At 46.2% G+C, this 143406-nt stretch overlaps 1 protein-coding gene across 2 annotated transcripts; it reads left to right on the top strand.

Annotated features, from left to right (window-relative positions):
• Nucleotides 1-41241: 41241 nt before the first annotated feature.
• On the top strand, nt 41242-129350 carry BRINP1 (BMP/retinoic acid inducible neural specific 1). Of its 2 annotated transcripts, none has more exons than XM_033077494.2 (8): nt 41242-41654; nt 69963-70230; nt 102318-102508; nt 108160-108329; nt 109516-109621; nt 116284-116520; nt 122110-122332; nt 127606-129350. In XM_033077494.2, the coding sequence occupies exons 2-8, from the start codon at nt 70013-70015 to the stop codon at nt 128744-128746; spliced, it is 2286 nt and encodes a 761-aa protein (XP_032933385.1). In that variant the 5' UTR covers nt 41242-41654; nt 69963-70012; the 3' UTR covers nt 128747-129350. The 2 variants fall into 2 exon arrangements, with proteins under 2 accessions (XP_032933385.1, XP_032933387.1); XM_033077496.1 differs by lacking the exon at nt 41242-41654 and adding an exon at nt 54375-54397.
• The last annotated feature ends 14056 nt before the right edge of the window (nt 129351-143406 follow it).

Below are 143406 nucleotides of genomic sequence, written 5' to 3'. Positions count from 1 at the left end.
TTCTGTTTTGGCATTTTGCTGCAGAAACAGACAAAATGTATAATTTTCCCCTGGTCCACTCCAACCACTCTCAAGAGCAAAGTCTCCAGCCAATTTAAATTTGTGATACCCTGTGGAAGGCAATAGAGATTTAATGGAGCTACTTTGTGTTAAAGCATCTGGCCCCAAATTCTCCAGGGAAGCAGAGTATCATGTACCAGATCAAAGGGCCAGCTTGATGTGTGCTGCAAACAGGGAATGGGCAAATTTGTTAAGATGGAAAATGATTTTGCCACCTGCTTTCTCACCTTGAGCATGGCCTGAAAGAAGGTCATGGCAGGGTTCCTAAATGGAGTTATATTACAATAATTAGAAGAATATTATTACTCTAGTAGTAGTTTTTGTTTAAGAGTTTCATGCTGGTTCTTTACTTGTTTTGTTCTTTTGCTGCTGAAAGAAGGAAGCAGCAGACTGTTATGAGGTGAGACAGTCTGATGTCATGTTTTAAATGCATTTGACAGCTAGAAATATGGAAAACCCATAAAGAAAGCCTGTCTGGACATAGGGAAATTCCCAGGGTGATTTTTCCCTGATCTGGATGCAGTGCTGAAAACTCAGCTCAGATTTAGGCTGTTCCTCCAACAAGAACATCTTGAGTTTTGGCCTTGTCTCAGATACCAAGTTGTCTCTGCTGTATCATCGATGTGGGATCACTGCACAGATCCAGGAGTGGAAGATGTTTTTATCATTGTGTTAATCCCACACAATAAGATCAGACACCATCTGGGACATAAGGAGTGATGCTGCTTTGTGGCGTGGAATTTTTCAATTCAGGAGCAGGTACTAAAAGATAACTGAGTGTTTTCTTTGGGTACATATTTCAAAGATAAAAAGAACAGTGTTCAACCCTACACATGGGCAACAAAACCTAGGCATGAGTTAAAATGTCAAAGTGAGTTTTAAAAGATCAAAAGTAAAATAGAGAATTCATCTTGGAGTATTTAAAGTGACTCATGGACACTGTGAGCAGCAGGCCTGGAGTAAAAGAGATCCCATTTTGATGTCACCAAGTGCTCTGTAACTTTGTGGTCCAACACCCCTTTGGACACCTGAAACATAGCTCATCTCCTCCATCAGATCAGCAGAACAGTTTATTTTGGCCCTGGGGGAAATTTTGTTCTCATCAAGTTTCTTCTTCCCTGGTTTTTCCTGTTGTGGGAGCAGTTGCCAGGTCTCCACTCTCATTCTGGGACTGGAAGCCCTGAGCAGCAACCACTTTATTTCCTTTGCTGTCCAGCTGCTCTCCTTGTCCTGGTGGGCAGCACAGGCAGGACTGCTCTGTCTCCACATGGCCTCTGTCAGGGGGGTCAGCACACAGAGAATCCATCTAGGAGCAGCCAGGACAGATTCCCCAGTTGGGGAGAACACACCTGTACAAGGGATGTGTGCTAGAGCTGCACTGGGGTACATGGCTGATGTATAAATGTACAGTCACCTGCCTGCTCCTCAAAAATCTCCATTTCATGGCTACCTGTGGAAAAAAAGTGTATAAAGTTGTTCCACAGGACAGAATATATATATATTATTGCTCTGACAAACCCTGTATTGAAGACAACAGGATAAGTACCAGAAATGGCAGAACCAAGTCCTGTGCAGCTTTACAGGTCACCAGCTGAGGCTGTGGCAGAGCACAAGGTATTCTTTCCAAAAACACAGGGAAGCTGCCTTTTCATGAGCTTTGGGGGGTAAAGTTCTCAGGCTGCTGCTACTGGTCAGAAGATTGATCCTAGTTGGCTTCCACCCAGTGAAAACCTTTTATTGTATCTGTGCTATTACCAGAAACAAAATCAGTAAAAAGCATTTTAGGATGTATTTCTTTTTTTTCTGATGTGACTGTCTTGGGGTTTAATTCTTAACTGCTGTGTGAACCTTGGCATGGTCAAGCCAAGGTTCAGCTTTACAGAAGAAAAGATTTCATGTGGTAAAGAAAATAATGTCTATGGTGGTTCACAGGAGGGCTTGGAAAATTGAAAAACATTCAGACCACTTATTTCCCTGTTTATTTAACTTCCACATGTATCCTTAAAAATTCTCCCAACCATGTCTGTGAGTCTTATTCCATCTCCCTAATGTGAAAATTCAGTCTGAAGGGCAGAAAGGGCACGATGTGATCCAGGCTCAACTACAGCATGAAGTTTGTGAGCTGGGACCAAGCTGGCACAAAGGCTTTGGAAGGCGAGGACTCAACTGCCCCTGTGGGGTAGCCAAGGCTTTTTTCAAACTTCTAGTACCTAATAATTTGCCAAAATGGATGGACAATATGAGCAGAACTGTTTCTCTTCCTAATGTACATCATTTTTTTCTTCCCTTATCCTTCAGAAATGCTGTCAGAATTAGCTTTGTTGCTGACATTTCAGGAAACTGCATCTGATTCCAGAAGGATTCAGAATGATTGGAAAACATTGAAATGAAGAATGAAACGTTATTTTAATGAAAAAGAAAACTCTTGAGTAGAAGTTAGAGTCTTATTTTATTTTATTTTTTCATTAATCTGAACCAATATTCTTCCAGCCTTGAATCTCAATCAACGTCTTTATCCTAACCAGGAAACCTGTCCCAGTAGATCCCCACTTTAACAAGTCTGCCTGAAGTGGAGGAAAAGTGAGTGCATCTGTTTGGGTCTCTTTTTTCCCAGCCCTTTTTTATTTTGTTCTTTTTGTTTGCACAGGCTAATGACAAATTAAAGGGATAAACCAAAGGCCTTGCTGGAACAGCTGTAAACTCCGAGCAGGAAGTCATTGAAAGCCTCCAAAAGCTGGCTGTGCAATGCTGGAGGAGTTAATGGTGAGGAACAGAATCCTCAGTTGGAGCAGACTGGCAGAGCTGGGTTGAGTTGCACTGATTTACAGCAGCTGGGAACGTGGCCTGAAGTGCCTCACTATTCTGCTCTGTTTGCATTTTGAAGTGATCTCTGCTGGTTTCTCAGTGGTTTTGTCTCCTGTTGATGATTCGTGGGATGCCAGGGGCCAAGTGGGTCTCCAGCAGGCGCAGATGGTGGAGCACAGAAAAGCACTTGCTCTGTTTCCTGGGAAAAGCTTTTTCTAAGAATTTGGGACTAGCACCAAGGCTATTCCTATCCCTGCAAAGGTTTCTGTGGGCTGACAGCTGGTGCTGCCAGAAGATCGAGGATCTGAGGTTCCTCTGTGCGCTTCTAAACTTGAGACAGTTTAATTTTGGAGTGGCTGAAAGATAAACTTGTGTTCTAGAGGACATTTAGATTGCCCTTCTGACACTACTGAGAGTCAAGTGCTGGAGAGAACAGCCCAGGAATGTGAGGGAATCAGGAGAGTTTAAAGGCCAGGCTGGAGAACACCCTTTGGGGGCTGCACCATCAGGGCTGAGCCTCCCTTGGACAAGTGGGATTGACTTGAAACATGGGTTGTGTTTCTTTGTGGCATTACAATTCCTAAAACTAAAATTAACTCAGCTCCAAAGAGTTCTAAATTTACCAAGAGAAAGAGGGAATGAGCAATGAGCTCTACATTTATTCTTGGGAAGAGGCAGTGCTTTATCCATCAGCCAAACCAAGAGTCTTTCTTCTGCTGACCACATCACCAGATGTTCCAGCAGCATCTGGATCTCCTCCAGTCTTCTGAGGGAAAAATTGTCAGTAGTGGCAGAACATATTTTCTTAACACTTTTTATAAAGGGATTTTAGAGTAGGACACATGAGCATTCAGCTCTGGTTTTTCCTAAAAATGAAAGACTTTAAAATTGGAGGAAACAACCTTGTTGCAATTAAGCACAGGCAAAATTGCCCACAGTTATTTGCAGCTTCTGAACTGGAGGCCACTCTCTGAAAGCCAGGCTATCAGAGGGAGCAGCTACTTCCAATTACATCCTACTGGAGGGGACTCCTAAGCTGCCAAGATTCATGGAGGAAAGCCATAAAAAAAAAATCATGACAAACTTCTCCCCCTGGAAAGAAAAATACAACAAAAATAAAAGAAAGAAAAAAAAATTGCTTTATTAAAGTCTAAACATGCATTGGAAATGTGCCAAGTGCACAAATATTTCCATAAGGAAGATATATGTGATCCTGATCCAAAGACAAATTTCAAAAAGCAGGAGAGGAAGAGAGACAAACAAACAAACAAAGTGACAGAGGCTGATTTAGGAAGTGTGTGTTTGGGGAATAGAACTGGGGTGAGGAGAACGAGGTTGAATCTCCAGAGCCCAGGGAAGGAATCCAAAAATGCGGGTCCCTCACCCAAAATAACTCTGGGCAATGCTCAAAGGTATCAGCTTTGCTCCAGATTGGATCAGAAATGTAAATGTACTCTGCATTTCATACTTCCTCCCCAGCCAGGAAAAAGGATCTGTCTGCTCTGTCTGTTAATTGGATTTGATGATCTCAGAGGTCTTTTCCAACCTAAATAATTCTATCATTCTACTCTTAGCACTTCTCATGCCCTGTTTCCAGGTAGGGCAGCACCTCAGGCTGTGTTATCCATTGTGTCCAGGGTGTCAGAGCCCAGCTGGCAGAGAGCTGCAAGGGATTATCACAACCTCAGGCACTTCCCTTAACATGTAGATAACCAGAGGAACCCAAACATCCTCCCCTCTGCAGGGGGAAGGTGGACAAGTGCCTTGCTGAAGCCTTTGGGATTTAAAATCTGTCAAATCAGGAGAGTGACTAGCCAGTATGTGACACCTGGATGCAGAAAAGAGGGCATGCACCTGTCAAAAAACCCAGAAATTTTTAATTTGAATTTTTTAAAAAATTGTTAATTCAAGGAGGGCAGGAAGACAAAATTCCCAGGGTGTTATGTTGTGGAGTATGGCTGGAATTTGCTGTTTCTAGTCCGATTTGATTCAAGTTTTGGTATCAAAAATAGGATGTGTGCATGGTTATATTGCAAGAAAGGTGATTGCAAGAAGGGTAGGAAGCAAGAAGTCAATGGGGAGATAAAAGTGAAGTTGCAACAGATTGCTTTGTACAACTTGTTCTGAGTTTTTCCCCCGAATTATTGGTTCATGCTGCCCTTAACATTTAGATTTTCATCTGTTTGCTTCTTTTTGTGAGAGGAAAACTATGTTAGGCATCTCATAAATGCTTACATGGAGATGTTTCCCATCTGCTTGCAGATGCACCATGCCTGCTTTCTGCAGGGACCTGGCACTTCTCAGCGTTTAAATGAAACTGAACCTGCTCCATTTGCTGGATGGGCACAATCCAAGGAGCAAAAATGAACATTTCTCAGTGCTGATGATTCTGTTACAGTGCACCGAGCTCTGAAAGAATCTCCTAACATCCTCTGCTTGAGGAAGGACCCTTTCAATTAAGGCCAAGAATTAAGACAGACAAAGCAATTCAAGACACACGCTCTCATTTCTACTTGGTGCATAAACAGAATTATGAGTTCCATTTTCTTGGCCACCTTCCAGCTAACTCTCCTCCTTCACTGTGTGATATCCCCATCTCCTTCTGGTCCTGCAGAACTTCTCTGTGCACTGCTCAGCGTGGGCTGCCTCCATCCCAGGCTGGTTTCACTGTGCTCTTTGCTGGGCAGGGTTACTCACTGCTGCTGGCACGCTCTGAGACGCTCAGATGTGGAGGGCTCTGCTCTACCCTCTCCTCCACAGACAACCCAGCCAAAAGCCAGCAGCGCCATCCAAACCCTCCAAAGCTCCCCAGTTTGCTGCTCGCACGGATCTCATCTGTCTCCTTCTCTTTGGATCCGCCTGCCGCGGAGAGGTTTGTGCGTTCTGCAGACAGCGTGGGGGCGGAGGGCGGGGGTGGCAGGGAAGATGAAGAACTCGGTGATATACTGAGTATATGGAACAGTGTATAATGTACTGAGTGATGCAACAGCCAGAGAACTAAGTGGATGCTGCTGCCTTGTGATTTACTGCTTGCAAATGGCTTATCTTCTTCTGAAATACTGTTAATTTAATAGACAAACATCCCAGGATAAAGGCTCACCAGAGACGCAGCTGATGGGATAAACATCGAGAGATTAAAGACCTGTGGGCAAAGTGTGTAATTCTGTTATTAAAATCCCAAAGTGCTCCCTTAAAATTAGACCCTAGTAAAGGAAGAGGAGTGGAAAAACCTATGCTTAAAAGGGGGAGTGATTGTGTTGGGCACTTCAGAATCATTTGCTAAGCAAAGTTAAAAAGGATAATAGCATCAAGCTTGGTCTTCTGCTTGTTTTCCTCCTGCAGTCCCCAGCTATCAAAGTGGTATCAAAGAAACCTACTTATTAGCCATGTGTTGAGAACATTTTCCGGAGACAGCCAGAAAGCCATCAGTGACAGCATTTCTATGACCTCCTAATTGCACCCCACACAATGTGTGGCTGTTAGGCCCAGGAGGCAGCTGCATTTGCAAAGTGAGTCCCAAGTCATTATTTCCCAGCTCAGGGAGCCTGGCTGTGAACGGTGCCCCTTAGGGCTCGTTTTTGCAGTGATTACAGCCGGGATCAGGCAGCAGCACACTCACTGCTGCCCAGGCTCTGGCACAGAAAAGGATTTGTCACCACCAAACTGGACAGCCCCTGGAAGCTGAGTCCTAGGGATCCCAATCCTCTGGAAAATCCCAATATGAACAAGTCCAGCCCTTAATTTATTGTAAAACATCAACTGGTTTCACCAGATTCCCTAAACAATAATCCAAAGTGGTTGGCTTGGGCTTCCCCAGCACTGAACTCCTCTCTGAACGATTCCTGTGACCCCAGAGCATCTTTGCTGATGTGCAGGTCATGGAGACAGCGAGTTTGGTTTTCCTGGATGAGATAGAGTGCTGATCTGAGAGAGGGAAAACACTCAAGAAACTGCAGTGACAGCCAGGAGGGGTTGGAGGGGGAGCACTGCAAAGCAAGAGAGGTTCTGTTACACCACCCAAAGGACATTGCTGCTGGTGGTGGCCAGGGCACAGAGCCTGGGGACATGAGTGTGGGGAACCAAACACAAAGGCAAGGAGAGCCACAGCAAAGGCAGGAGAGCCAGAGCACCTGGCTCTGCTTTCTGCCTGAGGGCTGGGGGCTCTGACTGCTGCCCTTGGAGGGGCATCCTGTGGCTACAGGAGGACAGTAGTTGGTGGAGATTTAGTTGCTTGTTGTTCTGGTCGGTAGAGTTGGGTACAGGAGAGCTTTGGGACAGGAGATTTCTCTGGATACAGCTGCTGATTAGCTGGTTCTTTTGCTCTGGAAGAATTGTTAATGTTCTGGTTAAAATTTGGAATTTGTCTTTCAGCACATATTCCGGGTTTTGAATGTTTTTCCCCAAAGCTCCAATATTTTCCCATGACCTATGATGTAAAAATTCTGGAGAAAATAGTGTTTTCTGAACCTCCAAGAGTCTTCTTACAGCACACACTCTTGCTTGTTTTTTGTTGTTTGGGTTTTTTGTGTATGAGAATTATCACACATTAAGGAGAAGAAAATTCTATTAGACTATAAGAAATCAAGTATCTTATTATCACAAGCTAAATGGCTGCCTTCAGTAGAAATTTTACTTAAATCAGTGTTTGTTACTGTGGCACATTTTGATTTTAAGAAATGGATGTTTTCCAGTGGGAGAACATCCCATCAAGATGCCAACTACTTCTGTGCTCCATGGAAATGAAGCTTGCTTTCCATGCAGAGGGATCCTGTTTGAATCCCTGGGTGTGCAATTACTTAGGAGCTCCAACAGCTCTTCATGAAACTTGTGAGAAATTATTTTTGAGGCTGTTAATCTCTATATCACATTTGATTACATGTGGTAAATCAGCACAAAAATTTATGGATAGGATTGTGTGGTGGAGTAGATGGATGAAGGAATTCTCATTACTTTGTGCATTCAAAGAACATGATTTTGTTAGGCAATCTGGCCAATAGTGCAACTTTTAAAGGTTAATTTGGCTTTCTCTCCACTCAGGATGAGTTTCATGCAAGGACCTTGTGCCAGGATGTTGTGCAAGACACAACCAGAGCAGGAATCCCTCTGGACACATTTTTTGGAACTGCATTAGGAAGAGAACCCCCAGATTAACACTTGCCAGTGACAGATTACTCCGAAATCAGCCGATTGTGACAAAATGCACTTTGCTCTGTATTAGTCACATACCACTGACAGCAATATTAGAGTCCATAAACATGCTTTTAATAGTCAAATATTCTTTAATGTATGCCGAGTCCCCCAGTAAGTGGAAATTAAATGGACAATTTAGTGTATGATCTCCATGCATAGGCTCAGAAGCATTTCTCCTGCAGATAAACACTGACAGCAAAGCTGTTGTTCAGCAGAAAACTACAGTTGCCAGATGTTAAAGGTTTTGTTGTTCGAATGTCTTGTCCCAAAGAAGAAGGTTGACATTTGCTGTTGTACTGGTATGTATTCAGGAGTGAGAAAAAAGGAATTCCAAATCTATTCTGGAGGCAAGAAGGGCTGGTGGGCAAAGGAGAGGACCTGAAAGACCTGAAGACCTCTATTTCAGGCCTGGTTTTGGTCAGCAGAATTGTTCATCTGATCTTTTTTCTCCCATCCTTGTCTTCTGTGCAGCACCTGAAATACTTCATATGTGCAGGATACAGCAGCAGCAACCTCAGGTACCAGCCCCGACATTAAAACCAAATTCCAGCAAGGGGAAAAGCAATTTATTTGACTTTTCTTGCCATGACTCTGTCCATCAGTAGTTGTGTGACTGCCCCTCACTTCAGGAGAGAAGGTTTCTATGTATTTACTCTTGAAACTTGTACCAGTCCTGCAAAGACACACAAAATTTTAAAAGTATTAAATTAATTTGGCATGCAAGACAGAGCACCTGTTAGCTCTCTGGTACCACACTGCATTTGCAGAGGAGGTTGTTAAGAAAACAAATTTCCTTTTTGAATTGTAGACTGAATGAATTTAAACTGGAATCCGTGAACACAGTCACTGAACCACATTGTGCTTTTTCTTTGTTTAAAGACCAAGGAAAGAGATGCTCTTCACAAGAAAATGTTTTAAATACAATGAACACCCTGCAATTCTAAAGTTCTCTCAGGTTCCAATACATTGCAAAAATGCTGTTAAATTCACATAGTCACACAGTGTTGAAGATACAGGTCTTGGTGCACCTGTTCACATTGAAATAAATCATAGGAAAAAATTGTAGGTGAGGAAGGAAATGAAAAACAGACCCAGACAAAGTGCCAAGAATGTCCTTGGACAGACTGCATCCACATCTGGATTCCTGCTCCTGGAGTGGTTAGGATGGACATTTAAAACTAAACCAAATTAAGGACCTTTGGCAGGTCTCCCATACTAATGGAATTTTAGTCCCTTCCTTTTCTATCTGTGCTGTGATCTCAGTGTATTATCAAAGCTAGAGCTTCCAGTGGGGAAAAAAAATCTGCAGAAGAATCCCTGCAGACACAGTGAGCAAGGCATTCTCCTCTGGGTAGAATATTTACAGCCCCAAATCAAAATAACTGACTTGAACCATAAAACTCCCCAAGTCAAGCTTCACCTTCAACCCTGCAAATGCTAAAGGTGGCACATGATGCATTTCCCATTCTCTGACTTTCAGAAAATCCATTTAAGATTCTTTGAATAAATGTCCAAAGAGAGGGCACAGGAGCAGCCAATAACTCCTTGTGCACCCTGGTGGCACCTGCACAGGAGGATGCCTTTAGCCCAGGCCTTATCAGAGCAGGTGATTAAATCCTTCTGATAACCTGCTCTCAAATAAAGTCACAAGAGTCTTCCCTCTGTTTGCTCAGACTCTTTTATGTAAATCCTCCGTTTATCCATAAAATCACAACGATGAGCTGAAGAAAAAAAAAAAAAAAAAAAAAATTGAATTTTTGTGCCTCCCATCTTAATATTTCAGTTTGTCCCTCTGCACAGACTTGCCTTCATGCAGAGGAGCCATAAATCTGGCCTGTCACTGTTATGATTATTAGTGGTTAGACCTGATGAATATTGATATGTGGCAAGCGCTCTTTCGACATTAAATACATTTGCCAATTTTCCTCCTCCAAACTCCACCCGTTAATGCTTCATCCAATATGAATCAATATTGGTTTAATAATTAACATGTTTAAACATTTTTTAATGTATATTTCATGATGAGAAGATCTATGTTTATTTTATGATGATAAAATATTTAGAGCCCAGGGAATTTTACTGTGCTGTCATCACAGCGTTCATTGGGCCCTTTTCACTCTGCCTGAGGGGGCATCTCTGTCTCCTCTCAGCACAGCCCAGGCTGAAATGGTTCCAGCTCCTTCTGCAGAAGGGCTGTTTATGGGGTCTGAAGATATCTGAAATATGTGGTGGGGCTGGAAGGGAAGGGCAGCAGCACGGTTGGAGGGGCAGTGCCCTCTGCCAGCTCCACACAGCCACAGGCAGATGGGGATCTGATCCAGAGACACTTGGAACAGATCCAGCTTCAAAAGCAGCTCAGATTCCTGGAAAACAAGAACAAAAGTGAGGAAGGAAAGAGAGAGACTCAGCCTGGCACTGGGAAGGCTTTGAAAAGAGCCCATGGTGCTCACTGCACTCTCCTTCTTGAGGGCACTGAATTTGACTTCCCAGGGCTGTTTCTGTACTGGGAAAAGCAAAGTAAAAACAACTTCCCTGCAGTAGGAAGGTTTGGTGGGGGCTAAAATCCTCCCTGCATAAATGAAGGGGTTATTCTTCAGTGCTGTGGAGCATGCACAGGGTCTTGGCAGCCTGACAGGGAAGAAAAACACTGTAGGGTGGAAAAGGCTTGAGAAACAGAGATTTGGGGGTTTTGGTTGGCCTAAGAGGAGTCTGGCTGCTCAGATCCTACAGGACCTCACCAGCCTCTCACTGTGCAGAGGGTGAATGCAAAGACCACAGGCTGCAGATTGATTCCAGTGGCATCCAGGGGATGCTTTGACTTTGCACTGGCTCCTACGCGAGGGTGAATTCTGCTCCAGCTGCCCAGGGTCACCAGGGAATCAGAGATAATGAACAAAATGGGCTCTGAATCCACTAAAATCCAGGTGAGGTTTTCCTGTGAGACTGTGATTAATGAGATAAGGATGTTTATGTTTATTTCCATGTATTTGTTCAGAATTATTCTACTGGTCACAGCCCAGTGGCTCCTGGTGTTGCACTCCTGGGCAGCAGAGCAAACACCTTGTAGTGCATCTGCTCTGATCAGGGGGCTCTGCCTGATGGGCTGGGGGAGTGCTGCAAGCAGGGCTGCTGACTGCAGGAAAACACTTTCCTTGCAAGACTTGCTGTGGAACACATTTATTCCAGAAATGGATTTTAAAAAGGGAAGGGAAAAAAAAAAAAAAAAGAAGAATGTATCAAAGTCACGATGTCTCCTGGGAAGAGATTTCCCTGTCAAGGTGTGTCTGCTTGATAGCACATCTTGAAGGTAGAAATGTAATGTGGTTTCACACTTTGCTTTTTGAACCCATGTAAACTTCTGGCATTCACAAAAAAAGTAGAGTTTTACAGCTTAACCATGCATTTTGTGAAGCTGTTAGATACTTCATGGGAGAAAAAAATATCCATCAAGGGCATTAAACTGGAAGATAACACCTCTGACTCTGGCAGTGCCTGAGCTGCTGAGCACTGGAGGCTGAGAAAGACTGGGAGAGAAATCGTGCCACATGCTCCCCCTGTTTGCACAGCCTTTCCTAGTGGCAATTTTTGGCCACTATTGAACTTCTAATTCTGGATTAGGTGGACTTGTGCTTTCATCTGACCAAACTTTTTTTATTGTTATGAAATGAAACATGAAACAGAGCTGGAGGAAGGCCAGTTGGGGTGCTGCTCCCTAAAATTATCCTGTTTGATTTGAGCTTAAGAACCTTTTTGAAAAAGAGGGAGGAGAAGATGAATGGTTGCACATCCTGTTTGACATTACAGAACTTCTGCAAGATTTACAAAACAAATACATTTAAGAGATTAAAAAGAAAACCAAAAAAAAAAAAACCCAAAAACCAAAACCACCCCAAATCCCTAACAGTTTTCAAACATTTTATTTAACTTCATTGTGCTTATTTTCCACAGCTCTGGTTAGGAGTAGCAATTATATTAATCCTTCTCTTCTAGGTTGTTAATCCTAGTAAAGCAACCTGTTGCTTGGAAGATTGTATGTTGTTAAGGATCTCCCTGAGAACATTTATTCATGCTTGGGGAGTGCACTGCTCATTTAGGCTGAAACTCACCCCTAGGAAGGGGGGCTGTGCTCAAAGCCAAGGTATCACTTAATTCACACTTAAACCCTTCAGATCAGAAGATAATATGAAATCCAATGGAAAACTCCACTGGTGTGATTTGGAGACCTCAGCAGAGAAATTAGTGGGGCTTTGGGTGAGAAAGTGAAGATCACTGAAATTAAAATCACTTCCTCTGAATCTGATGAATCTGAGCCAGTGTGAGAGAGGCGAGACAGAAGATGTTCTCATAGTTATATGAGCTGGGATATTTATGCTCCAGACCTGAGTGCATGGCGTAAATCGGATGAGACAAGTAAATTGCACCCAATGAGCAGTGAAAGCAGGCAGCAGCATCCATGTGGAATCTCAATTTACACCGCAGCTGGGGTCTGGAGAGCTTCACTGATGGAGCAGGGCTCTGAACTGCAGTCTGCCTTTCCTTGCCTCGTGTTTTCTCCCAGCTCCAGTGGATGTGCTGCAGCGGGACCAGCAGCACTGCGAGCTGCCAAGCACTCACCCAGGGTCTGCAGATCCACATCTGAGGCTGCTTCCAGAGCCTGCTAATGGCCTTGGCAGGATTTGCATGGCCCTGTGCTCTGACAGGGCTTGCTGTCAGTGCCACGTTAATGCTCTGCTGTTCAGAGCCAGTCACCTCTGTCCTGGTGAGATGCTGCCGTGGCTTTGTCACTGCAGAGTGCCTCGGGCTGAGCCAGGCAGAGTCACTGCCCAGTGCAAACACTGAGCTCTTCCCTGGCTTTTCCTCTCTAACCTTCTGGCAAAACAAATCTAAGTTTGGCTGCCCTGAGCCTGTCTAAAACTCTTCATACTTGGCTGGGTCCCTGCTCCTTGCAGACCTCTCCAGCCCCACTTCCCCAGGAGATGTGTGCCCTGCTGCTCCTGGGGCACTCCTGCCCTCCTGCCATGGCTGGGATTGGCTGGGGATGGAGCCAGGAATGAGGGCAGACACTGTGGGATGGTCTGTCTGCACACTGAGGATGGGATTTGAGCAACCTGGGCCAGTGGAATGTCCTGCCCATGGTAGGGGGTTGGAATGAGGTGATCTTTAAGGTCCCTTCCAACCCAAGCCATTGAGTGGTTCTGTGGTTCTGTCATTTGTCTCTTCTTACTTTCAGCAGCTCAAGCACTGCTCTCCTCAGCCCAGCCAGCTGCCCAAACTCCCACTGGAGCTGGGGAAGAGAAACAACCAATTCCACAGCACAATTCATCTGGCTTGTTTTAGACGTCTGCCTTAGAAAGAGATGAATTGAACCCTGGCAGTGACAGGTTCTGTGCTTTGATCACAGGGGGAGGCTCCCCAGCCTGCAGGGACAGACCTGGGAGCCCCACATACCTGCACAGAGCCAGATAGATCCCAGGGCACATTCCTGGGCTGGTCTAGCCCAGGGACCCTCCACTCTGGGGTGTGGAGCAGCACCAGCCCTGTCCCCTCCCCTGGCAGCATCTCCTGTGCCCTGAGGAGGTGAGGTCCCAGCTCAAAGCCCTCGTTTCTCTTGACCACGGTGGTTTGCTATGACAGATATTCCGATCTGTCCCTGTATAAATCTCTTGTGAAAAGCTGTCAGGCCACGTAAGAAAGAAAGATGGAGCTCCTTCTTGCAAAGTGCTGACAGGGTGTTGCCTGTACAACAGCAGAGCTCAGTGCAGGAGCCAGCCTCTTCTCTTTAGAAGGCTTCGTGTTTATCTTTTCTTTTAGTCCATCAATAAAATGTTTTGCTTCTTGTTTTTTGTTTTTTTCTTCTTGTCATATTTAAATCAGTGTTTGATTCAGTTCTGTTCCTTGCAGGTGATGGTTTATTTTCTCACATCCCTGACTACAAAGATATTGTTGCTCATGGACATATTTCCAGTTTTATTCAGTGGCAGCAGATGTCTTCCCCTGGAAAGTACTGGTGAAGATACTGAGGGCCAACTGTGCTTGGGTTAGGAGGCATTTTAGAGCAGTTCTCTACACCTTGCTCTTCATAACTGTCCCCAGATTCTGCTGCAGGAGTCTCATCACCCCTGGTCCCAGCTCACTGACCCCTTTACCACAGCTGTCTGGCATCTGACAGCACACTCCTGAAGAAAGAAGCAAGAGAAGCCCAATAAGAGAGAAAATATTTTAAAAAATATTCTGCCCTGTGAGGGTGGGCAGGGCTGGCACAGGGTGCCCAGAGCAGCTGTGGCTGCCCCTGGATCCCTGGCAGTGCCCAAGGGCAGGTTGGACATTGGGGCTGGAGCAGCCTGGGACAATGGGAGGGGTCCCTGCCATGGCAGGGGTGGCACTGGATGAGATTTGAGGTCCCTTTTAACCCAAACCATTCCATGATTCTATGATTTGATGAAATATCTGAATATCAACCACACCCACAGAGCATGGAGACACACAAGAAGGGGGAGTTGTATAGAATCACAGAGTTATAGAATCATGTACTCACCAGTACACACACCTACACACACATCTGCATATAAATGCAGGCAGAGACACTACATGAGCAACCAAACCGTAATTATTTACTGCCAAGTGGTCCTGTAAAGATCCACAGCATCCACAGAGCGTGAGTCTCATCCCCCTGCCCACCTGTGCAGGCACAACCTCCTTCCCCTGGAGCTCTGTGCTGTGCAGTCTCCAGGAGTGAATGTACCTGCTCTGTCTCCCAGATCTATCACATTCCAGGGCTTGATCCAGACCACTTCAATGAGGTTTCAAAGGTTTCTGTGCATGTTTCAATCAGTTCAGGCATGTCAGACAAGTAAGTGCTGTGGAGGTACCTGCAAATTACACCATCTGGCAGCTTCAGGGAGCCAGACAAGAGGCAGACTGCAGGCAAAGGGAGAACCCAGGCCTTCACAGAATGAGGGGAACATAAACCCAGCCATTTGCAGAGGAGGAACATTTAAAAATCACTCCAAATAATCTTGCAGTAAAGGTTTACCCATTTTATTAAGCAAATCTGATAAGTGGGAAAGCATTTTCTTTGGCGTGATCTCAGCTCACTGGAAGATTGTTTCCAGCTTTGAGTAATGCCAGAGAATGTCCTGTGTGGCAGAATGTGCAGATTCCCAGGTCTGGGCTCAGGGGGTAAGAATTGCTTCACAATGGGATGGCTGTGGGCCCAGTTCAGCTGATATAAATAGATAACTCCACAGGTAGATAACAGGCAACTGAGCCTTTCCCCCCCAGACCCATTTAAAAAGTGTATGGGTTAATTTTTATGCATGAGTCTGCAGGAAACAATGACATTTCCAGCTAAAGAATGAGCTGGACAGGCTTTTTGTCTTGTGTACAGCAGTTCCAGTTCTCATTAAAAACAAAACCCCTCACCTTTGCACGGTGGCTTTAAATCAGAACTGGAGGATCATTATGGGGGGAAGGGGTATTTTCAGGGGAAATAAATTATTTTCAGACAAAGTAGACTTTTACTTTCAAGCAGTTTAAAAAGAGAGGGAAAAAAGTTTTCTGGTATAAAATGAAAAAAATCTAGTTCAGTTGGCTCAGACTGGGTTCTCAGACTGGAATGGGTGGATAATGCCCTGACTGGGAACAGGGATCAGGGACTGAGGGACTGGAAGAGCTGGTGTCACCACGATGCCAAGTGTACCTAATCAGGAGGTGAACCAAAGATGTTCCACTGCTGTGATGCCGATCCACCCATTCCTGATGCCTTTTTGGGACTACCTAAAACCAGACAAAATTAGGGGACTAAAAAGCAGTTCTATTTATTGAAGGGTTTTCAGGTACATTTAGGGCAGACAAAGCCCCACAGGGGCTACACCCAAATGGACAATGGCTCACAGGATTTCACACTTTGATGAGTTTGGTCCATTTGTACATTGGGGGTTCATCTTCCAATTACAACTTCAGGTAATGAAGTCATTCACCCCAAGTTTGCTCCCCACAAAACTCACTTTTGTTTCCATCTCTGGGGGCCTGAGGCAGTGAGGTGTCCTTGATTGCCAGCCCAGAGAGGAATTGTTGTGTCTGCCCCAAAATGGGAGAGCAGCAGCTCACACTGTGTGTGGAGTTTGGAGTTACACACTAAAGAACTGCAGGATTACAAATATGTGAAAAATATAAAAGCTGAAATCTTAAGGCATCATTTCCCTCAGCAGAAAGCTCCTAGTGGGAAGAGCAAGGAGGGGGAACAAGAGTGTTTGTTTGTTTGTTGAAAGAGAAGCATGTTGCTGTTGACTCAGCCTCCATTAAATGGCGCTGATTATTGCCCAGGGTGAGCTGGAAAAGGAGGGGAAGGAAAGGAGCAGGAGAGCCTGGGTGCCCATCCCTCTTCCCAAACCTCATCCCTGAGCCTGTCCCGATGTGGAGGAGCAGTGCTGTGCTGGGAGCCCCGTGGCTGAGCCATAAATCTCGGTGATGGATGCTCACAGCCTGGGAACGCCGCCCGTAGCGCTCACACACTGACATGCACACACATTCCCTCCCAAAACCCAGAGCTCTGCCACAGCCCACACTGAGGAGAAGGTGCAGTCCCAGGGACAGCTAAATTGCTTTCATGACTTTCCAGCAGCATTTGGAAGACAAATTGGGGGCTTGTGTTTTAAATGTCTCCCAAATTTGCATTTTGATTGGCTAACAGGCCGTGCAGATTCCACAGTGAAGTACTGATCTGTCAAAGGCATCTGACAGTTTTCAACAATTGCTGAAATGGCTTTAAAACAGACCCAGGAGAGCTGGGGAGAGAAGAAAAAAAAAAAATCAGAAAACCTCTGCCTGATGAGTGAGTTCTTTCATCTCCTAAAAGCTCTCCAAGCCCACAAGCCTGAGGCTCACTTTAAATAGAGTCAGTGGAGAAATATCTTCTAGACAGGGAGATGATGAAGCTCTCCAATAGTTGTTCTGCCCTTCATTCCCTCTGTCCCTCTCTCTTACACCTTTGCTCTCTTCCTCCCTCCAGAAAGAGTCCTATCCAGGCTGGTGCTGGGTGCCCTCACCTCTCATGGAAGTCAGAGATGAGCTTCACTCTCAGCATCTCATGGGATTGACCTTCAGGATGGCCCTGTAACCACAGGGTCAAAGGATCTTGTCCAGCTCTGAGTGACTTGGATAGTTTAAGGTAATTTCTGTACTAATAAAGGGATTTTTCCATTTATGGCATCTTTAAATGAGCCACAAGAGATTTTGCCACTGGGTTACTGTTCAGACACAACCTGTTTCTGGTTCAACCAAGAAACAAGATATTTCCTAAGGACATGTCCCAGGGAGGAATGAACAGCCCTGAAATAGCACTTGGCAGTGAGAGATGGAGTCAGTTGTATTTACAAGAATGATGGATATTGAAAACTCGAGTTTCAAGCTATCGAGACTCCAAACTGTTTCTGACTCCAGAGATTTAAAGATTTCACCCACTCCTTTTTCATGTGAAAGAAGTGAGCTCATCCTTGGGTGCCTTTTGATGATCAGCCCGCTGAGCTCTGCAGAGCCTTTGGGCCATCCCCATGCCAAGTGACATAATAATGATGGATAAGCATCATTTACCATTTTGGGGGAGAGACACAAAAACATCCACGTTTCCCAGGCCTGTCCCAAACTGTGGAGCCCGGCTCTGCACCGACCTGCCCCCTTTCCCAGAGCAGGGAGCAGCTTCTCACCCCTTCAGCACATTCCTGTCCCTGCCCCGCAGCTCAACCCTAACATCCCAGCTCTTCTATCCTTTTAACCTTCTCAGCATTGCACAATCAGCCCACGAGCCTGTTCCTCCTTCTGCTTCAGCTCAGCGATGAAGCATCAGCCTTAGGCAAAACTCAGCTGTGAAGAAATGATTCCGCCTTGAGGCTGCAAACCTTTGGAGGCAGACGTGTAGGCTCTGCAGCCTCCAAAAGACACATTAACCTGCTTGGTTTGCTTCTGCTTCTCCAAGGAGAGCTGACCTTGGCTGGACAACAGGTGCCCACCAAGCCTCTCTGCCGCTCCACCTCTCAGAGGGTGGAGAAGGGGGGAAAATAAGGTGGAAAAAGTCATGTCAGGGTAAAGGCAGTTTAATGAAACAAAAGCAAATGCCCCAAGCAGCAGCAAAGAAAAAGAGCAGAATTATTCTTTACTTTCCTTCAGCAGGAAATAGGGGCTCAATAAATGTAGAGAATGCTCTGCAAGACAAATATTACAACAAATCCTTTCTTCTAAGTTTTTATTGCTGAACAGACACCACTTAATACGGACCATCCATCTGGTCAGTTTGGGTCAGCTGTCCTGGCCGTGGTTCATCCCAAAATCTTGCCCATCCCCAGCCTGCTGCTGAGGGGAAAGTGTTGGAGAGACTGTCTTGGAGCTCAGCAGAACCAACACTCCAGTGTGCTACCAGCACCTTCCCAGTTACCAAAGCACAGCACAGTGGGGAAAATGAACCCTGCATGGCTCCTGGCACAAATCCTGCTGGATGCTGCTGTGTGACATAAAGTCATGTGCAAAGTCACCATAACATGGTGACATGTGGAAAGAGGATTGGCACTGAACTCGTGTGGGCTGGGAGAGATCAGTGCTACCCCTGGATAATGATGTAATTATTATTAGTGAGGTAATTGGCTGTAGGACATGTCAGGGTGTGAATCACAGGCTGTGAGGACAGCACAGGGGTGGTAGCATGGTGTGAGCCCCAGGTGCTGCAGGGTTTGGGCTCTGTGTGTGTGGTGAACGTTCCTTTCATGCTTGTTCCAGGACAGATATCCTGGGATAAGGAGACATGGTGTGGAGGAGGAGCTGCAGCCAAGGGGCTCCATCCAGAGCAGATATCCCAGAGCAGCTGAGTCCAGCCCAGCTCTGCACCATGATCTGTGGTTTTCCCAGCTTATGTAAGCCTGGCTTGAGCAATGGCTGCTGAATCTCTGCACCAATTGTCTTTGCATGTTCTGGATGGGGCCTGGGCAAATCCCCCCAGTCATCCACTCCTACACACAGCTCTGCCTTCTCTGCATCTCCCTGGCAGCTCTGCCCCTCTCCTTTGCAATAAACAATCCTCTCTTCCCTTTTTCACTCCTTCCTCTGGTGTTCTTCACTATCTAACCAAGGCATAATTAGGGACTTGCTCATCTATTTAATCCCTAGCTAAGGCCATTGCAGTTGGATCCTTGAGAGAGGAAGGTATTTTTCTTACTGCTTTTCCCCTTTCCCCAGGCCTCCCTCCAGAAGGATTTTGCTTTGACCCCAGCTAATGAAATGATCCAGATCAGTGACTGGGGAAAGCAGCCTCAGGACAAAGTTCAAACCTTTTTCTTCTCAACAGGCTCTCTGTGACAGTTCCTATTCAGCATTTAGCTGGTGTTTATTATTAATTTCCCATCTCTGTCAAAGATGGATGATCTTGAGGCTCATAGATGTTTTCCACTTGTGAGCAAACTGGACATCTCTGTGGGTTAAACACAAAGATGAGGAGGAGGTTGGCAGGAGAGGACAATGTGACTCACATGTGCAACTCAGCAATTACAACTAGATTGTTCTTTTCTTGTTCTCTCTCGTTCTCCCCTTGTGCCTTGGTATGGTCATTGAAAGCAATTTGTGTCATGGCATCCTGGGCTCCCAGGTTCCAAAAATCCATCCATTCCACCCCCCCCAACCAAATCCCATCAAATCACCAGCTCATAAACTGCATTTCAGATATGTTACATGAGCACTGATTGCAAATCTGAAGACATTTCCATTTTGCCTGAGGCCAAGTTTTTCAATTTAAAAAAAGGAGTCCCATCAGGGTCTGTGCAAAGGCTCTTTAGATATTCCAACCAGCAGAGTTTATTTAAAAATTCAATAAGGCAATTTTCATGGCAGCAAGGAAAGAGGAACACTGCTGGTGTCTGCACACCCAGTGAAAAGAGGCAGCCAGGGTTTCTTCTCCCAGATCCACTGAAGACAGACTTTGCTGCTGCCTCATTCTAACAGCCAAAAACTGAGGCACCCTTCCTGCTTGCCAATTAAATTTTCCCCACCAGCAGAACAAGGATTAGGGAGTGAGGAGCAGGAATGGCCTTTTTAGAACAATCTGCTGCCCAGGAGTGCCATTAGCTGACACAGAACAAGTGCTATCAGAGCTGATTCTGGGCTTCATGAGGCTGGAGGGAGCACACCTTCCTCTCTCAAGGATCCTGGGGTTTCCCTGAGGCACCCAGCAGATGGTGACAGTGCTTTGTTTGGTGAGGGAGGGTGTTAACAAGGTCCCAGTGCAGTGGCTGCTCTCAAGCGCAGAGCTCAGCTCATGGTAGAACGTAGCAGACAGAACCCTGTGGTGGTGAATTCTCCCCCCAGTGACTGCAGCCTCCTTCCCCTGTGAATTCCATGAGGGCAAGAAGCAGCAGCTGCCCCAGCCCCTTTTTTCCCAGCCCAGGTCTCAGGTATCTCTGTCCCCCAAGAGAAACCTTCAGGCAGCCAAGTGCCCTCCTTCCCTGAGCTTGGCCACTTCTCTTGTCTCTCCTAAGCAGCCAGTTGTTATTATCTCCTAGCCACACAGATGGAGAAAACTCCCCGAGAGAAAGAAACAAAAGAAAGGATCCCAAACCCCAACAGGAAGAGAGGGGTTAACCTTGCACAGACATAGCCCTGGGAAGAGGACAGAAGGTAAGTAGGATGCAGATCAAAAGTGGTTGTTCAGTGCTTTCTGTGAACCAGAAGGGCTCCTTGGGAAGCAGAGACAAAACTGAATTGCTGTTTATAGACCAGAGGTGAAAAAACATCCCTGGCTGCTCTAGACCAGTGGCAAAGGCATTTCCTGCTGCCTTATGGCCATTGCCATCTTCCAATCTGTCCTCAGCCAGGCACAGATAACCGTGCCACCCTTTCCTTGGCATGGCATCAGGACACAGCTAAGGCCAGACTTTGGAGCTTTGCAAGGTTCCCATCTCATGGGGAAAAGAAACAGCCAGAAATTATCAGTGCTTGGAGGAGAACAGAGACTTCTGTCAGCCATCCATTCCCTGGGAACCTCACCCCAAACCTCAGCCCACCCCAGGAGCAGAGGCACCTCTGTGACTTGCCCCACCTTCAGCAGTCAGGGCCCAGCTCCCTGGCAGAGCAGCCCAAGGACTTTCTGAGCCTGCTGCTGAGGAGATCATTAAGGCAAACACATGAACCTTTCCAGTCAGAAGGATGAGGTGGGGTTTTAATTAAGGTAATTATACTCAGCTGGATGGGCTATTTGCAGAGGCATTTACAGTCTCTAGGAGGGTTTAGAGGCAGTAGTGCTGCTAGAGCACAGGAAATCTACTGTTTGTGTGGACCACTGGACTGGGGCTGCCAGCACTGCTGGTGTCCTGCTTGAGAAACCTGAGGCTGCATCCAAGAGCCAGGTGATGCTTTGCCAGTGGCAAAGTCAAGGATGTCCATTCTAGAGAGGACACGGCAGCCCCAGGTCAGGGGAGGGAGTTTGCAGAGCATCAGCACCTTTTTCCTCTCAAAAGAGGACAAAAACTTGTAACTCCAGAAATGTGGGGGCAGTAATTTGTGGGGAGTGGCTGGTATCTTTGTCAGGTCAGTTGGCATTTTGTGTTTGAAATTGAGTGATTTGGGTTGGGTTTTTTTTCCCCTTAAACTCTTATAGTACAGTGATTTACAATTTCTATATGAAAAGTCATTACAACTTGAAATTGGGAACTTGGCACTTTGATAGTGTCATGCTTCTGACATTTCAAAATTGTGAATTGTAGAAGAAGGGTCAGAGCTGAGCCCAGCCTGTAAGAAGCTGGAATTTTGACAAACCAGTGCTTTCCTGTACAACCTTCCATGCAAATTTTCTAAACAGCCCTGATTGCATCCACTCAATTCTCTTTTTCATTCTGACTAAAAGTCGCTCCTTGCTAGAAGCCTGGTCTGCTCTTCCTTTGTAGCAACTTTGGGGAGCACTGAGGTCCCCAATGCTCCTTCATTTCATTGTTTCCTCCTCCCCCCTGAGACAGAGCAGATCAATGTGACTTCCACTTCACCCCTTCCCGTTTGGTGCTGCCTCTCATTTTGTTCTCCTGTTAATACCATCTTTATTGCCAGGCTGTTCTAATGCTGCTGCTTATTTATGGCTATTACTGAGATGATGCTTTTAATTGTCGGATCAGCACCTCCAGTCCATCAGGCAAAGGAGCAGCTCTTTATAAACACCATTTTTCCTTTAGCTCTGCCACATGCACACAGCACACACACAATTAGGAACAACAATGGTGCCATTCCAAATGAACCCTTGTGCGTCTCTTTGTGATTTTACCCCGTCTCAGAAAGGACAACCTTTGAGTCTGTTTACTGTTCTTTCTGCACCGAGCATTTTGCTTTGTAGCTCTGGAAAAAGGGAATTCAATTAGAGGAGTATTCAGGATGGTTTTTATATATATTTTCTACCAATTAGCATTTCATTAAGGCAGTTAAATTGCATTTGCCAGAGACAGACACAACCCATTGCAGAGCATTATTTTAAGATCCTATTTCTTTTTTTTTTTTTTCCATCTTGCAGGCTGAAAATGAAATCAGGGAATGATTGATTAATTATTAATTCATTACTGGTGATTGGGTTGAAGCTGGTCAGAAGGGGAAAGTGCTAAGACACAATCTTGGTTTATGTCTTCAGACAAGTTTGCAGGAGTGACCTGTGGTGGACAGATGTCCTGAGGCCACATGGGGATGCTGGGGTGCCTTGGATGGCTGGTACCTTCTGCTTTTGAGGACTGTAAAGATCATCCAGCTCCATCCCCCTCCCATGGGCAGGGAGAAACCTTTCACTAACAACCTGCTCTAGTGGGAGGTGTCCCTGCTTGGACTTGGGTGATCTTGTAGGGCCCTTTCACCCCAGTCCATTCTATGATTCTCTGATTTCCCCATCCTGACCTCCCTGCAGGGTGGAGGAGGTTGATAAGGAACGGTGATATCTCATCAGTATCCCTCCAAAAACCTTCTGGGCAAGAACCATCCTGCTCCTCGGTTAGTGCCCTTCCTCACTGTGATGCAGCCGGTCAGGGGGATGAGAATTGCTGCTGATGGGCACGGGCTGCTGGCTCTGCCCAGCTCTCCTGGCTCTGCCCAGCTCTCCTGGCTGCACCTTTGCCTGGCTCTGGAAGGTTGAGCTCAGCTTTCCTTTTCCCTCCTGCCTGCTCCGAAGGCTCCCCCCATCACTCCCCCTGTTTGCAGTGTGGCTTTGTCTCCTCATTGCTCTCAAGGTCACCATTGATCAGATTGTGTGCACTTTACATCTGCAGCCTTGGACGGGCAGAGAGAGGAATTGATTGCAGTCAATTCAGCTGCAGATTGAACCGTATTGACTTGTCCCCTATTCACGCAGACGGGGAGCTTTGCTACCTTTTAATTACCACGAGCAGCCCTGCCCTGCACCATGGCAGGGATGGCTGGGGTGTGAATGGGAGTGTGGGGGCTTCTGTGGCCTCGAGAAAATCTTTGCAGGGGGATGTAGGGATTTTTTTCTGTCAGGACCACAGGAGGACTAGTGCTGAGGGAATCCCAGGGACAGAAAGTCATCTTTCCTCTGTCCACAGCAGCCCTTCCTGGAGGAGTCTGTTGCTGGAAGTGATTTATTTTCCATAGAGGGAGCCAACCATTTCCAAGAAAGAGGTACTGCTGAAGGAACAGCAGCCACAGGTGAGGTGAGGGTGCTGCTCCCTTGAACAGGACACACTTGGCCAGGCAGGCAGTGCTCAGCTGGCAGAGGACACACTGGGAGAGACATTTTACTGTCCCTGAGTACAAAGAGGTGCTGCTACAAGCTCCCATTAATCTCTGGATGAGCCCCTCCTGTTCAGCCAAGTCCTTTGCCCAAATCCTGAGTCCTCCTGTGGAGGAGGAAGAGCTGAGTTTGTGATCCTTGCTGGTATCTGAGGATCAGAGGAGGCTGGGATGTGTTCAGCTGGCCCTTGTGCAGACAGGCTGTCCATGATTGATTCCCAAGGAGAGCCCAGGCTCCCCAGCCTGGATTCTGCTGCTCACTCTGCCCCTGGGCTCCAGGCTCTGCCTGCACCCTCACACTCATCCCCTGCTATCACAGAAAGTGCAGTTGGCATTTCTGAAAGGTGTGGGATTGGCATCTTTAGAAGACTGAAATCCTCTGTTCGTCTGCTGAATTGATGCCAGTTGTACCAGCACTGGGAGTGAGGGAAGAGAAGCGATTCCAGCAGGGCTGGTGAATAACAGCTTTCTTAGCAAATTGAAAAGTAAAAAAAAAATGCAACCAGAACAACAAAATGACTTCTATTTAGGGTCAGGGAAAGTGCTGCACTTATTTTTTTTACCATTGGAACTATTTTGAGTAAGACAACAACATTAAAGGAAACGTCAAAAAAGAGTAATTTTCAAACAACAGCTAAAATCAACATTTTAAAGACAAGTGTGGAGAAAAGGGGTATTGTTAATTTTTATTTTTTTACTTCTTGCTTCCCTTTTTCACTGTTTCTACAAAGAGATCAGAAATTCTTTGCAGTGTTCTGATGTGACCAAATATTTCATTTGCCCTCCTCCCTGGGACTGGTGTCTCACACCCTTCTCCCATCTCCAGGATTCAAGCCTAGACATGGCTCTTTTTGTAGGGATGCTGACCTCAAGCTGAGTTTGTGCAATTCCTACCCAGTCATGGGAAACTCAACTAAGACAAGCAATTAATTTTTACATGAGCTATGAAAACACCATCAGCTGGTGACAAACACAGGCCACAGCTTCCCTCAGAACCCCGACTGATGATCTGTAGGACCCTTTCCCAGCCTCCACCATGAAATGTGGGGTTTTGATTGACTGGGTAGGGAATGGTGTACATTCTGGCTTTGTAGGCTCAGATGAAATAGGAAAAGGGGCTTCTCCTTTCCAATTACCTGACAAAAATAAGCCTTTATTTTTACCTGGCAGCAGGCAAAGGTACATAGATGAGATCTTTAATGTGCATGACTATGGTTTCAGTCCCTGCTTTCCAAATGGTGTTTGTACAGAGGCCATCCCTTGTCTTAACAAAAATCCCAAATCCTCTGGGCCAAGTCCAAATGGGCTCAGCCTTCCAGCCTCCATGCTGCAGGGATGGGGTTGTCATTGTTTGCAGACCAAGGATAACTGTTGACTATTGCAATCCAAATTTCAAGCTAACAGAGACACCAGCTTTCAATCATAAACCCCTTCCTCCTGCCCCTGCAGAGACCCTTCCTCTCTTCTTTGCAGCATCCCAAAGGGGAGAAGTGAATTCCAGCAGTTTACAAGTCCCAGGGAGAGAATGTGCTGTGCTAATCTCCCCCAGTTTCTCGCTGTTAAAATAAATTCTTCCCATGTTAGTAAGACTCCCCCGAGGCCTCGGCAGAACAGGTGCTCACTTGACCCAAGTGTCACCTGCACCTCATATATCACATCAGCCCCAGGGGGGGAAAATGCAGCCAAGGCTCCCTCCCCAGAGCTGCCTGGGGAGGTCTGGCTCAGCACAACCCCAGATGGAGCCCTGGCTGTGTGCTGGGAACCGCAGGGAACGCTCCTCTCCCCAGAGATGGGATTTGCTTGCTGTGCCCGTGTGCTGCCTGCCTGCAGTGATGGATGGCTCCTTGGGATGCTCCAAGGGCTGCACAATGCTCCTGCTTGGCCAGTGTGAGGGTTGAGGTGAGGCATCCCTACCAAATGTCCTTCTGCCAGGGGCTGTGCACTGATTTTTGGAGAGCTCTGGATTCTTAAGGCGTTAAGCTGTGTAAATAATGCTGCTGGTCTTGGCCATGGGGATGAGCAGCTTCCTCTGGCTTTGGGGAATCAGTGTTTTCTTGTGCAGCTCTCAGAAGTGGAAGGGAGTCAAAAATTGAATACTTGTATCCCTGGAAACGTCCAAGCCCAGGTTGGATGGGGCTTGGAGTCACCTGGGATAGGGAAAGGTGTCCCTGCCCATGGCAGGCAGTGGAATGACATGAGTTTTAAGGTTCCTTCCATCCCAAACCATTGTGACTCCAGGTTTGAGAATTTTTCTCCAGGGAGTGAGTTCCTTCTTGTAAAATCTCCCTCTGTCTTATCTCACAGGAACTGCAGGGTGTAAAGTGTCACTGGAAGGAGCCTGAATGATGAGGGATGCAGACAAAAACAACTCAGTGAGGGAAATCACATCTCTCAGGCCTGGGCTGTGACTCTGGAGGTGTGAGGGGAAATATTATAATGAAAATTGTGAGGAACATCCTCTGCCATGTGGTCCTGGCTGCCCACCATTGGTTACTGGAGCTGGCTTTACAGAAAGTCAATCCTGCCTTTTCCACAGAAGTTCTTGGGGACAGAGGTGCCATAAAAAGAAGTTAGGGGAGGTTGCCTCAGTATTAATCAGCAGGGGAGGGTAGAAGTGAGGGAGATGTAATTTTATCTGAATAATATCAAGAGCCACCTTGGATCATTCCTACAGTTCTCCCAAAGTCACCCAGCCAGGTTTTGCAATGATGGCTGAAAACTTTGTTGACATTCCAGGCTTGCTCGCTATGACCCAAACTCCAGGAGCACATGTACTTAGGCTCTCATTTTTGTCCATACCTAATTATGTGTGCTAATTATTTGGCAGGTTATTAATTATCTTGCTAATTATTTAGACTCTACATGCGACTGGTCATTCCAAATGATGTACAACATGGGTTGATTTCACACTTCATGCCATGTTTATCCCAAAGTCAAAAGTGTTTATATTTTTATTCATGATCAGACACACAATTGTGGAACACTTGTCCAGCACAAGGATCCTGGGAACTTCAGGTGGAATTTCTGAGGAGCCAGCTCTCACTGTGCTCCCTGCCAGGCTGTGTGAGGCTGAATGGTCCTGTTTTGCTGAATGCAATGTTGCATGAAAACTTGCATTCCTTTTTTATGAGCCCCTAATTGCCAGTGTTTGTGAGCCATCATCTAATATGGAAACAGGTTCAACAGCACCTTATGGCTTAAGTGACCAATTCTGCCTGGGATTGATCAGCTCCTGAACATCTGTCAGGATGGGAGTCTGGATTGTGATCCTGACGGATTTGCACAGCAAAGATGCTTCAGAAAATTAAAATCTATTCATGGAATACTCTGGCAGCAGCAAAAAGAGTTTATATATGGCTTATAAATTCTTCACCAAGCTCTGAGAATAACTGAGTGCTTGCAGGAAAAAGGATTGGGGTTGCTCACATAGGAACATGAGTGAAGAGGAATCAGTGCATTTATTTGGGATGAAATGGTGAACATAAGAAGCAGATAAGAAATACACTGGTACTTTCAAAAGGCTTCAGGATGGTTTTTCTGAGTGGCTGTTGGCAATTTACTTCTCTGCCTCACTTCCTGTGTGTTGGCTGATGTGGATACTCAGTAAAGGATGGATGTCCAGTGGGATGGGGAGAAAAGGGCAAGGACAGAAAAGGGAAGTAGCTTTGTATCTATGCCCTGTCATAGTGCACACTGAGCCACTGGGGAGGGGAGGACAGCCAGCTCCAGAGCATGGGTTGAAAAGTTATGGAAAAATGATTTTCCATAATTCTAATTTCACTCCCATTACTAAGGCACAGGAAAAACAACTTCCTCTGTTGTGGAGCTAAAAATCTGTGTGTGGCTTTTTTTTTTTTTTTCCCTTTTTTTCTTTTTTCCCTTGCAAACTTTTCCTGAGAGCCACCTGTCAGGCAAAGCCTCCTCTCTGCAGCCACCCAGGAGCCTCTGATATTATTTATTTCTCCCATTGCTGTAGCCAATTAAACAAAAGCTTACTCAGTCCATAAAGAGCAACAGCCTGGGGAGAGTGGGAGGGAGAGGCATTGCACACAGGCATTTATTTTATCTCTGCCACACAGTCCTGGGCAGGGATTGAAGGTCAATGCATGCACATCATCCTGGGCTGATTGCAGTGCTGACAGCCACTCACTTGGTTTTATGAAATTATCAATTGATCTGTGATTGCAGAATCTAATCAAGGCTTGGGGAGTTGGGCTGGGTGGAGGAGCCAGTTGGGCTGGATTGTTCTCCTCCCTCTGCTCCTGTGGGAAGCAGCCCTGGGACAGCCTTGGTGAATAAACTTTGCTCTCAGCTGCCTTGTTCACAGCTCACCTGGCCTTTTGGGGTGGCTTTTTTGCCCACTCACTACTGAATGACATAAAATTGTGGCCATATTCCTGTGATGAAGGCACTCACTGGGGTTTGGCTCTGGCTGAAGAGTTGGCACATCACAAAAGAAGTGTCTGGCAACATTTTGAATTAAAGATCACTGGATATTGGTAATTCCTGTCCTCAAGAAAACAGTGTTTGCTGGAGCCTGACAAGGGAGTCAGAGAGGAAAATGGAACATCAGCAAGGGAAAATCTAAGAATTTGTATTACTTGAAAAAGGATGAAAAGTGCAAGGTTTATCACAAGTCATCCTTACAAAATATTGAAAGAAGGATTTCCTCAGTGATGTGCACTGATATAATTTTAAGTGAGTTATTATAAATCTGATAATACCAACTGCTTTCAGAAAAAGACCCATATCCAGGTGCTGCATTATAATTTGGATTGTTCATCTTCCAGCTACCTACTTTAGGAATCAAGTTTTCCTGGCAGGAGAAAAAATAGAAAATATTTTTTGTGACCATTCCATATGATCAGAAAATAGAAGTCAAAATAATTTTTTAAGTTAATTTTGTATTTTACACAAAGTACCTTGCACAGAATCTAGAGAAAAAAAGCTGCATTTTTTTTAGTACTTTAGCTTAGCAGAACTGAGCAACATGTGTGGTATAAATTCATGGATTTTTTTCCTGGAGCTTTCCCTTCTCAAGGCTGGACTGACCTGCTAAGTCACCATCCTCTTTTTAGCAGGATACAGAGTTTTCTATCCATCCATACTATTTTCTAATCTAAATGCACAGAATTTCCTTTCACCTCCTTTGCTCTACCACTGGAAGTGCAGCAGTCAGAAGTTGGGATCAGCACTGACCAGCCATTCATTAAAAGAATAATGGCAAAGATGTTATTTCTACCCCTCAGTAAAACATTCCTGCATGCCTCAGCCCTCCAAAGCTGGGGAGCTTGACAGGACCCAGTACTCCAGGTGGCGAGATATTGATATTTTTTCCTGCTCTGAATAACCTTCAGAAGGCAGAAAGAATATCCATTAAAGCCTTAGGAACATTCTTCATGTTTATGTAGCAACCAATGGAATTACTCCATTGAAACATTGGGAAAAAAATTACCATGAACTGCAGTAGAAGAGAAATTCAGAATTCTTGCAAAGATCAGGGCTCTGAACATCAGAAGATGTTCTGACACATAAGTAGAGACATATTTGGTCTGAGGAGCTTCATGTCTGAAAGGCAAGAAGAGCTTTTGGAATCTAGAATGTCCTAAAATGAAGAGTCTGTTCTTAACAGTAACAAAGAGACAATAATGACTGAAGAGTACAAGGTTTTACTGTCAATAACAAAGGAATTTGGAGCAGTGGAGTGTGCTGTGTTCTCTCTTTTGCTAAATAAGACATAGATTTTTTTTTTCCTGCTGGTGTAAGGAGCAATGAAGGGACTATTTCTTTCTCTCTCTCTTTTTTTTTTCCCTTTTTTTTTTTTTTTTCCCCTTTAAATGTAGGAAGCAAGAAAACAACTGTATTGTTCAAGTCCCACCTCCTCATTTCCAGGACCATGGATCTGCTCAGAAGGCAGCAGAGAGATGGGAGAGGTTATCCCTGATCCTGTTGAGGTGGCTCCAGCAAGCACATGTATTTCCTTTCCATGCAACTTTTAAAATGCTTTACTGTTTAATAAAACAAAGTCAAACTGCAAGGGAACAAAATGATTTTCATAAACATTGCTGTGGGCATAGGGGCCCTGTGGATAATAGAACTTTTATCTCTGTTTTTGAATCTTCAGGCTGCCCTAAATGCACACAATAACAGTAAGTCATTCCCAACATGCACATTCTCCCAGAATTACTGTATTAAACAACTGTGTTAAACAGGTGGGGAGGGAAGGTATATCTTGTTTTATTACCCTGCACACAGCAGCTGCCTGGGGGGAGCTGGCCTTGCTCTCAGGGATGGGCAGGGTCTGAGCCTGTGGAGGTCAGCCTGGACACTCCAAGGCACTGCCCTGTGCTCACACCAAACTGCAGGGGCAGGGATGGGAACTGATGGTGATTTTTGGGGAGCCATGGTGGGAGAAAGGGCTTTTTATTTTAAGGGTAGAGATTTGTACTGATAGGCTGCAAGAAAAACTGGAGAGTCCTGGGGATGAGGTTTCACTCTTGCTCAGAAATGCTGAAATAAATCCTCCATCAGCAGTGTCTGCACAACCTGTGCTGTTAATAACTAAGGTCAGGCTTTGGCTAAAGCTGAAGTGGCTTTTTATCATCACAGCTGAGTCCCAGAACTGGAGAGCACCGTGTGAGCTGCTCAGGATGGGCTGGGACAATGTCCTCAGAGCCTCTCCTTGTCCTGGCTCAGTGCTGTGTGCAGGGGAAGGGGCTGGGACTGCAGATATGGATGTGCTCCAGGGGTAAAACATGGACATTCCTTGATGCCAACCCCTGCTGGGGGTTTGTGGAGAGGCCTGGGACAGAATCACACTCAGAATCAGAATCACTTCAGTCCCACTCCCTGCATCAAAGACCCCCAAGGACCCAAATTGGAGTCCAACCTCTGATCTCCTGCACATCTCAGGGGGCCAGACTGAAAGTTTCTTTGTCTTTGTTTCCAATGTAAGCAGAATCCTCTGACTGAGAAGTGTCACTGAAACAAAAGCCTTTTCCATGTAAAGTTTGGGGTCAAAATACTGCTATTTTAAAACAAAATCCCATTCTGTCATGTAGTATACATCCATCTCTGTTCTGTAGATATTTGGAAGTCCTGCTGAGGAGGAACATCACCTGCTAGAAATATTTCCTGCCACATTGAGAGCTCTTTAGTACAATTTTGGTGGAAAATAATTCTTAATTCTTCCTTTTCCTTTTCAATGTAAAACTTTTGCATGCAGAACCTCAAAAAAAAAAAAACCACTGGCAGAGCTGAGGTGAAGCAAATTGAACAAGCAGTTATCTCTGGGGCCTCTTCCAGACTCCTTTTATACAGACAGCCATGATAGTTAATTCTTCACTTCTTTCTGGTGCTATGAAGCCTGGGGGTTTGAGGTACTTTGGACTGAAAGCTTCCATTAGAAGAAGGTTGATCCAAGGGTTAGGAAACAGGGGTGATATTTTGAAAGCAACAGTTAAATTTGCTGTCTGGACACATCTTTTCTGTGTTGCTTTACAGATAAGTGCCCTCACTCTGTCAGATTCTCATCTATAAAAATGATAAGAATATTTCCACCTTATCCTAAATGTGTTAGGAAGTAAATCTGGAAGATTGAGGCATTCTGTCTGTGTGAGCACATCTATCTACCTGCAGTTCCTCCTCCCTTTCCACAGGGACATTACTTCATTCTTACAGCAGATTCCCCGATTGCAAGAGGCAGAAGTGTTGGCTGTTCCCTGAACCTCCTTTTGCCTTGGCTGTGCAAAATTATGTTCTAAAGATGACACAAATTTCTACCAGCAGACATCAAGTCCATGGTGCTCTCTCTGGCTGAGGCACTGCCTGGGTGAATCTGACTGAATAAGATCAAAAGAGGAGTTTGTCTGTCCCCCTGGTCTGGATCAAGTGGTGCACAGTGTGACAGTGTATGTCACACATCCTTTAACTGTATTTATTGATTATGGTTCTATATACTAGTAATATATTTTATTTAATGCATAATTTGGTTAAAATTTGAGCATTATCTGGGCACTATTAATTATCAATGATTATTTGAATCTGAAGAACAGTAATGTATTTTGGCCTAAACAAAGGTACTTTCTTCTTTTATCCTAGAACAAGCTGATATTTATTTCTACATGGAGAGCACAAAGCCTGAGATTGCAGAACTGGGCTGGGGAAGCTAAAATCCATTCCAGTGATCCGTGGGGCAATTCTGATTAATGCTCTGACAGGTCTTGCTTGAGTTTCCATATCTGCTGAAGTAATCCAGAAACATCTCATAAGGGTGCAGCTAAATTTATGTTTAATTGCCTCCAGAACAGAGGTGTTTGGAGGTGCACAAGGAAAAGTGTGCATCTCTGCACATTCTGAGAGCCTGCAGGAGGCTGTAACAGGATACTGTGCCCAGTCAGAGGATTTGAAACCATCTCACCTTCAGCAGCAGGGTCACAACAAGCCCATGTCCTGCATGGTGTCTTGTGCAAGGGTAGGGAACACCTCCTGTCACCCAAGGGACCCTCAGGGTGCTCTGGAGATATCAGCAGGCTCAGGCCACGTTTGGAGCTCTCTTTTGCACAATTAACCCTTTATCAGTTTGTTGGTGAATGCACCAATCAGGAATTCTGTCTGTGATTAGAAACCCACTTGAAATCAATGGGAGTCTTTCCTTTCAGCAAGCAGAATTTGAGTGCAGGACTCAGGTCTCTCTGGATGAAAGGCACAGCACTGAAATGCAATTTAAAAAAATTCCTTCTTCCACACATTCCTATTTACAGGAATATACGTGTCTCCACCTCCTTCAGCACATTGAAAGGAATCTGCTGCCAGAATAAAGCTTATCAAAGCCCAAGCACATCACAATCAGCCTTCTGTGTAGATGCAAAACCTTACTGAGCATCAGCAACATGAATTAAACCCAACAGAGGAAGACAGAGACTCATTTAAAGGACTTACAGCAAATCAGTTATCAGACATTTAAAGAATAAACTCGTTAGAATAAACCTGTTAAAGAAATCCTCAGCAAAGCTAATTAGGTCGGTGTTGCAGTCCCACAATGGCTCCTTCTCCCACAGAAAACTTAATGGCAGCATAAGCCTGTTAAAGGCATACACTAAATACACAATAAGCCAGCTATTTATAGGATACCTCAGTCAGTTCTTCCTCTAAACCTGACCTACCTGCAGATTGCCCCTGGTGAGAGAACTCTCCTGGGCTCCAAATGCCTTTTGAAAACCCAGGACCATGGGCCTTGTTGTTTGTGAAAGAGACATCCACGGATGTGCCCCTTTTCCCAAACAAAGGGGCTGGTGATGGCTGTGGAAGGACATGATTGAGAGGTTTTTGTTTTCCTTTCTCTCTGTGTTGTACTCAAGGCACAGATTAACCAACAGAACCTATTCTCAGAGCTTTAATGACAATATTGATCGAGTATTGGTGAAGCAGCAAGGAAAGAAAGAGAATAAAAATAATTACTTTGCCCCTATAGAGTGGTTTTTGTCAACACGTGTAGAGATGGATGATTTGGAGATTAAAGACATTTAACTGAGGTCTGGCACTGCGTTTTTTCCAAGTTCTGCCTCTGGTTTTGTGTAAAACAGGTTCTTTCTCTCATGAACTACAGGGCCCAGTTCTGCTTCCTTTTGACTTCACCTGTGGCCATGCTGAGGTTTGGAACTCCCCTCAGGGTGATCTACAGAGCCCAAAGAGGCTTTGGTAGAGGGTGTCAGAATTCCCATGGGCTGAGCCCTGCTGGTGTGGGTATCTGCACACTATGGTGCTCTCAGATGTAACATTGCCCAAAAATACCTCAATACATGGCTGCATTCATGCCTTTGTATTGTGTAGGGTAAAAACTGGGTGGGCAACAGCAGTTGGCTCAGTCTGGGTTCCAGGTGGAAGTTACACAAACACAAATAATCCTGACAGGAATACTGGATTAGTATTTTGTCACTTGTATCATACAGATGCAAGGAGAAGTGAGCAGTAAAGTGATTCCCTTGAGAATGTGTGTCTATTGGCAGCAGCAGAGCTAAAAATAGATCCCAGGTGTCCAAGCTGGTCCTGAACATCTCCTACAATAGATCACTCCCTCCAGAGGTGAGCTGGGTGATTTTCCTCAGGAAACATTAAATGCTGACTGGCTGGGAGGGAACTGGTCTATAACTAACAAAAAGAAATGTTTATTCCTGGAGAAGGTGTCACAAGCATAAGAAGAGCTTGAAAACAAGAATTGGGCATGCCAAAAAGAAACACTTGACAGCCACAGCCCTTTCAGTTGTCTTGAGTGTCTGTGTGCAGAATTCATTGCTGGTATCCAAAAAATAGTGTCAGCTGCAGGCTGAGCTCAGGGTATGAATGCACTGTAACAGCACTGGGACACTGAGGTGACAATGCTCTCGGGGGGACATCTGGGCTGGTTCAGAGCTGCCACAGAAAAATGGACACCCAGAGGGGAAAACAGAGGAAAAAGAACCTGGAGGATTCCTCAGACTGAATTTCTGCCTGTTTTACCCTCAGAGAATGAAGTGATTGGTATGGAACTCTGAAACCTGCTGGTACCAGGGTATGTCTGGGCAGCAGGAAGTGAAGAGGGACTGAGACAAAGTTCCTTGTTAGGAATATCCCCATTTCCATGGAAAGGCAGCAGCTGAGTTCAGGACTGCTCAGGGAGAGGTGTGCACACACAGAGTATGTAGCAGTCTTTGCTTTGGGAAGCATCCAAGTAAAATAAACGAACTGGAGTTTTTATACTCGCTCTTTAACATGCTGCTTGGGAAACAGTGCCATAAAAACTGCATCTAAACAGCTGTGTTCCACACAAAGATCTTGGTCCTAGACAGCTGGGTAGGGTACACACACCATGGCCTCTTCTTGGTTTACCTGACCATGTGTCTGTAAATAGATTCCTGAAGATTTCGATTTGTCCTTTCCTGCTCTGACCACTAACCAGGATAGCCCGAGGGGCTGCGTTTATGCAGAGTTTTTTGTGAAGCACTTTCAACATAGTTCCTGAAAATCGATGGCATCACTTTGTCTTAACCAGATAAAAAGTCCCTGTTGTAGGTGAGAAATAATATTGCTCAAGGCATGTGGTTACTGTGAGGTAACAACAGCTCCACTTCTCAGGGTGCTGGAATGCACCAGCCATCAGCCTGGTGACTCACTGCATACCTGAGGCAAAACGCAGTTATCTCACAGTAGCAGCATGCTCTAAGACATGGCATTCCTCACTGCTTCAGATTTTCTCCCAGATAAATAACAAATAATACTCAGTGGTGAGAAAAATAAAAGTTACTTTTTATTCCTTCCCCTGTGTTCAGTACTTGCCAGGTATATTGGTCCAAAGATAATGGTGATGCTCCATTCTGACCTGGACTCCTGATGTTGAAAAAAGTGTGTTAAGGTTGCATGAATCTGTTGGAACATGCTGGACTCCCTGTCCTGGAGGTTTGGATCCCTAGGCTCCAGAAAACAGAGTTTCCCTGCTGTGTTGTGGGGCAGAGAGCCAGGTGACTTGGCCATTATTTATAAGAGAAAAAGCCAAAGCCACACCTTCCAGAGGCTGAGAACCACGGCCCAGGCAGCTGCAATGGGTCACTCCATTGAACAGTCACGCAGTGGGATGTGTGTTTGTGCCATGACTCTGATTTCTGCTGGGGGTGGTACCATCATTGTGTGCTGACATCCAGTGTAGGGCCTTCCCTGCTGGATGGGGAAATCACAACAGAAGCACTGACCCTCTCGCTCTCATCAGAATTAGCTTGGACTCTGGATGACAGTGGCTTTTCTGCTACTCTTTAAATCAAGCTAAACCCTCTTTTTCTCATGCCTGCTTCATAATATCTACACCTGTTGCTTTGCCATCTCCTTTGCAGTGAATTTTGTGGGAGCTCTGTGAGAAGTGAAACACAAGAACACAGATAGGCTGGAGTGAGGAATAAGAAAAAAGTGCATTGAACATTCTAGTGCATTCATGTGCATTGACTGCATATGGGTTTCATCTGCCAACCTTTTTTTTTTTTTTGAGTGGTCTGAAGTGCTGAGTGATTGCAGATAGAGGCAGAGTGAGGCTTGAAGCCTTCTCATGATGGGCTGGGAGTTATAAGAAGTTCCCTTTTGAAAGTCCTAGTCCAAGTTCAGAAGGAAACTAAACTGCAGGTGATGAATACTGATGACTTGTGCTTGGTCCCATACAATAGCAACAATAGTGAATATGAAAGACTGCTAATAAGAATATGGATTTGTGCCTAAATGGGAAAATCAGCAGATATGGGTTCATTTGCTTGCTCTTCCATGCACCACAGCAAGTTCTATAGGAAAGTATTCAAATACTCTGGCTTCATCCTTCTAAAATTTAGGAATTCATCTCAGCACTGATTTGGTTCCCTTTAGAGTCAACACAGAGAGAGACAATTTCAGAAGGAAATTCAAGCCATGTCAAAGACAGTGTCTAAGATAACAGGAAGATTACACCTGTAGAGTTAAAATTACCACTTTCTGTTAACTGCAGAGAACGTTTAGATGAATACCTGAAACCAAATGTCTGGCCTATTCTAATCCCCCATGAATCAAATCATTAATTTGTATCATTTAGTCTTGGCCAGGAACTGTCACATCAATGACAGTCGGGAAACAGCCTTTGGAGCTGGGAAACAACCAATTCCCACTGCTCTTCCTGCCCACTATATTTCCCTAGATTTGACCTCAGAGTGGTTGCTGTCTCATTTTAAACTTCAATAGAAGACAAATCACTATTACTTCTTTCTCACAAGACATTTGCTAAGAAGAAGACCGGCAGGAAAAAAATCCTAGAAAAGGCTAATTAGAAAAGCTGGATCTCAGGAAACTGAAAATCTCATTATGCAACCCCAGAAGCTCATGGTGCTCAGAAGAAGTGTCCTGAAAGGTGGGTGCCCAGGACAGGTGGAGCCCAATTCTGAAGTTGTGGCATTTCTGCCTTTGTTTGTTTGAAGTTGGAAAGGGATTTATCTAAATGGATAAATTTGGAATATGTTAATTTAGGAACAATGTAAAGATGGGGAATTACCTATTTGGAAAGATGAGTGAATTCAAAATTTTTAAGGTATCTAGGAACTGTGCTGAGGATGATTATTCAGTTTAATGTAGGGGAACTAAAAACTTGTATTAGGAAAAAAACCCCAAACATTTCTCAACTGCTGATTCATACTCTGTTGGGACCTGCCAGCATTTTGTCTTGGCTGGGGATTCCAGCCTTTCCCCTGCCACTGCTGAAGACTCAAACCTTTAATTCTGCATTTGGGGGTGATGGAAACAGGCTCTGCTTGCTCCTTGCCTCTTGGCCTGACCCGTGAGCCCATTCACAGCCTTCTTGCTGCCATCCATTGTCACATGTCATTGTAGCTGTGTGGCCTCAGAGCCTGTAGTGTCACCCATCCTGTTTGGGGAGCACTGAGACACTCACCCAGGTGTTCAGGGATACCAGCAGATGAATCTGGTTGCTGCACAGGATATCTCTGCAGCCAGCACAAAGCACAGTCTGAGTAAGATCACTGCTTGCTGTGATATTGTTTGCAGAGGAGAAAGAGGAAATATATTTCACAAGAGACTGGGAGAGCACCAGAATATCAATACCATGCTCACAAAGCAAGTTTAATCCATTTTTAGCCTGTAATAAACAATGAAGTCTGTGAAACCTTGACAAGAATACATTGTGCATCCTCAAGGAGGACAACACAACAGGAATGTGGGAAAGAAAAGTTTGCCGGTAGCATGAGAAGAACACAGAGTGGAGTGAGAATATCTTCACCAGCTCATGGGATTCTGGAGTGAGTTTTGCTGTAGAATCACAAGCAGAGATGAAGAACTCACTGTGTGCAGCTGGCACATTCAGCTCCTTTTGCAAGAGATAATAATGGCACTTTGTGCTGGCCTGTTCAGGGTAGAGTGAATTTCCCTTATAGCAGCTCATAGGATCCTGTTGTAGGTCTGTGACCAAAGCATTTGTTGTTAACACACTGGTGATTTCAATAATGAACATCTTGCTCAGCAATGAAAAGGGGAAAAAGGGGATTTTAGTTAGATTTGTCATCTTTTGTTTGAGATCCAGCTGGGTTTTGGTCTACCTGTGGGACATGGTGAGTGGTCGCCTTTGTCTCACTTCTTTTGTTTTCTTTTAGTTATCTTCTACTGCTTCAATTTTGATTTTTTTTTCTCCTGACCACCAAGTTTTCTTGCTTTTATTTGCCCTTTTCTCTTTCCCTAGTCCCCTGGAGTGAGGGCAGTGAGGAGGACTGTGCTGTTCTGAGCTGAACGCTGGGGTTAACTCACACCCACAGCACAGCTGGAACACACCATGGGAACCTCTGTCCATCACTGTGCCAGCTGCTACGTGACCAACATGGACACTTCTCTGCTTTCTAGGTCTCTCAGTCCCATGTGATTTCTTCATAAACTTCTAATAAAGAGTCCAAATTACTGTTTCCCCATCCTCATCACTACCATAATTTTTTGTTTGCCCAGTGCATGCAAATTGGAGACTCTCTCTTTTCACCCTGTGTGTTGAGATTTTCTGTTCTCCTTCCTATCCTCCCCTGATAGACTAGTTTCTATTTTCATCATGGGAACAATATTATAGCTTGAAGAAGTCCAAACATTGCTTTAAAGACATCTGTGGAAAGAAGGGTGAAAAAAGTGAGGATTGGATGTGCCAAAATTGTTAAAAGCTCCAAAAAAAAAATCCTTAGTGGAAGAAGAAATAGAAATTCTTGTTCAATGGAGCTTTGCTGATTTGGGGTGAAGATCGAGGCTTTGTTCATTGTAGGGAAAAGGTGAGCTGAAATATCCAAGACTAAAAAGAAGAGACCACTGAAAAGAGAAAACTACTGAAGTGAAATAATTTTGTTTTTAAAAATGGCATCCAGAAACCTTATCTTTGACACATAAGAACAGACACATAGCTAAATATGCTGCAACCTGCTTAGGTTTCCAAAGCAGCAAATTAAACCAGTGGACTATGCAGTGAGTGTCCATTCAGATGAGCAAAGCTCATTGAACACAACAATACTGTAAGAGAACATGTTGAATACTCAATGCACCAAATAATCCGCTTTTGATACAGAGACAGGCACAGCTCTGGGAAACAAGGCAGCAACAGTGTGTGTGTGATTTGAGGGGAGACAAATTATGAGCAAAACTACTCTTTTTGTATTGTTTTAGTTTTCCTTTAATTTTATTTTTTATTTTATTGATAGAAAATCTTATTTCCAGGCAGGACACCTGCCCCAGGAGTTGCTTGACTCTGACTTTCTGGATGGAGGTGTTACTCTGCTGAGAGGTTTTATGACAGAATTAGAGAATCAGGGAATATCCTGAGCTGGAAGAGACCCACCAGGATCATCCAGTGCAGCTCCTGGCCCTGCAGAGACCCCCCAACAATCCCAGCCTGTCCTTGTGAGTGTTGTCCAAGCACTCCTGGAGCTCTGGCAGCCTCGGGGCTGTGCTCATTCCCTGGGGAGCCTGGGCAGTGCCCTGCACCCTCTGGGGGAAGAACCTTTCCCTAATATCCAACTTAAATCTCCCCTAAAGGACAAGAACATTTCCCTGATATCCAACCTAACCCACAGCTCCAGCCCTGGGGTGATGAAATGTTCCCTAGGTCTGTGAGACCTTTGGGTGCCTGAAGAGTATAATCTCACTTGTTTCTCTCTCTCCCTCTTCACAGGAATATGAAATATCATTCTGGGGGGTGCCAAATCCTGCCAGACCAAATCACAGCAGCCTTCTCAGGTGTGGTAAGGAAAGACACCCAGAACTGTTGCATTGGCTGAGTTGGCAGACCCCATCTGGCTGCACTGCAGGTTCACAGAGCCTTTGCTTTAGTTTCAAACAGCCTCATGTAGGACACAAGGGTTCCCCTTCTATTTCTGGTAAATGAAAAAACACACTGATGGATAACCCCAAGTGCCATTTATTTGTTTAAACAAGGGGTTTGACCTTGTTTATATGTTTTGTGTAAGACCTGATTCCTGTATTTTCCCTGCTGTGGAGTTTTCTCTGAGGCCTTTCACCTGGGGTATCTATGGGAATAATTTCAGTTTTTTATTTGAGCCAGTGTGACAGAATCCAAGGTGGCTCACCAGAAAGTGTGCTTTGTGGTTCAGCAGTCACTTGGGAAAAGGCACAGCTCAGGAGATTTGGGCACTCTGTAACTGACACCAGCTAAGCTTCAGCCCTGTTGGAACAGCTTGGAGTTTAACCAAACAGCTTCTAATTCTGCTCAGGAAAGATTTGCTGAAGATTTAGCTTAAGACACTGTTCCCACAGGGGATGGGTGAGAGAAGGACAAAGTGCCTTTCCAGGCCAGAGAAGGGCTTGTCCTTGCAGGAAAAAGGTCATCTCCCCTTGCACTCTTTGCCACACACACCCTGCACGAGGTGGCTGATTTTTTATCCTCTGTTAGCACAGACCAGCCCAGACCCGCCCAGCCCAGCCCAGCCCAGCTCAGCTCAGCCCAGCCCAGCAGCAGTGTCTGGAAACCTAGAGGTCCCCGTCTTAAAACCTCACTTCACAGCTTTGTTAAGGTCTGCCCCTACTGGGCTGCCTTTGCTGATGTGCTGGGGTTGATCTGGGTGGGTCATGCCCTTGAATCAGCCCCATCTCCATTGCTCATCCCAGCGGCGATGGGGACACAGCCGGGCCGAGAGTGCAGCCGGCTGTTCCAGAGCTAGTTCGGCTCGGTAATGCTCGCCTCAGCTCAGCTCATCCCGGCCCAGTTGATCTCAGTCCGGCTCAGCTCAGCTCAGCTCAGCTCAGCCCAGCTCATCCCGGCCCGGCCCCGCTGCGCTCTCCCGGCGCTGTCCGCGGTGCTGAAGCGCTCCCGGCCCGGCCCCGCTCCCAAGGCGATGCGGGATTGCGGGATCGCGGGATTGAGGGATTGAAGGATCGCGGAATTGCGGGATCGAGGGATTGAGGGATCGTGGGATTGAAGGATTGAGGGATTGATGGATTGCCGGACTGCGGGATCCCCCAGCGCGGCTCGGGCTCGGAGCATCCTGCTCGCCCATCGTCTCGGCCGAGCCAGCCGGGCGCCGTCTGGGTGGAGAAAATTGAAGGCGTAGGGGTGTAGAAAAAAAAAATAAATTTACATTAAATAGATGGGGTCTCCCTGGAATGGCAACCGGCCCCGCTGCCGCCCCTCCCCAGATCCCCTCGTATCCCCCTTGCAGACAAGTTTGGGCCCCTCCCGCAGCCCCATCCCGCGGCCCTTCCCGGTCTCACCCTCCCTTCCCACGGCCCAGGCTCCGTCTGGCCGGAGTTAAGTCCCTCCTTTTTGCCCCCCCGGTCCCGCCCCTTCTCTAATTATGTACAAAACACTTCTTAGAATAAAACAGCCAAGCTGGGGCTCCGCCCTGCTTTCCTCTTCCCCATTCATCCTCTCCGGCCCGCTCCAAGCCCCTCCCCCGGTGGCAAGTCCAGCCTCTCGCTTCCCTCCTGGAGCTCTTTTCATTTTTATTTCTAACCCCCTCTCCATTCTCCCTGCTGCCTCTGCTCTTTCCCCCGATGGCTACGAACTGAGCAGCAGAAGAGAGGGGGGGCACAGGAAGGGGGAAAAAAAAAAGCAAGAAAAAGGAAAAGGAAGAAGGGGAGAAGCGGATTTTTTTTTTCCTTGCCTCTGCCCTTAATGCCCGCGATCTGGATCAAGGAAGGGGATTTTCTGTCTGAGCATGAAAAGGACTGCTAGAGCCCCAGGATTTTCACGCCTGCAGTATCAGCCCCGCACCCAGTATGCGAGCTGGACAGAGAAGCTCTCCCACAAGTTCCTACCGAGCCGAATAAAACGCACGGGCGAGCCGATCTCCGCCACAGAGGGACATTAGCATCAGGTAAGGCGAGCGCTGCGCTGCTCTGCGGCGCTGCCCTGCCCGGGGCCGGCTCCCCGTCCTGCCGCGCGTTGTGTAACGCGGCCCCTGCTGCCTCACCCCCGCCCTGGGCAGCGCCGGGTGCCCGGGGATGGATGGCGGAGTCCCGCAGCTCCCCTCGCCCTTCCGCAGCGTGCTGCCGAGCGGGGGCCGGGATGCGCGCTCTGGGAAGGAGGGGAGCGCTGCTTTTCGCTGGGGCAGCCCCCCCGGAGGATGCTCGGCAGTCGGGGCTCAGCCCCGGCTCGGCGGCTGGCGGGGGTGGCGGTGGGAGGCAGCCAGGATCCATCTGTATTCCGGAGTATCGGTACATCCCGGAGCAGGGGGGGACCGTCCCCAAGGAGATGGTGTCATCTCCACTTAATCCACTGCTCCGCTTTCGCAAGTGACAAGCAAACGCGGAGGAAAAGGAAAGTCTGTCGCCTCGAATCCCACACTGGGCTGATTGCCTCCACTTCCAGCGGGGATGGGAGACAGCGGCAGAGCCGGGGGAGGGTAGGGATGGCGGGGAGCTGCACCCCACGGTGCTGGAGATGGCTTTTCCCCACATTCATTTCCCCATTCCGTGCTGCTTGCGAGGCTGGTGTGGAGCACAACTTTGCCTTTTTGCAGTCCTTGGGGAATGGCGGGACGGAGGGCATCTCCATGCCATTGCAGCATCCCCGAGGTCCAGCACAGGCTGGGTCTAAAGCCCCAGAGACGATCTGGAGAGAGGAGGGGGGTTATAGGTGTGTGTTTGGCTTGGGAGAGTTCCCCCGTGCTGGTACCTGAGAGTGGGGAAGGGAGGAGGTGTCACTTCTTGGATGCAGTCTCAGCTTCATGGAGGGAACCCAGCAGCAGACGAAATGCTGGCAGAACTGGTGTTTGAATTTAGCCGTGTGATTGACATCTGCACCAGGCAGGACATGAAGGGTCCTTCATGCTTTACTCTGGCTGCTCCTCTGGCTGCATAATAATAATTTGTTAATGGCAGTAAATCTGCTTTCTCAGGAGTTGTAGAGAAGTATTTGGGAGACAGTGAGAGGAGGCAGGAGCAAGTAAAGAGGAGATGTGGCTTTGATGTAAGGAACATGAAAGGTTTTTGAAAAAAAAAAAAAATTCCTTATAAAGGAAAAATATCGATCAGCTCTGCTTGTGAGTAGCAGACAGACAGCCCTGGACTCTCTCCCTCCCACGCACCCCAGACAAGCCGCTGTGGTCTCCCTGGAGCATGTACACGCCAAGCACAGCCAGCACATGCTGTGGAACTCACAGCCCACCCCATGCTCACACGCAGCAGCTCGGGCTCACTCTGCCGTGCATGCAAACACCTCTCCAAGCTCTGCAGCCCCGCAGCTCCCGCACGCCCAGCCACACAGGTGGGATCCACACACACTGGAGCGTGCAGAAATAGCTGCATTGATATTCTGATTATGGAAATGAAACCTTCAGAAGTTCACATGAGCACATGCGTGCTGTCTTCTTTGCGGGGCTCGCAGTAGGTGGTGTGTGCCTCCAGTGTAGCTTTCTCTCTTGCAGTTGGCTCCAGGCATTGATTTGGGGTTTGTCTGACTCCAAAACCCTCTGCAACTCAGCACAAAACCCTCTGCATTTGGTGTGTCTACATTTGTTTTACAGCTCTTTGCAGATTCCCAGGGCTCGGGAATGATTTCAGTGCTGGAAAGGCAGACGAGCAGCAGGCAGGGAAGCAGGGAAATGGCTGGGGGAGAGGTGGCAATTCCATACTCATCCTGCCTTCTCTGATCAGGAGCTGGAGTCTGGGAGTATGGGGAGAGCTCTGCTGGAGTTACATAGCTTTTTAATGTGTGGGAGTGTGTGTGAGCAGAACCACACACACACCTATGGCTAAAACACAATGCAAGGCTCCACTTCGGTCTTACCCTGCTTCAGAGAAAAACCCTCTGATCCTCAGGGAACAGATACTCCCTTTGCACGTCCCTTTGATCAGAAATGACAGTGGGCACAGGGGAGATGATGTCACTGGTGTTAGAGGTGTTTAACATCCCCCTCTGACCTTCCTTCTCGCCATAGGGCCTAGTGAGGAGACCAGCCTCCGAGAGCAGCAATATAACGAGGCTAACTAAAGTCTGTGTTAAAACTTTGGAGAGGAGGAACATATGGTGGATTGGCTTGTTTTAGGTAAAATGTGTCCCAAAAGAAAAGCCACGGAATGTGTCTCTGTTCCCTCCTAACCACCACTGTTTACTACATTGGAAGTGTGTGTAAGGCGGATGCTAAACACTACGTGGGAATGGGTCTGCCAGCAGACAATAGTCATTGTTGTCTGTGTGACAGAAATAGTTCAAAGCCAAATTCTCTCATCCTTGTTCAGGCAGGAGCCCCACCACCTTCTCCAGGTGCATTGCTCTGGAGAGCACAGCAGGAACTGGCTCCAGAACCAGGGATCCGCACCCAGCTCCCTGCCCACCTCCAGGAATGGATGTGGATTTCTAGACTTTATCCAGGAGTTGGTATTTACAGCTGATGCAGAGATGTTGAGAAAGCAGGAAAAAATGGATAGGGGGGAAGGAAAAATAGCTGAAGAGCATAAATGGGGGTGAAGAACCCCCCGAGCACCGCAAGTCACAGCGTTCGGAGGTGAGAAATCAGGGAGGGAACCCCCGGGAAGGAAACACAGTCCGTGCCCTACTCACCCCGTTAAACCCCGCTCGGCCCCGTTAAGCCCCGCTCAGCCCCGCTCGGCTCCGCGCGGCCCTGCTCAGCCCCGCTCAGCCCCGTTAAGCCCCGCTCAGCCCCGTTAAGCCCCGCTCAGCCCCGCAGCGCCAGCGCGGCGGGCGGGCGGTGCCGCCGGGCCCCAGGAGGGGGCGCTGTGGCTCCACGCAGCACCGGGCGCGGAGCAGCGCGGAGCGGAGCGGGGCTCGCCCGCACCCCTGCCCGCACCATCATCCCTGTGTGCACCATCCCTGTCACCATCACCCTTGCCCGCACCATCATCCCTGTGTGTACCATCCCTGTGTGTACCATCCCTGTCACTATCATCCCTGTCACCATCATCCCTGTCTGTACTATCCCTGTCACCATCACCCCTGCCTGCACCATCCCTGTCCGTATTCCCCAGCAGCATCCCCTGCCTGCATCTATGCCCTCATCCCTGCCTGCATCCCAGCCCCATCCCTGCCCTCATCCCAGCCCCATCCCTGCCCTCATCCCAGCCCCATCCCTGCCCTCATCCCTGCCCGCATCCCTGCCTGCATCCCTGCCCTCATCCCAGCCCCATCCCAGCCCCATCCCTGCCCTCATCCCTGCCTGCATCCCAGCTCTCATCCCAGCCCTCATCCCTGCCCTCATCCCTGCCCTCATCCCTGCCCTCATCCCTGCCTGCATCCCTGTCTGCATCCCTGCCCTCATCCCTGCCTGCATCCCAGCTCTCATCCCTGCCCTCATCCCAGCCCTCATCCCTGCCCTCATCCCTGCCTGCATCCCAGCTCTCATCCCTGCCCTCATCCCTGCCCTCATCCCTGCCTGCATCCCTGCCCATCCCAGCCCATCCCTGCCTGCATCCCTGCCCATCCCTGCCCATCCCAGCCCATCCCAGCCCATCCCAGCCCATCCCAGCCCATCCCAGCCCATCCCTACCCGCATGCCCGCCCCATCCCCAGCCGCGGAGCAGGCGGAGGGGCCGGGGCTGTGCGCTCGGTGCCGGCGGGGCTCTGCTCCGGGAGCCCAGGTGCGGCTGCACGGTGCGGCCGCCTCCTCCCGCCAAGGAGCCTGCGGGGCGAGCAGAGCCTGCGGGGAGCCGGCCCGGTGCGTGCAGGGATCGTTCACCCGGTGATGAAATGCAGCTACTTCTGGGACGGAGCCCAGCAGCTTTTCCGTGCCAGCAAATACTACAGGGGAAGTGAAAAATCACTTCATGCATTGGAAGTGCAGAGATGAACTTAGTGAGGCAGAATATAAATTACCCAGACCGAGGGAGCTTGTGCCCAGTTGTTTGATTTACACCATCCTGCTTGCAAAAGTATCATGAGATTTTTAACAACCGTAAGGACCTTGGCCCATTTCCTTCCAGGCCACACTGAGCAGCTTTTCAGAAAGGGAAAACATCCACATGCACACAGAGATCTGGTCTCTAAACAGATCCATGGATTGGGGTCTGGTCCTGTGGTTCTCCCTCTTCCCTGGAAGATGGCTGCCAGAGCAGGATGCCAAGCTGAGTCAAGGCAAACATCTCCTCCCAGGAACGTGTGGTACCCCAGAGTGTTCTTGATGCCAGGGAAGGTTTTCCCCTGCTTGCTGTGCCTCTGCATGGCCACGTCCAGCTGATGTGCTGGGCCTGGAGCACATCTGGGCAGGGCTGCAGTGGGCTTGTGGTTGAAATGTTAGCAAAGAGAGAGACCTGGGGAAGCAGGATGTATCTACCAGGTACTTCTGTCTGGAGAGAGGATGGGCAGAGATGGGCCACACAAATGAGGTGACATTCCAAGGTTTGGAGTAGGCACAGGACAGCTATTGGCTGCTTGATGAGCTAAGCTATACAGTGCCAGGGAAGGAAAAGTCCTGACTAGTGGGAGGGAGGAATGGGAGAAAGAGCTGAAATCAGAGGAGCAGCTGATTTAGACTCATCTGAAGGCTATTGAAGGACTTAAGTTTATTTCAGGAGTGCTGGATCACATCCCAAGTGGAGGTGGCATAAACTGGGTATATGAACATGTCATTTTGGAAGGAAAACAGGAGTCAGACCCAGGATTCCCCTGGGCCTGGGCTGGGGAGATTAACACAACATTTACAGCCCCCTGCTCGGGGAGCTGTTTTCCTGCAGCCTTGAGTCAGGACCTGCAAGCAGCTTCACGGGAGAAAGATGTTTATTTATTTTTGCTATTTGTTCTTCTGAAGTCGTGTGCTCTACATCCATTTTATTGTTGCCTGCACGGCGCAGCTGGCAGAGCTCAGCTCTCACAGAGCTGCTGCTGTGTCCGCAGCAGTGCTGGCTGAGTGGGACCCACGGTGGCACCAGTGCTGGTGGCATGTTTCTGGGTGTTGACATAGCACTCCCCAGTGCTTGAACTCTCCCACATGTGACTCCTGGCTCCTGTTCCAGAAAAACAACCAGTTGCACTGCTGATGGATCACCTCTTTCAGTGGCAATAGGAGTAACAGTAAGTCAGAGAGGAGTGAATAATCTAGAGAGGGTCACCTGCAGAGGAGGATGGAGTGAGTTGCCTTTGCCAGACACATGCTGCTGTTCACTGATGGAAATGCTGGGCAGAGGTAGAAGCTGACGTGCCAGAAGCACCAGTAGAGCTTTGCAGCCCTAGAACAATTCTGTGTGTGTGTATCAGCAGTGGGCACCGTTCTGTGGAGTGTTTCCATCACAGAGACATCTTCCCTCCCAGAGAGTCATGAGCAAAGTCACCTCAGAGCTGACACTCCAAGCTTGCAAACCAAGCTATCACACATAAGACAAGCTCCAGAAAACCAACAAAACCCCAACAATTTGCTCCAGGACTTTTGGTTGGATAGCATGAGAGAATAGGAGGAATGGAGGGAGCTCTCACTCCTATCCATTCTCCATACTCCCAATTTCCAGTAGAGTAGCTCTGGATCCTGTAATTTTCATGCCTAGGACCTGTCTCATTGCTATCCTGATAGGAAGTCCTTTACTCTGGTATTTAGAGAAGATACATCCCGAAGCCTTACAACAGGTCTTCTTACAGCCAGGAGTTTTATATCCTTGCATGTTACAGCTGGAATATGTTGTACAGCGAGTTCCCGTGAAAAGCTCGCAGCCTCTTGCTGTAAATCATCACAGCCTGTCTAAACCAGGGCTGTTAACTGGCTCTGTGGTGAGTGAGGATCTCTTTCTTAGGCTTTGATTTAGAGTGTGATTTAGAACCTGGCCTGTGCTCTGGACTCCACTGTGTCCATCATGGTTTTGGATGCAGTTTTGGCCAGAAGTCCTGAGTCGGCACAAGCGATCCCATTTAGCCATTTCTTTACCCTGCCCTAGCTGTGTGTGTGGCTGTCAGATGCATTGCTAACACTGGAGACCCCTGTGGTAATTTATCCTTGCAGCTCTGGATGCTGACTTGCTAAGCAGGGTAGAAGACAGGGAGGGAGAGCTTTGAAACCATCACCTCGTGCAGGCAGCACATTGTAAGTGAGGCTGCGGGACCAGGAAAATAAATAAAAGGAGTTTGTGGAAAATTACACAGCAACTAAAACTAACCAGGGAAGAATGTGCAGAAATGAGCTGTGACCCCAGGGAGGAGGCTGGGGGGGACCAGGATGAGCAGGTGTGAATCCTTAGCTGGACTTGAGGGCTCAGTGGAACAGACAGCAGCGAGGCAGGACGCGGGTGCTGGAGCAGCCGGGCTGCTCTTGGCGCGTGGCTGCTCTTGAGGCAGGTACAGATGGTGAGCGGGTGAGCAGAGCCCTCAGACATATGCTGGGCTACATATGTGGCTCTGGGTCCCTCCTGGCTCAGACCACCTCCCTGCCTGGAACAGGAATGTTGTTCCAGCCGTTTCCCACACTGCTCTGTGCTGAGAGAGGTTTGCAGTTAAAATCAAAGGTGTGTTTTGAGGGAGCTGAGGAGTGCAAGCTAAGACTGAAGAATGCCTGAGAAATACAGAGAAAGTCAAAGGGAAGAGCTAACAAAGACAGTGTTAGCACAGTGTTTGTGCTAAAATTGTGAACAGAGGGAAGAAAGCAGCAACAAGGATCCCTATAACGTAGCCTTAAGACGAGCAGCTATTTCTAGAATTGCTTCTTGTCATGTTGTCCAAATTCGGGGTTGCTTCTGCAAAACAACTCCAGGCTTTGCTGTTTTATGCTGGAGAATGCTGATAATGTGTTTATCTGCCATTTCCACTCTCCTAAAAGAGAACAGTGAAGTATTTGAAAATGATGGACCATGTTCTAGGCCAGTGAATAGATAAATCTGGTCTACCAGGGAAAGGAGACCAATTAGGATTTTCCAACAATATTTACCTAAAGCAATCAAAGAGCGGAAATTTGAGTTCTAGAAATGTTTAGATAAAACCCTTTTTGTGCAATTAGAGATACATGTGTATCAATCCTTCTATTTGCTTCTTGAGGGGAAGAGGTAAGGTGAAAAGACTGATTGGAGCTGGAAGTGTTGCTCAGGGAATTTGCTGGAGGATGAGGGATGAAGTAGAGCTATATTTTGCTGATGAAGCTGGATTGGGCCTTGTTAAGACTGGAAAAAAAAACTCAGAAGTATTCTAACCACAACAGTAGGACACTAAAGGGATCAGAAAGACATGGGTGAGCGCTGTCACTCCTGGGATAACCTTTCAGCAAAGTCAGTGGTTGTCTGAGGACTGTCATCTGCAGTGCCAGATGGAATATCCTGTGTGTGACTCTATTGAATCCTTTCATGCTTTGTGTTTTCATAGCACTCTGCAGTACTGGAGTAAGTTACGAGTCATCTATGGAAGTGTTTTTTGGGGGAGGGTTTAGATCTAGAACCACATAATTTATTTGGGTGTCTCCCAGCTTTCCATGTGAAAGAGAAGGGGTGAATAACTATATTTCAATTCTCACTCCTCTTTGTGACTGGACAAATGTCAAAATCACTCCTCTTGTCTCAAAGGCCCTGCTGCTGCAGCATGTGTCACTGAGTGCTCAGATATTGCTCAAAGTTTATCACAGAGTTCTTTTCACTTAATTGTCACCGACCCATGGCAATCAGAACCACAAAGAGCCCGATCCTGCAATTGGAATTGCGCAGAAAAATTTTTAATTACAGCCCCATGGACATAATGAAACTGATTCCCAAGACCCAAGCCTAAGCAACAGCAAATCCATACACACGCTGAGTGCAGAGTGAATCATGTTTATGGTCCATCAGTGTTCTGCTTCTTTGTTCCAAAATGCTGGTCAGGAAGGCAGAAGAAATATTCCCTGGGATATTATAAAGACTAACATATCATCAGAGGGAGAATCAATGGAGATTGATGGCAAATTAGATGGACACTTGAGACATTAAAAGGAAGGATGGAAAATAGAAGTGATGTTATAATTGAACCATATTAATACATTTTAAATTGCTTTACAAATATTAACAAGTTAAATAAGGGAAGCCTGGAAATAATAGTTCATCTAGTCTGGGAAAGCTGGGAGTGAGGAGGGACATTCGGGTTCCAGTACAAAGGTATATGAAGGTTAAAATGGAAAGTGATCAGAAGTATTTTAACACTTTGATGATAGAAGAACAAGGGGACACATCAAAATTAAAGGGCACAACTTTTAAAGCAAATTAAAAGGAAATAGTCCTTTCTTCAGTGTATAGTGAAGGCACACAATTCCCTGCTGCAGGATGTCGCTGAGATGAAAGTCCGGATGGATTTGAAGTGTAAAGGGCTACATAACTTTGTAGCAATTAATAGCATTTGCAGCCCTGCAATCTGGGACAATGGTAATCAGGTCTCAGGCTTCAAAGCGAAGGATGACCATCTTCTGGGGTCAGGAAGGACATTTTCTCCCTGCATAAAAAGAACATAATATGGTTGGCCAGGTAATGTGACAGCCCATGGTCGATCCCGCTGGAAGCCAAGTCAGCAAGAGATTAGCAAATTGCTTCTGTGGGTGCTGGATTAAGGTATTATAAAAAGGTTTTCATCAATGCCAGACAGAATATCAATCCAGCAATCTCCTCTTCTGTGTCAACTCCCACAAAAGTGATTTCAGTGATTAGAGTAGATATTGAAGTAGGACATGAAACGGGTGGTTATGGGCGGCAGCAGTGACCCTGCGCTGCACAGCTCGCTTTCCTCTATCAGCACCAGCACCTGTGGGATGGAGCAGAGCTGGGATCAGCCTGGAGCCCCCCAGCACCAGCTTCTGCAGGGATACAAGCTCCCTGTCCCCAAAGGCCTGCTGCCTGGACAGAGGAGGAGAAAAGAAACAGGGAATGCTGTCACCTCTGCGCAGTACCAGAGGAAACGCAGCACCAGGCTCGGAGAACAATTCAAATCCTGTCAGTAGAAGCATTTCAGTTTGCAATTTAGCCTTGACAGATTTTGAAAGTAGTTGGTGGCAAGGTAGCAGAACATTATAGAAAACAGGACCTTAAATACCACCGTGGGATATATGGGGAACATTTGGAAAATCAGCCTCCAAGGTGTTTGTAAGATGTCACCTTAAAGAATCTGCCCAAGCTGATGCAGGGAGGATTTGACAGAGATAAGTGGGTGCATGAAATCTTGAGATTTAACCAAAGCAGCTTGGTAGGAGTGATGGTGGGCAGAGATCAGCTATGGAGCTGTGTCCTCTCCCCATGTTTTCCACACAGTCCCATCCCCCTGAGGGTCCCAGGGTGACTCCCTGTGTCTGCCTTGTGTTGGGCTCAGTCCTGCCCCCTGCCCAGGGTCATCCACCCTCACCATGCTGCTGGGAGGGAGCAGGAATGTGCCTTTCTGCATAACCTTCCTCTCCCATCAGCCATTCTGCTCCTGCTGCTGAAGAGAGAGGTTGGGTGAAGAGAAAACAAGGCTGTTGAGGACAGACAGGGACGTTCAGGTGACACTTGCTGAGAGCCACTTCTGCAGTGGCCATGAGCATCTCCCGGTGAACAGAGAAGAAATTGCACTCCCAGGGTCAGGTAATGAAGCTGTGCTTCCTTCAGAAAGGTGGGAAGGATGGGCAGCTGTGAGGAAAACACGTCAATAGATGGGATAAAGTTCTGACAGGAGTGTGGCTGGGAGGAGGGAGTGGAGCTGGCTGCTGGGAACACAAAGTTCGCTGGTGGGGCAGGTGTGGATGCTCAGACAAATTGCCACAAATGATTCCTTTGCTTCCTGGATGGCACAAAGAGAGGGATGTGAGTGGCAGGTGCAAATCTGCCAGTGAGGTGTTGTGGAGGTGTGATGATTACCGAGCTCATGGCCTGGGCTGGGAAGGATGGATGAGGGGGTTTTTGTTCTGCAAAATTCACCAGAAAGATGTATGCAAAAAAAAAAAAAAAAAAAAAGCTATTAGGTAGAACTGCAATTTACCTGCATTATTGGAAGATTGATTTCTGATGAAAGGAACAGAGAAAAGCAGGGAATAAAATGTTAGGGATGGCAAGAATGGGGATCAGAGGTCTAAAATGGCAGCTGTTAGTATTCTTGAAGGATTGGTTCAAATGGAACTGCAGAGACCAGTGCAAGCTTCTGATTTCCAACCATCTGCATTTAGAAAAGAGAGGGAGACCAGCAGGCTGGCCTCAGTGAAATTCTGCTGGATTTCCCCGGAGAATCAGAATTGTCCCTGCATTTCAAGTACCTGAAAGCCTTAAAACACTGGCAAGGCTGAAAGGTGAGGTGAGGGTCGAAAGTGAGAACGGCTGACAGGAATAAGTAGATTGTAGTCTAGGCTGGATAATTCAGAGATCTGTAATAAAACTGCCCAGTGACAGATAGTGAATAAAAGACTACAGGTATATTATGGTTTACGGAGCACAGGACAGATGTGTCTCTAAGGAGGATGAGATAAGGAGAGGAAGGCAGCAGTGGCTGTTTTGGGATGCAGCAGCACTGTGTGAATAAAGCAGCACTGTGGCAAGACAGTTCAATCATGGTGCTGTCACTGACATGTTATATATGACCTTGAGCAGGTCACTTAGGCTGGCAGCTTTGCAGAAGAGCTTTTTAAATGCATGTGTTTCCATGCACAGGAGCTGGATCCCTTCAGGGCTGCAGCTCTGAGCCTCCAGCTCGCACAGCAGTTGGGAGCTACCCAGGGAACTTGGATCCAAGTTTGGCATGAGGGAAAATCTGGGGTTTTTAAAGAATTCAGCAACCCCTGTCCTCAGGAAGTATAATCCCCCAAAGACTGGTAGTCAGCCGTGCTGACTCTTTACATTTCCAGTGCTGGGCAGAAACAGTGCTGATTTGCCTCTCTCTCCCCTCCACCCTGGTAAAATGGCTCCTTCTTCAGAAATCTAGCCTGAATTAATGTCTCTCCTCATTGCCTAAGATCACTGGCAGAGCTGGCCTTTTACTGGAAGAGATAAGGGAAGAACACACTAATTGTTTCTGTTTGCCTCCCTTGCACACAGAAATGAGTATTCTACATACACAAAATATAAAATGAACTTTGCAAGTGCACACACACACACACACACACAGAGACATGTGCATTGTGCTTTAAGAACACTGAATCAAGGTGGTTTCATATTAATCTTTTAACCAACTTCAGCATTTGCAGTAAATAGCAATTAATGATAAAGCTGCTTGCATTAAATAGAAGAGCAAAAGAGGCTGATAGGTCCTTCCTACCCGTGGATCCTCCTGCAGTGCTTCTCATCACTTTGTTAAGTTTGAAGACAGAGATTTGTCTGTGGCTGCACTTTTTTTTTTCCTCACTGCTGCTCCTCCGAGGCAGCTCTTCTGTAAAGCCTTGACACCAGTGAAGTGCAGTCCCCAAACTCTGGTGTGTCACATCCCAGGGTCTCTGATGCTGGGCCATGGCCTCCTTGGGGTGCTGTGGGAGGATGGGGACAAGCACACTCTGCTGCCCTGGCACAGCCATGCTCTGTCTCCAGACCTGCATCACTAACATCTGGACTTGGGGAAAAGGAAACCAACAGGAGACCTGAGACACACTCCAGATTTTATTTTTAGGTGTGAGTTTAAAATTCCAAGCACTTGAAGGGAGATGAGGATTGATTCCCAGCTCAATAACTCAGTATTTCTGTGTTCTGAGACTCAGGATGCATTTTCTGTGCCCCACATGCAGAGTGCTCAAGCATGCAGCATCTGCTGGGACAGTGCTGCAGGACTGTGGAAGATGACAATAAAAACCATTGGAGGATTTGTGCTTGCTCATATGGCCAAACACTGATGTTAATAAAGCAAAATATCCCAGAATCGGATTATTTCTGAGGGGAAGCTTGTTTCCTCCTGGAGGAACTCCAAGAACAAACTAATACAGGGAGCTGAGATGTTTGGCAATGTGGAAACCTCCAGAGATATTTAGAGGCTCAATTCCTACCCACATACCTAATTTTCTTTAAATCCTGTGGATGCAGGAAGCTGAGCAGGTGCTGCTTCCCTAAATACCTCCAGGAGCAAGGCTGTGAGCAGGGTCCTGTGCTGGAGAAACCAGACACAAAAAAGGGTGCAGACCCTGCCTGGGGAGCAGGATCCCTGGGACAGGCTGTCCCTGGGTGCCTGTGCCTCATTCTGGGTGCTTTTCAGTCCTTTGAGTCAGGGATGCCTGATGGAGGGAGCTCTGCTTTTATTATTTTTTTTTTATTTTATTTTTATTTTTTTTATTTTTTTTCTTAATGTCACACACATTGGACATCACACCTTCCAATTTTCTGTAGGGACTTTGTACCTGTTTAGTTGTCTGGTGATTAAAAAAAAAAAAAGAAAAGGAAAGTCAGGAGAAGTGAAAAGGAAGAATTCAGAAAAATAGCGGGTGAAAAGGGATGGTGTCACTGTCTTAAAATAAACCAGCAGCATATGGCAATTTCTAATGGAAAAAGTAAATTCGCTCTCAGATTATTTCTTGGAACTTTTCACTCATTTTTGATACAAGGCTTTGCTCATCTATTTTGCTGTAAATCTAATTATTTCATTTTAAGTTCTCTGTTGAATGCAGGTTTAGACTAGAAGACAGCAAAGGACTCTGAAAGTCATCAGCTTAAGGAGCTCACAGAAACTCAGCCTTGCTGAGATCCCTCATGTTGTTATGAAGATCTGACAGACAGTTATTGGAATTCCTGGTAGGAATAGGTGAATAATGATTTCTCTCTTTTTTTTCCCCCCATCAGTTTAGTTCTGGAAGAAAAATGAAGGGAAAAAATTACTTTTAGATATTTAAATATAATTAGCATGGCGGGGGAAGAATGAAAAGATTTTATATTTGAGACTAAAAGGAAAAGAGAGTAGAAAATCACTTCAAAACTTAAATTTTGCATAAATTAATAATTTGTTTTTTTCATAACTGTATCATTTCACTTTTGGTTGGTTTTGTTTTTTTAGCATTTCCTGCTAGATCCACTTTATAAACATCTCATCATGAAGCATTTACATTATGAAATAATGCAGCCATGTACTTTGATTATTTTAATTTTTGCCATCCCACTTTTTGACAGTAACTATCTAATGAATTCAATCTGAATTAATAAACATTGACAGACAATCCCCAAGCATTTTTCTGAGCCTAATTTTAGGACGTGTTAAAAACAATGTCTCACATCCTTTAGTGCCTATGATTGCAATTTCCTTTATGCTGCACACAGTTAAAGACAATTCCTACCTCAAACAACAGATACTCAAAGGGTCCAGAGTGATGGGAGATAAAAGGAGGAAGCAAAAAGATCTGTCTGAAGTCAGAGTAAATCAGGAGCAGAACCATACAGAGAAGAGTATGGTCTTAACTTCTTTCCCTGCTTTCTCACCAGCCTGGGGATTAATTATAAATCTCTTTCTCACCCATTAGATTTTTCTCATACTCCTTCTACTCCTGCACTTTCTCATTCACACCTTCAAGTCTTTGCTACTCTTCCCTTAATCCAGCTTTCCTGACTCTCTGGTTTTTACACACTTTCCTCTTTTCTCCTCTGCTCCTCCTGGAGAAGATTGCTAACGAAGTGGCAAGTGTTAATAACATGGCTTGGCTGTGCCTGCTGTGATGGAGAAAGGAGGAGCAGGGTGGGTGAAGGAAAGCTGCAAAGAAGGAGGAAAGGGATGATCTGAACTGATTTCAGACTCTGGAGGAAGGCAGAGGAACCCCCTACACGCTCAGAAACCTCATTGCAATGGGAGCAGAGTCTGAGCTGGATGTCTCAGGAGGAGAACATCAACACACCTGCAAGGTGGGACTTGTCTCCTCAGGGGTACAGGGGCCAAAGCAAAGAGTTCCAGGCCTGGGAGATGTGTAAGGGGAGCCAGCAGAGCCCTGCCCTGTGCTGACAGGAGCTCAGCTGAGAGCATCCTGCACTGCATTTGTGTGCCTGGGTGTGTGCACAGGGACTTGTGGTGCTGCAGCAACATCAGCTGTGGATGTGCACACCCCCTGAGACAGGGGTGACACTGCTGTGGCAGTGCTGGCTGTGCTGGCAGGGTTCACAGCCATCTGCCATCCCCACCTGAGCCCAGGATGTCACCACTCCTCCTGCCAGCCTCCTGCAGCATCCCCTGCTCGTCCCTGCAGCCTCTGCTGTGTGCTCACTGGGAAATCCTGGGCAGGACCTGTGGGTTCAGGGCACTGAGGTGTGCAAGGGGGACACAGGGGAGCCCCTGTTTGGGGCTGGCAGCTGCAGCTCCCTGAGGAGCACAGGCTGAGCCCACAACAGCTGGTGGGGACAAGCTGTGTTGGTCCTGTGGGAACAAAGATGTCTAGTCTGCAGGAGGAGGGACAAAACAGAGGTGTAAATTAGAGGGAAGTTTCCTTGAGCTGCTCTGGTCTGAGAATATTCTACCAGGAATAAAATGTCCAAGAATAGCTGTCTGTCATTGCAAACAGTCACATAAGCCATGATAGATAACTTCAGGCTATGTCTTCATGAGCACAGCAGACTCTAAATGCTCTTCTTTCTTTGGAAACTCTTGCCCAACACCTTTGATTTCACAGGGATAAGCCAGCTGTATTTCTGTCCTGCATTTAATTTAACACATACAAAATTATGTATCTGGCCAGCTATTTATTATCTAATTCGATGTCTGCAGTTGAGGAAAGACTATTTATCCTTTCCCACAGCAGTGTCTCTTTCTCTGGCAGCTCTGACTATCTGCTAGGTGCCCTGGGGAATGTCAAGGCAGAATTAATTAATCATGACCAGCCATGGAGGTGTTTTGCAGATTTGGATTTGGCCAGCTGATTGCACAGGATCTTTCTGGGAGTCAGGCTGTTGAAGACACAGTTGTGACGCTCGCTCTGGATTGCTTTCAAAGTCATTTTGGGAAGCTGCAGAGGCGTGCAGGATCCCTCCAGGGTGAGGAGTTCTAGCAGGAGAATGTGTGCAGGCTGCTGGAGGGGACTGCTGGCTCCCTTTGGCAGGACACCATGCCAGGGGAAACTTTAAAGTGCCACCCAGCACGTCCTGTCCTTCCCCCAGCCCACAAAGGTGTGAATCTCTCAGCACTCCCGTGGAAGCCTTGCAGGCATTCATTGTGAATGTCTCCCCTGGAGCAGGAGGAGCTGTGATCATCTCTTGTGATGGCACCTGGCACCTGCCAAACTGGAAGTCACCCCTCGGCCTGCCCACGAGTGATGGCAGCACGGCCAACTGCACAGGCTGTGCTGGAACTGCAGTGTTTGTTTTACAAACAGCTCTCAGTTCTTGCCTCCCTTGGTAGAGCCTGGTTGAACATGTGCTGTTCTTCCTGGTCAGTGATTTCCTCCTGGCACTGGGGAAAGGTCAAGTGTCCATGCCAGTTCTTTTGGCTCTGTCAGCAGCCCTCAGACCCTCTGGCGATGAAGGGCTAATGATTTGCAGAGTCTGGCACGGATGGGCAATATCTCCCTGCAGGAGCATTCCTCCTTTCCAAAGACACTCCACAGTGTAACTCAGAGTAATGAAGCATTTCCCTCAAGGACTCTTCCAGGGGGTAATTCCATGCTCAGTGGTACTGTTGGTGTCAGAGGGATGGGACTCCAATGCTACAGATGTGCTGCTGACAAGGAGTAAGGTCAACTTTCAAGTAAATTATCCAGAGTTTTCAAAATTGATCATCCTCAAACCTCCTTTCCTGCCTTCGACTACTTCCACTGTTGCCTAACACAGAGACAAATTGAGGCACTTTGCTCCTTCCCCACCCCAGAGATGAGGCTGTGCACACAGAAGCATCAGCTGGGATGGGATGGAGCCATTTGTGGGGCAGGGAGGTGGAAGCATCAGCTTTTAATGGAAGTCTCAGACTGCAGCAGTGCTCACTATTAGCCTAGAGCTGTAATCCATAGTGACAGGCCAGCTGGAGCACGAGGACACTTGCAGGCAGATCTGCATTCAGAGGTGCACTCCAGCAGCTGCATGGGGGAATTCAGATTTCCAACCATGGAGCCTGGCACACCAGGCATGTTCTGTTCAGAGAAAAAGCAGACAGAAAAGCCCCTCTTCCACTGCAAATAAATCTCCAAAACTTGGGGATGCTTCTTCTGATTCCCACTGGACAAACAGAGCTTTCCCTGGGTGTTGGAACTCTGAAACCTGGGAGTTGTGAACTTTCTGTGCTTTCTGGCACTGACCCCCAGGGGAACACTGCTTTTGACCTGAGCCCTTGGAGGGGGCTCCCAGATTTGGGTGGTGGAGTTGGAGTCCCTGGTGTGTAGTTTGAATGGAGGTGTGTAACATCACATGGTGGGGGGGTTGGAATTTGGGGTTTTGGAATATATTAATAGGTATGGGACAAGATAGAGGTTCTGGGGTGTTCTGTTTTTCTTCCTTTTTGTTCCTTCTTCTTGGTTTTAGGTTGTAGTTTTTGGTTGGATAGAGGGTGCTGCACTACAGGTCATGGGTGTTCGGTCATTGGGTCAAAAGTATAAATAATACAGATGTTAGTTTTTAATTGGATAGTTGGGCCTTGAAAGACCTTGTAGCGAGTGTGACACAGCTCCATTTTGTCATTTTTAGCTTGTTAGCTAGAAGTGCTGTAACACTCACTGTACTGTAGATAAGAATTAATAAACAACTAAGTCCAAACACGAAACTTCACCACCCGTGCTTCAATCCTGGCTCTGACTGAAGGCACAGGAAAAAAGAAGATTAAACACTAATACCTGGGAGAGGTGCTGAGCACTGATCCCTCTCTCCAAGGATGCTGAGACTTCCTTAGGAAGGAGCTGCCCTTAGCGTGTTGGGACTTCCTTTAACCTGATGAAAGCCAGGAGAGGGAAGGAGAAGGGGAAAAAGGGAAGGAGAAGGGGAGGAGAAGGAAGGAGAATGGGAAAGAGGGAAGGAGAAGGGAAAGAGAGGGAAGGAGAATGGGAAAAGAGGAAAGGAGAAGGAGAGGGGAGGAGAGGGAAGGAGAAGGAGAGGAGAGGGAAGGAGAACAGGAAAAGAGGGAAGGAGAATGGGAAAGAGGGAAGGAGAAGGGGACGAGAGGGAAGGAGGAGGGAAGGAGAAGGGAAGGAGAGGGAAGGAGAAGGGTTGTGCACAGCCATGCTCTGCTCTCTGTCCATCACCATCAGCCTCGCTGGGGTCCTGCCTCTCTCCACATTAAAATGGGCCCTGTCCTCTCCACCCAGCCAGCGCTGCCCCTGTCTCTCACCGAACCTGTGTCTGCACAGGGAGCTCGGGGATGTTTCCTCCCTGACAGGAGGGATCCATGGAGTTGTCTCGTTTCAGGCTCAGCTCTGTGTTGCCATTCTCACCCTCCCTTTTGCCGCTTGCTTTGCCCTTCCTTCCAGCCCACTTTTCCACCACCTCCCCAGACATGGCAGCAGAAATTCACTGGGAGTGATTCCCCTCTGCTGTGTGCAGGGCTGCAGAAATTTGGTTTCAAATAAGGCAAAAAAAAAACAAAAAACAAAAAAAACCCCAAACAAACAAAACAAAAGATTCAGGTAGACTTCTAGACTTCTAGACTTCCAAGAAGGAGGTGGAATATATCTTTTCAAAGTACGTAAGTGGTTTGGAAGACAGAGGTCCCAGGAGGTCAATGGCATTCAGACTTTTAAATCCCCGATGCTCATGAGAACATTGCTCACAAATTCCACTCTGGGAAAATCTGCATTTTCTTCTTCTTCTTCTTCTTCTTTTACTTAATTAATTTATTTTTTCTAAACAAGTAGAGGAGTTGGTTTTCTGGTGAACAGAGAGGAGAGGAGCTGTACTTTGCTGTCACTGAGCTGACAGAGCTGCTTGGAAATGGACAATTTCCTTGGGAAATTCCTGCCTTTTGATAAGTGGTTGTTTTTTTTTAAACTTCAGTGTGAAAGAGAACCATGATCCTGCAAGGTTCTTATGACCTAAAAAATTTAAAAGCAATAATAATTTGAGATCATTGATATCTTCTGTTCCTGTGGTGCTGAAGCACTAAGATGCTGTGAGAAATATTTAGCATTGTATGAAAATACATAAAATAAACAGCACCAAATATTTATGCAATATATCAGGCATTCTAAACATATATCAATACAATACACACTATGTAAAAAATGTCAAAACAAATTAATTGAAACAATACAAAAATAATGTGTTTATTTCCTCAAAATTAAACATTTCAATATGACTGAAATGAAGAGAGAAAATCCAAATGATTTGTTTTGACACTTTAAACGTGAAAAAAGTTTGTCAAAGCTGACATGTTCCCATGCAACGTTTCAATTTTGAAGGAACTGCGTTTTCCTGCAAAAACTGTTCTGTCAAAATTTTTTGACCAGCTCTACTTACAGTGTATCTAAACAGACAAGCATCACAGCCAAGACTCTCAAACGCTCCAGGTGGTCAGGAGATGGATTAAGCACAGAGCAGAACAGTCTCAGAGAAGGAAATAAATAAAGCTCACAGCTAGAGGTGGCCTCAGACGTGGCTCACAAAGGATGCAATGTTTGAGATGCTCAGACCTGAGTGGTGTTCAACTTAAATCCCACAAAGGACTGAATTCCTCCAGTTTTTAATTTTTTTTTAGCATATCTGTGTTGCAGAACTGGTGCACTGATGGGAGAGGGTGTTTGTGATGCCAGTGCAGATCCTCAATATCCTCTGGGATTTTCTAGTTCTTGGCTTTGGTTGGAGTCTAGCTGGTACCAGCCTTCTGTGCTTGACAGATTAATACTGGGAAGGATCAGATGGCTTTATTTTCCACACATCCTTCTGTCCCAGTGGAAATCCCAGGCTTAGGGCTCGGGGAATAGGTGGAAATGCAGTGCTGCAGGTAGATTGGCTCTGGGATTCAGGGCTGTGAGAACAGCTTTGGGTAGGAGTTCTCCCACCTTCATGATACACAGATTTTAAATCTTCTCATTATATAAATGCAGTTCCAGGTTAATGTGAGTTTCTAATTTAATACGCTGCTCCAAATTAAGAGTTAATATGGTATTTGATTATCTTTTTGCAATGAGATCCAACCCAAGGCTCATTGACTTCAATAGACTTTCCAGGAGAACCTGCAATGGCAGAGCTTGTGCTCCCTATTTCTGACTTCTGCTGCAGAAGCTGCCCATGAAATGTTGTTTTTTGGGGCTAATAATCATTCTAGCTCACATTTCTAGCCTGAACTGAAGTGCAGTGCATCTCACTTCTCCTCTGTGGGGTGGCAGGGCTGCAGAAGGGGCTGGCCCTGGGTGTTCTCAGCCTCTGAGCAGTGCCCTGTGTTCCTAGAGCAGTGATTTGTGTCACTCACCTCTAAGCCATCCCCAGGGAGTTGCAGGGATGTGGAGCCCACATCAGGGACCAGCTGGGCTCCCCCTGGCCCTGCCTGCAGCTCTGGTTCCCCACAGGAGCCTGAGCCATGCCATCCTCAGGAGATCCCCCCTGCTCCCAGAGAGCCCTGGCAGGGGTCTGAGACAGCAGCTGCAGGAACCAGGGGGAGTAAATGGACAGAGTTTTATGGGCACTGCAAATTCCTGATCCACTCAGTGGGATAAGGAAGGTGGAGCTGCCCAAGGCTGGAATTGGCAGCTGGCAGCTCAGAGTCCCTTTTCTCCCCCATCTTCAGCTGCCCCTGCTTCTCTTGGCTCCATCCAGCTGAGTGGTGCTGAAATGTGGTGCCCAGAGGAAGCTCCAGGAGCTTTTCATGCTGGCAGCCAGGCTGGCATTATCCAAGCAGCAGGAGCTGTACCAGGAGAAGGAATGGCCTGTGGATTTTAACCCCTCCTGCTCCTCCTGTAGGAGTGGAGGAACACAATAACCCAGTCGAGGGCTAAGCTCCTTGTAGAGGGACAAGACAAATGGGAAGAGAAACCATTTGCAAGGATTAGGTGACCTCAGCTTCTTTTACTGGAAGAAGCATTGCTGGTTGCATTTCCCAAGCTCTATGGAGTGGGATCTCTCCATGTGGGGCTTAGGTGACAAAGTCTTCCCAGGAATGAACTTCAGAACAGAAATATTGCACAGACTGTCAGGTGTGGGATATGAGTTGAATTTCTTGGATTGAATATTGCACTATTCCTCTCCAGAGGAGTTCTGGCATCACTTTTTTTTTCCTTCAGCATCTCAGCTTACAGGTCCCAATTGTTGCAATGGAATATGTTAGAAAGGCAAGACTGGCACCAGGATGGAAGAGTCATGAAAGCAAAAACCAGGATTTCTGGACTCTGGCACATTAAACTGAGCATTCAAATTACTCTAAATTTCCAGTTAAAAAATGCAGGGAACAGAATGATTTTTGTTCAGTTTATTGTGTCTGGTTTGCAGGTGTTTTTTTTCCCCAAACGGTAAGAAAAGTATTAAATGAATTTGGATATTTCCTCTTGTGCATAAATTACAAAATCTATTTCAGCTCAGTCAAAACACAGCTTAAGAAAACACTTGATTTTGATTTTGAATGTATGTTACTCAACATGTAATGAAAAACAAAACACAATCTTGAACCGATCCCTTCCAAACGGAACACTCAACACATTCTGTTCCAAAGAAAAGCTGACTTTATCAAAACGCCTTTTTTTTCCCCCTTAAATCAACAAATTTCTACAAAGTGTTTTGCCTCTGATGAATTGGCATTTTCCTGACATGAAATGAGCAATCCAAAATAATTCTAAGCAGCTCTGTGGCAAGTCCCAGCTAATTCTGGAATAGTAGCATGAAGGTGCGTAGGAAGGGTTCTGCAAGGAGACGTAAGAGATTTGGGTTGAATTCCTGAAGCAGTTATAAAATGATCTGGGACAAGCCATTAATCTACCCTGTGTCTCAATTCTCATCCTGCTGAAGGGAAAAAAACAGTGTTTCCCCATCTCCTAAAGCTACTGCAAGGATAAAAATCTATTAACACTTGTAAGATTACTGGACTTTGATATGAGGTGTATAAATACTGAGGAAGACAGAAAATAGAGCTGCATTTTTGTGTAAAGAAATTATGGGGAAGTGGACTAGCTAGGACAACACTTTAATAATAGTAGGAATAATTTCGAGTTCAGGACAGTGCTTAATAGAAATGACTGCTCAACACTCTCCATATTTTTTTTTTAATAAGCAGCTCAGAAAAGTGTAATTTATCATTATTATTATTATCATCTATACTCATTCTATCTCTGCCACTTCACAAATGAGAGGAGTTCCTCACAAACATCTACAAAGGCGAGCTCATTATCCAGTCTCCCTATTTTTAACTCTCATTTGTGACAATAGCTATCAAACTCTTGCCAAGAGTTGTGCTGCTGGTGTGCTGACACCGCTGCTCCACAGCCCCTGAGCGGGATTAGCTCGCTGCTCCCTCGTGCTCCCCATCTGTGCCCGGCCATCTGCTGTCCTTGCTCTCCTAAACAGATTGGGAGCTTCTTGGGCCATGGACAGCCTTGCTGGTTGTGTCTTGTTCCAGTCTTGGATTCAGCAGGATTGGCTTCAGAATGCCAGAACTGGGGAATGTCTTGAGTGGGAAGGGACCCACATGGATCAGAGTCCAGCTCCTGCCCAGGACACCCCAACAATCCCAGCCTGGGCATCCTGGGAGTGGTGTCCAAACGCTCCTGGAGCTCTGGGGCCATGCCCATTCCCTGGGGAGCCTGGGCAGTGCCAGCACTCTCTGGGGGAAGAACCTTTCCCTCTCTCCAGCCTGAACCCCCAGCACAACTCCAGCTGTTCCCTCCGATCCCATCATTGGTGACAGAGAGAAGAGATCAGTGCCTCCCCTTCCACCTTCCCTGGTGAGGAACATGAATACATGAACCACAACTTCTCCTGTCTGAACAAACCTCAGCAGCTCCTCCTATGGTTTCTCCTCTAGACCTTCACCATCTCCATAACCTTCTGACCCTTCACCATAAACCACATGTGTGTGAGTGCACGAGCAGAAGTTCCTTGTAATTATTTTCCCAGCCTATGGAGTGCTGTGAGAAGGATCTCCTTTGCACACAGAGCCCTGACCCAAGTGCCTGTGGAGCCTGGAATTGAGAGCAGTGACTTTGGCACCTTGGCCAGTAGATTTATGATCAAGGCTTTTTGGGGTTTGACTCCCTCTGTCCAGCACCACCTGATTTTGTGATGTGGTGGAGTCACCTGCTACTCTTGCTTGGTTTGAAGCTGCCTCTCATCCTCCTCATCATCACACCAGGAGTTTATAATTAGCTGAAGTGTGGGGACAAATGAGCTGAGAGCAGGTACAGAGCTGTTACCACTGTGATTCTCACCTCCTTACAGGCAGGGAGTAATTGAAATTTCTGCACAAAAACTGCTCCCTTTAGGCTGCTGGTTGAACTACATTAATAAATGAGAGTTTGTGGGGTGGTTTTGGTTCGCTGAATATTCTGACAAGTTGTAAGGAAAGTGTTGATAAACTGAAAGAAAAACAAAATTTTCTCCTACAAGTCATTTGGGGTCAAAAGTGATATTTTTATCACTATTCCATCATAAAGGGGTAGAAAGACAAATCAAAAGGAGAAAAAGCTCCAGTAGTTTCAAATAGAGTTTGGAAACCTTTCCCCTTGGAGGTCTCACAACCCAAACACTGACATCTCCCAATCATTATTTTTTTCAGCATGAGTAATTTGGCAAAAGTGAAGTGAATTTGTGGACTCTGTTGTTATTTTTGGAGAGGTATTTCTCATCTTCTCTCCTTGCCTTGCTTCACCCAAAAAACATTTTGGCTGATGAATATCCCGCAGGTCTAACCACTCATTCATATTTAAAACTGGAATAGTTAAAGAATAATGCAAATTTAGACACTGATCAGAGCAGAATTACTGACATTTGGGGAGGGATTAGCCAATCACTGCCTGAAACAGTGAACTCCCACTTCCCTAAAGAAATAGCTTTACAACCATTTGGGGTTTTATGATGTTGTATGCCACAGTCACCCAGAGAGTCAGAGCCACTGCTGAGTTGCAGCTCCAGCCCTGACTCAGTCAGATATCAGTGTCTGCAGTCTGAGCTATAAAGACATCTAGGTCAGAAGTGCCCAAATTCTGTTTTCCCAGAGCTCAGGTTTATCCACAGCAGTTCATATGACTTCAGCTCTGACAGATTGGCTTCCCTTTCCATCCACATTGCCTGTATTGCTGTGGCCCTGACAGAGGAAAGGTGTCCCCAGCTTGGTTGGGTTGCTGGGCAGGGTTTCCAAAGAACAGGGCTGTTCCTGGGTGTTGCCTTTCCAATATTTTCATGGGGCATCTCTCAGTTAGGGGCAGGACAGAAATATTAGTGCTCCACAAATTAAATCCTAAAGGTGTGTGGCAGCAATTAGCTGTCCAGGAACCTGAGTGACAAACTCCAAGCAGGCACAGCTGAATAAAATCTAGAGTAGCACATCCCAAAATTAAAATTATGGGTACACTTAATCTGTTCTCTGAAATGAGGTCAGACTTTCGTCACTTCCCAGGGCTGAGCTCTAAACTAACATAAGCTGTTTCATCTCTCCCCTGACACCTCAGTCTCTTACTAATTTATCAGCATCCTAAAGCTGTGTGTGAAGTTGCTGAAGAGCAGAAGTGTTTCAGATACAAATAGCAATTGTTAGCCTCTTCCCTCTGGTAAATGGCAGTAGGCAGAAACCTCTCCCAACCTGCCAAGAACCAAATGTGGGACACAAGGAAGAATTATTGGTGCATGAAGCTTAAAGAGATAGGGGACTTATTTCTGTACTGCAAATAATGTGTTCAGTAATTTCTCTTTCCTGAGTCTGCATTTCTGATGGAAATAGTTCACAACAATGAGCATGGGAAAACAGAAGGGATGTGTGTGAGATCAATTTGGATCTAATAGAAGGGATAAATGAAAGGCACAGGGGTTAGGGGAAAGGTAGAAAATCCCAGGAGGCAGAGGAGTGTTCACAGCAAGTGATGGAGAGTCAGAGCACCTGCATCCTGTCTGCCTGTTTATAGCAGGGATCTGGGGCTGCACAGCCTCCCTTGGATGAAACAGACCTTGCAGTGTAATTTTGTGCAAAATCTATCACTCTGAGCTCTCCCACTGTATAAAAATTACCTTTTAAGTGGCTAAGTAGACATCCAGCTCTATTCTTTTCTTCTTATTTCAAGAAACAATGGGAGTAACAGCACTTGCCTGCCTTACTAGAGTGCTGAGAGCTTTAATTAATGTCTCTAATTCAATTTGAACTCCTTGGATAAAAGGCACTGCCTTGTGACAGCAAAGGTATTGCCGAAAATAGAATATAATTAACACACAGATATCAATCACAAAGAAATTAAATGTACATTCAAATACAACTTGCACTTTACAGAAAATACTTGCCTATTTTTCCTCCCAGAATCCTGAAGACTGATAAGATAAGGAACACTAAATGTTCCAGCCTGAATTGGTATTAGAAAAAGGGCATCCTAAGCCACCCAGCAAAGTGCCAGGGTTTAAGAGAGACCTCCATGTGCACAGGATGCTGCTGGAAAATGTCTGTACCATGACTCAGAGTCAGCACATCCAACATTTTCTTCTCCCACTGCTTGTTGGCTGTGAAGTGGAGCCATGTCCTGGCTCACCCACGGATCATGTTTATTAACAGATGTGATGATTGCATGATGGTGTTTGTTGACATGAGCCAGAAGGACGCAGCTCACTCACTGCTCTGCTGTGCTGCTCAGTGGAAATGGGTGCATTGCTCACTGCTGCAATGCAAAGCTTGCTGAAGTGGTTCTCATTCACTGCTTGTAGGACAGGAACACCTTGGGAGCCAGCAGGTTTGTGTTTTGGGAGGTGCTAAACCCAATTCTGGCCTCTCCAACAATAGTCTCTAAATAGTCACACAAATACCATTGTGACTCCATGCTGATAATTGGAAAGTGAGGCCAAGACCCCACAGGTAAGGGCACTGCCCAACATCATAGGGGGAGTTTGGGGCAGAGCTGAGCAAAACACTGGATCTTGGATCAAAACTCAGTCTGGCTCCCCCAAGCCTGCCCTTTAGTCCACAGATTGCTTCTGTGCCACATTCAGCTGTTAGTTAGCCTTGGGTCTCCCTTTGGTGGGAGACCCTCCCTGCTTCTTCCCTGGTTCCTTTTGCCAAATCCACAGAACATATTTCACATCAGTGGAGCCCCATAAAGACACCTGAAAAATTAATTTCATATTCAAGCTTGTTGGGAGGTAGATTGAATGCACCTCACAATATTGTCTTAGACACAAGATAATCCCACTTTAGTGAGTTTTATAGCTTCCATGGGGACCAGCCCTGTGGAGTGGATTAATCTTTAATGTGAAACAACATCTCTACAGCAGCTACAGGGGGGAAAAAGATACTACTAAAAAATTAAAGTTGATGGTGTGATAGTAGTCTGGACCCAGTTGTGCTCCACCAAGCTCCATTGCCTCAGGCATTGCTCCCTGCTCTCAGAACTGATCCAGGCAGCTTCCAGGCTGGAGATGTGATCATTTCCTCAGTGGTCTCAAGGCATGTTCTCCCCATATCTTACCTCCTGGATAAGAACATCACAGCCCAAATCATCCTGACTCCAACTTGCCCCAAAGGAAAGGAGGAGAGGATGAAGAGCTGTGTGTGGGCAGTTAGGGACTAGCTCCTCTCTTTCACAGGCTGGTATTTCCACAGTGTATGATATTCACACCTAGGAGGACACACTGGGATTTCTCTGAGGCACACTTTGTTTGGCTCTTCTCATATTTCAATTCTCACTTGCACTGTGCTGGAAACTGGAGGGGGCTGTCCTCCACTTGGGTACATAAGAGCTCCCTTCCTCTCTCTGCAATAGAAATCCAATAGACAGTGAAATATTTAAGGGAAAACTGATCCAGGCTGGCAGATGAGGGGAAGAGCTATGGGTGAGTTTAATGAGCAGAAGGCAAGGAAGCTGGGACAACATGTACAGAGCAGCTGAGTGCTGTCTGCACACAGCTCATGGTGAATATGCTGAGTTTGCAGCTGCTCACCCTGACGGGACAAGAGCAGCCAGGCAGGGAAGGAGCCTGGGTGCAGAAGCAGCAGAAATGCTCTTCTGAACTGGAATTTGGAGAGGCTGAGGGTGGGATGGAGCATTCCCCAGTAACCACCTTGTGCTCATGAGTGAGTGGGAGCAAGGATGTTCTGTGGCCACTTGGGATGTGCTCTGCTGCCCTCAGTGCAGGGCTGGAAACTCCCCTGTTGGGTAAGGTAAAGTAGAACCAGTCTGTGTGTGATGTGTGGGACTAAGCACTGAGAGCTGCCCTGTTTAGGGGGGATATAGGAGTCAGTGGTGAAGGCTGAGGTTAAAAACATGTCTCCAGAAAAGGAACAACCTCCTCAGTCGGGAGCTGCAGGTATCACCAGATTTACCACAGTGATATTCCACCTGCAAATAGAAAGAAGTTTATATGGGACCAACAGACAAATGAAACATTGGCTGACTTTCCCATACTTGATTTTTTCCCCCATTTCTTCCTGTAATGCAACAGCTGAGTGTCATCTTTAACCAGACTCACAGAACTCGGTTCTGTCGAGTGCTGCTGAGCTTGCTGCAGCTCCTGGAGCACATGCTGAGCACACGTGCAGGCTCCCACACGCTCTGGCACACCGAGAGGGGTCCTGAGCTCCCCAGCACACCCAGGGCTCCAACCCCCCTGCACAGCAGCCTGACACACTCCCTCCATGGGCTGCAGCCCTGCCATGCTCCAGGGAGAGCTCCTGGAGCAGAGGACATGGCCATGCTGAGCACCAACACCCATGGGCTCTGGTCTGTGCTCTGCTGCTCACACCAGCCAAGGCTCACACACTGTCAGTGCACCCCTAGCACACCTCTCCTACACTCTCAGCAAAACCTTCACTTTCTAGGAATTACAAACTGTTAGAGTGCTTAGAGAGGACTTGGGCACAATAACAGAAGGTTTTCTGGAGACACATAAAGAAGCCTGACATGAAATCTCACTGTGGCAAAGCTCTGAGCAGCCTCATTTCTCCTGCTCTAAAGAATATCTGCAGTCTCTCTGCACTGTATTCTACAGAAACAGGTGGGTATCACCTGTCCTGTGCTCCCAGAGGTGAGGGAGCAGCCTTAAGATCACTGCCAGCCCACAGTGCTGGATACCCTCCACAAAACCCAGAAGGCAGGAGGAGGAACCAGTTGTGAGCATGGAGAATTTTTCCAAGCAGCTCCCAGGAGTGAGGAGCTGAACCCAACAGGCTGAGCTGCTGCAGCAACACCTTGTGCTGTGGAGGTGGAGGGGACCATGGTGGGTACAAGCCCCTCACTGCCACCACAGAGCACATGGCTTTGCTGAGAGGGGCAGTCCAGCAGCCTGGCTGTGCAGGGGGATGAGTGGGACACTGGGAATGGCAGCCAGGAGAGCAGGGCTGGCTTCCAGCTCAATCCATGCCTTGCTGTGTAACCTTTGGCAATGCACCTTACCCCGCATTCCCTTCCCACTCATCAGATGTCCTGTCACATGCTGGGAGAGGAGCTGGCTCGGCACAGGGCTGTCCCCAGCCTTGCTTTGCTGCTCTCCCACCACGGCAGGGAGAGCTTGTCCTGCTCCAGGTGCTGGGAAGGATCTCCCTCGCTGAATGTGCATGTTCAGCGTGTCAGAGCCTTGATCTTGGGAAGAGCCTTGAGGTCCCACCATAGCTGAAATAGCAGCAGACCCCATCCCCTGCACCACACACACCTCCCCCAGGAGGAAAGCAGGGTGAGGACATTTTTATCTGTCAGAGTTTGGCAGGATTTCATAGTTGTGTGTGTCTCTGTGTGTGTGTGCCTGCGTGTGTGCTCGTCGCCAAACCTGGGTAATTATTTTGTTTTATTTCTTTTTTTGGCAGCACTTGAAAGTAAGAGCTGGGTCTTTATAGATTGCTCAGGTTGCACAGAGTATGGATTACAGATCATCAGAGAGACATGAAAGCAGGAGACACGTTTCTCTGGCCCAGCATTAAAGGGACAATAAAGGGGTAATTGTAGCCTTGGGTGCAGCCACCTCCTGCACCCGGCCCTCACTCGCCTTTGCAGCACTCTGGAGAACTTCATGAGGGAAATGATGGAGAAGCTGGGGTGAGGATGTCTCAGGTCAGGACCTGGTTATTTCAAAGGTGATATATGCTCAGGAGGTTAAAGGCACCACTTAAATGCATGAATAAAACACTGCCAAATACACTAAGCTGTAATACAGGCAAACCGAAGTCTTCTAAAACTTGATTTTTTCATGTCTGTTTTCACCCTGAGAGAAGGTTGTCAAAGGATTAGAGCGTTTTTAATCTCTCTCTTTCTCTCCCTCCTCCCCTCCATTTCTCTTTCTCTCTCTCCTTCCTCCTATCCCCTCTCTCTTCACAGGACTCCACAGAATGGAGCAAGAATGAGAGGAAAAAGGCAGACAGAAAAGCATGAACTGGAGGCTTGTTGAGTTCCTCTACCTCCTGTTTATATGGGACCATATACTCATACAGCCCTCCCACCAGGACCCAGCTGCTACCAACCAACATGTCTCCAAGGAGTTTGATTGGCTTATTTCAGACAGGGGGCCTTTCCACCACTCACGGAGCTACTTATCCTTTGTGGAAAGACATCGTCAAGGATTTACAACCAGATATAAAATATACAGGTATGGCGGGTTCCTTGGGGGAGGTTTGGGTGCTGGGAGCTCTGCCATGGGCTCCAGCCTGGGAGTTAATGGCAGATTGTCCCTGTTCCACCTGGAAGTGCTGCTTTGGTTCCCCATGGCCCTCAGCTGGCAATGCAGATTGCTTCAAAGGCTGGGCTGGAGTGCTCTGATAGCGAGATGAACTGCAGTGTCATGGCAATGTGCACAGCACAGGGCGAGATGAAAAGGAGCTGAGGGGGTGGGTGTTCTTCATTTGTGGTGACAGACAGCTCACAGGCAGGTTCCCAAGCAGCTTTTTCAAATCAATGGAGCTCTGGACAGCACAAGCCTCTGTACCAAACTCATACATGTGAACTGCCAATAGCTGCAGGTTCACATAAAGATGTCACCATGCACGTCAGTGTGACAGTTCTCACACTGCTGTGTAGGAGCCTTGGCTGTGTGCTGCCTACCACACATCTTTGAGGATTTATCTCCATGTATAAGTTGGACTTGGCCCCAGAACTGTGATCTTGGTTAAAAAACTGCAGAGAGTTAAAAAAAACTTACAGAGAATCGGCAGAATTTGGATTTTATTTTGCCTTCTAGGTTTTTAAGCCTTAGTGGTTGCTTGTTTCAAACTCTTCTTGCCAGCTGTGCTATCTAGAACCACACTTTTCCCTCTTCATTTTAATCTGAAAAGCTGGGGTGCTCACATGAACATCTAATTAAAGCAGCAAGCACTTTGGAGTGAAGGGGAATAAGCCAGCAAGTGTCAGGAGATTTGTGCTGAAACCCAAAGAGACTGAAAAACTCTCCCAGCCATGTGTGCATTTACATAATTATACGGTCCTGTTGTGTTTCAGAAAGCCACACAGCCGTGCAAAGTAGTGGGCAGGGAAATGCTGGTGAGCAGCCCATGGCACTGTGCACATGGAGACATGGACATGGGGATGGGGAGCAGGGAATCACAGGGAATCAACCACAGGGAATCAATCACAGGGAATCACAGGGAATCACAGGGAATCAATCACAGGGAATCACAGGGAATCAATCACAGGGAATCAATCACAGGGAATCACAGGGAATCACAGGGAATCAATCACAGGGAATCACCTGTGTGCAGGGAGTGCTGTCCCATGGGCACAGAGCCAGAATGACAGAGATATGTGAGGCATCAGCTCTGTGTGGGGAAGAAAAATGAGTTGTTCTTGTCCTGCAGCCTCCAGGGAGTGCAGCCCCCCCTCCCCTTGCAGCAGCAAGGGCAGGTTAAAAATATTGTCCTGGCTTGTCCTCTCCAAAACAGCTCAGGGGGAAGACAGCCCCCAAAACTAAAAACTTGCTTCCACTGGTGAGATCTCACTGTGTGTGCACACAGCAGCTGAGAAAATGCCTTTTCACACGAGCCTTTTTCCCTGGCTGTGCAGTGCCCAGCTCCCCTCCTGCCCCGCCTGCCAACACACACAGTGACCCAGCCTGCAGCTCCCTGCCCTGCTCCTGCCTCAGGCACGGGCTCTGCCCTTTGCTAAAGAGCTGTGCAGCCCAGGATGCCACCACGGAGTCTGCAGGGGCTGGGGGAGAGAGCCACAGGATGGATGTGTTCAGACAGAGCCGTGAACTGTCACTGTGGGTCAGGCCACAGATCCATCAAGCCTGGGATCCTGTCTCTAAGCATCACGGAGAAACGGGTCTGCAAGGACCTTGAGAGGTCATTTAATCTGTGCCTCTTCCCCAAGGCACTCAGACATACCTGTGACACATCTGACAGAGGTTTGTGGGGAGTCTCTCGTGATGGATTCACACCCTGAGCAGGCAGCCTGTGCCATGGCTTTGTGTCCTCCACTTCTATAAAGGAGCCAGAATCTGGTTTGCATGTGAAGCCTGTGATTGGTTTTATCTGTCAGGGGGTAAAGAACAAATTCCCTTTTGGTTTGTAGGTAACTAATATGAATTTGAAGTCTTAATTCAGGATGAACTTTATGTATGGGAAGTGGAAAGGGATTTGTTTTCTCTGTTTCTGATAAATATTGCTAAACCATTCATGAAAGACACATGGAGCAGGTGGAGAGCACAACACAGAAAACAGCATTCTGTGTGCATGGGAGGTGTCTGAGAGGGGTCTTGCAGATAATGACCATGATGCAGAAGTCAGCATTCCCAAAAGAAACCAGAGATAAAGTCCAGTGGAAGCAGTTAGGGAGAGAATTTAGAGAGGACTGCAAGGGCAGCCAGGGCACCTCATGAGCAAACACCACAGGCTGGGCTGGAGGAGGGAGCTGAGTGCTTGTGTGTGGTGGTTGGAGCTGCTGGGAGCTGGGCACTTTGGAAGTACAAGTGTGGGACAAACCTGCTCCCCCTGAGCTCAGCTGAGGAGGGGAAAGCCTCAGTGCTGCAGCAGAGCAGATGGAATGATCAGGTGGGAGTCTGGCTGGATGCTGGGGGCTGTTTGTTTGTAATAGCTGGCCCTGTTGGCAGAACTGGTCACTTAAAAACTGAGCCCATGCATTTTTGAAGGGATATCAGACTCAGTCTGGCTATGAAGCATTAGTGGAGCCACAGCCAATTCTTGCAGTTAAGAGCTAGACTGTGCACACACTCCCCCAGAACATTCCGTTTTACTGAAACCCACAGGGGTAAAATCTTATTTTGTGGGCTCCTTAAATTGACTTGGAGAATCTGTAAAGCTGTTGGGATTTTGTCAACTGTTTAATTCCAGCATAGAAGCCTCTTTCCTACCAAAAGATGTCTCTCAATTGCTCTTTGCACCAGACTAGCCCAAGGGAGGCACATTTCCTGCATTAAGGATATCAATCCTTTCCTTAGAAAAGCAGCTGATATGGAGTATGGGAATTTTCTGTGCAATCTTCTCCTTCAATGCCCCTTTCCTCCCATACTTGTTTAGGTTGGCTGGTTTTTAGTTTGTTGCTCTGTCAGACAGCTCCTTGGGGCACTTGTGATTTTGCTGAGTGAGGTTTGGCCTGAGCCCTGCTCCTCTCCCAAGGCTGATGGCAGCAGGTCTCAAACCAGCCACAGTGACCAAGGATTTGGAGAGGATGTGAAATCAGGCCAGAGGACTTCACCCATCCCTAATTGAAGCACTGGTGGCTGTTTAGTGGTGATTTCCCTGGTGTCCTGCTCTGTGGGAACATGGACACATCACATTAGGACTGTGTCATTTACCCTGCAAAACCACCAAGGCAAAGACACTGGTGGTGCTAAGAGAAGCACAAGGCACAATGCAGAATTTTCTCCTTTTTGCAATGTTAAAACATTTCTCCTTTTTGCAATGCTAAAAAGGAAGCAACATAAAATCAAGGAGTCCTCCTCCCATCACTACTGAAGTCCAGAGCTTGTCAGCAGCAATCACAGAGTCTGCTGCAGTGAGCAGGGCTATTTTATATTCTGCATAAGCAGGACTGCTGTAGAACCTCAGAGCTGATGATATCTTTCATATGAAACCTGAATCCAGGTCTAGCATGGAAAGACAGTTCACTGTTACAACCTCCAAAGTCTTGTTCCCTCCTTCCATGCACTTCATTTCTGTGGATTTTAGGTCTCTATCTTGTAAAACTTGGATCACAGATTTTCCTGGTCCCCTCAGTCAAGGCTCACACCTTGCACGTGGCAGGGGGAAGACAAGCAAAGGGGGAGATGTTTTATATTAAATCATGAACAGTAGGAGTGGATACAATTGCATTAGGGAAGCACATTAGTCAGCATTGATTCATACTAATAAGGATGGTTTGGGGGGCCTCTGGCAGGAAAATGCTACTTTGATCATTATCTGTGCACACTGGTGCTAATGCAGATAGGATGGCAGATGCTGAGAGTGGTTTGTGGGATGTCTGAATATTCATTATCACCATCCTTGTTGTTATTCCTAGTCATGGGAGCCTTGGGTACGAGGTACTGCAGGAAGCTGGAAAACAGATAAAGCTCAGCTTGGCTTTGGGGCTGGGGTCCTGCTCAGACCAGAAACATCCCTGTTACCACTGAACAGTTAACAGCTTCAGCCCACTGCTTTGAAGTATGTTGTCATGTTGTCCTTTTTTTTTTTTCCTTCTCTCAGAAGTTATTTAGCTATAAGGCAAAGCAAAAAGTGGGCTGGGCACTGGAATAGTCAATGCAAATTGCCAGGCAGAGGCACTGACAGAGGAATTTCCCTGATGATGCTGCTCAGTTGAAGCAAGTTCTAGAAAAAAACCCAAACAAAACTCCCCAAAAAATAACAGCAAACAGGCAAAAAACAACTGCAGAAAAAGTATTTTCTCAAAAGATAAAAAGAAGAGGCTTTGTTGTTCGGTGTCAGAGGTGGGAGGCAAAGAGGGGCAAGGTGAGATGGGCTCATCCAGCTGAGCAGAGGCTGCCCCTGCCAGTTCTGTGGAAAACAGGGGCAGGACACAGTGCCTTGGAAACAGGAGCCCACAAGCAGAGTGGCAGGGAGGTGACACAGGCAGGACCTGGATTTTTGCCCCAGGCCTGTGGTGTGGCTGTGGGTGAGCTCATTTCTGCTTTCCTCAATTCCCTCCCCACCCCTGGGAAGGGGAGATGAGGAGATGACAGCTCTCGCCTGCTCTGCATTGCTGGGCAGACTTAATTAAAAGCTGCAAGATGTTTGGACATAAGGGACAACAGCAATATAAAATGGATGATCACACAGGGCTGCAAGTGGAATGTGCATGTGCAAGAAGAAATGCGTATTTTCCATGCGTGGGAGTTTAATTCCATTTTGTGAAACGACAGTGGGGACGGGGAAGTCTGGCTCTGTGAGAGAGAGCAGGGAAACCCTGGGGTATGAAAAGGAGATCTGCTCGCCTTGTAACTTCTGCAGTGGGACCAGTTAGAGGCTGCCTAATTTCATGAAACCTGCAAATAGAGAATCCTTCTGAGACCTCTGTCAGGTCTGCTTAAAATACACCAGCAGAATCAAAACTTAGTGGGGAAGGTGGCACCAAAGCAGCCAGTCCTGCTCTGTCCCTCCCTCTGTAGAGTGACAGACAGACCCAATTGCTCACATACTCTTGGTACAGCAAGGTCCCACAAAGATGAAAAGGAGATTCTGAGACAGGAAATGTTGGCAGCACAAGCTGGACAGAAGTTGGTTGGGATGCTGCCTGAGGAAAGAAGCTGCTTTTTTTTTTTTTTTTCCTTCCAAAATATTATTTCATCAGGAGAACAGTGCTGGTCTAGGACAAGTCAGTGGAGAGTGAGAGGTGTCTCCCTCCTTGGTGGCTTCCAAGGCTTGGCTGGACAAAGCCTCAGCTGATGTGCTCAAGAGCTGGTCCTGCCTCAAGTGGGAGGTTGGATTAGGGATCCCCAGGGTCCCATCTAACCAACACTTCTGTTATTTCCCTGTTTCTCCAATTCAGAGTGGACACTAAACTCTGTGCTCATAAAGGGATTTGCACTGGTGAATGCATTCAGCAACACTAGAGATTTTTATTTAGTCCTAGAAAAGCCACAAATCTGAGCAGCTACGTGCTCCCTAAATGTGTCATTCCCTCAGTGAAGAGGAAGAGAAGGATCCTGAAGCCAGGATCTTTGCTGTGCACATAGCATGGGCTACAACTGACTTAGAAATGCACATGTGGTTCTGCTGCTTGAATTTTCCCTTAGAGGGGAAAAAAAAAATAAAGAAAGGAGGAAAAAAGATTGGTCTCACAAAACTGCCTCACAAAACTTTCAAAGTTTTATGGCACCACAAATTAAAAACAATGAGCCAGATTCTCTGTGACATAAATACGTGAAACTGTTGACTTCAAGGTAAATTCACCGATTTATTGGCTGGAGAATGTGTTCCAGCACTGCCCAGTGCCCAGAGCTGCACACACAGCACCAGGGTTTGTACAGTGCCTGCCCTGGCTGGGAGGACAACGAGCTTTTGTTATTTCTGAACAAAAGTAAAATGTAACTCTTACATCAGGCACTGGGCTTGGCCAAGCTGGTCAGTGATAGTGGGGACTTTATGGATGGTTTTATATTGGAATCACAGAATTGTTTTGGCTGGAAAAGACTTCCAAGATCGAGTCCCAGCTGTGCCCAATGCCCACCTTGTCCCCAGCCCAGAGCCCTGAGTGCCACCTCCAGCCCTTCCTTGGACAGGGATGGGCACTGCAAACCTCCCTGGGCAGCCCCTGCCAATCCCTGACCACCCTTTCCATAAAAAAATTCTTCTGATGTCCAACCTAAACCTCCCCTGGCACAGCTTGAGGTCATTTCCTCCTGTCCCTCCTGTCAGGGAGTTGTAGAGAGCAGGAAGGTTCCCCCTGAGCCGCCTTTTCTTCAGCCTAAAGTTTGCTCCAACCTGCAGAAGTTTGGCCTTTCCTGAGTGGAACTTCCAGGCAGATTTCATGCAAACCTGTGATTTCCAGAGGTGAGCAACTGACCTGCAGGAAAACAGTCTGACAGATTAAAAAAAAAATTAATTTGTTGATTTTTAGCTAATCACTTTCTGATCTCCTTCATTCTGTGGTCAGGGGTAGCAGAGGGACAGGACTGTGTGGATGGAGGCAGAAGGGTGACGAAGGGGGCTGCTCTTCCCAGCAGCAATGTGCATTAAAGTTATTTTAAAGTGGTTGTGAAGTTATTTTGGTTGTGCTAAGCTCTGCCACAGACAAAATCTATTAGAGCTGCTTCCATCATCTTTTCAGGCTGTTCTTCTCTCCATTCCTCATTGACTGCTTTTGCTGTCTCTTTATTGCGTTGAATTTAATCTACTGGTCACCAGAGCAGTACGAAGAATTGATTTTGTGGTTCACTGGTTGTACAGAACAAAAATAACATTAAAAAGGGTTGATATGAAATGGATGTTTGTTCAACTTTTCAGTAAAATGAAAAAATTAAAACATTTCATTTCAGGCTCAGTGAAAGTTTTAAGCCTTGCTGTTTATTTTCACTTTATTAATCGATTGTGGGGGTTTTTGGTTTTGTTTTTGTTTTTTTTTTTTTTCTGTTTTTAAGGCACTAAAGTTCATCTCAAGACATGAAGTCAAGTAGTGCTACTTCAAAAATGTCTAAAGAGGAATATTTTGATTTTGAGTGTATTGTGTTTAGCTGCTTGTTCTTCAGTTTGAATTTGCAAGGACTTTTTATAACCTTGAGTTAGGGAAGGACTGGGAAAAAAAAAAAAAATGACTGCCTGTCCTTGATCAGTCTGTGACTTTGAAATCTTGAAATTCCCTAGGGTCCAACTTTGATTTTCCCTGGGTTCAGCATCTTAGGATAAAGAAAAAACCCAGTAATAATTTCCCCAGCATGGCTTGGCACAGGAGTGAGAGGCAGGATGAGCAGCAGGAATGCAGCTGTGCCTGTGGTGCTTCCCAAAGCAGGCTGGGCGCTGGCACTGGGGGCTGTGACAGTGACAAACTGCTGCACTGGCTGCACTCAGATCCTCTCTCACACACCCTGGCAGGTTTTCTGTCCTGTTCCACTTGACTGGATGTCTGAACCATCCAAGAAAGCACTGAAAGCACCGTGAACATTCTCCTCAAACAGCATTAAGGTGATGCTTAGCTCAGGTATGAATTGATGGGCACTGTTAGGCCTTTTAATCTTTGCTTGGGCTTCTTTAGTCATGCTGAAGTTTGGCTGACAAGGTTTTCTTATTAAGGTTTTATGCTATGTGTTTAAAGAGGACATCAACTTTTTTGTTTTCCAGTCAGAGGCAAGGCTTTTTCAGGAGACACAGCACGGCAATTGAAGGACAGGGGAGCTGAGATGAAAGGAGGTTCTTTTCTCCATTTGGATGAGCAGAGGAAATCCATACAGGCAAAAAGACAGAATCTCCCTAGTTTATATTATGCCTGTAAACAAGTGATGTACATTGGTCTGTAATCAGTAAATGCTGTGTAAATAAATGTGTGTAAACCAAAACCTGAAATCCATTTCCACAGTGCATGTAAACAACGAAGCCTCCTAGTGTTGTCTTCGGTGTAAATGCTCATCTAAAAATGACATTACTACACGTTTATGCAACTTTACGAAAGCCAGGATTTACATTCCTGTCTCAGCATCTGTAAAAGCAGTTGGCAAACAGGAGCCATTCAGTGATGGGCATAAACCAGACAATTCCATCACACAGCATCTCCTCCAGCCCCAGCCTTCATTCATCATGCAGTGCAGGGAGTGCTGCTGTTACATCCCCTGCATAATGCAACTCCCTGCCTGTGTGCAGCTTCTCATGGATTTGCATAAGCAGAATAAAGGCAGGGGTAGGGGCTGGCAGGGAATGGCTGGGGCTGAGCTGTGCAGAGCTTTGTGCTGGGCTGTGTGAGCAGGCTCAGAGCTTGGCCCTGGCCAGGCTGGAGGAGCAGCTGCTCTGGCTGCCTTTGGATTAGATGGTGACGCCTTGGGAGCATCCCTGGCAGCTGCAGGGCTTGACAGAAGGACACACCTCTCCTTCTCTTTGGTATTATTGAGAACAGGGGCAAGAGGAAGGGTGAGTGGCACCAGTCTTTAATATCCCTGGAGCTGCTGAAATGTGGGAGCAGAAAATCTCTGATGTTTGGGGAAGGGCATCCAAAGACACCCAGCCCATGGGGACGGCGTGGAGGCAAAGCAGTTGATAAATTCACATTCTGATGAGGCTCCTGTGGATAGGACCTGCCAGTTCCTCTGGAGAAAAGCCCTCCTGTGAGCTGTGTGCCTGGAAAGGCAGATCAGTGCCTGCCTGTCCTGCCTGCTGGTCTTTGCTGGATTGGCTGAGCGCTAGCACAGATCTCTGGAGCTGCATCTTCCAGCAGGAAAATTCCCCTTCTCCATCCATAATGAAATATTTTGATCCTCCTACCATGAATCCCAGAAGCAGCACAGAAATATTTTAGTCACTGAACCTTTCCAGCATCCTGCTGGGCTTGGACAAGGATGTCCACATCCTGTCCCATCAGAGACCTCCTGCATGGTGGGGAATGTTCCCCTCCTGTGTCAAGTGCAGGCTGTGCCCAGCAGGGCTGCTCCCAGCATGCTGTGACAGCAATGACTCTGCACATTCATCTCACATTCCTCCAGAGCAGCAGACTATGGTCTGGTGGCTTGGGAACATATTTTAAAGGCTAACAAGGCAAAGAGAAGCTTTCACTCTCCTTCTTAAAAAATATATATTTTTAGCTGCTTTTTAAAAATTATTTTTTAATAATCTTATTAATTCTGTTTTCAAAGCAGGAGATGCTTATTTCAGCAGAGAAGCTGTTACATTAAAATAAAAAAGTCATCCTGTTAGATAGACAGAATAATTTTGTTCTGGCACAAGTAGCACTGGGAGAAAGCATTATAGGGTTTTGGTTTTTTTAATTTCTGGATTCCTCCAATGTTTCCCTTGGGTTTCAGAAAGTATATTTTTTTACCTTTCTTTTTTGCTGATTGCTGCCCACCAGGCTCTGTAAATGGAACAAGATGTGATCCACCAGGGCAGCTGGAGCCATCCAGGCAGCTCTCCAGGGGCAGGTACAGAACCCAAGGACACAAAGAAACCCTGGAATCAGCTTTGCCTGCAGCAGGGTTTGGGTCAGCCCTTTGTGCCAGGATCTCCTCTCAGGCAGTGTGATATCAAATATTCCTGTGCAGAGCCAGCACTTCCTTTGTGCCACTGCCCACGTGTGCCCAGGGAAGGAGCTGACACAGCAGCCAGGTGTCCTGGTACAGCCCAGCTTCCCTCAGGAGAGCCCTGGGGAGGTGAAACCTGCTCTGCTCCAAGGCCTGGGGCTGATGGAGGCAGCATTTGGCTGCCAGGGGTGTGCACCAGGGCTCTGTTTGCTGGGAGCTCTTGTGAGCAAACTCATTTCACACCTGCAGTTCTTCCCCTTTCACTGGTATGGTGACCATGAAGTATTTACAGCAGGTTTCCTTCTCTGTGGAATTATTTTTTTTTCCTGGTCAAATACATCCCATCAAGTGAAAAACATGGAGAGAGGGAGGAGAGGAGATGGGCAGGGATGGTGTTTACATTCACCCAGCTCTCTGGGCTGAGGCACTGCAGTGCAGGCTGCTGGCAGCTGCTGCCTCCCCCTCCTCCTCCTCCTCCTCCTCCTCCTTCTCCCTCCCTGCCAGACTCCTCACAGCTACCTGGCTCTGGAACCACTGTTCCAAGCAGACAGAGATGCTCCCCATCCCCACGCTCTGTGGCGTGGGAAAGCCTCTGACCTGCTCCAGTGCCTGCCTGAGAGGAAGCCTCGAGGTCTGGCAGCTGCCAGCAGGGCCAGCCTGGGGCTTCCAGAGGGATGGGATCCTCTAAAGGATCTGTGATGCTTCTAAATCAAAGTCCTGCTGACAACACAGAGCACTAAATGTCTGCCTGGGGATCTGCTCCTACAGTCATGTGATGACATCAGAATTTAAGCTTTAATTAAGAAATGAGTGCAGGCAGGGAGGGAAGAGCCTATAGTCCTTATGGCTACAAAAGAAAGCTTGGAAACATGACCTGAGTGCAACCAACATCTGCTTTAATGTGCAGATGGCTCCCAGCAGAGGGGTGAGCAGCCGGGAGAGGAAACCATTCCATCAAATTCTCAATCAGGTCAAGGCAGCCTGTGCTTCTGCTTGCAATGAAAGAGCTTTTTTGGAGAGAGATTCCAGAAAAGCTGTGCTATGACAGAATTAAATAGAATAGTGGGAGCCTAGAAAACCTTGGGTAGGAAGGGACCTTAAAGATCACCTAGTCCAGACACCCTGCCATGGGCAGGAATGCCACCCATGAGATCAAGTTGTTCAGGGCTGTCCTGCAGCTTCTCAGGACCAGCTTTACACTGACACAGCCCCTGCTCAGGAAAAAAACATCTGGAGGTTTGAGAGCTGCCTAACTGAACCCACCAATGGTGCACAGCACTTTCTAGGCAGCAGCACGGAAATTCTCTGCTCTGGGATTGAGGCAGGAGTGTTTTGCCCCCTGGTGCTCCTTAGCCCAAATTGAAGGGATGTCTTTAATGCACCCTTGAATCAACACTTGCTGGCCCAAAACCCCACTCTGTGTTTTCTCCTGCCATCAGTTTCAGCAAGGGTCAGGAATAGCCAGGCATTTTAGAGGCCAGTTAAGGAAGAGCCTCTGGATACTCTCCATCTCCCAGGGATACACAAAGCTTGTTGAAGGAGAGCCCCATTTGATGGCTGTGCTCTCACCAGGGTCTGGAGGCTCCAAAATGCCTGATATTGCAACAACCTGTCATTCCCCTGGGTGAGTGCCATGGAAAAGCCACTGGAAGAGTTCCCCTGTTACAGCTGGGATCAGTCTCTGGACTCAGACTCAGTGAAGCATCCTGGCACCTGGAGCTTGTCATTCCCACAATAAAAGTGCCCCTTTGCAAGCTGCAAACACAGGTTTCATGGGCTGGTAGTGACTGGCAGCTCTGCTGGAGCATGGGCTGGGTTTGAGGCTGATTTCAGATGGGAACATCACGGAGCACTCGGGGCATTCAGGTCGGATGAGGATGCACTGAGCAGTGAGGGACACTTCCACCCCATGGCAACCTGCAGGTGGAAGAAGCTGTGTTATGTCAGGAGAGCAAATGCATTTTATTGCCTGTGCATCCCTGCAAAATTGTTTTCATTATCCATGCACCCCTGAAAGGTGTTTTCATTGCCTATGCACCCCTGCCCAACCTCATTGTGCTTTCCCTCCCCTTTCTCTCATACTGTTTATTTCCTTTTCAACAAAGGCAAACCTGCTCAGCAAGTGTTCAGCATTAAATATTTCAGTGTTAGCTTCCAGCTCTTGAGTGAAAACCCCAGAAAGAACATTACTTTTAACTCCCCTCCAATATCTGGGGCTGTCCCTGGGGAGTGCAGGTGCACAGCCAGGGTTAGGCTAATCAGAGGGCTTGGTACACAGGGAAAAGCGTGTGCTGCATGGTTAAGAGCAAGCAGGAAATATAGGAATAAGACAAGAAGTTTCTTAGCTGCATCTCTGATTAAAGAGGAATGAATAGTCCCACACTCCTTGTTCTCCTTGTTTTCCTTCCCCTGTTTTCCTCTCCTTCTCCCCCATTCATGTGCAGACTGTGAAAGTGTCAGATTCCCCCCTCCCACCCATAAAAGACTCCTCTCTGTTCCTTGGGAGTATTTGATATTTGGAGTCTGTGCTGTGCTGTGCAGCAGTGAGTGTTGCCAAGTCACATGATGAACTGTATCTCAAGACTATTTAATGTCTCTTCAAAGCCCACACTTTCAGAGTCCTGTGATTATGTAAATGTCTCAACTCAATTTTTAAAGTAAGTTTATGGCCCTCATAATTGCAGAGGAAAACTTGATAATACGACTCCTACATACTCAGAAAGCAGAAGGCAAAAAAAAAAAGAAGAAAAAACCTCCTGAAGTTTATCAGATTTTAAAAGTCTCATGAATTTTAAAACCAATCTCTTAATTCTTTTTTTGAGCTTGACTCATGATATTCAAACTGTCACCAGTGTGGCTGTAGGGATTGTAAGGCTGGTTTGTTATCTTATTAGGTAACTTACATAAAATATCCAATCCCATGAGACTCAGAGATGGAGTATTGCTCATCTGGAGACAACGGTGTCTTTTCTTCTCTGGAGTTGCTGAGGATCTCCTCTTAATCCAGGTCTCCAGTCACTACTGCAGCATAAATATTTCCCCAAATTATATTAATGTTAATCATATGAATGAGAATAGCCATAATATTGATCTTCATAATACTTAGGTTATTAAATTTGAGTTTGAAGGTAGTTTTGTGGTGCGATTCATAATAGCAAATCTCCTCTGCATGCATAAGCAGGGAGAGCAGGCCACAGAGCAATAGCACTGCAAACCCAGAGAGAAATATATTCCAGAATCTTCCATCCTACCCCAGGATTGCACAGGGAGCAGACACTTGTGGCTAAGTTAGCAATGCCACAACTGAAGTTTTGCTAATTGTTTGATGATCTCAGATAAACTGGATTGATCTGAAAGGGAAAAAAACCCTTTGGATTCTGAAATGAATAGTTGCAATATTTCTATGGGTGTATGCACCACTCTTTATTAATCACAGAATCACAGAATGCTTTGGGTTGGAAGGGATCTTTAAAAAACCCCAGTTCCAGCCCCTTGCCATGGGCAGGGACACTTTCCACTGTCCCAGGCTGCTCCAAGCCCCATCCAGCCTGGCCTTGAACACTTCCACAGCAACACTCCTGGAATGTTTGCAGACACAAAAGCAGGGATGCTGATGTGATAAGATGAAGAAGGATCACCACTGGTACTTGCCTTCCCCACTCAGCTCTCCTCAGGCTGGGTCATTTTGTTTGGGAGCCACACACACTGAAGGGAGGGGAGGTGGCAGCAAGGAGGGCTCTGCTGGTCTCAGGAGCTGCTCTGTGCCCACAGAACCATTGGTGTTAGAGGAGCACTCAGCTGCTGGGGTGTCTGCAGCATCTTGCACAGCCTACAGTGGATTAAATGAAATCTGAGAATGCTTCCCTGTGAAATGACTCTGTAATAAGGGACAGAAATTAGCAGCTCTTCCAGCATGTAAAAAAAGAGGAAGCAAGAGTGTGGAAGAGGCTGGATGCTACTGTATAATAAGCTTACAGGATAATTGCCAACTGTACTTGGACTTAATTTTCTCCTGCAGAAGAGTCATAAAAAATAAGTTTATTGTTTTCACTCTGGAGAACTGAGATATTTGGATCAGATCTTTTAAAAAGACAGTACTTTATCTCCCCCTTGAACATATCAGCTCTGCTGGTGACCATCTCCTGCATGATTGTGAGTGAGCATCCAAAGGAAAAGATTTTCTGCACAGTGGCAGTCTGTGAGCAGGCACAGAACTATCTCAGCTCCCTGTCAAGGTCTCACAAGTGTTTGTAACACTGAAGTAGGATTTTCACTCATAGTAGGGATTGTGCACTGAAAGAGGAGCAGAACTGATGAAATTCTACTAGGATGGAGGAAAACAAATAACAGAATGGAAAGGTCTTTGTATTTTAGGTGCAATAAAATTGTCTTGATGAGGTGGAAAAGCATTTTCTCCACAGTAAGGTTTTGTCAAAATGCTTTATTTTATTAGCAGCAGAGTGTTTCAGGCTGATGAATTGTGTTCAACATATTTTTGATATCCCAGCCTCTCTGGTCACCAGTGACTATGGTGAGAGCAAGAGATCTAAGAAATGAGCTATTTTGACAAAATTTTGTCTAGTGAAAACATTACAAGCTGTTCCAGATTCTTCCAACATGGAACAAAGCCAGATTCTGAAGGCCTGAGAGTAGCTACAAAAAGGAATCCTCTCCTGGGCAGCTCCAGCCACAGCTGAAGCTGGAGCTCTCCCAAACGTGAGCGATTTAAGCTTTGTCTGGAGACACAGAACTGGAGCCCTTACCAATTACAGATGAGTTATCCTCAGGTGCCACGGGGAGAGTGCACAGGGACTGAGGAGTAAAGGATTAGCCAGCGCACACAGAAATATTGAGCAACCCACTACTACCTCCTATTGTGCTCGTGCCAGTGGAAATCCTTCTCAGAGCGGCATATTTTATTCAATTTTTAAGAGCTCTCAATTTTTCATTTAGGAAGGGAAGCTGGAGCAGCCTCTGATCCGTAATCAATCAGCCCGCCCTCACAGGAAAGCTCCGAGGAAGAGCTCTTGCTCTTTGGTCCTTTATCTTCTCTGAGAACTCACAGAAATTGTATTTCTGAATGGGATTGAGAGTGAGGGAGAGGGAAAAGCACAGCCAGGGCAATCCTCAGCTAAATCTCACAGACCTCCATCCTGCAGTAAATATCCTGTGGTAAATAGTAACTAACCCTAGGGACAGCATCCCAAACAACATTTCTCCAGTCAGAATGTTTCAGATTATCTTGGCCCAGACTTTAAAAAGGTATTTGAGCACATTGTGTGGGTAAATAACTGCATAGGTACCAAATTCCTGTAGGTTTAGGGGGCATTACAAAATCAGGAATTTTCAAACAGGATCTGCTGCAATCTGAAATGAGGCCATCCATAACATAAGCTGTGAATTTATTCTCTCTGGTGATAAATCATTAGAAATACACAATGATAAAAGGAGGAATAACAAGCACGGCTCATCCAGGGATCTCAAAGCTCTTTGCAGCCATTAGAGTTCTTTAGGATAGTGGAGGAAAAGGCTGGGCTTTGTTTGTTTGTTTGCAATGAATAAATTAATCATTAGTAAAATATTATGCAGTTCATCAGATATATTATTCACTAGCTATTTGTCAAAATAACAGCTCAGTCATATATCATCAGAACTAAACATTTATAATGTGTGTATATCTAGTCTGAGATGATTTATTCAGGCTAATGGTGTTTTAGTTATTGACCAGTTAAAGCTCCATTCCCTTGGGAGGCAGAGATGTGGAAGGTTGGGAGCTCTTGGTGAACTTGGATCTTCTCTTTTTGCTGTGGTTTTGTTCAGGACCTGAAAAAAGCAGAATACTGCATCTGGGTTTCCTTTTGGCACTGCCTCAACAGATCAGCCTTAATTCTGATTATCTCTAGCCTATGCTGGGTCTACCTCAGGTGGGAAAATCCATCCACTCATTCAAAATCTGTGATCTGCGTTTTCTGCCTTCTCGTTGTCTCACCCCAACACCAAGGTCCTCCTCCCTTCTGAGTTATCTGAACGGTTTAGTGTCTCCCCACCTCACAGCTGCAGCACAAGAGGATTTAGGGCTCCCAGCTCCCTGCTCCATGTGATAAATCACACAATTTCAGAAATACTGGGGGAGAACAGAGCAGTCTTTTACCAGGTCCTTCCCAGCTCCCTCTCCTGTGCCAGCGAGCTGGACTCCTTCCAGAAGTGCCTCAGCAGAGCGCAGCTACGTGACTGACACTCCCCAACTCCCCTTGTCATTCGTGACCAGCATCCCAGAAGGTTGCAGCTCCTTCCAGGCCTTTATTGGAGTCAAACATCGCAGCCTCTCCCCTGGGTTTTATTAGGGAAGCTGGTGCCAAATCACCCAGCTCCCTCCTACTCGATAAAAAATGTTTATAACCCAGTAAATTCTAACATATCAGCAGCTTGTTATGGAGGGAAAAGGTCACTGGGAGAGAAAGGGGGGGAAAAAGTTCCCTTCCATTGGAAATGCTGGCTGGGTACAGAAGAAGGAGTCAGCACCAGGAAAATATCTTTTGATATGATAAAGTCTCATAATAGAAAATGTTGCTGCAATACAGGCCTCGTTTCTTCAGATAAATATTTAATATAGATCACTAAAGATTAATCGAGTACAGAAAAGTGTCTCTCCTATGGTTGGTGTAAAGAAAACATCTTCTCGTTAATTTATTATGGAGCCTGAAATGAGAAAAATCCTATGGAGAGAAATGCAGGGTACAGTTTCCATAGAGAAGCAGAGTGCCACACCAGAATTTATTTAGTGTGTGGGCAGAAGACTTCCCAGAGCCAGCTGCAGCGTGGCGTTCGCGTGATAAAAAATCCCAGTGTAGGAAGAAGCCTCCCAGAGACACTCGTTGTGTCTTGCTGCTCTGAATCCTGCCCATCCCAGGGGCTCCTGAAGCTGAGGAGCTGTGGCATTGCAGAGCTGGATGGAGGCTCTGATGGCAGGGTGAGATCCCAGCTGCAGGCTCAGGGAAGGGCACTCAGTCCTGGAGTCACTGCGAGGAGAGGAGCCCCGTCCTGGAGGCTCCTTCAGCCAGGAGTCCTGATAACCCTGTCCCTTGAGGGCTCCCTGGCATTTCACAGTACTGGGCAGTGAGGAATTCAGGGTGCTGCTGTGGGATTCCCATCTCCCACAGTGCTGGGACATGTCCAGTCATTCCTCTGGGATGGGTAAAGGACAGGATCCCTCTTTCTTCCACAGAAACCATCATCCCAACCACTTAGCAGCATTAAATAGGACAGAGACAGAGAATAAATCATAAATAGCAGCAGATACAGTATGAGGGGGGAAATAAGAGTCACAGGCAAGGCAGGAGAGATAAAAGATCCAATTTCAGCTGAGACTGAAATGGAACAAAGAGTCAATGAGATGGAGAGATACACAGGGCTTGTTCCAGATGGCCAACTCCATTGATGTGGAGCCTCTGGCACCACCAGCATCTTGTGATGGACTTGTGAACAAGAGGGTACCTCTTCTTTTTAGCTGAAGTGGGCAGGAAAATCCAGCAGACCTGTCTGTGCTCAGGAAATACAGGAGCTCTCTCCTGAAATGCATATTCTAGAGAGCAGAAACAACTCTGGAGAGAAGGAGGCTGGAACATTTTTCCACCTCTCCAAGAAGCCAATCACACCATGTCTAGTTGTTTCTCCAGAAGTAAAACTTTCTTTTTCTCCTTGATCTTTCTCTGTGGAAACCTTCCCTGGTTATGGAATGTGTTTGCCAAACAACTGGCAAAATGCAATTCTGCATGTTTAGCTGTCCCCAGGAGTTGGGCTGAGGGGAGGAAGGTGGGATGGCACCAGTCAGACCCTCTGTGCACAGCTGGGAGGTGAGCAGGGAGTGGAGCTGGGAGGAACACAGCAAAACCATGGCTACAAGGGATGGTTTCTGTGCTAAAGGTGTCTTCTGGATGAACTCACAGGACAGCATGAAATCCTAAACCTCTGGGACACTGGGGGTGCTCTCTTTGCAGTCTGCATCTCTCAAGTCTTGACTGCTCCCAGAACCCAAGGAACAACCAAAGTCCTACACAATCATTTTCTCTGGTTCTGTCACAGGCTGTTGGGCTCTGTACAGGTGCAAATGGTCAGCAGCTCTAAGCTGGGACTATCCAGAAGAAAGACCAACAGATCTTTAGTAGCAGTGGGGACTGTTGCAGTCATTTAACATGAAACTATTCTGTGTTTAGAGTATTTATTTGTGGCATATGGCATGGACCTGGCCAGGAGAATTGCAACAGCTAATTGTAACAGTTATCCCACCCCTCCCACCCCCAGGATAACCCATGGCTGGCCAAGGGGCTCTTGTTGTGTCCCCTGTGAGCACCACGCCTGCCCTGCAGCTCCGTCCCTGTCACCTTGGTCTCTGACTCTGCCTGTCAGGCTCTGCACTCCCGCTGCAGTGAGCCACAGATATAATCTATGGAACACAAATATGATTTTATAATAAGTTTTCTATGCAGCCAGGATAAAATGCCAAACAGAATCAGAAAACAATCAGTCAGTGAAACTCGGCCCTGGTGATGAGTGCGCCGCTGGGCATGGTCCAGTGCCCAGGAAGATTGAGGCTTTCACTGCAGGCAGCTCCTGCCCTTCCAGACACAGGGACAGGTGGGGCAAGGAGAGGCAGGCAGGGGAGGTGGGAATCCCCAGTGCATCTCCTGTTGGGGATAAGTTGAACCAGGAGCAGCATCAGAGCTGCACCACCACACCTCAGTACGAGCTCGCCCATCCCTGGGAGTGCGATGGGATCTGGCAGCAGCTGGGCTTTGGCAGTGCCAGTGAAGGAGCAGGGACAGGTGCAGGGACAGATCTTAGTGAGATAAACATGCACTTGTTGTGGAGGCCTCTGGGTGCTGCTCTTGCACAGAGCCGGATAATTCATTCCTCCCACAGTTTTAGGAGCCTCCCTGCCCTCCATTTGGTTTTCAGGTTGGGTGAGTTTATTCCATGTTCTATTCCTGCCAAAGAATATGGTGTGTAGGACCCTGTGTCTGGCCTGCTCTGCACTCTGCTGGAGCTGGGGGAGAGAAAAATGGAAAGGAAGGCTGGGAATCATGAGAAAGGGAAGGAACTCCACCAAAAGAAGGAGAAAGGAGAAAGCTGGACACTTCAGTGTGGAGGAAAGTGCTGAAATGCATCCCACTGGCTGGAGCATTGCTCAGCTACTCTGGGGATTTATTCAGAGAGGGCAGAGGTGTATCCCAAGGATAACAACCCAGCCCAGGCCAAGGAAGCAGCTGTTCTCCTGTCCCCTTCTCCTAGCACTTGCTCAGGCACTGAGGATTGTTTCCAGTCAGTAGGAGAAAAGATCAAGACTGGCTCTCTACCAGACTGCAAAGATATTGCTTTTCATTTTCTGTTCCTCTGGTATTTGTAAGAGTTGGGGGATTCACATTAGCTTTTTTCCTGTCTTCTTTAAGCACTCCAGGCTTGAGTCATATAATTGTATAACTCATAACTTCCATTTAAAAAATAAGAATAGGCCGTCTTTTAGGATTGCGGAGGAAAGCCAGAAAATACAAGTCTTTAAATCTCAAAACACAGAAGGCAAATAAAAAGCATTGCAGATATTGTTGTTTTGCTCAGTAGATAAATATATACATATGCATGTGCTTCTAAATTCTGGGGTTCAGCTCATTCTTTGGGAGCAGAGGCTCAGATGTGCAATAGCACATAATCCCTAACTCAGGTGTGTGTGTATCTTGAATTAGAGTAGGAGCTGACAATTTAACTTTGCCCAATCCTCCCCTCCTGAAATAGCCATGGGTGGAGGTTTTCTATGGAGTGCTAGAATGGTTTGGGTTGGAAGAGCTCTTAAAGATAACCCAGTTCCAATCCTCTGCCACAGGCAGGAACACTTTGGGGTCTCTCCTCAGCTTTTCTGCAGCATCTGATGCCCCCAGACTGAATTTTCATGCTCAGAAGGATCTTGTATTTTAACTCACCACAAACCAAGAAGTCTGCCATGAAGGAAAGCAGCACAGGAGAGAGGGGGAGAACCAATCCCCCAGGAGCTCCCAGCCAGACTCAGCAAAGGCTTCCCACCCCACTGGGAGATGACAAGAGCCAGGGGTGTGCATCTCACCCCTCTCACTTTTGGGATGGGTCAGGTCTAATATGTGGCACTCCACTGCTTGCACAGGGCTTTTGTGTCCTCCATAAAGGGCTGGGGTTTGGGAATCCGGGCAGTGGTGATTTTAATAGCCATATTTCTGATGGGACATGAGGAAGTGGCCTCAAGTTGCACCAGGGGATGTTTTAGGTATTAGGAATTGTGGAACAAGAATTAGAGGGGCTGCTCAGGAAAGTGGTGGAGTTACCCTCTCTGGAAGGGCTCAAAACTGTGCAGATATGGCACTTAAGGATGGTTTAATGATGAATGTGGTACCACCACACTGATTGTTGGACTGGGTGATCTCGGAGGTCTTTACCAAATTTAAGGATTTAGTGATTCTGGCCCTGTTTCTGCTCTCTGTAGCTGATGTGGGGTTGTGTTTGCACATCAGCAGCACCCTGAGTGAGCTGTGCAGGCAGAGATGAACTGAGCCAGGGCAGGAAAACAGGGCAGCAGCTTCAGCCAGGACCCCACCACCTACCTGGGTCCTTGCTGGTGAAATACTTTGTCCTGTCTCTACGTCTGTGTGGATTTTCTTCATGGTTGTGCTGTATTCTGGATCTCTTCCTTGGAAAAGTTTTTCATCTCCTGCTGCTTTAGCTTCTCCATCTACAGTGACACATTTGTTTAAAGGTGCTTTGAGATCCACATATCAAAGTCACAAATAACAGCTAAAGAAAACATGACTCATGATAGGGAAATTGCCAAGCATGTGCCTGAATAACCAAGTGCCTCAGAGCTTCACAAACAGATCCCAGGAAACAAAAGCATTTGCATTCACAAGTCCCTGTTCACTGGCTAGGACAGGACAAAAATAAAGCTTTTTCTTTATGAAGTGTTGCATAAAAAGCATGGTTATCTTTTCATTGCAGGCCACTTTGCAGCATGCAAAGAGATTGCCTTTCTTCATGAGTTTGTGAATTTTTATTTTATTGCAGTCTTTTTATTTCCTCCATCAAAACATGCCTGAGTTTGAAATGGCATGACTAGGAATGAAAATTAAATACATCAAAACTGATTTTTGTAGAAATGAGATTTTGGAGCAGCCAGGGAATATTCAAGGCTTTCTCACAGCTTGTGTTCAGTTTTTTTTTTGCTAAAGAGGGATGAAGTCTGAGGAAATGGGTCACCTTTTTCCTAGAGAAAATTTCTTCAGTTTTACTGTAATTCTGAAATGTCACAGGCTTTTGGGGACTTTTTTTTTCTTTTTTAATCTTGAGCAAAGCACAAATGTCTCTGATTATATATGACTCGATTTTGCTGCAGCCTAAATTTTTTTAGCCCTTAACCTCTTATACTATTTGCTAGTAATTTCAGAGCCAGTCACCATGTGAATCCCATACTGAGAGGGGACATCCTCTGCCTACAGCCACTGTGGATATTCCTGCTTGCTGGGTGCCACTGCTTGAAAAGCAGCCCCTGGCCAGTGGCCTGAGTGGGACAGCACAGCTGGGACACCAAAGGGAGGTGGAGCCCCAGCTCTGAGGGTGAAGGCACCGAATTGAGTGTCCTGAGGAGCCATGTGGAGGAACCACTGTTCTCTCCTAAACCAACTCAGAGGGAATAATTCCCAACATTATGGAAATTAAGTGGCAAGGATCATAGTGGGAGGGAAGTGTGACTTTGTTTTACTATTTTAACTCAGTTTTTGTTCACTTGCTCTCTCCTACCTCTCCCATGTACTCCCAGAAACTTCCAGCAAGACCTCTTGCAATGGCTGAGATGATGGGGATGAGTCCTCATCCCGACCCCTGAGCCATCTGTTGGATCTGGGTGTGCCTTTGAGAGCAAGCAGTGCTTAGTCTGCCTGTCCTGCTCCCTGCAGATCCTCTTGGTGCAGCCTGGAGCACTCCCTTCCATCTGCAGGATGCCAGGAAGGGGCTGGACCCTCCTCACTTCATTCATCTGGACAAACCCCCTGAGCTGCCCTGCAGAGGAGGGTCCCTGCTGGGAACAGGTGGCTTTGCCAACTGGTTGCCTTTAGGCATCCCAGCCACCCACCAGCCCCTGCTGGAGCGCTCAGGGCTGTCTCCATCAGCTGAGGATGACTCAGGGCGCAGGGGTGGGCAGCAGGGACAGCTTCCCATCCCTGCCTGCCCTGCCCACAAACCTGGCAGCTGTGCCCAGGTGGCTCTGCCAGGACCTCCTGGAGGGCTCAGCTGGGTAGAGGAGGCAGGAGCAGCTTTGTATTTAAACATCTTTTTTTGTTTTGGTATTTTTTTGTTGTTGTTTTGTTTTTGTTTTGTTCCCTCCTCTTCAATCAGTGGATTTGAGCCTTTGCCAAGTGAGGAGCACAACTGACCAGAGGAGGGGTGATGGCTCCATTTTCTAACAACAGCTCCAGTTTTGAAACATGGTTCCATGCTGTGTTGGAGAAAATATGGTGCTTTTTTTTTTTTTTTTGAGAAAAAGGGCAATCAAGGCTAAATTTCTGATATTACTTTCCCAGTATTGACAAACGCTGTGCTTAAGCTGCCAGCAGTGCAGCAGCCAGGTACCTGTGCCTGCAACGTGAGGAATTAAGGTTCAAGGAGACATTTCTCTGTTTTTTCATCTGAGCAAACTGTGAATCATGATAAGTACAGAGCAAAGTTTGGGGCTGTGGTGTCACAGGCTGAGGTTATCAGCTTGCTACAGCTAAAATTAGGAAAAAAGCCTGTGGTCCACACACACCTCTATCTTCAGGAAGTGAAGCAAGTGCAATTTAATGAAATTATTTGTTCCAAACTGTGCTCTTGTTACAGCCTTTGATTGGTGCCACTGTGCTCCCAGGAGCCCTGGCAGGCTCTGAGCCCCCAAGGTGAATTTTGGGGCACTGCTGACAGGGTCCAGGGGGTAACAAGGGCTCACCAGGACCCAGTCACCCCTGGGGAATTGTTATCTGCTCTAGAAATTGAACTCTCCCTGCCTGTCTTCCATTGCAAACGTGGTTACAAAAGATTTAAATATTCTCATGTACTACTTAGCCACAGGAGGAGGGACTTCATCAAGGGTGTAGTTCTCTAATCTACTTAGAGTCCTAATAAACACATCAATGTGTAAATGGGTGGGATTTTTGGGGATTTATTGTTTGTTTTAGGGTTTGAGGGGTTTTTTGGGTTATTTTTGTGGGTTGTGTTTGTTATGTTGGGTTGGTTGGTTTGTTTGGCTTTTTCTTTGTTTTGTTGGAGTTTTTTGTAGGTTTTTCTTGTTTCCCCAAACCAGTTGCTACAGCACAAGACTGCATGGTTTGTGTTTTTCTCTGTCTATGCCACATGTTCCTATAATTTGTCTCAGCCTCCTGTGCCTTGGCTTCTCTGCCAACCTGTTGTGGTTGATGTCTGCCCTCATCCCCCTGGGTTAGGATTGTGTGCAAAGGAGTGTCCAAGAAGGGAACTGAAAAAAGTGTGGAGAAGAGAAACTACAATCATGCCAGCCATCCCAGCTTTCCTCAATACCTGAAATTCCTTGAATGACTCAGATGTTTCCATCCATGGCTTCAGAAGTGCCAGTCTTTGAAATCTTCTTGTTGACAGCTCCTTGACATTCCAGGATCAGCTTGACTGTGAATTCTGGGTCAAACTCCTAGAAACAGAAATCCAGGAGACCTTGCTATGAAAAATAATATCTGTGTCACTGTATTGGTAACCAGAGAGCTCAGAATGCCTGATTCACAGATGAGTTTCTCCAGGCTGTGTCAGGTGTTTGATGGGAGGACTGTTCCAGCTGCCTGTGCTGCGATTTTTATCCTAATTCACAGTGGGTGTCTCTGTGCTGTCCATCCCACAGCACCCTGCAGCCTGATGGAACAGCTTCCCCAGGAGCTTAATAAACCATGTGTGCTCTGGGTGAGCTTTCAGGGAGAGAACAGCAGCAGAGCAGAACGTTTGCTGTTATTAATAGTGTTTGTTAAGCTGTGGTGGTGAGAACAACGCTGGGAGCTCTTGGAGAGATGTCAGTGCTGCTTCCAGCAGCTCCCAGCAGCCCCATGGAAATTGTAGTGGCTCAGAAGTGCTGCCAGTGTGCAAAGAGCTGAGGTGGTGTGAGCAGCCTTGGGAACCCCCAGCAGCATGACTGCAGAGCTGGTGGAGGCTGGGTGGGGAAGGGTCTCTGCAGTGCTCCAGGAGAGGGATTTTGGTAAGGAAATCTGCACAGATAACGTTACAGGGAGAGCTGGGGGAATAAACGTGCACGAGGTGTTTGCACTGGATCTGATGGGTGAGATGGAAGGGCCCTGCTGCAGCTGGCTCTGTGGGAGATGGGAACAGGTCCATGGAGCACTGATGGAGGCAGCTGTGCTGAAGAAGAGCAGAAGTTGCTGTGTGTTACTGGGGATGCAGAAATCCATGACCTGGAGGTGATCCCAAGCAGGTGAAGGTAGAAATCCACTCTGCCATGTTTTGATGTGTTTGGATTTGAAGTCACTGTTGCAGCCACATCCTGACCACAATCACATTTAATAATAAACAAACTTAATAATGATCAGATTTGATGACTGATCTTTAAACTTGTTCTTACCTATGCTGAATCACTCTGCTTTGAGTCTATAATAATAAATTTATTTCAGGTTTTTTTTCTAAACAAACTGATCTTTTGAGCACCCAACAATTCCATGTTGCTTCCTAAGAGACCCAAACGCAGTCCTATCCTCAGAGAGAGCACGAGAGTTTGCATCATGTTTGTCTGACTGGATTTTAGTTCAGTGCTGGAACAACCTGTTTACCAATAGGCTTTCAAGGTCACATGAAATTCCTCTGACTTTGAAGTAAATTTATTTCATTTTGATTCTTGGAATCAAAATCATGTTGTTCTGGACTTTCTTACCTTTTCCTTCCTCCTCCAAAAAAAAAAAACCTCAGAGTTTTCAACTCTGGAACAATTTAATATCTTTAAGAAAATTATTAGAGAGATGTAAACAAAACTCTGGAACAGGCTGAACTGCTTGCCCAAAAAAGGGGAAATGTTTGAGGTGTCAGATCCCTCAGCCAACACCAAACCATAGCCAAAGGACAGAGCAAGGGGAAAAGCAACAGGAGATTCTTCCTTTGTCCTTTGGAGCCAGGTGGAGGGGGAAGTCATCCAACAGCATTGTTCAATTTCTGCCACAGGACTCTGCTGAAGGATTCAAACTCTGATTGTCCTCCCCTTGCTTCAGTCCTATCCAGGTAAATGCCCTTATAGCAATAAAGCTGCTGCAGACAGCACAGCATTTATCAATAGATCAATAGTCAATTTATTTATCTCATTCACCTGCCAACTGTCATAAGTGAGCCTGTCTGCTTGCCTGATTGTTATGCAAAATGCTGTTGGACTTTCAGCTTAAGTGAATTTTTTTCATACTTCTCTGGAATTAAATTTTTAGGTTGTTTTTTTCTTTTTTTTTTTTTTTTTTAATTTTATTTTTTTCCTTTCTTTCATGGCAGAGTTTCAGCCTCTGTCTAATTTGGAACTAGTTTAAATCTACAGACTGAAGGTTTTTTAAATAGATTAGGGGGGATGAGTGCCAAACCCTCACAGGAAACTAATTCTTGCAGGTCCTTTGAAAAGCTCAGCTTTGAAGAGTGACTTCTTCATGCTGGCCTAGATAGGGAAGAGGCCAAGCTGCAGAGGAGAGTGCTAAAGGAATATTGCACTGCTCAGCCTGGGGCTGTCTGGCATTTTGAGGGCACAGGCTGGGAATGAAACATCACTGACCCCACCATAATCACAGATACCCGCACAGGCTCGGATAAAGCTGATCTGGCAGAACAAGATAAGCATTATAGTGCTCTTGTCATGCTCAGCCCCTGTCCCTTGGCATTGTGTGCAGGATCCAGGGCTCACAGGAACCTGGAAGAGCCATCATCCTGAGGGCTGCAGATAACCAGGACTTTGTGCAGCCACTGGCTGGGACAATTGGGCTGAAAAAAGGAAAGGCAAAGCAAAACAAAACTCCCAAACCAACAGCTCTGCTGTAGGAGCATCTGGATGGATTCTGGAAGATTTAGAGCTAACACAGAACTTGTTTCTTACCCAGACAAGGCCTAAAATCTGTCTGGTTTGGTTCACACTCATTCTGACAGCTACTAATGTTTGTCTGCAGCATACACAGACATGTCCAAAAATGTCTCTCTTAATGATGGTGAAGTGCTTGAAGGAAAATGGGGGCAGAGACACCAAAATCCCAGGGAATGTCTCTCTGACACCAGGGAATCCTGATGACATCACAGTCAATTATGTGGGCAATATGCCAAGGAGAGGGCATGAAATAATATTTGTGTCCTGCTGTCACTGAAGAGACTGCTGCCTTCAGGAAGGCCCATCACTTTTGGGAGCAGCTGATGACTTTCAAGATAAATTTTATTTAAAAAGTAAAGAGCCATTGAGCAGGAAGGAGCTTTGTCCTTGCCCAGTTCCCAGGGAGGGGTGGGGCTGCTCCTGTTGGAGTGTGCTCTTGGTGGGATGCTCTGGTTGCCCTGGAAGATGTGCATTGGAAGATGATGTACATTGGAAGATGAACATTGGAACGTGATGTACATTGGAAGATGAACATTGGAAGACAATGTTCATTGGAATATGTGCATTGGAAGATTATGTATATTGGAAGATGATGTGCATTGGAAGACGAACATTAGAAGATGTGCATTAGAAGATGTGCACTGGAAGATGCACATCCAGCACCAGGAGGGGCTGGGCTGTTCTGCTTAGGCTTTGTTCAGTGCCCTCCTCCCTCACTGTTTTTTTTTTTTTTTTTTCCTTTTTAAAACCATGTCTGTCCTGATCACTATTTAATGCATTTAATTTCTTTTTTGTTTCAAGCACCAGCCCCCAAGGTGTGTGCTGAACTTGTTTCCTCCCTTACACACTTTGGTTGTCTTGGCCATTTGGAGGTGGGGAATTTAATTTGCCCTGATGGCTCCTCTCCCTCAGACTCCCCTCCCTGGGTAGAGATGCTGCTGCCCTTGGATCCTGCTGTCCTTTCTGAAGGTGCAGAGTGGGTCTGCATGATGTACCTATTCCAGTCTCTTGACTTCTCCTCCCTCTTCAGTAGTTTTTGCCCTGTTTTTCTGTTTCCCTGGAGGGGTCATAGTGCTAATGAGCTTTGAGACATTCCTAGTGGCTCCCTCTGCCCTGACATGCTGGCCTTGATGGAAGCTCATTAATGCAGGCTTGAAGGGGCAGTGTTTTCTCATCCTCAGCCATATTCAAATAAAGTGTGTGTCCCCTTGCTGTTACAGGGAGGAAAGCCTTCAATATGTGATGTGCCTCTCTGAGACAGAACTTCACCCTCTTCTCTCCCACCTCCTTCCTCCTTCAGCACCTCCTACCCCTTTCAGCCCTTAAAGAAGCTCCTCTGTATTTTCTGTGGAGGCATTTCCTGGCACACCCCAAATTCCCCTGGGATCTCAGCCCTGCTGAGACAGACCACCAGCAAATGTCTCTCCCAACTTGGGTCAGAGTTTCTCCTTTTCCCACTCTGCCTCAGGGATCCTGACCCTTCCTCCTCCTTGCTGAGAGGTTCCTCATCTTTCCAAAGCCATTCCAAGCTTCCCTGCTGGCAGAAGTTCAGGTCCTTGCTTGGGATTTCCCCTGGGGTCAGAAGACTCTGTACCAATCCTAGCTGTACCATGGGCTGAAGCTTTGCAACTTCTTCACCTGGAAAAGAAGTGATGCACAGGGCAATATTTATCTTTTTACAATGCCTCAGTACCTGCAGAGGCCTCACCTCTGTGTCCCAGGGGTGGCACAGAGATTGTGGTGCCACTGGTGGCTCACAGAAGCAAAGAGTGAAAGGCAGCCCAGGATGGTTTTGTGAGGAAAGCTTTCAGTGCCCTTTTGCACCCATTATCCACAAACCCAAGGCCTTGGTAAATCCTCCCAAGATTCACAGGAGGAAGGATTCAGTAGTGACAAACAGACAAGAGTTTTGTTTACCTAACCCAGCACCCTGAATTCATTTTGGATGATTTTCTGCTTCTGCAGAAAACGCAATTAAATCTAGAGTTGAAAGCTAATAGAAAACCTGTTCTTGGAGGTGTTTCTTCAGAGACTTCAGGAGTTTCAGGCTGGAACATTCCCTAAGGCTGGATCTATGCTGTTCCCTGCAAATATAATTTTTTTTTTATGACCTCAATAATTCTAAATTATTTCAGTAGCCATATCTATTAATGTTAAGTCTATTTTCCAAAACTGTACCATAATCTTGGCCTCAGGTGCATCTTGCAGGAGAGGGATCTGTAGGTTGCATGGATGATTGCTGGAATTATAGGTTTGCTTTCCATGTAAAATATTGGAAGTCAGTGAGCCAAGTTTAAAATGTATTTTTTGGACACTAAAAAGAAACCTAACAAGGCCATATCATTTGCTTGACCATTGAGTTTGGAGCAGATGACCCCACGAATGTTCCCTTCCCAACTTAACCCTCCTTTGGTTCCAATCCCAATGAATCAACAGCACATAAAGCAATAAAACAGCCAAATGCTATGTAAAACCTATAAAAAAGCTTGAAAAATGTCACTAAGTAAATCCAAATAATGCATAACTTAGAGGGAATTGCAATGGTTCATGGATATTCTATGAGCAGAAGATAAACATCTAACTTGGTTGCATAAATTATTCATCATAACATATTTGCTCAGCTTTTCTCATCAGCTGGGAAAGCCACACATCCAAGCTTAGGGGGAGTTCAGCAGAGCTGGGCTTTCACCTCCCTGATGTGCCCTGGGAGTAGGAAGCCCTGGGGAGGGAGGGCATCCACAACAACTGGGTGGGAAAAGTCTTCACTGTCAGGCTTTAGAGGTGGGTTGTGCTCAGGGCTCATCTGCTGCATGGATGGGGCTGGGGCTGTCCCTTGGCAGCAGGAAAGGATGAAGATGTGACAGTGGTTTCTCTTCAACTCCTGCTTTTGCCTGACAGTGGTGTCAAAAGGTGATGTTACCTGATGTAAAGAATGAACCCACTTTCCTTTTGGACACATTGTTTGTCAAAATGTCATTCTCCTTCTCCTGCCTTCTCCTGCCTTCTCCTGCCTTCTCCTGCCTTCTCCTGCCTTCTCCTGCCTTCTCCTGCCTTCATCACTTCCCAGTTTGCCCAGTCCATCTCCACACCCTGACTGGAGACACCCCAGGGTCTGCCTGTTGATACATCATAGAGTCCTGGAGTGGTTTGAGTCAGAAGGGACCTTGGAGATGATTTTGTCCCAGCCCCTGCCATGAGCAGGGGCACCTTCCACTATCCCAGGTTGCTCCAAGTCCTGTCCAAGCTGGCCTTGGACACTTCCAGGGATCCAGGGGCAGCCACAGCTTCCCTGAAGGAGAAGAGGGATCAATACCTGACCAACTGCACATTTCAACTCTATGGTCTTTGCTGCTAAATTATCTATTGCAAAGCAGCAAAACTAAACTTTTCTGTACTTTTCTGGGGACATGAAACCTTCCCTCAGCCCTTTCTGGAAACCTGCTGGCTCTGGAGTGCTCTGGTCCCTCCTGACTTGGTGGACACTGCAGGAAGCAGGACTCTGAATGTGTGCTTGAGTTGTACAGGAGGCAATAATCGTCTTTTTGGAGAGAAAGCACAGATGGCATTCTTCCTATGCTTGCTGGTTATGATCTTTCTGATGGAAACACGGGCATGTCTATTTATTGTAAAGCCTTGCCTGTCTTTGAGCATCCAGCTCTGCTCTTCCCATGCAGTGTAACTGCTGAAGGGACTGCTCCTTCCTCAAAGGGGATTTCCTTGTGTAGCAAGGTCTGGGATGGAAACTCTAACCTGGAATGATTAGAGAAACCTCTGTAGTGTCAGAGAGAAACTATTTGACTTTACTTTTAACTTTTTATCTATGATTAAAATTAACTTTTACACAACTGTGGGACAGCAGAGAATAACCCTCTGCTCCATAAAGGGAATACTTTGGTGATATATTTGTTATCTGCACCAGTGATCTGTTTCAGTCACTCCTCATGTTAATAACCTGTTGTATGGGATGTTTTTGCCTTTTGACTGAGGTTTTTCTAGGAAAGATGGATGTTTCTTCAGGTTGCAAGGTTTGACACTAATGACTCTTGTAACATAGCAAGAGGTGTGTTTTGTTTTGGCATTTCCACTTGGCTGGTGAAAGCAAGGAACAACAGAGGGGGCATTAGCCCAGGTGTAAGGAGATATTTTGAAGTAAATAGCTGGCACTTTGCTATGTTGATGAATGTAACTGCTGTCAGGCAGCGTGGAGTGTTGTGAAGGGGCACAATCAAAATAAATACCTGCATAATTACATTAAGTCAAAGAACCTAACACACAGAGAGTGGACTGAGTATGGAATCAAGCTGGGCAGCAAAGATCTGGTTTGTGAGCCTGGCTTTGCAGCTGAGACTCTTGAGTCTGCCTGTGTCTCAGGGGGCTTGCTGTGCTGGGGGACACTCTGTGATGGGAAGGGCTGCCCCAGGGCCAGGTGTAGCCATTCCTGGTTTGGACTGGGTGTTGTGGATTATTCCTCACCACCCACAGCGACAGATTTGAGCCCAGGATCCTGCTGGGAGTGCCGGGGTTTCCAATTAGTCTTTCCTGGGTTACAGTTTGAGCTGGGTGCCTGCAGAGAGGACCCCTGTCCCAGTTCATGCCTCAGAATTATCTGATTCTGCCATCTAATCACCCAATCCTCAAATCCAACCCCAAATCCTTAATTCTGATCAGTGATCCCTTAACTTCTTATTCTCTTTACCGGTCACTGAGCTGGCCTTCTTCTGAAATTCATTCTCTTGGAAGAGTCTCCTTGCTCCTTGTCTTCATTCCACTTGTTCCTGCTGAATCCAGCTCATTCCTTGTTAGCAGCATTAATGTTCTCAAAGAAGTTTTCTCTTGGTCAGCTCTTGCATGTGAGGGCTTCTTTGCTTCAGCTGCCACTGCTGAGGCACAGTAATGCTAAACAAGAGCATTCCCAGAGAACATTTTTAATAAATTTCTTCTGGGATATTTTTTTTCTCATAGAGGCTGGTATGGGGCTGAGTTTTGGGAACAGTGCTGATAACACAGGTGCTGCTGATCAGAGTTTACACAGGTCAGGGCTGTTCTGCCTCTCTCCCCACCCCACCAGTGACGAGGGTGGGATGCACAGGGAGCTGCAGGGGACAAAGCCTGGAGCTGGCCCCAGCTGGCCCCAGGGATATCCCACAGCTCATCGTGCTCAGCTTGTGCAGCTGGGGAAGGAGGAGGAAAGGGGAGGTGCAGGGTGAGGAAGTTTGTCTTCCCCAGCCACTGTGATGAGTCCTGGGGATGGCTGAACTCCAGGCTGTGATGGGAAGTGGGGAATGAATTCCCTGTTTTGCTTTGCTTGCCTGTGCAGCTTTTGTTTTATCTGCTGAACTGTTTATCTCAGCTCATGAGTTGTCTCACTTTCACCCTTCTGACTCTCTAGGAGGAGTGAGTGGCTGTGTGGGGCTGAGTTGGCAGCTGGGATTAAACCACAACACCTGTAATCTAAGTAAAATATTTGTCTTTAGCCCAAGTTACAGGAAAAAGTGAATGAAAAGTGGCAGAGAAGCCTGTGAGCTGATGGTCTGGGAGATAGCAGGTGCATTGTAGGAGAATGGGTATAAATAACATCCTCTCCTTTAAGGAAGGCTTTGCTCAATATTTTTTGAAAGACATTAATAGGTTTCTCATTTTTCAGGTGCTCAGCTGGTGATGTTTCAGAGGCCTGATTTTTAGATTGCAGGTGTGCAAGCTTTTCTCTAGGCATTTCCCTCTGTGTCATTTCAAAATGGATTCCTGCAATAAAGAACTGCTTTTGCAAACATTAACTTTATTTTTTTCCCAGTTGCTCTCAGTTTAAAAGCATGGATTTGAGAATCACTTTGGTTTTGTTTTGGTTTTTCTTTTCTTTTCTAAAGCATGAACAAAACCTCCGCTTTCATCCTGGACTCTGCCTATATCTGAATCTGTCCTTTTACGTGTTTATCTCAAAAATTGTTTTCCAGAATGGTCTTTTGCCATACTTGTGGTGCTGAAAGATGAAGATGTTTGGAGAAAATGTATTTTCTTCAGCTGTGCTTTGCAAAGATGTGCTAGGAAGGCTTGTGGGAGGCAGGGATATAACAATGATCAGTCTGGGCTAGATCTGTGGTCTAGACCATCTGCTGACAGAGACCAGGACTTGCTGCTTTATGGAGAAGTGCAAGACCCCACAGTGTGGGAGGGTGAAAGGACCAGCCTGCTTTTGTTTTAGGGATGTCCAGCTCTCTGGCAGACACCTCTGATGACTCCAAGAGCACCTCCTCAGCAGCCTGATCCTTGTAGTGTGTGCCTATGGTGCAGTAATGTCTCACTTTTCTCCTCCCCTTCCCCTCTGCCCAGCCTCGTGGCCTCTTGTGTGTATCCATGTGGGGGTGTCCAACAGGACTGACCCCTCTCCCTCCTCCTCCCCTGCCCCTCCAGCCTGGGAGGCTGACCCCTGCTGTGTTGCTGTGTTGTGGCACAGGGAGTTTGCCCGTTGGAAGGTGAGGAACACAGCCATCGAGAGGAGGGACCTGCTGCACAACCCGCTGCCCCTGATGCCCGAGTTCCAGAGGAGCATCCGCCTGCTGGGCAGGAGACCCACCACGCAGCAGTTCATCGACACCATCATCAAAAAGTACGGCACCCACCTCCTCATCTCTGCCACCCTGGGAGGTAGGTGGCACCTGGGTGATTTCTGCCAGGGGGCTCTGGGGGCACTGGGGGCACTGGGCAGGGCTGGGAACGTGCCCAGTTTGGCATGGAGCTCCTGGAGTGAACTCCAGGGCAGAGCTGAGGGGAGTAGGGCATCTGTGATGGGGGAAAACTGAGGGACCTGGGGCTGTTCAGTTTTTTGAGATGGCTGAGAGGGTGTGGGCACTGTCAGAGGTCTGGGAAAAATCCAGCCAGGACTTCTCCCAGGCTGCCATCAGCTCTGATTCTTTCCCTGGAGAATGGTTTCAGAGAATTCAATAACATAGATAAACACCTGCTGAGGATGTGATGTTTTTCACAGAGGCATGTTTTTAAAGAGGTGTTACCTCTCTGACCAATGAATCTCTTCTGCTTTGTTTTGCACAATGTCTATTATTTAAAGCCATGACTTCCTTGAATAAATTGCTCTTATTCTTGCTCTGTGCAAGGGAGTGCCATGTTACTGTGTCCTATCACGGCTCTGCAGGGCTGTACAGTAACAAGAGGAGAGCTCATTAATGAGTACAATTATCTGAAGGGGGTGCCTAGAGCAGGGACCAGGCTCATCTTGGTGGTGCCAGCCGCCAGGAAAGAGGAACAGGCAGAAACTGATGCCTAGGAAATTCTACCTGAACATGAGGAAGAATTTCTTGGGAGCATTGGAACAGATTGCCCAGAGGGGGTGTGGAGTCTCATTCTCAGAAAATGTTCCAGAACAAATGGGTGCACTCCTGTGCCATGTGCTCTGGGGTGACCCTGCTAGAGCAGAGAGGCTGGACCGAGTACCCTGCTGTGTCCTTTCCCATCTGAACCACCCTGTGACTCTGAAACCAGTGAGGGCACAGGCCAGGCTGCAGCTCCCCCTCCCAAAGCCCCTCTGTGTCCCCAGAGAGCTTTTACAGACGAGTTCAGAGTGGGAGGTGGCAGCTGTGCCCTGTGCTGCTCTGCACAAACACGTCCCTCAGCTGGGGACTGTCCTGCCAGCCCTGCACCACTGCCCTCAGCTCCACAGCAGAACCTGCTCATCCCTCTTTATTACAGGGTGAAAACAAATGCAGGGGGAAAAAACATCCTTGCTTGCTGGAACTGGAGGAATTTTAAAGAGCTCCAGGAAAAGGGAGTTCAAGGAGTTGGGCAGGGAGTGTGAGCAGAGGGGAAGAGATGGCCAGAAGGCTGAATGCATTAGTATGGAGCAGACTTCTGGAAAAACAGCAGTTCAGTAAAATTCAAAATGTGTATGCAAGGGCTGCAGAGAGGTCTGGTGTGCACAGAATGTGTCAGGGATGACATCAGAGAGAGCCCTGTAGGGCCATGAACTCCTGAGCAGGCGCTGCTGGTGGTGCTGCAGGAACATTTGAGTAGTTACTGTTCAACACTGGAGGGATGAAAATCAGCAGCTCCTATTGATATTTACTCCTGGTTCTTTTGTCCCCTCTTTCTCCCATTATTTTCATGGTTCTTCCCCTCTTTGGGGTGTACCTTCCTTTCATTTAAATGCTTTTCTTCCAAGAACAATTATGTGTGAGAAGGATTCTGCAATGGTAAAAGCTCAATTTTACTTCAGAGTTTGTTGGTGTTGCTCCTTCTAACGCACCTCACCTCCAGCCTTGCCACATTGCCATGTTTGAAGAGAACTTTGAGGAATTTCTGGCCATCTGTCTGTTCCCAGAGCATTCTGCAGACACTGGCATGAGATTAGATGTGTGCATATGATTCATGCACAAATTAGGTGCAGGTAAATTGGCACAGTTCCCCTGAAGTCAAATGGCCTCTGGTGTGGTAAAGTCCTTCAAAGATCCTTGAGCTGCTCTTCCAGTCCAGGCACCCAAACAAGTCCATTCCATCAGCAAGAAATGTGAGAGAAAGGTTTCCAAGCATTGAAGAGCACAAGTGACTGCTTTCTCCAGGCCTTAATGAAGTCTGAGTAAAGATAAACTGCTTTTTATTGAGGAATTCACTTTTCAGGACTGTGTTTTACAGAGCCCAAGACAGCCAAGTAAAATGAGATTTTTTTTTTTTGCGGGTTTACTTTTTTTCCATTGGCATTCCTCTTATTCTTGCCACTCACATCCATGGAAATTCAAAATAAGAAAGACCTTTGATGGTAAAATATATTTTTAATTTTGCCTGGGTGAGGTTGTAAATTATTCACAGGGGCTTGTTTCTTCCTCTGATTTTACAACACAACAACTTTAAATATGCACAGACTTGTAATGAGAACTGGTGTTGGAGGGGAGGGCTGAACGCCCCGCCAGCCCCGAGCATGGTGAGCAATGGCAGGGAGAGAAAGAGGATTTATCTTGGCAATGGCAGTCCCAGGGAACGTGTAGATGGAGCTGGGCATGCATTATGCACGGAGGACACGCTCTAATCGCAGTCTGTGGGCTAAACAAGAGCTCTGGGACATGAAAGCAGACGTGTCCTGGCACTCTGGCTCTCCCAGGACCTGGTGTCTCCTCAGCAGAGCTCCAAGCAGCTCTGCCCTGGCTTCTGGCTGCTTGTAGCTCAGCCTGGTGTCTGAGGAGGTGGCAGACGAGTGACAAGCACACAGGAAATTGTCTGGCTTTGAAACGCCAGCTGCTGCACGGCCCAGGAGGGTGGGACATGGAGCAGCACCTGAGCACAGCGATTTTCACACCTGGCCACAGGAGGAACAGCTCTGCTGCCTTTCAACCTGCAGAGCAGCCAGTCCTCCAGAGAGCCCAGTGAAAACCCAGCTCTGCTCCAGCCTGGTTCTGACAAAGGCGTTGGTGAAGGGTCACTTTGAGGGCATCCGCGCTCTGGGGTGGAGCACGTGGAGCTGAGAGCCAATTTTCAGGAAAATCCCTCAAGGAAAAACAACTTTGAACATGTCATTCACTTAATAAAGGAGAAATTAAGACTTAATAATGCAGCAAAATTCTGTTAACCTCTCTTGATCCAAGAGTTGCCTTTCCCATGTGACCTCTCCACGGGGATGCTGTGCTTTTCCAGCTCTGCACAGAGCTACACAAAATCCAGCAAGCAGTGTCCCTGCTCAGCTCCCCCAGTCCTAGGGACAGCACTGGTCCTTCAGGAAAAAGCATCATCACTCATAGTTTTCTTCCTGTGGAGGGAAAAATGACAGCTGTGGGGAAACCCCTGGTGCCCACTGCCCCAGCACAGATTTCTCCTCTCTGCCCTGTTTGTTAGTGCCTGGTTTGTGTTGCGCAGGGACCAAACCCGACAGAGATCTGCAGTGATGTGACACCAGTGCTGCTGCCTGAAGTGATTCCTGCCTGCCCTCTGGCCAATTCCAGCCTCAGCATTCCTCTAGTGAAAACGAACTAGGCTGGAATGAAAAAGTCCTAATTTTTGTGCTGTGGCTACTAATAGGAGGCATGATATTTTTCCAGGAGAAGTTGGGGGTTTTTTGGGGTTTTTTCCCACTTTTTTCCCAATTATTGTTTTTTTTTTGGTTTTGTTTTTTTTTCCCAATTATTGGTGCAATTGATGAAGATTGATGAATCACAGCTAAAGGGAGAATTATCCCAAATCTTCCTTCTCCTGCCACAGCCTCACAAAATGGTGGTGGAACATTTCTCATTTCTCTCTGCTGCATCTCCTTGCAGTTAGATGCTTCTGTTACATAACAGATCCAGAACTTCTGGCTCAAAATCCACTTTCCCACCGATCCAGCCTCTTCAGTGGCAAATGAGTTGACTCATGAAAACTGAAAAAGTTCCTTCAAATCCCCCTGAAAAGCACAAAGAGATGAAACTTGAAAATGCATTGAGAGTGGTCAGTGCAGAGCCCACTGTTCCTCACACTAACCACAGACATTTTATTACCTGTGCCTTGCTGGCTGGTTCTTGTATTCACTGTTGTGTCCCATCACACACAGGGGTTAAATCCTCTGGAAGATCCATTGACTTTGTTTGTGTGGGCAGAGCCTTGATCCCTGCCAAGGCCTCCTCACAAGCTCAACACATAAAAATGGTAATGGTGATAAAGGAATTCAGAGCTGGTGTCATTTTCTAGGGAAAGTGTTTTTATGAGAGGTAAAAATGATGATGTTGTTATTACCACAGTTTTGATTGGGGTGGAAGGCTAGTCTGTTATTTTTAACAAAATATTGAAGACAAAGTTTTACATGCTTAACTTCTCACTTAGGTCCTGCAGAGCTAATTAAAAGATTTCAACTGATCAATTCTTTCGATGAAAAGTACCTTCTTTCCACAAAAAAAAAAAAAGGTCCATGTTTCATCTCAAAGCCAAAGGCTGAATACTCAACACAACTATTGCTTGAAAAACTGAAATCTAATAAAAATATTTTGATTTTCAGCCAGAATATTTTTGGTTTGTTTTCAGGCATTTGGCTTTCAGATAAAAGCTGGAAAATTTCCAGGGAAAGTGAGGGGGAGGGCTTACTGGGATTTTGGGTTATTTTTTTCATATATGTAATAAAAGAAATAATTTGGATGAATCAAATTATTTTAGCTAATAAGAATTTTAAGAAAAAGTAAGTCCTTGTTCTCTTAAAACAAATTATGCAAAGATGATGAAGACTGAAATATTTTTTGGCCTTGAAAGCAGTGGTACATATTTTTTGGACCATGCTATCACTGCCAGAGGCAGTGTATTCATCAGTGGTTCATCTATCAAATCAGAACAAGCACCATTCTTCTCATTAAGAGAGTTATGTAGAAATGGCACATTCCTCCTCTAGTTGTGACTTCTCTTCGTTTATTAAAATCCAAGTTTCACGTGTTGAGGATGCAGGATGGCATTCCACCTCTTTAGACCTCTGACAGTGGCAGCCTTATGTTAAGAATGAACTGGATTTTACTGTGCCTCACCCAGCACAAACTGAACTATTAGGTAAATATTGCTTCTCAGCTTCATGTCCTTTTCAGACATGTTTTCTTACATTCAGGTTTCTGCTGATGTTTATCAGTTCTTAACTGCTTCACTCCCAGATTGTCTGTGGTTACCATTTCAAAATCACCTGCTTTTGTCCCTTATCTTGTACAGTATTTTCACTCTGCCTATATTCCCTGAATGAGACTCTGGGAGAGGAAAGAGGGCAGCAAGGTAGTTAGTTCAAATTAACTATTTTATTTGCTCTTTCCTCTGATTAAGTCTCTTTACTCATCCCCTTTCCCTTCCCCTTTTGCAAGCTGAAGAGACCCAGCTAACATTTGTTTGTCCACTGTACCTCCCCACACACTGTGTTCTATCTGCAATCATCATCTATTCCTTCTGGAGGTCAGGTCAGGCAGAGGTTTGCACAAAGTGGGATCTTCTCCTGTCAGGTGTGGATCATTCCAGAGGCACTGCCTGCAGAGAGAACGTCCCTCGAGTGGGACAGAGGGGATAAATCCTCTCCAGCAGTTGTGGCAAAGCTATGCTGCCTAAAAAACGTCCAGAATGTTGTCTACTCAATTCAGCAGAGCTGCTTTAGTTGTGTGTGGACTTGGCCTTGCTGTCTGAATGGAGGAGGAGGTTTCTGTGCATCCCCCTGGGGTGCTGGTGCTGCTGAGGAAGGGTGGATTCCTCCAGGAGCGCTTTAGGTGTCAGACTTTTCTTTCCCTAGGTGCAGTAGATGCCCCCATTTGCTCCTGCTCAGCTGGCCCTGCCTGGCAGCCTGAAATCTCCTTTTCTTTCTGCTGCAGGAGAGGAGGCCTTGACCATGTACATGGACAAAAGCCGCCTCGACAGGAAGTCAGGAAACGCCACCCAGAGCGTTGAAGCTTTGCACCAGCTCGCCTCCTCCTACTTTGTAGATCGCGATGGCACCATGAGGAGACTCCATGAGATCCAGATCTCTACCGGAGCAATCAAGGTACCACTTGCTGCCTCAGGAAGAGCAAAAAGAGTGGCTGCATTGCATGGATTCTCTAGGGATTTGGGACAGGACTTTGCCAGCCTGGTGTCTTCTTCCATCACAAGTTGTTTCATTCCCAGGGTTAGCTATTCTCTTACTCAACCGAAGAATTGATTTCCCCACGGCCACTAATGTCTGGAAAGTGGTGGCTGTGTAGGATAGGAGACTTTCACTAAGTGTGACAGTGACTTCTGGAAGGGAGAGAGGGAGCAGAGGACTCAGATCAGTGATGGAGTTTGGAAGGGAAAGGCAGGTCTGTGAAATGAACAGCCCTGTGCCAGCCTAGGAGGATTTGTCTCCTGGAGGTGTAAGGCAAAACATCTCTCAGCTGAATTTAATACAAGAAATGGTGAAAAACTCAGTGTGCCATTACTGAGGCATCTCAAATGAGAGACAGCTTGGGGGTTGCAGCAGGAAGGAAGGGAAGCTGCTCAGAGAATACAAAATAGGGAAAATGGCTCTGCAAAGGCTGCCTTCTCTGAAAGCAATCATCCTGCACTGGGCAGGGATTTTATTGTTGCTGAGTTCACTCCAGGGAAGGTGATGTGGATGGAGTCGTCATTGTTAGCCATTTCTGAAAGGTTTCAGCTCTCGTTATTGTTCTGTGCAGTCTCATGGCTGAGGCTGTTCCCTTCTGGATGGGAAATTGTATTGAGATATTGAAACAGTGACAGCAGATAATCACCCGGGGTGGATTCCAGAAGGGCAGCTCTCCTCTGTGGCTGGAAACAACAGCAGCAGCACTGCAGGTCACCTGTGCCTCCCTCATCCTCAGCACAGCACTGGTGCTCACATCTGCTGTGGGAGCACCAGGCACCACTGTGGGCTGGCAATCCATCTCTGTTTCTTGCTTTCCAATAAGAGAAGCCAGGGAATAATTCCTCTACAGGCTTCTGATGTTCTCCAGTGGAGATCCTCTGTGAGAAACATCAGTCTGCAGGATCCCATTGCCAAGCCCAGAATAGCCTGAGGTACCCTAAAGAAAGCAGCCACAATTCATTCTGATTTTTCAGCTTGCAACTGTACCAAACACTAGCAGTGTGTGTGCAGGGTGGGGCATTTTTTTCCTAAGTACAGAAGATGTGTTTTGGGTTATATCAGCTGGTGACAGGGACCCCTTCTCTCTTTTCTCCATCCTCTGTAGGTAACAGAAACTCGGACTGGCCCCCTGGGCTGTAACAGCTACGACAATCTGGACTCTGTGAGTTCTGTCCTTCTGCAAAGCACTGAGAGCAAACTCCACCTACAAGGTAGGGCCCAGGAACCAGGGAGGGGGTGGAAATGGGAGAGGGGTGCCCTTTTTCTGAGCCTTTCCCCCTCTTCTCTTTGCTGTGATTCTGCTTTGTCTGGAAGTTCCCTGGAGCTTCTGGTGCCTTCACATGAGGCTCAGCTGAGCTGACCCCAGTGAAGTGTCTGAGTGCCCTCTGCCATTGAATTCTGATGGACTTCTGTGTATGATACACACAACAACATTTAAAAAAAAAAAAAAAAAAAAGTGACCTTTTCCATCATATTGAAGGAGAATTCTGCCCACGTCTCCCCGTCCCTCCCAAACTGCTGATTTGTCTAAGAGGTTTGCAGATCAGCTTTTGGGACTCTCTAATGACCATAATCTTTGGGAAAAGTCACAGAGGTTTTATTTGGATGCTAGAAGCCATGGCTTCAGTCCCAGATGGGGAGTTAGTCCAGAAGTCAACAGATAGAGGTCATGGCTGAATTAATAAATAAATATATGCTGGTTAGCAAGAAGTCAACTTCAGTAGAAGGAGGAAATTCACTGGGCATGTAATTTATGAAGGTTATTCCCAAGTTTTTGACAAAATAAGGAAATGTGGGATTTAATTGCTCATTTGCCCAGATGGTTTAATTCTCAAATCCTTGTACTTGCACAAATTTTAATTTTTCAGATGAACGGGCTACATTACATCTTCTGCTTTGAGTATAATTTGGCAAGTGCTGTTTTAATCTTTGGTTTCACAGAAACTGGGTTTCATTTACCAAGTAATGTTGTGGATATAATATTATTGTTGTTATTATTTGCCTTTAAAAATAATAGGCAGGTTGTTTTCACTATGCTGGTGATTATCCAAATCACTGAGTTCTGGTTCTTACCTAATTAACAATAAGCAGTTTGAGGGGTTTTTTACAGTTTGATGATAGCTGCTGGTAATGAAAACCCAAGGATGACACATGAGATAAGTGAGGAAGCAGCTAAATCAGCAGGCAGCACGGGTTATAGGCAGAAAGTGGGTAAATCAATAGACCTGTATTGGTTATCTGATCCTACATGAGAGGAGATAAACCAAGGGAGGGGGAAGGATGTGGAGGAAGAGGGAAAAAATTGGAGAGAGAGGGGATGAAGCTGTGATCTCTGATGGCAGCAGACAGAGGACCACAGGTGGGTTTCATGGAGCCCCATGGCTGAGCCCAGAGCAGGAGAGGCTGGAGCCAAGGCAGAGGAGACAGCAAGGGAGGGGAGGAAGGCAGAGCTCCTCCTGATAGAACAAAGTGACCTTTAAAGCTCCACCTGAGTTTTCTACCTAATCTGGAGTGTGGTTCTTGGGATAATTACTCAGGATCCTTCCTCTGCTCTGAGAGGCCTCATTAGGAATTAGTCACAGGGCTGCAGCAGGTAATGGATTGTGACCAAGCCTCCTCTGATCTGATTAGCAGCCGAGCATGAGCTGCTGACAGAAATCCATGTTCCTGCCTTTGTGTCACTCCAGCTCTGAGCCTGGCTCAATAAAAGAGCAGCTTCTTCGTGACAGGGAGAATTTCTCTGTCTGAACTTGCTGCTGCCCAGCCCTGGGAGCTGGGGTTTCAGAGCTGTGCCTTTCAGGAGAGACACTGGGTGGGCTGTGGCACTGGTTGCCCTGGTCTGGTTGACAAGGTGGTGAGCAGTCAAAGGTTGGACTCATGATCTTGGTGGTCTTTTCCAACCTAAATGATTCCATGAACCCAGGTAGGGTTTGGGCAGGTTGATTTTGGAGGGGGTGGTGCAGGGGGTCTGGTGCTGTGCTTGTGGTAACTGGGACAAAAAAGAATCATTAATTTACAAACCAATATCCTTGTGGGATGCATCTATATATATATGTAGATATATATATATCTATCTGTATATATAGATATGCACTGGTGTATATATATATATATATATATTCACAGTATTTATCACAGTAGGCACAGAAGGTCTCCCTTTTTCCCAGCACTCCCTGGAGCAGGATCCCTGTGCTGATGCAGGGCAGGGTGCCAGCAGCTCTACAGCAACCTGTTGGGAAAGGAGAATTTGTGTTCCCTGGACAAGTGCCCTGGGCAGAAATTGGAAAATTTGACTGAAAAAAAGCAACACTTTGAAAAATTTCAGGAAATTCAAATTTCAGAGGCATGTCCTGTTGTATCAATATTATTATTGACAGTATATGTCAATATTGGAGCACAGCATTGTTTCAATGAGTTAAAATCCTTCTGTGCTGCTCTAAACTGTACAACAATAAACAGGAAATGTTGCATATCAGGTCATTTGCTACATTAAATATGGTCATATATTATAATACATAATGCATGTTATATACAATACTTATATAGTATTAAATATATTATACTTCAGTATTTAATATTATATTATTATACATGTGCAAATACCTTATATATTATACATATATAACTACATAGAGATATATATTATATACCTACATAGGATATATGATAGTATAGCATTAGAATTTACATTAAAATTACTATTAAAGCTTTTTCCAAGATGGGCAGAACAGTAATGGAAACACAAAACATTTCAGCTTTTCAGTGCAGTGAAATGAGGGAGTATGAAAAAATACATTTAGAAAGTCAAAAGTGCTTTTGGAGTCAACATGCTCTCACAAAATGCTTCAATGGAACTGCATTTTCAACAGAGAACTCTTCTGTGGAAAATGTTCCAAATAGCTCTAATTTAGAGCTGGGGAAATTTACCTCTTTTAATGCAGGAAGCCTTTTATATGCAGTCTAAAGCCAAACATCTCTCTCTAATAGTTTTTCTAGGTGAATTAAGGACATGTTCCCTTGTCAGATACTTCATATTCTGCCTAGTAGTTATCTAAGATAAACCTATACCAAATTTGTGCTGCTCTTCATTTTTAAAGACGAACTTCATGCTTTACAAAGTGGCAGAATTCCTCCTCAGATCAATAAGACACCTTCAAAACTAGGATATTCAAGTCAACAGCAAAATTACCTTGTGCATCTGTTAGCAGCTCCTGAGGCTGCTGTCAGGGATCAGCCCATTCCTTGTGCCCTCTGGCTTGGATTGAGGGATTCTCCCCATGGAAATGGTCCAAAATCCCAGTTTTTTAAGATCAGCTTGCCCCTCTTCTTGGCTGCTGACATGAGGTTGTTTCATCAGTAGACAACAGTGAAAGGTTGAATATGTATATATCTGGTTTTTTTAATGTTTGCAATATTCAAGTAAATTTCATAGAGAACAATACAGAATTTGGGATATTTTATTAGGGTTGTGGCTGGCAGCAGGGCTTTCCCAGCTAGCACAAGCTGCTCAGTGGGGGCTGTTATATTCCTTGGGATTACAGCTTTCCTGCTTTACAGGTAGCAACTGAATTATCCAGAGCAGTGGTCTCAAAAGATTCATGCCACCTGTGCTTTACTGACAACCAGACCCCCAAATCCCAGCAATATTTTATTCCCTGAGCATGGGATAGAGCTACACATGAAAGAGAGGATGCCAGGACTGGGTGAGGTGCTGCAGCTGGCACAGGGCTTGTAAAATCTCTTGCTGAGATCTGATCACAGAGATGCTCAAGACTAAAGCAAAACAAATTGTTATGAATCTGCCCTTGTCTGGGGATGATGAGGAATCTGTGAATATTTATGTATATACATATAAAAGTGCTTCTGTGGAAACAGGCACAGCTGTATTTCAGTAACACTGAAGGAAATTCCTGGCTGGAAGATGTGAGTCACTTGTAATCCCAACAGCCTGTTTGCAAGTCAGGGTCTGTGTTTGGAGTGTGCACACTGGTGCTCCCATGAGTGGCTGGATTTGGGTTTCACTTGTCACAAACACAGCTCTGAGTGTGTGCTTCTTGTCAAACGCTCCAGGCAACCGACGGGCTCCAGCAAAACTGCTTTCCTGATGAAGTTAAGTATTTATATAAGTGCTTGGTTGAGTTGGTGCTAAGTGTAGAGAGGTCTGATTGCCCCTTAAAGATGATATCATTTCTTACAAGAGGACGTTTTCCTGGAAATATTTTTGTTCAGAAACCACAAGTTTTATGGGCAAAAAGCAAGTATCCATGTGAGGCAGTGCAGTGTTAAAACACGTTGGGTTTTGGAGATCACAGGGTATTCATGTTTCTGCATCTGCTGGAATGCACAGTGGATGTCTCTTGCAATGGGAGGTGCTTTTCCTGAAACTTCAGGTGCTTTTTTCCCCCTATTCTCTCCTGGAAAAAATAAAATAAAAATCTCCAAAGCCAGGATCATTTGTAGCTGGGACCAAACAGCTTGTTGTGCTTTATCCAAGTTAAAATTCAAAGAGAAGCCATGGAGAACTTAAGAGCCTGAGGTAATTTGATCATATTCAAGGAGCCAGAGCAGGTTGCTCCTCCATGAAGCAGAATGGAAAATGTATTCATGGGACTTGGACCATGAATGAAGAGTCATTGCACATCAAGAGGTCCAGCTCTGCTCTCATGTGAGCTTGAGAGCTCAGTGAGCATAGCTGCCTTCAGGCTCTCCAGTCCCCTTTGTGCATCAGTTCTCCCACAGCACTGAGCTTTCATTCCATCCTGAAGGAGAGTTTGGGATCCTGGCAGGTGGGATCATCATCAAAATCAGTGTGAGGATTTGACAAAGGACCATCCCTCTGTAGTGGTTCTTTCAGATTAATCATAGAATCCCAGAATGGGATTGGAAGGGACCTTAAAGCTCATCCCATTCCACCCCCTGCCATGGCAGGGACATCTCCCACTGTCCCAGGCTGCTCCAAGCCCCAGTGTCCAGCCTGGCCTTGGACACTTCCAAGGATGCAGGGTTAGCCACAGCTGCTCTGAGTACCCTGTGCCAGGGAAGAATTCCTTCCTAATGTCAAATCTAAACCTACTCTCTTTCATTTTAAAGTCACTCCCCCTTGTCCAATCATTACAATCCCTGGAAGAGGTTGAGCTTCAGAACTTCCTGAAGACAGCAGGAAGAAATCTGAGCTTCTTGTAGAGACACATCTCAGAAAAGACCAAAGGGACCTGCAAATGATGATCCTCTGCAGGCCAGTTTTGAGGTGTTTGCAGGGATGCTGTCCTGGTCAGCTCTTTGTGTGTTCCTTCCAGTCCCCAATAGCAATGCAGAAAAGGCAGCAGGGTCTATGCAGGAACAGCCTGAATGCCAGGCTGGAACTCCTTCCATGTGCAAGTGTCACAATCCCAGCTGGAGGGTGCTCCAAGCTCTTCCTGCCAGGAGGTCAGGCAGAGGGGCAGTGCTGCCACCAGGCATGGTGCTCACCAGACCAGGGGGAGAGGAAACAGGGCTCCCTGTGCCTTCCACAGCCCCCTGAGCCCCCAAACCTGCTCTTCCAGAGGGACCTCATTAAGGCTGAGGTGCTTCTCTGGATCCAAAAGCAAAAGGGTAATAGGGGTCCCAGGGTCACCACCTGCTGCTTTTCTCTTGTCTGAGGTGAGCACAACCCATCAGAGATGGGCCTGCACTCCTGAAAGGGGTCACAACCCTTTTTGCCATTCCTGCACACTCTCATCCTCTGAATTATTGTCTGATTTTCATTCCACTCCAGCGAGCTGTCAGGCAGGGATCTGTTAATTCAGCGCAGCAGAAACACAAACAGATGGGCAATTGACCCACGTGCCTTCATTACACCAGAGTTCAGAGCTGCTGCTCAGGCCATAAACCCCTCTCTGTGCCTCTCCAGGCCCTGGCCTTTTCCAAGAGGGGTTTCTGAGATGCCTGCTTGGAGCTGCTGTCCTCTGCCTCGTGCACACAGACACTGACAGGGGCTGACAGGCTGGGCTCACAGGTAGAAGCAAACAGCTGTGACTCCTCAGGGAGATCTGCAGGGAGCCTGGAGGAGGACAGGATGGGAAACCACGTACACTGCACTGGGCAAACACCTAAACTGTTCTTGTGTCCTCTGGTACCTGAGCAAGGGTGAACTTACACTGATGCCTGCACAGATGGATGGATACACAAACACTTGCCATGGAGAAAGGGACAAGGGGATGGATCACCCTGCTAGTGTAAGCCAAGCAGCACTGAAATCATCAGCACTAAATCCATTTGCACTTTTATAGGATTTGGCAGGTAGCCTTGCTAGCAGGGAGCAAGCTGCAAAGGCTCAGGTACCCCACTCCTGTATTTATGCTGTGGGAGCCAGGCGCTTAACTCTGCAAGGGTCTTTTATAAATCCCCTCCCATGTTATTTTCCTTTCTTCTCTTTTCCGTTCCTTCTTATTTTCCCTTTCAGTGTGTGTTTTCCTTTTTTTCTGTGGTACCAAACCCATTCAGTGTCTCAAAACAGGTCAGAGCAGCAGAATGCTCATTGCTTCTGAACTGGCACTTGGTTTCAGGAGATAAAAACTGCCACACCTGGGAATAAGAGAGGCTTTGCTTTCAGGGTCTTTGTACTGTGCTGGGAGCTGGGAATGGGATGAAAGGGTGTTGGGGAAGTTTCTTCTCACCCTTTTCCCACAGAGGAGATGGGGTCTGTTCTCAGCTAAGTCACTACTTGCCCTGAATGGATGCAATTTGTACCTTCCTTATTCATACAGCTTTTAATTCTTCACCATAACTTTCCCAAACTGTTAATGAAACAGGTTTTTAAAAGAACAACAAATACCCGAAATGAGCTTTTAATTTACTTTTTTCCCCTCCCATAACCCTGTTTCTCTCCCTCCAGGTCTCCAGATCATCTTCCCTCAGTATTTACAAGAGAAGTTTGTCCAGTCTGCCTTGAGTTACATCATGTGCAATGGGGAGGGCGAGTACATCTGCAGGGACAGCCAGTGCGGCTGCCAGTGCTCCGAGGAGTTCCCCCAGTGCAACTGCCCCATCACTGACATCCAGATCATGGAGTACACCCTGGCAAACATGGCCAAGACCTGGACAGAAGCCTATAAAGATCTGGAGAATTCAGGTAACTAAGCAAAATTCACTTTTTCAATTTGAGGCAGGTCATATCAGGTTAAAAATCTTTTATTCCCTCAGTATTATGCTCTAGTTTGGCTCAAAAATAGTGGATATTGAATCCAAACCCAGGATCTTAGTCTTGAGGGAGTTTTTTCCTCTATTACCCTTTTTTCCTCTATTAAACACAGACAGGAACACGCACCACACATGGAATTAGGTGTACAGGGATATTTTCCATGGAACTATATGTTTGGTTAAAAATCTGATTTTTCATACCAAACCATCTCCAGCTCTCTCTTTTAATAGTTCTACAGAGAAACTTCCACAATATGAATGATGCAGAAATTGCTTTTCAGATTTGTCTGAGTGCTATATTCTGCTTTGGTGAAAGCAATTCAGAGGGAGAAGAACACACAGGCCAGGTGACACCTCCTTTGAGGCAGGGAGAAAAAGGGAAAATGACTCCTCTGTCCTGCAGGGCACTGCCTGCTGCTGGGAACATTTCTCTTTTCCACTTCCTCCCCAGGTGAGGCTGGGGTGTCAGTGGAGTTTATCCCTAGTAGGTGTGTTGTACTCACAAGATACACACTCCTGAGGGCTTGAGGTAGGAAAGAGCAGCAATTTCAGTGAATTCTGTCCTTTAGCAAGTGGCCTGCCTGCCCTGAAACCACACAGGCACCAAGCAGAACTTCATCAGGAGCTTGTCCTTGTGCTGACTCTCATCTTTCAGTCTCAACCAGCCCCTTTCCATCACATTTTCTTCAATGTTTATTGTCACAACTTCCCAGATCTCCATGTCAGGAAGCAACACTGTGAGAAAAGGACCATCTCCATTCAAGAAGAATTCTTCATAAGTTTGCTATTCTTTCTTTCTTTCTTTCTTTCTTTCTTTCTTTCTTTCTTTCTTTCTTTCTTTCTTTCTTTCTTTCTTTCTTTCTTTCTTTCTTTCTTTCTTTCTTTCTTTCTTTCTTTCTTTCTTTCTCTTTCTTTCTTTCTTTCTTTCTTTCTTTCTTTCTTTCTTTTTCTTTCTTTCTTTCTTTCTTTCCTTCTTTCTTTCTTTCTTTTTCTTTCCTTCTTTCTTTCCTTCTTTCTTTCCTTCTTTCTTTCCTTCTTTCTTTCTCTTTCCTTCTTTCTTTCCTTCTTTCTTTCCTTGTTGAAGGTCACCTTAATCCCTTCAAAGGCTGAAATGCAGTAGCCTGTGATGTTTCCTCAGGGCTGTTGAGGATTTGCTTCATACTTCAACACATGTTCCCTGCTGGTGTTTGTGCTGCTGCACAGCTCCTCATGTCCCACCCATGCTGTCCCCCTGGTGCTCAGCTGGGCAGCCAGAGTGGAGTTAATGGCCCAAGGCCAATTCCCATCCTGACCAGATCCCCTGTGTGCCCTGGGCAGTTCCAGGAGCAGGTCACCAGCTGACGAGGGCAGAGGATTTCTGTGAGTTCCTGTGGGTTCATGGATGTGGTGGGTAACACCAGGCAAACCAGAAATGTGGATTTCAGGAGCTTTTGCCAGCTCAGTGCTACACAAGTTTACAAGGATTACAGCACAGCTCTGCCACTGGTTAAGTGTTAGCAGTTGTTAGTTCTGGAACAGGATCTTCACATGAGGTGCTCAAGAGCCACAGATTGGTCTCATCAAACCCTTTCCCTTCCCAAGGGGTCTAAGCCAGGCACTGAGAGGGTGGGAGCCCTGTGGAGAGGGGAGTTCCAGTCCCACATTCTGTCCTTGCTGCGCTGGATCCAAGCACAGGCTGGGGAGATAATTGTATTCAGGCTCCCTCCCCTCAAGAGTTGAATGGGGGAAGGTGTTTTTCATTTGCCATGTTAAAGTGACATATTGCAGTGCAATTTCTGCCATATTCCACCCAGGACTGGAGGCTTTTCAGGGCTAGATGGAGTGATTATCTTTATGTCTAAAGCTGCTGCATCTGATTCATCACTTTGATGCATCATGCGTGAACTTATCCTTTGAGATGGAAGTTGCTATCACAAAAGACTGCAGTATTAGTGTTTTGCTTCTTTGTTTTAATAAATATTCCCAATAACTAGAGGATTTTCTTCATTATGAACAGCAGAGGAGAAATCTCTGATGACATCTGAAGGCTTTTCCAATAAAGTGGACTGAAAGGCACAGGAGTGCTCTGAAAGCAAATACCATTTTGAACAGGAAGCTACTGAAAGCCCAAAACATTTGTATTCTGCTTTTGGTCTGTGTTGGATCCTCTGTTAATTTGAAAAAATCGTGCAGGGCAAATCAAGAGTTGCTGTGATTTGGAACAGTATCTTCAAAGTCAAGGAGGCTGCAGTGAACTGAATCAGCTCAGGAGGTTTTTAGCCCTGTGCTTCACTGCTTGTGGGTATATTGAGAAAAATAGCACTGTCTTATTCTTGGCATTTTAGAATGGCTGGTAAAAAAATTCTGTGATTGTGGATTAAAAAACCCCCAACTTTTAATTAAGTCATTTAGTGGAGTTTTATTTGTTAATTTGTTTATTCAAGACTATTGCTTTCTGATGTAAATGGGATTTTTTTTTTTCTTTTTGCCACTGGCAAAAGGAAAATTTCATCTGTGAAAGAGATGTCTGACCTGCCAATTCCCTGCGGTGCCACTGGGGATGCTGAGTCACTGCCATGGGACAGCCTTGGGGAGGGGTGACTCGGCAGAAAGAGGGGCCAGGCTGCATCACGGGAGCTGCAGCTCCAGCCATCAGCAAGGTTTGCTGTGCAGAGGAATAAAATGACAGCAAATGCAAACAGGCTTGTTAATTAATTGGAAATTCTCAGGGTTCAGAATGAACTATTCCCAGAAACAGGGAATGTCCCCATCCATACCATTTCCAGGCAGAGTTATAAATAAATATAAATAATGAAAAAACTATGTTGGTTTTAAAGTACTTTTATTTTTTTTTCCTTCATCACCCTAATTTTAAACAACCCCATCCAGCTTTTATTTTGCCAGATTTGCTGCTCATTTGTTTTTCCCCCAACGTTGCACTGCAGTAGCAAAATGTGCACACTGCACCGAAATTCCTGCCTTGCCCGTCTCGATGAAAAATGTAGCACATTCATCATCAGAGGGAAAAGAGCCTGGGCTCCTGCACAAAAAGGCTTTTGAGGAAATTGATTTATAAGGGGCGGGAAGCAAATGCAAGGCTTTTACTGCTGAAAGGTACCCGGAGTAATCAGCATGGTCAACAGAAGCAATTACACGTGATGGTGGCTTCAGAGGCCCGTGGAAAAGCACAGAGTTGGGTTTGGGGAGGAGCAGAGCACTGGAAGCAGCATTAAAAACAAAGTGAAAACCTGAGAGATGACTTAAAAAAAAATCTCTTGGTTATCTTTGGGGGAGAAAGGAGACAAGCAGATGTCCCACGGATGCTGGAAGTGCAGTGATGATTATTTTTGAGGAGCTGGGTTCCACCATGTGATGAGTAGGATGTGAACATCCATTTACACCCGTGTCAGGATGAGGCTGACTAATCACACATATCCTTTGTGAGGCAGTTAAGCATGAACTGCAAGTTGATGAACAATAGGAAATCTGTTGTGCCAATATCTTTAACTTTGCACTATAGGATGTAAATTATCTGGTCTGATTTTCTCCACTAATTCTATGGATTATTTCTTTTTGTTTGAAAAGATTTCAGTCTTTACAAGCTCTCCTCTTCCTTCTGAAAATGGGATGAAGGAATTAAAAAAAAAAATTGGGAAAGGATCAGAAATAATTCAGATAATGTAAAGGAAACTGGCTACACAACTTGTTGGCTTGTTTGGGAACTTTATGGCAAGGTCCTAGACCAGCCTCCCTCTAGAAGCAGGACCAGAGCCAGCACTGGGTCAGGTCAGCCTTGGTTTTGTCTAGCAGAGTCTAAAATGAGAGATTTTATACATCTCTGATCATATTCCAGCGCTGCATTACTTCCAAGCGATGAAATTTTTCAGTAAATCATTTTAATTTCTCAAGCTGCAAACTGTGCATTGCTCTTTATTATAGCAACTGTCTCTCAAAAGAGGAGTTTTGCTCATATCTGTGAGTACCTTTTGAGCAGCTGCTGCTGAAATTAAATATCCCTTGGCCTCCTCCCACACCTGACCTTGCAGAACTTGTGCTCAGACCCTGGAGCTCCCCAAGTCCCTCAGCTCTGCCCTCCCAGGCTCTGGCCATCCCTTTCAGGTGCAGTGCCAAGAAAAGGTGAATATCAACCAGTATAAAGGTTTTTTTCCAGTGAGAACACGATGTTGACCCACCTCAGCCCCCAGGCCCTTCCCAAGGCTGTGCTGGCACATGGGATTTTTCTCTCCTGGTACAAAACATTGTTCTTGTCGTTATTGCATTTTATGGAGTTCTTATTGTCCCTCTCATTGCATTTCTCAAGGTCTCACTGTGTCAAATATGGTTTTCTAGCATCAAAAATTGAGTTATTTTCCCCTGAGAAAGTTAGAACCATCTGTTTTTTTCCCATCTGAGGATGCCCCAGCCTGGTAATCAGAGTCTGAGCAAACCACCCTTCTCAGGTAGGAAGGAGGGGCTGATCAGAAACAGAAACAATATTAGAATTGTGATGAAAAAGTACCTCTCAGACAAACCCTGCTAACAGTGTGTTCTTTTTTTTTATTCATTATCAAACAAAATAAAATGGAAATAAAATGATCAAAAAACAACAAATACAACAAACAGAAACATTGAACAATATATTTTTCGATCAATTGAATTTGCTCCCTTTGGCTAAAATTGACACCTTTTGTTCTCGCTCGAGCCCTGCAAACTGTTTTATTTTATTTTCCTCATTACAAAATGCAACTCATTTAACTTCAAATGGAGTTAAATGAGAGGTAAGAATCAGAATGCTCTTTTTAAAAAAAATGTGAAAGCAGGACATTTCAGCATCCAAACCTTTCCTCTGGGGAATTTTTTAAGCTTTGTTTTCCCCCCTTTTTTTTAATTACACAGCAAAATGCTTTCAACAACAAACAGCATTTCAGGAGCAGCTGAAAAACAATGTAAATGAGAACTCTGACAATGATTACAACTCCCAGCTTTTTGTTTATACCCTTAGACTATAACCTCATGTTCCAGGGAATTTTTCTATTTTTTTTTTTTTTCCTCTCCACCCTGTACACTTCAGCTGTGTTGTTTCACCTTGATATTCACTATAGGGTTTTTTTCCCTATATGGGAGCAGCAACAGCCATGGAATGGTGGCTTCTGGGGCAGAGTGACAGAGCAGTGAGTTAAAGGACATCACCTTCCCGTGGCAGAGCTGCTGTTTATACCCTTAGACTATAACCTCATGTTCCAGAGAATTTTTCTCTTTTTTTTTTTTTTTTTTTTTTTTATTTCCTGTTCTCCCTCTTCACCCTGTACACTTCAGCTGTGTTGTTTCACCTTGATATTCACTATAGGGTTTTTTTCCCTATATGGGAGCAGCAACAGCCATGGAATGAGTGGCTTCTGGGGCAGAGTGACAGAGCAGTGAGTTAAAGGACATCACCTTCCCGTGGCAGAGCTGCTGGCCTCGCCCATCACTGCTCTCCGTGAAAAGCTTTGTACTCCTGTAAGGCAACCTCTGCATTTCCCATTTCTTGTGTGTGTTCCAGATGAGTTTAAATCCTTCATGAAAAGGCTACCTAGCAACCACTTCCTGACCATTGGGAGCATCCACCAGCACTGGGGGAACGACTGGGACCTGCAGAACCGCTACAAGCTGCTGCAGAGCTCGCTGGAAGCCCAGCGCCAGAAGATCCAGCGCACTGCCCGCAAACTCTTTGGCCTCAGTGTCCGGTGTCGGCACAATCCTAACCACCAGCTGCCTAGGGAAAGGTACTCCATCCTTCCTGGGCACGGGGGAGCTGTGCTGGGGGGCTGCTGGAGCTGAGTTTGGGTTTGGGATAATCCCAACAGGCTGTGCTTGGAGTAGGGTGTGGGGGAAATTTGGGAGCGGGTGGGAATTCCTGCTGAGTTCCTGAAATTTTGTCACATTCCTGGCTACACTCACATCCCTTCTGTGTAGGTTTTACCTACCCAGGGGAAGGGCATCACTTATTCTTTAAGGCCTGCAAGAATATGTTTAGTCTGTTCTGTTTTGTGGTTTTCCCTCAAGATCCACAGCTGAGCTTTCAGCCTCCACTTGCTGTTAAAAGAGAGGTGGAGCACAAGGTGCTTCAGCCCATTTTTGGAATGTGCTCCTCAGTATCTCCAGTGTGAAAGGAGAAGCTTTAGTTTCACTTGGAATACAGCACATTTTTGCTGTGAGATGCAGCATGAACCTGTAAAACCTCACTGAGCAGAAGCCCTGCACGGTTATTACAGGTAGAGAGAGCAGATTTGCCAATACTGCTACAACAACTATTGATTTCTAATAATCCCCTCCTGCTGGCTCCTTTCAGCCCTAACCTGTAGCTGAGTTTGCTTCAAGTCATTTTTGGAGACTTGCATTTCTGGATTTTAGTAAACATCTCTTGCTGTGTCTTTCCACATTGTCTGGACTGAAGCAATATGGAAAATCTTGGGGAAAAAAATCAGTCTGAGATGTTTTTCTTCCATGCTTCTCTTGGAAGGGTCAGGCCAAGTTAATACTTGGAGAGAAACTGTTTGTCCACTTCCTTTGTTATCTAAATATTCAGTTTCAAGAGAAAATTGACAGATTGACTGCTGTCTACTGCTCCCATCCTGGCTGCTGAACATGCTGAATTTTCATTTCATCACTGTGCAGCTCAGAAAACTCTTCCAGGGCTTAACACCTCTTTAATTACCAAGAAATCTCATGTTTCTAGACAAAGATTTGATGGACTTACTAGGGATGAGGAGAAATATCTATTAAATGTAAGAGATTATGAAATAAAGTCTTTGGAGAGCTTCCTAAACCTGGCCCATCCCTGCCAGCTGCCTGAGCTCTTCTGACCAGGCTGCTGGAGGAGCCACAGGCATGTCCAACGTGGAATTTTCAGTTGTGCCACAGCAACAACAACAAAGCAGCAAGGAAATCTCCATCCAACCAGGTTGCTCCAAAACATTCAGACAAATATGTCTTCAGCATTTATCATCTATTTTAAAAACCCAGCCAAGCAAAAAGGGAGCCTCCAACTACTACAATGAAATCTGGGGGAAGGAGGGTGGAATGGATGATGGCAGATGGGTTTTTAACTGACTGATGTGCTTGATTTGTTTGAGTCAACATCAGCAGGCATATTATCATTTCTTTTCTTGTTTGTCATTCTGTATCTGCAGCTAGGCAGGGGAGCAGTGTGGAAGGAGCTCTGTAGTGGAAGAGGTGCAACCCATCTTTCTCCTCACAGAGCTGGGAAATACTCTCATTTTCTAATTGTTGCTGTACAGAATGACAGAGGCTTATCAAGCATGCTAGTGGCTTTGAAAGGGTGGCATGGTTCTATTAAGAGCAAGCCTCTCTCTCTTTAATACACATAATTGTAAGCCTGCATTATACATTCAAAGGCAATGCAAAAAAAAAAAATGAGATTGCTGTTGATTGTCCTCAGGGAAAGGAAGAGGTGGTGCTTCCAAAAGGAAGATAAGAAAGGGAGAGCAGGGATTCTAGCAATTAGACTGATTCTCCATGACCCTTTGCAATGGCTAAGGAGACAGAAATATCTATATATCTATATATCTATATATAATCTCTATCTATATATCTATATATCTATATATCTATATATCTATATATCTATATGTCTATATATCTATATATCATCTATATATCTATATATTGATCACATATATCTATATATCACATATATATTTTTATCTATATAAATATATAAATACAGATATATGGCTATATAGATATATAGATATCAATATATTTGGTCTGTACTTCTTTTGTCAAAACCCAGGAAAGTTTACAGGTTTAAGACAGAGGCAAGTCTGTTGGTTTAAAAAGGAGACCACTCCTCAGTTAATAAAACTTCAAGGTCGAATGATCACCTGTAGTTTTATTTTAAAACACTGGATGTAAAATAGAAATAACAGCCAATGGAGAGAAGGGTTATACATGTTCTGGCCTGCAGCCAAAATACATCTCACAGCTGCTGAGGAAAAAAAAAATAGCATTTTTTATTTCACTGTTCCATACAGAAAGCCCAAAAGTACCCCCAGAGCAGCTAGTGCTTGTTGGAAAGTGAAAGGTGAGTTTGCAAAGGAAAAATTTTAAGTCCCTGCCTTTTTCCCTTCCCTCTCTGGCTCCCTGTTCCAGCATTGCCAGGGAACCACACATCCAGTGAGGAACAGTCAGAAAACACTGCAAAGTAATTCTCACTCAGAGCTTGGTCTGCATGTCATATTTATTTTCACTTTAGAATCATGGAATCATTGAGGTTGGAAAAGACCTCCAAGATCAGTGAGTCCAACCTGTGCTTGATCCTCATCTTGTCACCTTGACCAGAGCAGTGAGTGCCACATCCAGGAGTTCCTTGGGCACCTCCAGGGGTGGGGATTCCCACCACCTCCCTGGGAATATTTTGAATGAAAATCAATGGCTGCTCTGGTACTGGTTTTCAGCTGTTAAACAGGGGATCTTTCCAGCATCCTCCTGCTCTCACACCTCTCAGGTACAGTGCCATGAGCCTGAGCCATCAGAGGGATGTGTTTTAATAAGTGACAGCTGGAGGGCTTTTGCTGGACCTGTGTATATTCTTAACCCAGCTGCAAGAAAAAATGGGGGAATTTATACCACTTTGCTTCTCTCTCACTCTCTCACACTTCCCATTGTCATGTTTGTAGTGCCCTGGATTCTGCATTTTTATTTAATTGCATCCTTTATTGCTGCCATCAGCAGATGGTGGGTAGTCTCCTGTTTCATTTTCTTCTTGTTTTCTTTTAGTCCTACTTGTGTCTTTGCTGAAAGCTGACACACACACAAACACACACACACACCAAAATACAACCTCCCATCCTCCACAAAGTTCATCTGGGGAACAGGAAATTCACTGCTGTCCATTGCAAGATATCAGCTGAGGTTTCTTTTCCATTTTGTTCTGCTTGTGTATATATACTTTTTGTTATTGTAAAGAAGGACAGAATTATCCAGTGATTTTTTTTTCCTAAGACAGAGCACACCCAAATGGACAGAATGTGGTCACTTGTCTCTAATTTATACTGTTTCCCCTGCTATGGCAGTCCTTGGCCCAGGAACTCAGGGCATTATCAACACCTAAAACTTGTATTTAGCATCAATCCAGCACTGCACGAATCCAGGTGCATTTGACTGGCTTTCCAAACAGGAAGCACAAGGCTTCAGATGGGTGAAAACATATTTTTATTGCTGAAAAGTGAGCAAAAATTCACCCGTGAGCAGAAGGCAGCCTCAGCCCCCTGGGCAGGTTTGGAAATGCTTGTTGCTGTCAGCTTGTGGCTGTGTTTTTCAGCTGTGCTGTGCCCTCCCCTCTGAGGCAGAGCTGTCCCAGGAATTGAGGAGCCCTGTGCATTTTTGAGGGACCAGGGCTGTCACTGTCTCCCTCTACAGCAGATATTTATGGAGGTCACTGCCTTGCTCCCAAGTTCCCCAGCCAACCTTGTCCTTTCCCCCAGCAGAAGAGCTGCTCTTGGCTGGAAACAGGGGAGAGACCCTGGCAGAAGAATGTGAAAATTGTCTGTTCCCACATCCAACACTTCAGAATTTTTCTTCTAATGACCTTCCTTTTTTCCTCACCCTGTTTTCCCCTTCTTTTTACTCCTTTTCTTCTGCTTTTCATTCCTGCATGTTATCTTTTCAGTTGTTGCCGTTGCAGTTTTTCCTTTTCTCCACCCGTTACTCCTGCCCACCATGTTTCTCTCTCATTTTTCCTTTTACCTGCACATTTTCCTCTCTTTCTTTCCCAACCTTTCTGCTTCAGTTCCTTGATTATTTCTTTCCTTCCAGTGCTTTCCTCTGTTTTACACTCTCATCCCTCCACTTGCTCCCTCCCCCTAATCATCTTGCTGTTCTTTGCTGCTGTATCATTTAATGCCTTCTTTGATACAGCCTACAGCTTAATGATTATTCGGAGGTCAGGCGATGCAGGTGCCATGAATTTCACTAATCCAGCTCTGAGAGCCTCTGTCCATAATCACTCCTCTCGTTCTACAGGGGCTGAATCCTAATTTGTCATTAGCCAGTCCTCTCACTGCAGCACTACCAAGAACTTTTTGCCCAGAGGAGACAATGAAGTATTCATTAGCCAGGGGGAGGCGGAGGGGAGGGAGCAGCGGCTGCACAGAGGGTTCTGCTCAGGGCTGCTGAGAAAGGAGTCACTGTACCCAGCTTTCCTGGGGCAGTGGGAATGGGGAAAAGGGGGAAACAAGGCAGCATGGCAAGTGGGTTGTGCAAAAAGTGAATGTGGGTTGCAGTGTCATTTTCTAGGGGTTGTTCCAGGACTGCAGGATGTGGGGTTGAAGGTGCTGATACAGCAGCTGTGGGAGTGGTGGGGCCTGGGGGGGTGGTGAGTGGGGCTGATTTTTAGAGAGAGGCTCCAAGAGGTGGTTAATTAGCAGCAGTCTTTTGGATTTTTTTTTAAGGAGGAATAGTTTTAGCAGCTTTGTCTCTGTGCATCCTGGCTTCCACCCTCTTTTCTACTGCTCTGAGCTCTGCACCATAAGCAGAGGTCGCTGCTTGCTTTTCCTGTCCTCTTATGGGTCTGTTTATTAGAGAGTGGGGCCAACTGCCAGTGACCTGGAGAGCAATTTTCTGCTGCTGGCCTGGGAGTTCTGCTCCCCTTGTTATGTCTGATAGCCCCACAGCCTCTGGCATGGCTTGATCAGCTCCATTCCCACGTCACTGTGGCACTGCTGGGATCCTTGGCAGGACACAGGACACAGTGCCTGTGTCGGCTCCTAGAGCAGAGTGAAGAGAGAGAGCTCAGATGAGCATTTCTAACTGGTAGCAATTTCTTAGAAGGCTTTTGCTCATCACCAAAGGAGTAAACAGCAGATGAAAGATTCAGTCTAGAAATAGACTGGAATAGCTCCCAGATGCCACAGCAGGGCATCGATGTTCTGAGAGCTCTGCCTCAGACATATCTCTGAAAACACTCCAGCAAGATGCCAACACCGAGTCCCTGTGAGGCCTTACAGTGCTAATTCTTCCTTCTCCCCACCTGCAGGACGATACAGGAGTGGCTTACCCGAGTCCAGTCCCTGCTCTACTGCAACGAGAACGGGTTCTGGGGGACCTTTCTGGAGAGCCAACGGAGCTGCGTTTGCCACGGGGGCACCAGTCTGTGCCAGCGCCCCATCCCCTGCATCATTGGGGGCAACAACAGCTGTGCCATGTGCAGCCTCGCCAACATCTCCCTCTGCGGCTCGTGCAACAAGGGCTATAAGCTTTACCGCGGCCGCTGCGAGCCCCAGAACGTGGACTCGGAGCGGAGCGAGCAGTTCATCAGCTTTGAGACGGACTTGGACTTCCAGGACCTGGAGCTGAAGTACCTGCTGCAGAAGATGGACTCTCGCCTGTACGTGCACACCACCTTCATCAGCAACGAGATCCGCCTGGACACCTTCTTCGACCCGCGGTGGCGCAAGCGCATGTCGCTCACCTTGAAGAGCAACAAGAACCGGATGGACTTCATCCACATGGTGATCGGGATCTCCATGCGCATCTGCCAGATGCGCAACAGCAGCCTGGACCCCATGTTCTTTGTCTACGTCAACCCGTTCAGCGGGAGCCACTCGGAGGGCTGGAACATGCCCTTCGGGGAGTACGGCTACCCGCGCTGGGAGAAAATCCGCCTCCAAAACAGCCAGTGCTACAACTGGACCCTGCTGCTGGGCAACCGGTGGAAAACCTTTTTTGAGACGGTGCACATCTACCTACGCAGCCGGACTCGGCTGCCCTCCCTCCTGCGCAACGAGACTGGCCAAGGGCCCGTGGACCTTTCCGACCCCACCAAGCGCCAGTTCTACATCAAGATCTCGGACGTGCAGGTCTACGGCTACAGCCTGCGCTTCAACGCTGACCTCCTGCGCAGCGCGGTGCAGCAGGTCAACCAGTCCTACACGCAGGGCGGGCAGTTCTACTCCTCCTCCTCCGTCATGCTCTTGCTGCTGGATATTCGGGACCGAATCAACCGCCTGGCACCTCCGGTGGCCCCGGGGAAGCCGCAGCTGGATCTGTTCTCTTGTATGCTCAAGCACCGCCTGAAGCTCACCAACAGCGAGATCATCCGAGTGAACCACGCCCTGGACCTGTACAACACCGAGATCCTCAAACAGTCCGACCAGATGACAGCCAAACTCTGCTAACCCTGGACTTAGCAATGGACACCTTGGTGATTGATCCTTTTGCTGTATAAAAAAAAAAAAAATAAAACAAACACAAAAAAAGAAAACAAGAAAAAAAAAGAAAAAAGAAAAAGAAAGAGTTAAAAAAAAAGCAAAAAGGAAGAAGGAGAAGTGGGGGGAAAGGAAAGGAAATAAAAGGGGAAAAATAAGATTTGTAAAATGTAATTAATATACAAAAGAGGGAAAAAAAAAGAGGAAATTCTTCATTTGTTGAAAACTAAACCCGTTCTAGCAGCTGTATAAAACTGTCAGGCATGTTTGTTATTTCTATAATCCGTCATAAAAGGGTAACACCGTACTCTCTCTTGACCTTGGGGGTGTGCTTGCGAGTCCTCAGGGGCAGCAGAGGAAATAAAGGGAGGAGCAGAGAGAGGGGCAAACTTCTGTACTGAACTGTCAAGTTTTCTGCTATGCAGGTGCCAAGACAAAGAGACATACAAACAAAAAAAAAAAATCAAAGCAAACAAACAACCAAGAGTTATATGTAAATGTAAAAGAGCTACCATTATTCCTATACTGGGAGTAAATGGTTAAAGATAAAAGATATTTCTTCTGTTGAGATTTATGCCAGCTTTATGTTGAGTTATTCCTGCAGCCTGTGCTGAGCTTTGCTGGAGGACAGGAGGGGATGGCAGCCCTTGGGGTGTAAAACTGATCCCTCCTTGGTGAGACCACACAGAGCAGGTGGAGGGTGGGTGCAGGGCTCAGGTGTCCTCCCTTTGGGATTTCCATCTTGGAAGATGTTTCACCAGAGGTAGAGGCTCAGCAGATGCTGGAAAATGGGATTTGCTGGGTTGTTTAGCTTGACCTGCAGTTTGTGCCCTGCACTGGGCTGGTGCTTTCTTCAGCACTGCCAGAGGAGGAGCAGCACCTGTAAATCTTCACTCACTCGTTTTCAGGCCCTTCTACATAGTCCCTAAAGCAGAGAAAGCCAAAATCATAAAGGCAAAGCTGAGTTTGTCTTTTTGCCTCAGGTGCTGGGTGACCCTCATCACCACAAAAACTAAAGCACAATGCAAGGGAATACATTTCCAAGGAAACCTGGAGACACTGAAGGGTACATAGGTCATTTTTGTCACTGGGAAAGGAAAAAAATCCTTTTTACTTTCTTATGTTTCTGTGGCTGTGAATAATATCCTTGTCTCACTTACACTTTGTCCACAAAAAAAATACAGCAACTATATGAAAACATTTTATTAAAATATATGCAAAATTAGTAAAAGGGAAGGGTGGGGGGTGGAAGAGCACAACAACAAACCCTATCCTGAGTTTGCAAGGATAAAGCCAAATTAAAAAGAATTGAATTATCAAAAAAAAAAAAAAAACTAAAATAACCGAAAGATGGGTAAAATTTTTTTGAATGTGTGTGGACATGTTTGGATTTAAACAAAAAATAAGATGTTGAATGGAGTGTGTGAATGAAGGATCAGCTGAGCTGGGTGATGAAGCCTGAACACTGTGGGAGGTGAGTAGTGAGGTGTTTCTCTTAATTTCACTGCCTTTTTTTTAGTTGAAGTTGATTGAGAAGTGCTAGTGAGAGACTGGAATTCTTGCCCTCCAGAAAGGCAGAAATAAATCTCTGATCCTGATGGCTTCCAGAGCTGGAGGAGCAACCAGAGAAAACAGGTCTGACCAAGGGGCACAGTCCTGATCTAAAGACCAAGATTCAGGTTTGGCTCAAGATTTAACATGTTGATTCAATGGAGTTCAAAATAGTCCTGTAGGAATTTTGACTTTATTTGAAGACTTTGGGAGATTCTGAGGGCAACATCAGTTCTGGAAAGACCTGAATGCATTGTGGTGTCAGTCATATGACACCAGAGACTCAGGTAATTAAGGCTGATTTCAGGTTTAATTTGTATGATTTAGGTTGTTCTCGTCCAGATTACCTGAGAAGGAGCTGCAAACCTGAAGGAAAATGCACATTCACTGAACTCTCCTGCCGAGCTACCAATTGAGGGCATAAGAGAAGCAATTTGGGTAATCAGTAAAACCCCAAAAAGGGGGATTAGTCACAAAAGTCTGTCTATCCAGGAATGGGTATCAGGACAAGAGCTGGGTGAATTAAACAGCAAGGATGTTTTTAGGGACATTTCCTTTAGTAGTAGTTTTTTTTTTCCCTACCTGTATCAAGATTGCTCTCTCCCCTGGTCAGTCCACACAAGAGGCCTCAGGCTGCCCATTTTTCCCAGTGTTTGTTTTTCATTTGCTTGGTCTTTGCTTTGTGTAGCAGAAAATCATATTAGGCCTCACCATTCCAAGAGTGTTCTTTATAGATGTGACATTTCTGCCTCAGCTTTCTGATAAGAGAACATTTGGCAGCAATCGTATGCATGGAGGTGAGTTTTAAGCAAATAGTAGAGAGTATTCATGGGAAATGAATGTCAAATTTGTAATTATCAGTAGAAATAATGTTCCTGACAGTTACATCCATCTAAGCAGGGAATAGAAATGTACTGTTTAAATTACATGTATGACCCAAAGAACTGACACTTGAAAGAACTATGGTTATAGCTCTAAAAATACTGACTGCTGCTTCTGAGCAGCCTGAGCTGCAGCCTGCATGCAATCATGGCATTTGCTCATGGCTGGGAATAGTGGCCGTGCCAACACAGAGTGAAATTAATTCGATAAATTCTTTCCTTTGAGATAAGAATCCAGGTTTAGTGAGTAGAAGCCAAAGAAGCTGCAATTAAATCTCAGATCTCAAGGGTAACTAGCAGCACATTACCTAAATCTCGCCTGGTGCTTGTGGCACTGGTAGGGATCAAATCAATTGCCCTCATGTATCTTTAATGATGCCTTGGGATGAGCAGCAGTGGGGGCAACTCCATAAACCTTCAGCAAGGTATTGGGTGCCAACACAACATTAAATCCTGGCTGGCCCATGCAGAGCCAAGTGGATGGTGTGGAGCTGAGAGAGGCACGTGAGGTAACGCTGCATCATGGCTGGGAAAGGGCAAGCTGGAGTGTGAGGAGGGGGAAGGAGTTTTGGCACAGACTTGCTGTCAGCATGTGGAACTCAGCTGATGGTGCACCTGCACATGGTGGCACATCAACACCACAAAGTGGAGCCACGTTCCAACGGGGCTGCACAAAATTTTGCGAAGGAATGAAGCAAAAATATCAAGAATAAACTTGCACGTCCTTCAAGGTAGGGAAGATGAAGTTCTTTGGCAGCTCAACCACCATTCTGGGCTCACTGAGAAAATGGAAAAGAATCTAAACAAGCCAGTCAAATGTAGTTGATTGCTTTTGATCCTAAGAAATAAATTAAGCAGGGCATGTGCTCTACTTCCACCACTCAGTCCCAAAAGCCCTTCCAGGGGCAGACTGTGACACTCAGATCCAGAAACATCCCCCAGGCTGGGTTTAGGGAATTGGTTCTGCAGGCAGTAGATGTGGAGCCATCTGACATCTGTCTCAGCAAGAGGAAGCAGTTCAGATCCCCCAGAGAGCCCACACCAGTGCTACAGTGGGGTTAATCGGCTCCTGAGGAAATGATGGCCATAAAAATGGGTTTGACAAGACAGTGGCTGGAATGAAGGGTAATTAACAGAGCAGAATTAGGTGGGACTCAGAGAATCCCTTCACCATAAAACTCGACCCACTAGCCTGCATGACCAGTGGGTATTGTTGTAGAGTTTAATGATAAAAGGGATGTTCATGCTTTCAAGTCAGAGTAACCATTGTATGAGAACAGAACCCAGCATCCTTCCTTGGCACGAGAAGGAGTTGGGGAGCAATCCATCAGATTGTCCAGCTCAGCTAATAGAGAGATGGTCCTACCAGTTCAGGATAGATCCTTGTCCCTTGCTGTCATTAAATTAGGGACTACCTGAAAGCTGGAGCTTCCAAATAACCCAGAGGAAAAAAAAAAATAAAAAGAAAAGCCAATTCTGGGTGTCCCAAAGCCAAAGCATGGAAAAAGCAGAAGGTAAGGACAGAATCCTGCTTCCCTTCAGATACAGGAGACTTCTGGGACCATTTTGCTCCAGTCACATGACAGAAATTCATTGGGAGCTTCCTAAGAAATCTGCTCTTTTTTAAATTATTCAAATTTAGACTCACCAGCCGGTGTGGCAGAAAGCAAAAGACGTCAGCAAGTCTTATTAACATGCTGATGCTACGGCTTCAGGAGTGTGCAGAATGTCCATTTGGATCAGGGCTAAGAGCACAGCATGAAGTTGCCATGGAAACGTGGGGAGGCCATTAATTAGCTATCACATGGAATTGTCAGGAAGAATCTGGACCTCAGCAGCTTTGGCCTCCTCAGAGGCAAAGGGCACAGCCCCAGAGACCCCCCCAGGCAGGCCCAGTGACCCTGCAAGCCCCAAGAACAACCACATTCTGGAGCACAAATGTCCTCTTGAAGGGATGAGAAGTAGGTGGACAAGAAAGGGGAGGGGGCAGCAAGCAGAGAATTAAATAAAGGATGGAGATAATTTCCCCTTTTTCTTGCCCCTTCCCTTCCCAGGAAGCCTGGCTGCTCTTGCACAGAAGAACACAAAGATCTGCTGCTTTTTGAGCTGACAAGGCTTGTGCCAGTGACCTCAAAGAAGTCAAAGCAGCCCCAAGACCCTGGCAAATCCAATTAATGGAGTTTGCACCTTCTTGGGTGAGCTGCACCTGGGGTGAGGGAGCTCCAGTGCTCCCTAAAGCCGTCCTGCTCCCTAAAGCCATCTCAGGCCACGCTAAGCCACCAATCCCTTTCCCCAAAGAGAAACATGGGCAAGCAAGAGAGGCTTCTTGGCCACTTGCCCAGCCTCCCTTCAGAGCCAGAATCCTGTAAGCAAGCTGTGATGGACTTCAGCTGCCATGGATGGGATGTTCTTTTTAGCTCTTTAGCCCACTTGCTGAAGCACAGCTCAGGAGGACATTTGGCAGATGGTGCCTCCTGCTCAGGGCTAGCAGGATCCCCAGGCTGGCTGCTCAGCCCCAGGAGACACGCTGGTGCCAGCCCCAGCTCTGGGCTCTGCCTCCTCATCACTTCCCTCAGGGATTTACCCTCACTGGAAGGAAGGAATGGCACAAGGAGGAGGTGCTGCCAGTCTGAGAGCAGAGACACAGCAGGAGGGTCTGTGGTGTGTTTTGGGGACAGGCTGAAGGGAGACACAGCAGACAAGGCATAAGGGGGTCATGGGGGAGACAATTCCATTTCTTTCTATCTTGGAAAATTTGAAATCACAGATTAACCCTGTTGGAGCCAGTCAGATTATAGACTTCTTGTCCAAGAATGCACATACCAGTTATCTCACCCTCACAATTTCTTTGCCTTAATCTAAATCTTCTCCTAATGTCACCAGAATTATTATTCATCTGTGAATTAAATTACTATGGAAATCAGTGAGGACTAAAATTCTATATAAAAGCCTTGTTGGACACTTCAGTCCTTCCTCCTAAATTAACTGGAACAAGATGGGTGCTTTGTACAAATACATTGTTCAACCAAACCTTCCTTCGGTGTAACAACAAAAAAAGGCAAATTATCCAAATCTCTGCCCCTTGGGTATTAAAGATATCTCCAGGAACAGCCCCAGGTACTGTTACCCATCTTTGTGTCCCCATCCTGAGTGTTTATCTGTAGAGCAGTGCAATCTCCAGGTGGCTCCTGTCCACCTCCAGGACTCACTTGTAAGCCAAGAAGGAAATCTGACCTTGTGTAGAGCCCTTAAAAAACCAGGCCATGGGTTCCTCCCCAGGAGAACTACAAAAGGTATAGCTGGAAAAAATCACCATGGCAGCAGAATCTGTGGAGGAGTGAGATCTGGTGAGGTGACCCTGAAGAGATACAGGCAGGCACAAAAGAAATTGGAATACTGACCTCAGTGCTCAGGGAGGACTCCTCTCACTCCCCCAGCCCATCTTGTCTCGTTTCAGTTTTGGCTCAGTGATGAACAAAGCCAGCCCATTAGATATTTTTATATGTATCTATAACACAAGCACCGCTTAAAATAATACTTTAATGCTGAAAAAGTCAAATAAATCAAACTTAACAAAAAAAAAAAAAAGCCAAATAAAATGGGAAAAGCACACCAATTAATTTTGTTTATTAGGAATGTTTTAGCCAATGATAAATCGCTGTGAGATACCTTAATTTTTAACTACACAAGAGCTTCCAGTAGAAAATGTCCAGCTGAATAATTTTTGGCTGCAATTTTAGGTATAAAAAATAGTTCAAAGTCAAGATTTCTTGACTGACAAATGTGGGAGAGGTATTACTTTTTGAGACTCTGAGTTAGCCCTGTGTTTTAATACTGTCAATCATGTTATCTAGAACACAGATTTGTCTAAACAGGAAAGAGAAGTTCAGCTGGGGTGATTTTCCAAGATGCTCACACATCTCCTCAAGCAGGGAGTGCCAAGGGGAGATGAAGGTCAGGAGTTCTCAGAGCTGCTGCCAGGAAGAGAGGAAAGAACGCCTGGGTTATGGTGCTGCTGAATTCAAGTGAGGAGCCAAGAGGCTGACTGTGATATCAGAAGGACACAAACACAATTACACCTGCTGTGCTTCTACATGCAGGTTTTGGTAAAGTTTTGATATGTGTATATTATTGATCTTTTAGCTTATTGATGGACATATATTAATTTATCTGTTAATCTACATTTTGAGGGCTCTGTGACAATCCAAGTCTCATTGTGTTTATTCACCATACCCTGAATTAATACAAGGTTGCCACTTGGACATGGTCAGTTTTGGACTGCTTTGATTTTATAGGTAGGAAAAGGAAGTCCAAAATGGACAGAGAGTGACTTGCTATGGCAAACCCTGCAGAGAACTGTGACCAGAGTCTCTCTGGAGTGTCAGGCCTAAGCCTGGCCTTAGTATGGAGATGAGGAGGATGTCAGTGTGGGAATGGTTATTCCATGTGTGCTTTGTTTCCATAGCCAGCTCCTGGTGTCTGACTGCCCCACTCACACAGGCAGTGCCAGTGACCTTGACAAGGACACACAACGCTGTGCTGCCACGATGTGGGTTTTGTTTCAGACTCCTACATCCCAAATGCTCACATCCAGCCTGAAAGACAGTCTTCACCTGATTTTGGTTAAAGTGACCCCAATAACAGAAATTTCCTGGAGGTGAAGCCATCCTTATTTCAGCCTGTTTTCTGGAGCAGGCTCCTTGACCTCATTCAGCACCTCCCTCTTTGTGGGGTTGTGCTGTAGTTTAGGACTCAATCTTATTCTGCCATGTGGTGACAGGATCCTATTCTACAAATGTCAGGCATCTAAGGGCTGAGATCTGGCTTTCAAACCTCCCTAAGACATTTAGACTCAGGGTTTTGTTAAGATTCATTCCAGGATGAGAAAGAAAAACCTGGATATTGCCTGAGCTGGATTTAGACACTAATTCTGACCTTTTGTGTTTTTACAAGCTACTCAATTAAGGTAGATCACTCCTGCCTCACTCCAGGATACTTGTGAACTATCTCCAGATTTTCATTCCCTCTTGATATGAAAATCTAATCATGTTCATTGCTCAAAATCAACTCTGGTTGAAGACTAATGCAAAAAGGCTCAGCTTAAGCAAGCAGCTTGTTCAGGAAATGCAGATAAGAAACCCTGGCGGGTTGCTTTGAAAGTCAATAGACTTGGATTTAGGAGGATTAGTGAAGGGCTCAGTCCTGCAAGGTGCTGAGCATGATGGGTTGCACCTCTGAGGGTCTGAATGTGTGTGGCAGATGCATGAAAGTCAAAGGGACTGTTCAAGCCCCTCAGAGTTAAGATAATGCCCATATATTATTTTGGCTGGAATTCAGAGTTCTCAATAACTGGTAACGTGTAAGGAGAACCCCAGATCTCAGGGCTGTAAAGCCCCAGGAGTCCCAAGATCACAAACCCAACTTGCCAGCCTGAATTACTTTGTTCATCCCAGCAGCTGTTGGGTGAGGTGAGCCTGGCAGCTGTGATGGAAGGTGCCCAGAGCCTTTCAGCCCAAAATGAACCATCACAGGGGCACAGCACGTGTCCAAATGAGCTCTGATTGCATCATTTCTTAATGAGAATTAATATCTCTGATGTAGCACTGAGGGACCTCTGTCGCATGCCAAGACCCCAGAGGAGCTGGCATTTTCCTGAGACGTAAGAAAAAGGAGATCTGGTGCCACAAAGTCTCTCAGAAGAGCACTAATTAAGAGGAAGATGCATGTGGCTCCATCTGAAGTTCCCAGCGGGTTTTCAAGGGTCAGTCCCATAAAGGTGGACCAGTCCTTCATCTGCTTTTTAGGGTGTTTTTTTTTGCTGGCCCTGGAAATGTTGGACAGGAGCCATTGCTTTTACCATTTCAGTATAATTCCATTCAGAAAGTGTTTTTATACTCTCTGATATCTTGATAGAGTGAGCAGCATTTCCTTCAGGTCAGCATTACTTGTACATTTATTACAGGATCCAGTTAATAAAAATAAAGGCCAACAAATTCAGAACAAGAAATAGCATAAAAGCCAACCAGATGACACAGACAGAACAAACTGATTCTCTAAAAAGGATTTGTTTAAAACAAGAAAGAGGGCAGAAGTAGATGTTGAAAGAGTTGCCCATGGTCACAGAGTTAGGCAGTGACAGAGGGAAAGGAAGGAAAATCTAAAAATTGGTCTCCTGCAGACATCTCTGGTTGTGGTTTTCAAAGTCTGTACCTAAAGGAGCAACAGTTAACTGGGAAATTTAGGCTTTGTTGCCAGGGTGAAGGGAGCTAAGGAGCCAAAACCACATCTACTGTGTGACTAGTTGTGGAATAGCTCACCAGCTGTGGAATAGCTCCAATTTATCTGAAATCTCAGCACTGGTCAGAGACAAGGTGTTTCAGACCAGGGTAGCCAGCTGTTCTAATGGCCCTGGCATATTCTGACTTTCTGTGCTCTCCTGTAAAACCATAATGCCATTTCTGCCATCGTTAGGCATCACAAATCAATCTGGCTGCTCATGAACAGCTCTGACCTGAATCTGTCACTTCACAGCAACCTCCTGTAGGATTCCAGGTTTACTGCCATATAAGTGCTTTATTAGACATGGAAGGCTGTAATAAGCTGATTAAGAAACCTTTCTTTTCCTTTTTTTTTTTAATTTAAAAGACTTAACATATACTTTGCTGTCATCAGATAAGTACAAAATAAACCTGAAGCTTCACCCAAAATACATTATGCAAAGAAATCTGTCACTATAAAAAGCCTGAACCACGCAGGACTCCCTGTACCAGCTCCTCTCTGCACCGCCTTGGCTGCATAAGAGGGAGTCCTGTTGTGGCAACTGTTAATTCTTTAAAAGCTTTGAGTCAAACCAGCCTTTCTGTGATTCAGCTGCTGCAAGACACATTTTCTCCCTAGAAACGCAGCTTTCTGGAGCAATAGTTTCATTCCAAGAAGGGAAGTTCTAAAGTTCTAAATGCAAAGCAGCATTCTTAAAGTTTTGGGCAAAAGGTAACCTTCCATCTTATTTAATCTCAGGAATCTCAGGACAGGCTTCTTGAAGGGAAATTTTGGTGAATGATTTAAGAGCAAGGGCTTGTCTGCTGGGTTTTGATTACTTCATGCCAGATGAGACAGAACCAGCCAAATGCTAAGCTGGAAATGAAGTGTTTCAATAATTTCCCATTACAAATGTCAACAAAAATGATATTTTGCTGAATTTGCATTTCTGTAAGAGAAAACTGTTCAGCTGGGGAAAAATGAATTGGTCAGCTCTGTCAGCAGAGAGTGAGTTGAGAAGTGAAGTTCATCCCATCTGGGCTAATGGGGTGTGAAAACTTGGCCTGGCTGATTACATGGAGACCTTTCTTAGTGCTCCTGAGAGGCCTGGGGGGAAGGAGTGATCTTTGATTGCTCTGCCTCCTGTCTGCACAGCTGGAATGTGCTGCTCCAGACAGGGACATGGGGTGAAAACCCCCTGGGGTTGCTTTCTGTATGTCCAACTCCCACCCTGATAATCAGGCAAAAGCTGCTCTCCATCACACATTTCCATGGTCAGTGCTCCAGAGAGGGAATTAGCCAGCACACCTCACCCAAACTGGCTCTTGCCCTTGGGCTTCCAGTGCTCTAGGAAATGATTTTGTGTGTGTTTTTTCACCTCAGTGAGGTAGCAGGGTTGGCTGGTTGTGGTGGGAAGGAAGGAGCACAGTCTGTTCTGAGAGTGGGGAAGAGCTGTCCTGGATAGAGAGAAGCAAACCTGGCAGACATATGGGTATCCAAAATAGACCTAGCAGCAACATTTCCTGTAAATACAGCAGTGTGCAACCTGGGGGGAACAAGGTGGCTGCTCCAAAAGGAGCTGGCCTGTGTGGGATGGGATGGGATGGCTCAGGGGATAGGGCTGGGAGCAGCATGGTGGCACATATGGCCAAGCAGAACAGTGTTTGTGCAAAACAGGAGACAGCACCGTGAGGATCATCTCCAGGGTTTTACAGCACGACTCCACAAGTCAGAGCCCAACTTGAAAGGTAGAGAAGGTATTTTGAGTGTGACATTAGAGCATTGATGGTGGCAGGGTTTTGCAATGTGTGCTCTGCAATCAGGGGACAAAAGCCCCAGATATTTCTGGTAATCAAAGCCCATCTCTTAAATCAGTTATTGAGTTTTTCCTCTTGTCACAACCACTGCCCAGCACAAGCTGAATTACAGTGTTCTTTATTAACCAGCACTGCTTGCTTCACCTTAATTAGTGCAGACCACTGGAGTTAAGGTGAATGAGGTGAACATTAGATGCAATTTTATCATTGATGTTGAAAAGACAACCAAACCTCAACTCTTCTCTCTGTGAGTACCTGCCTTGCCTTTGTGAGATGATCAATAGCCCTTCCACTGGAGGGGGTGGGCAAAGCACCTTTCAGAGCTGATAATTGTGCAGGATCCAAGTGTTTTCTAATAAAATCTTTCAAAACCTTCACAAAATTTCTACTGAAGGCCAGATTTCCTGGGACACCTATAATTATTCAGAGCATAAGAGAGAAGAGATGAGAGTTATTGGCCTGTTTCACCTAAAGAGGCCCAATTCAAACAAGAGACCAGAAAGAACAGGACATGGATAATCAAAGCAGAGTGAAAATAAAGAAATGGTAATAATAAATAATAATAAAAGAACAAGGATCAATATCTCGAAGGAAAAAAAAGCATTTAATTTTATACAAACCATAAAGTGCACACACATTCTGTGATTTCCCAGAGGTCTCCTAACTGATTCTATTTTCTTGTAAAACCCACATCTTTACACACCACATCCCCAGCTCCTGCCTTTGCAATACAAATGTACAGCCAGACTGCAGGACACCCCGAGAGATTTATTCCCATGATGCTACTCTTCCTCTTCTTTTTTTTTTTCATGTTTCAAAGTCAAATATTTATCTTTCGGCATCTTCTATGCTTTACTTTGATCCCTGAAAGAAAGAAAACTCCTTTTCCTTGCCCTCACTCTGGAAAACCACGAAGGCAGAGGCACTGGGCTCTCAGTGAAGTGGCCAGCAGGATGCAGGAAGACAATCAAATTCACACAGCAGATGGGAAGATGGCTCCAAAATGATTGTTTTCCCCAAACTATGGCAACATGTCAACATATTGACACATTCGAAAGCTTGCATCCTGGCAGAAAAAATGCTAATTCAGGTTGGGGAAGACATGGGGACATCTTCCCTTACCTTTGAAAAGATCTGTTTTAAATTCACAGCTCACATGTTATGGCACAGCGTGGTTTATGCTGAATTATTTTGAAGATCTGGCCCTTTCTAGAAGAGTAGAGAGCCAAAAAAAAGTGCTTTATGCACAGTATAGTTAGTGCACAGCATAGTTAGTGAATCCCAGGCTTTTGTCTGCAGCTTTAGGGAAGACTGTCCTGAGTTTATCCTGATCCAAAGCTGTTTCCCTACACCTAAATTTGCCTGGACTGCTGTCCAGACCGTGATAAATGATGGTATTGATCCCATCTTCTTGCTGACAAGGTGTGACATGGATAATTGGTGAAGCTGTGTGGCACAGTGTGCAAAAAGAAAATTAAAAATCCAGTGCTGTCCTCATCTCCCACTGCTGGCAAACACCCCCAGCCCCTCTGGCAGCTCTGCCTGGGTCTGCAGAGGGGAGGTTGGTGGCACAGGGCTCTGATGGAGACACCCTATCCAGGATGTCCCAGCCAGAGCTGTGTCCTCCTGGCCCCAGGGAACTCAGCCTCTGTTTCTTTTCCAACTTGCTGGCCTGGGGAAGCTCAGCTTGTCATCCTTCCACCTCCTGTGAAGGGGAGAGGAGGCCAAAACCAAAATAAAATCAAAGAGGATAAAAAAATACCCTCTTAGCAACAACTGGAGGTCTCCTCAAATACAAGCACCAGACTTTCAGAGGTGCCTCTGTGAGAACAGGAAGGACTGGAGGTGGGAGAAAAAGGGGGGGAAAAAGTCATTACACTGAAAACTCACTTTGAAGAAGCAGGGAAGGTGGGTCTGAGCCAGGCTGCAGCCACTGATTTGAGCTGTGCTTATCACTCTGTAGTTCAGGGAGCTTTCAGGTGATTGCTCTAAAAATACCTTATCTGCAATGGTTAAAAATAATTTCCTCCTTTCTATTTATTGACCTCCCTCTTTACTTTTATGACCTCCCATCTTCCAAGGATTTAAAAATAACAATCTGTCTTTCTTCCTCCCCACCTAATTTGATTAATGTACACAGCTCTGTTTAATTGGGTGTGTGTGGAAAATGAAGATCTGAAAGAGGAGCATTGCATCACTGGTCTGAACTCCCAGAGGAGTGAGCACTCCCTGCACACTGTCCCTGGGTAATTCAATGAATTCAGTGCTGTCCTTTGAGCTGCTGCTTTGTTGGGCTGAGGAAGAGGGTGCTAAGGCACAGGGAGACACTGCAGATGGAGGGAGAGCAGCAAACCAAATTCTCATGTTTTGTACATGGATTAGTGGCTGTACTTTACTTTTCCTGGCTCTGCCTTCTCTTGCTGTGTGCATGGCTCACAGAATGGGTCAGACTGGAAGGGCTCACACTGGAGTTACCTGACCCAACCTCCCTGCTCAAACAGGGTCATCCTTGAAGTCTCAGACCTTCTTTAATGCTGCTCTCATGCCATGAAGTGGCATTTACTTCTTCATGTTGGTCTTTTGGCCAGATTTGAGTGCAGTCAGATTTCTTCATGGGAAGAAATCTTAAGCTCCTCAAAGAAGAAGAATTGCACAATGCTGCCACTGCAGACTGAGTTATCTCTTTAAGGCACCATGAGTTTCTGCAGACATTGGGTTCATAAGGGAGGACGCTGTGCCTGTGGGAGCCCTCAGGTGCAGGATGTCATCCTGGCTGGGTTTGGAAGGAGAACTCAGAATTACACTGCTCAGCCTTTGCTAGAGACGGGGTATTATTTAGCAAGAAATAGTATCAAACACAGGGGGAAAAGAGTCCAGCAGAATGGATAGAGATGCACTTCATTTAATTTAGTACTTTGCTGCTCCTCGCTCCGTGATTGGGGACGCAGAGAACAGCAGCCACTTCGTGCTGCAAGCACAGCTTTTTATAAGGACTTTGCAGTACCTTCTGCCCTATTAACACTTGCTGTATTCTACTCCCAGGCTTAATTATTCATCTTATACCCAAAAGTGCAGCAATGATTAAACTGAAGAGCAGTTAGGCATTCTCAAATTGAAGTAATGCTGCAGTGGTGGAGAGACGCGTGTTTCAAGGGTATGAGTTTGTCCCTCTCTGCGTGCCCAGATCTCCTCTCCACTGAGCTCTGCCTCTCTGCTCCTCCTCTGCTCAGCCTCTAAAGCACCTCTCTTTGTTCCCCTTTCTCCCCTCATCTCACAATTACGTCTTTTAGCTCTCTCATGCCATTACCTTTCCCCTCTGTTGATTTGCCTCTGCAGCTGAATTTCCTCTATTGCTCTCTCTGCAGGCTTGGATCAAAGCCCATTGAAAACAACTGAAATTTTCTTACAGGCTGTTGGGAAAGGAAACATTAAGAATAACAAAACTGAACTGCAGTTATCTGTCTGTGGATTAGGGATGGGTCAAGTGACTTTCTGTTTCCAACAGCCTTTAATTTCTCTGGCTCTATGAAACTTGAGCAAACCATTTCAGCACCATTTTTGAAGGGCAAAGATGTGCAGATTCCAGAAGAAAGCACAAAATGGTCCACTGAAGTGCCATCAACTGAGAAGGAAGCCTTCTCACCTCGCTCTAATTGTGAAAATAACTTTCACAAATGCTGGTGACACTGAAGATGGCTAACTTCTGCCACCACGAAGTCAGGCTTTCAGTTTAACTAGTCATTTAAACCAGAAAGAGACTGTTACCTTTGGAGAATGATTCATCCCACCCACTTCAGACACTGTACTTTAGAAGAGGTGACTCATGCTCTGGAGATTCCTGCTTTTCTCCTCGCAGCCTGTACAAGAGGGCTGCGTCACTTGCTTCGACATTTCAACTTTTACAGGAGTATAACTGGGTAAAATTAAAGCTCCCTTAGCTGAAGAAACCCAGCTACTTCTGTGCTTCACAACAAGCACTGGGACGGACAGCAGAGCACTGCTGCTGTCACCCTGCACGTGGAGCTGCAGGATGGACCTTTTGTCTTGTCCTGGGACTGAAATGATTGATACCAAACAGCTCAGGTTCAGGCTAAACCCTCCTGGGAGACAGCAGGAATTGCTT

The sequence above is a fragment of the Catharus ustulatus genome, chromosome 21, assembly GCF_009819885.2.
Source record: "Catharus ustulatus isolate bCatUst1 chromosome 21, bCatUst1.pri.v2, whole genome shotgun sequence".
Taxonomy (NCBI): domain Eukaryota; kingdom Metazoa; phylum Chordata; class Aves; order Passeriformes; family Turdidae; genus Catharus; species Catharus ustulatus.
Note: the sequence above shows the minus strand (reverse complement) of the source record. Positions and strands in the feature narration are given on the sequence as shown.

Bases quoted from the DNA above. Each gene is read 5' to 3' on its own strand.
- BRINP1 (XM_033077494.2), top strand. From the start codon at position 70,013: ATGAACTGGAGGCTTGTTGAGTTCCTCTACCTCCTGTTTATATGGGAC. The intron at 109,622-116,283 runs GTAGGGCCCAGG...CTCTCCCTCCAG, and splicing joins GAGCAAACTCCACCTACAAG to GTCTCCAGATCATCTTCCCT. The intron at 116,521-122,109 runs GTAACTAAGCAA...TGTGTGTTCCAG, and splicing joins TAAAGATCTGGAGAATTCAG to ATGAGTTTAAATCCTTCATG.